This window comes from Hyaena hyaena, unplaced genomic scaffold, assembly GCF_003009895.1.
Source record: "Hyaena hyaena isolate Hyena2069 unplaced genomic scaffold, ASM300989v1 scaffold_466, whole genome shotgun sequence".
NCBI classification, from domain to species: domain Eukaryota; kingdom Metazoa; phylum Chordata; class Mammalia; order Carnivora; family Hyaenidae; genus Hyaena; species Hyaena hyaena.
The window spans coordinates 351,917-474,038 of NW_024081099.1; the positions used below are offsets into that span (position 1 = coordinate 351,917).

General features: G+C 37.9%; 1 protein-coding gene across 1 annotated transcript; it reads right to left on the bottom strand.

Annotated features, from left to right (window-relative positions):
- Nucleotides 1-9,762: 9,762 nt before the first annotated feature.
- SEC24D (SEC24 homolog D, COPII coat complex component) lies at nt 9,763-116,211 on the bottom strand. Its single transcript, XM_039253818.1, has 23 exons — nt 115,993-116,211; nt 113,656-113,814; nt 103,605-103,734; nt 97,400-97,548; nt 95,891-96,169; nt 95,527-95,654; nt 85,851-85,962; nt 79,791-79,918; nt 57,213-57,351; nt 53,665-53,780; nt 45,950-46,074; nt 41,051-41,242; nt 40,366-40,459; nt 32,367-32,483; nt 31,399-31,569; nt 30,276-30,372; nt 29,998-30,143; nt 28,848-28,986; nt 27,927-28,045; nt 22,977-23,156; nt 20,446-20,637; nt 16,952-17,041; nt 9,763-10,984 (listed from the first exon to the last, which is right to left on the bottom strand). The coding sequence occupies exons 2-23, from the start codon at nt 113,771-113,773 to the stop codon at nt 10,844-10,846; spliced, it is 3,102 nt and encodes a 1,033-aa protein (XP_039109749.1). The 5' UTR covers nt 113,774-113,814; nt 115,993-116,211; the 3' UTR covers nt 9,763-10,843.
- Between the last annotated feature and the right edge of the window lie 5,911 nt (nt 116,212-122,122).

Consider the following 122,122-nt stretch of genomic DNA (forward strand, 5'->3'; position numbering starts at 1 on the left):
GCCTAGCCAAGGGAAGGCAACATTCTTAGTGGTTACCTGGCCTAGTTACCTGTGAGATGTGTATCACAAAGTCATCTTAGATAATGGCTACTTTGTAGGTTGCAAGTTAAAGAGAGCCACTGCCTACCTATTTAGAATAGAGCAAATAAGAAAGAAGTAGGTGGTGGGAAGAAATGCAAGGCCTAGAATTATCTCTTTGACAGTGTACTATGGAATTTTTATAGCACAAGATGATTTTAACTCATTAGTTTTGCTACCCTCCACTTACAAGTAAGGTTGGGGTATCATTTTTATCATAGAATCTTTATTCATTGAGGAAAAGTTTCCAATGAAAACTCATTAATCTGACCTCTTCTGACTTTTGATCATCTTAATATTTACATGCCTTACATTTTCAAAAAATTATCTAGGAATTTTCCCAAATAATTTACAGTTGCCTTACTTACTGATTCCTAAGTACGAACACAAGCTAATAATTGTGAAGTAATCCTACTTTTTTTTTTTTTCAGTTTAAAAATTCTTTTTTTTTAAAGTTTATTTTGAAAGAGAATAAGCAAGCAGGGGAGGGGCAGAGAGTGAGGGAGAGAAAGAAACCCAAGCAGGTTCTGCACTGTCAATGCAGAGCCCTACACAGGGCTCACACCAACAAATTGTGAGATTGTGACCTGAGTCAAAGTCAAGAATTAGATGCTTAACCGACTGAGCCACCCCGGAGCCCCAGTTGAGTTTAAAAATTCTAAGGTCAGCATACCTATTATACATAATTACAAATCTAAGTATTCCAGTCGAAATGTTCGTTTATTTTCATTGGCAACAATTCTCTTCCTGTTACCTATTTCCCTTCAAAGGATGGAAATTAGGAGGCCTAAAGTACCATAGTTCTTCTGGACTTTTCTTCACTATGCATAGAACAGAAAAGGGGAAGAGGCTGATGATGTCAGCTAGAACAGATTTTGTGGTGGGGAATATCCTACCCAAACACTAGTGAACCAGATTAGACCAAGGAATTATGGAGATGTCCGTCAAAGAGTAGAATGGATACCATGACACAGCACAACTGGGGAGTAGGGATCAAGTGTGGAGGAGAGTCCGGTATGGCAGCCAGTCACACATCCAGAGTTGGAATGGATCAGCCCTGCAGCAGCCATCTACTGTTCTGAGGATTCGGTAAGTCAAAGAGCCACCTGAGTCCTTAGCCCATAAATCTGGAAATTTAAACTACGAATCTTTGTGTTCTAAAGCTGAGTCAGTGTCCTACCATAGTTTGATTTTAAGTTGATGGACTTGTAATGGCAAGGTGACTGTGGATTAGTGTGTTGTCCATAGCTGAGAACCTGTGTCATGGCTGTTACTAGGAATGATTCCTTTCATTCTGATTCCAGAATACTTCCCACTCATTTTAATTGCTAAATTACAATTTTCTGATTAGTTTCACCAGCTTATTTTAAAAGCTCTACTGCTTTCATCCTGAATTTAACCACACAAGATTTGGTCTTTGCAGTGTAGTTCCAGGTTTTACTGATTTGTTTAATCTTTACTAACTTGACAGAATTATGGCCCAGTGGGACTCATTCTAGTTTTTGATCCAAAAGTGTCTTCTATTTTTGTGAGCTTTTAAAAACATAAATCCTTACTTATAAGAAGGGCCCTCCTTAATACAATCCAATAATCTTGGGGTCCACGTAGGACTTTTAGCATTATCCTGTCTTTGATATTTGGTGATAAGGACTGAACTTTAGCTTGGGTCTCAAATATATGTAGTCAGTTCTGAAGCTAAATATCTAGGACTTCAGAGCCATGGAAGACTCCATTTCTGGAGCAGACATTGCTTCTGCTCAAAAGGCCTCCATCATTTCCTCAGATATAAACGCTGGTAGCTATAGTGCACAGAGAAAATGACCTCATTTAATCTAGGTAATTCTTTTCCAGCAAACCCTCTTTTCCAATATTAGATAAAATGTTAAAATGATCAGTTTGTGTATGTGTTACACTTCTTGTCTCTGAAATTCAGAGGTGCTAATAGTGAAATTCAGTAAGGTAGGTTTTTTTTCCCTCCAAAAATAGTTCTAGATAATGGAGAATGTAAAGATCAACAATGTAAAATGCATATAGGAACCAAGCATGTAATACAGATTGGTGAAGCAAGCCCTGGGTTTCTTTTATAGTGGAATAATTATCTTTTTACACATTTTATTTGCATATTAAACATGGGAATATTAACTTTCATTCATTTACTCTCCCACATTTATCTCATCTGTGCTGTTTTCCCAATTTGATGGTTTTTCCAACTCCTCTGTAAGAAAAGCAGAGCAGCACAGAGCACTTTAATAAATAGCCACTGACTTGATCTCAGGACTGTGGAGACTAGAGAGAGGTAGGGATAGGAGAGCTCATGCCCTGAGTAAGGTGAACTCAGCTCCCCCAGGTGTCACCACACAGGAAGACAGTAAGTTTGAGATATTCGTGTGAAATCAAGCTAATTTTTAGACAGTGTTGGCAACTAAATTTCCTTTGCTACATTTCTTTTCATGGAACTAAACTTTTGTTAAAATTAGTTTGGCTGGCTAAATCTTGCATGCATATGGTAAATTCTGGCCTCTAAACACCAGTGACCAAATTTATTAAAAGAAGAGAAAAAAAAGTTACTCAGTTGGGGCAGAACACCATCAGCTTCGGAAGCATGCGATGTAGTCGATGTACTTTGGAACATACATAAAAGATTACAGACATGGACTAAAACTTTCAAGTTGCATATAGTGATGTGACTGCAAGCCATTTGTCCAGTGGGAGGAAATAGAGGGATACAAGCCTGTGTTGTCATAAAAACACACCTTTTATAGAGTCCCATATCTATTCAAGTTCTTAGTTTATAATTACAGTTGTGAATATCATAAAAGAATACATTATTTTTTTCTGTTTTAAAGCAGAGGACAAAGAAATTTTGTTCAGCGCTATCGTTTAGTAGTTTATGCTAGTTAAATTGCTAGTAGGCAAATGCCTAAATATCTTATGGAATTTGCTGTTGTTTCATAGGTTTATGCTTCTCAAGACAACTTACGGGTAGGTACATACTTTAATATTTAGTAAAGGAGATGTAATAGTATTGGTTATAATTCATATAAACCACACAGGTGGATGGATTATTTGGCCTTGTCCAAAAAGCTAGGCTTACATGCATGGTAAATAGGAGCTCAAAAGATTATAGCTTACTTTTCTACTGCTCTTATTGAAAAACAGTTTTGAAAACAATTTTTTAAATGTTTTTTTAAATTTACTTTTGAGAGAGAGAGAAAGACAGCGTGAGCAGGGAAGGGTCAGAGAGGGAGACAGAATCTGAAGACAGTTTCCAGGCTCTGAGCTAGCTGTCAGCACAGAGCCTGACATGGGGCTCGAACCCACAAACCATGAGGTCATGACCTGAGCTGAAGTCAGACACTTAACCAACTGAGCCACTCAGGCGCCCCATTGAAAAACAACTTGTAAGCATATAGTAGTCCCCCCACCTTATCCATGGGGGATATGTTCCAAGACCCCAGTGGATACCTGAAACCAGGAATAGTCCCAAACCCTACATATACTAAGTTTTTTCCTATGCATACATACCTATGATAAAGTTCAATTTATAAATTAGGTATAGTAAGAGGTGAACAATAAGAGAGTGATTATAATAATATACTGTAATAAAAGTTACATGAATGTGGTCTCCCTCAAAATACCTTCTGGTACTGTACTCACTCTTGTAATGATCTGAGATGTTAAAATGCCTATGTGATGAGATGAAGTGAAGTGAGTGATCCAGGCATTGTGCTGTACTGTTAGGCTACTGTTGAACTTCTGACAGTGTGTCAAAGAAGGATCATCTGCTTCTGGACCATGACTGACCTTGAGTAACTGAAACTATGGAAAACAAAACCACAGGTAAGGGAGGGCTACAGCATCATGATTAAGAATGCTGTACAGGAGCACCTGGGTGACTCAGTGAAGCATCCGACGTCGGCTCGGGTCATGATCTCGCAGTTTGTGAGTTCTAGCTCTGCATTGGGCTCTCTGCTGTCAGAAGAGCAGGCTTCTATCCTCTGCCTCCCTCTCTTTCTGCTCCTCCCCCGCTTGTACGCTCTCAAAAATAAACATTAAATAAAATACCATATTTATAAAAATGATTCCGAACGAAAATTTAAGCAAATGTAAGCTCACCAGCCAATGAACTTCCTGAATCTTGAATCCCATCTCCTCCGTGAGCGGATGCTAACGAGATACTGGATCAAGACAGCATCGGGACCTCTTTGGGGACCATTCCCACTTCTGACTGCTTTCACTTGTCCCAGGTCAGGTGAAAGATGGCTGGCATTCCAAAGATTGCCTTTTGTCTACTCATTTAGTCCTTAAATCCCTGCTGTTTGTGCTCTCAGAAATGAGTCTTTGTCATTTATAAAAAGGCAACAATGTGCTTTCTCAGCTTTCAATGTATGGCTCATAGAAAGTGCCTAATAAATAGTTCTGTACTCCTTTGCTTGCTTAATAATTGGAAGTAAGACCTAGAGGATTTTTAATATTCTTCTCTTGCCACCTTTTTTCCTTTCTGTTGGTGCTTTCTCCGTTACATAAGAGGACTGTGTTTTTCTAATAAGGATTTTTTTTTCTCTCAACATTATTTTTGAGACTGAAGAAATAGTAATTTCCACTGACTTACCACTTATCAGATTTATAGAATGAATTTCCTCTCATCTGACTTTATTTTTTTTTTTAAATATTTTTTATTTATTTCTAGGAGAGAGAGAGAGACAGTGTGAGCAGGGGAGGGTCAGAGAGAGAGGGAGTCACAGACTGAAACAGGCTCCAGGCTCTGAGCTGGCAGCCAGCACAGAGCCTGACGCGGGGCCCGAACCCACGAACCGTGAGATCATGACCTAAGCGAAAGTCGGACGCCTAACCGACTAAGCCACCCAGGCGCCCCTCCTCTCATCTGACTTTAAAGACACGTGATTGTTTCCTCAGATAATAAACTTTCTCTCTACCAAATGCAACCTACAAAGTAAGGAAAATGGTTTAACTACATCTGTATCACCTTGTTAATAGTGGCTTAAGTAAAAAGTTACACTATGTTCCTCCTTAAGTAAAAGTGGAACTCAGAATAGGTTGCCTGAGAGTGGGAGGACAGGATCTTTGAGGACTGGCTTACGGTGACACTCAGAAGTCCTGGGAAATTGCTGCTGACCAGTAACACTGCCTCAGGGAGAGAACACTGCCACTGAGACATAGCTGAATGATGTACTTAGCAAAGTGTCCGTCCCTTGACTACACATACATTTCCCAGAAGCACACTATGGAAGCAGAGAAGCCCCGGACTTCAGGAGACTATGAGGAGGCTTTGACACAAGTCATCAGTGTGAGCCAAAGACAGTAAAGTGTCCCTGCCAGTCCTGTGAAATAGAGACTGAGATTCAATAAGATTGAGTTTTGAAATGTGACACCTGAGGTGCCTGGGTGGCTCAGTCGGTTAGACGGCCAACTTCGGTTCAGGTTGTGATCTCGCAGTTTGCGGGTTCGAGCCCCATGACGGCTATCTCAGAGCCTGGAGCCTGTTTCAGATTCTGTGTCTCCCTCTCTCTGACCCTCCCCTGTTCATGCTGTTTGTCTGTCTCTCTCAGAAATAAATAAAAATTTAAAAAAATGTTTTAAAAAATGTGACACCTTTTTGCACACTAGAGTTTACTGTTGTAAATTCTTATCTGCTATATCTGCTTTCCCCTAATTCATAATGTAATAACCTTTTTTTCTTCCAAATAGGCATATTGGGCCCTAAAACATTGATTGGGTAACATTAAACCCCATGGGATATCCTAAAACTTTTTCAAACACGAATAATAAGTGTTTCATGGACTCCAGAAAAAACCTCTGTTTGAAAAATATGGACTTAAAAACTAAAGTCATAAAAAATGTCTTAAAATGGGAAATTCTCATTGCAAAAGAATTTTATATGTGTAACCGGTAAACATTTTTTAATGGTATCAAAATAAAAGGCACATCCTGAAATTTTTGCATAACCAGGTACTCAAGACCATCTGCAGTCAATATTATTGAATGATAGTTAACTAGACACTGTTCATTTTGCTTCCCCAAGTTGACTTTGTTCTTTATGTGAGTTAAAACTGGATTTTCATGTATTAAATTTGGATGACAATGGCTCTGGAAAATATGTTTACAAGGACATGCTGCATGCTGTGGGAATTCAGAGGGTTCGGCCTGGAAGGGACACAATAGGAATATATGGTAGCTTTAATCTCCGAAAACTATTATCAAGTGAAGGAAGACTTCACCTGTGGCCTCAAAAGACAGCTAGCACCAAAAAGAAAAATTTCAGGAAAACAGTGGGCTAAATACAATTTTCTTACAAACAGAATTGTTCATAAATGGCTGCCTGGGGGCAGGAGTAAGCTGCTTATTAGTGTCTTAAGAAGAGGCAGGAAATACCCACTAAAGATGATGACTAAGAGATTTCTCTTGCCTCTTTCGGCTGAGATTTTCCTTTTATCTTGATTAGTCAGCATTACATCTTGTGTTTTCGGCAATTAAAATTTGCAAAGCCAATTCTCTACAAAAAATTACCTTTTCTGGAAGATTATTGACTAACCTTTCTGGAAGGTTTCAGACACTTTAGTATATAATGCCTCCTAGTAGAGCTAAAGTTCAATTTCAGAATGTCTTTCCATATTCCAGAACATGATCTAAAATTTGATCCTTACTCTTCATTGGTTTATTAATAGGAAACATGTTCCCATCTGACTGAACATTAAAAAAAATGTTAATATATCATTCTAAACTATGCTCTATCTCCTGTTATCAGGTTACTTCTAGGAAGTGAAGATAATGCCATTTAGTAACTTCCTCAAAGATGTGCTTTCTTGAGGGAGTAAACTCTTATTTTTTCATAATAGTTCCTCAAAATACTAATTCTTGTCCTTGGTTTATAATTTACTGAAGTTTTGGTTTTTAACACTTAAAGCAGCTTAGGCAGTTTTTCTCATTGATATTTATTTTAATTTCTGAAATCCTCTTTTAATTGGACATTTATACAGCATTTAAAGATAGCTTGATTTTGAGGATATCAGTTAATATACTCCTGGCATTAAGAGCAAATACAATTAGGAATCAAAGTAGTCCTAGTTTTCATGATCCTTAGCAAGTTTAATAATTAAAAAAAAAACTAATAAAATAACAGCAATGAACACTTAAATAGCACTGTGTATCAGGGACTATTCTACACGTTAACACTATTAACATATGAGTAGGAAACTGAGGCACAGAAAGGTTTCTAACTTGCCCTGAAGTTCAACTTCAGGGTGGAGCTGGTATAGAAACCTATGCTGTTGGTCCCAGAGCCCATGATGCTATACTTCTCAAGGTTTGGGGGAGGGGATGTACAATTTCAGGACACTTAGAACAGCACTCACTATTTTTGGCAAGTGGTCCTTCAGGATTTATTGGAGTACTTCCATTAGGTATTGGGTTTCTCTTCCCATTGAAAACTAATCTGTATTTGTATTCTGCATTATATTATCTTCTGCCTTCCAAGAATCTTGCTTTTTTAAATATTTTTTTGTCTTCAACATTTTTTTGGAGTTGACGAAATAGTACTGCCACTATTTTTTTTTCCAACATAATACTGGCTTCTTTGCACCAGCATTTAAATGTCAAATCCCTGATTCTCTTAAAATAAAATCCTGTCCTTCCTCTGTGATTCTCTCATCCCTTTCTTGAGTTGCCTCCACTCTGACTCCCATTGCTCAACATATTCCAATGTAGCATTCAAGTTCATTGACCCTGTAAAACTGCTTTCACCAAATTCACCCATGACCCTTTTATTAATTCCAATGACCCTTTTAGTCTTTAACTTCTCTCTAGGAAGGCTACTAACATGGCTGCCCCACTCTCTCCATGCACCCCTCTTACCTTGGTTGGCTTTGTGACATCCTCTTCCCAGGTTTTCCTTTTCACCTCTGGCCCTTCTCCCAGTCTCGTCGGGGTTTGTTTGTTTTTTTTTTTTCATCTTGTGCCATTTCTTTTTTTCTGTACGTAGATGACTTTCAAATTTCCAGTCCAGAGCTCTCTCTTGAGCTTCAGGCCTTTATTTTTACGTCTAGTTTATTCCACCTGCATAGTTTGCAAGCTACCTCAGCATGGACAACTGTAAACTGCTGCCTCTTGTGCACACAGAGACGCACACATACACACAATCCACATCTACTCCAGTGTTTCCTTTCTGAAGGAACGATCTCACCGTCCACCCAGCTGCCCAAAGCAGAAATCATTTTCAGACACCTTCTTCTTCTTCACTAACTTCATCTCCTTATCCCCCTCTGTCAAAACCCGTTATTTTAGTGCAGGCCACCATATACTCAAGTGGACTACTCAACCTCCCAAATGCTCTCTCTGCTTCTAGTTCTACCACGTTACAACCCCAGAGTGATCTTCCAAAAGAGTGTCCTGTCACTCTTACTGAAATCAGTTTGAATGTCGTCATTTTGCTTTTAGGATTAAATCTAAACTCCCCCTGGACCAGGAGTCACTTTTCCTATCCCATAGGCTTTGTCTCTCCCTACTAAGTTCCAGCTAAGTTTAAGTTCTCCAAGTTTCTTGAAAGGGTGATACATGCTCTCTCCCATTCTGAGACTTCATTCATATTTAACAATACTCTCATTTACCTGGCTAATGTCTACTTATTCTTTCAGGCCCTAGCTTTAATATAACTAATGGGAAATCTTTACTGACTATACGTGCCTGCTAGCTAGACTAGGTCACATCACATATACCTGATTTTATTTCTTATATAAATAAATATATATTATTAATTTAGATATAGATATACACATAAAATGTGCAAACATAAAATTTATATATGAAAAATATGCTATGGCATGTCACAGCATTTATGAAAACTACTGTAATTATAGTGATGGAGGGGATTTTGTTTGTGCTGCTCACTGTTGTCTGTCTCTCTAGAAGAGGGCAGAGCATCTGGCACATAGAAGATGTGCATTAAACATGTTAAGTCAGAACACACTACCTCCAAGAAGGGCACACTCTGAGCATCTAATCACTTAGTAGGTTCTTCTTTCAACTGAGTGGCACCTTGTCACCTCTATATATTGTTTCTGGTTTTATACCCAACGGAACATACAGAACAATCAGAGGTTATCTTTGAGTGACTCAAGGAATGTGCTCTAGGGTTCTGGTACACATAGAGCGTGGTGCCTAGAACTGAACACGCATCTCAGTGTTTCACTGAGGTTTCACCTTGGAATAGCTATACTCATCTGAGACGTTATTCTTGTAATAGAGTAACTTGAGATCACATGTGCTTTCATCTCACTAGATTCATGCTGACAAACTCCCTCAGTTCTGTTTTAAATACTGTTGTTTCCAAGGAGCATCTGCATGTGCATTTTTTTGGACACAAGTTCAGGATCATACATTTCTTCTTGTTAAACTTATCCAAGTCAGTCTGAACCATCATGCCAGTTGGCTAACATGGAAGAGATTTTAATTCTGTTAGTGTATTTTTTATTCTCCTCAATTTCATGATATCTACTGATTTATAAATAAACCTTACTAGCCATGCAGTCGTAGACAAGGTCCTGATTTACTCACTTCAAATCTATTTCTTCATCTGTGAATGGGCTGGTAATAAGATTAGGGTTGCTAAGAGGACTAAATGTTCGCAAAACACAGTGCACTTCTTACGACATTATATGTACTCAGTATACTTAACTCTTATTATTTATTCATATCACTGGTATCAGAGTTGAATAGGGCAGATACAGGACACATGCCTATGTCATACCATTCAAAACCACTCTCCTAGGTTTAAATATATTCATTCATAATGATCTCATATAACCCATTTCTATTATTCGCCCACAAGGACATATTAAAGAATTTTTAAAAAATGCATTTCTCAAGTACATTGTCTCTGATATTTCCTAGATTTGATTTATTCACTTAACACTTCCCAACCCTCAAAAAAAACAAAGTTTTCCCAATTTTTGCTTAGTGAACCATTCAAACAACTTTTTTTCCCAAGACATAGTACAACCCTTGTTTCATTTTAAAATCTCAAAAATACCTAAAAAATCATCTCTACCTGTTGAGTAAGAGCATATGAAGTGATTTATTGGTACTGGTTAAGATCCATTATATACAGGTAGAAACCCTCAAAATTGTACAGAGAACCATTAGGAATATAGATAAAGACAGTTTTATAGACAAAACAACAACTGGAAAATAGTTCTAACATACACAACATATAATTATGAAAAAAAATGTAGAACACAAATTGTTCTACCAAATAGATTCCAAGGTTATTAAAAGTCTGCTATGCAAACCTTAAGTTGAAAAACATGTTCAATGGGTGTTACGTGGTTTTAAAAAAATTAGGCATAATGTAAAAATTGTTTTTCCCCCTCACTGCAAATGGGAGAGCCAAGACAACTTTTTACCCCAAATCTATACATTTTGAAAAATAATTTATAAGTCTAGCACAAAGAAAGAAAATTAACAATGTTTACAGTTCCGTAAACTATGCCTTTCATGAAATGCAAACGGTATCGGTTTTAACATTTAAAAATTGTGCAATCAGAAATAGACTGTTCCCTTTGAGAGGTACCACTGTACCCTCATTGACTTTATACCTGAGCACCAAAGCTGAAGTCCTAAATGTCATTTTGGAAAGCTATTTTGAAAATGAGCAAGAAATAAAATTAGGCCTGTTATCATCTGGAGAATTAGGCACCAAGAAGGAGATGATCTCCTTAGAAATACAACATCAACAACAGAGAAGATTCAATTAATTAAGCAGCTGGCAGATCTCTTTGTGAACACAACAAAGGAAATCCACATAAGATGATCCTCCATAAAGTCCTTTGTCTTCTACCAGGAACTGTCGGAAAACCATTTCTGGCTGTTCTCGCTGCTTTACTATTGTCAGCTAGGAAAGATAACAAGGTAGGTGATTATAAACATTCTCTGAATGTGGCTCAATTATACATGCTTCGATTTCACCCAAATTATATAGTGTCCACTTTGTGTGAGACTTTGTAAAATGATGGGAAAGTGCCTATTATCCAGAGTGGAGGGAGGCACTGACCCCAAAACCATAAAAACTCAAGACATACAACTTTAAGTTCCAACAATGAAACACAAAGCATTATGTCAAAGGCTTCACAGTGGTAGTTAACTATCACTTGAGCCTTAAAGGATAAGGTAGGATTTCCTTAAGGATGCGGGTGGGATAGAGTTTAGAGAGCATTCCATAATGGGGTGCCATGTACCATGTGCCAAAGACAGACATGGCTACATATGAATTAACAGTCTTAAAGTCAGTGGAAGGTTAGGGACAAACTACCTTAATGAGTCTAAGCTTTTGTAGGGGTTGTGATCCAGTAAAGGCGCTGCAGAACAAGATGAGACTGTGAACTGGCAGCATACAGAATGCATTATGAGATGAGGGAAGCTAGATGGGAAGCAGTTGGAGGCGTCTAGGTGGGAGATGGTCAGGATCTGAATTACAGGGCAGTGATGGTGGAAAGGGGGGAGATCTGAGAGTCACTACAGAGGTGGACTGCGCAGGGGACCCTTGTTCCCTGCTCACAGCAATTATCTAGGGCCGTGCTGTCCAGTACTGTAGCCACCAGCTATGTGTGATTACTGAACACCTGAAACATGGCTAGCCTGAAGTGGGTTGTACTGTAAATGTAAAATACACAATGGATTTCTAAGATTTAGTAGGAAAAAGAAAGTGCAAAACTCGGTAACTGCTTACACATGTAGAAATGGTATTTTGGATATACTGGATTAATAATATATTATTAAAATGACTTTTTTTATATTTTTAACATGGCTGCTAGAAAATGTAGAATTATATCTGCAGCTTGCATTATCTGGACAGTGCTGCTCTAGGGGAAGAAGGCCAGAAGGGGGCAGCATAGTTATGAACACTTGGAGCCCTTCTATCTAGTTGGTTCCTACTGGCTCCTGTTTCAGGAACTCAGAGATGATGATCTGATGCTCTGATTGAGCTATGAGAGGAGTTCATGGAGCCACACATGCAAAACAATGTCCGTCTGCCTGCTTCTTGTATAATTGAGAGGAGCCATGGCATCCCCTCACTTTCTTTCACCAGGTGAAACCACCAGAAAGGTCTGCAGTTACCAGCTGTAGCAAGGAAGGCATATGCCATGTTGACAAGGAAGGCCTGGCCCTCCCCACTTTTTCTTTACTTATCAAGTAGAATAATTTTGTCAATGCAGTTTGCTTTTTTCCCTTTATGTTATTTTGGCCTGGGCCCTAGGCTGATAAGCTTTAAACCACCCCTGACCTGATAAAAATACAAAACTGTCACTGCTGCTACCACACAGCTCAGTTAATTCTATGTGGATATGGACACATGTGACGGCTTGGCTTTCGGGTGTCAATGCCCGGCACGGGGAGGCAGCATTGGAACAGCTATGTGGACAGCTGTGCTCCACCCCGACATGGGGAAGCAAAACTAACCTTCCATGGAAACTTCTTGGGAACTTCTCCAAAGGAGTTTAAAACTTGCATCCTGGTGAGCCTGAAGCCAAGGCCATTTCCTTTTTTACTGGTGTCATATCCACTTTTTCCCACATGCCGCTAGGACTCTGCTATTGGCCGTGATAGGCAAAAACAATGTGTCTGACCTCAGTGAAGCAGCCCAGACTGAGACTGAGCACAATGAGATGTTGTGAAGGGAAGAAAATTTAAGGATCCAATTTCTTTAGAATTTAATTTCTCTATGGAAATTAAGGAAGAAGTTCATACTACACAAATGAGGGGTATTCTCTGTTGCTGCCATTTTCTCATGATGCTCACTGTAAAACCTCCTTTGATGAAGTGTGTTTGGCTATGATCTGAGGTGGGAAATAGAGCAGGAAATGAATTTCAGCCTTGGGAGAAACTGAGATTTAAGTAACAAATATCCTGCTCTACCATTTGTGTCTCTACAAAGTTGAACCAGCCACCACTCATTCCAGGGTGACACAGAAACTATGGTGGATGGTCTCCTAAAGCAGATTCATGGAAGTATGGCAAACTTTCCTAGCTGTCTTGACATGCTGGTAGTCTTAGACCCCACAAAAAAGAGGAAAAAATACTGAGGTGCATTGAGGAATCCATATTTTATCATCCTCCTTCCTTTACATTTCTATAGGGAGGGACGGAGGCTTGTAGAATAGGAAGAGAATATTAAAATGATCATTGCTGGTGTCCCTCCCAGCCTCCTGTGTGCCCTCTTCAGGAAGTACTGACTATTTCAAGTGGTCCCAGTTTATATTCTCTAGGCCACAGTACCAGCTGCCTTAAGGAATCACTACACTTCAAAAGCCATTCTCATTTCTCATTGCCTGCCTCATAAGAAACAGATAAATGATGAGAGTGATTAGGATGGTCCAAAAAGAATGAGCTGAATGAGAAGAGAGCCACAAACACAACTTAGGGGAACACCAACTCTTCTTAAGGGGCAGATAAATGAAAAGAAGCCAAAGAAAAAGCTCAGTGAGAAAGAAGTATCATAAGAATATGATGTTCTGAAAGCTGACAGAAGAGAACATTTGAGAAAAGAGGCGGCATTCAATTCTGTAATGTTGTAAACGAACTGACAATTTCTTAGCAGTCTGACCATTTTCAGATAACTGGAGACATGGGAATAAGGAAATATAAGCAGTTAACAGATGGCTTTTTTCAAGAAACATGGTGATAAAATGCCTGGTACATTGCTAGCATTTAATGCTACAAATTTGTAGAATGAAATAAGAAGAAAGGGAAGCAGATTCTTGGAGAAACAGAAGATTCAATGAAAGCAGACTTGAACAGCTTATGAACTAGAAAGAAGCCAGTGGGAGGGGAGTAATCTAGAAAACACATGAAAAAGCAGAGAACGGCAAACACTTGGAGCACAGAGAACTTTGAGCAGGGCAGGACTAGAATTGATCAGTGATATGTTTTTGCTTTAGGTAATCTTCCCAGATATACTGTGATAGAAATCTTTGTTTGTTTGTTTCCCCACGAATGTAAGGCAATGATGAGGTCTAAAAGGGTCGACGGTCTTGTGGAAACTAATTTGACAATAAACTATTTGTAAAATAAATAAATAAATAAATAAATAAATAAATAAATAAAAGGGTCGACGGTCTGAAAAGCTAATTAGTGTAACCTAGAAGATAGCAGTGCCTTCTGGATTTGATTTTGCTATTCTTGATCCTTCCAGTTCAGTTTTTGTTCTCCTATTCAATCTTGACTCTTTATTTTTTTAAATTTTTTAGTGTTTATTTTTCAGATAGAGAGAGACAGAATGTGAGCGGGGGAGGGGCAGAGAGAGAGGGAGACACAGAATCTGAAACAGGCTTCAGGCTCTGAGCTGCTGGCACAGAGCCTGACGCAGGGCTCGAACTCAGGAACCGCAAGATCATGACCTGAGCTGAAGTTGGACGCTTAACTGACTGAGCCACCCAGGTGCCCCAACCTTGACTCTTTAGAAGAGATTTAAAGATTCTATAAATGTGTTTTTATTTCCTTTATGTGGTCTACATTCAAATGTCAGAGCCAAAGGTACAATGCCAAGTGCACTGGAATTAGACTTGCATCTGCCCCGATCTAGCTGTGAGACAGCAACCAAGTGAGTGAGCTTCTCTGAGTCTCACTTTCACATCTGTTAGATGGTGTTGGAGGGAGCTGAAAGTCAGCAGGTGAATCAGGTATCTTCTAGATTTCTTTCAATTCTAACATCTATAGATCTTAGATTTTTAAATTTGTTATACAGATAGTATTTTGAAGAGGACAAAGAAATCTTATAAACAACAGGTACATTTGCAAGTGGCACATAAGAAAATCTGATTTAAGTATTCAAGCCAGAATTATTTAACGTGCAACTGCTTTTATCTTCTTCACATATATTCAGAGCTAATTCCAGATTGATTGACTGATTGATTGATTGATTGATTAAATAGGCTTCATGCCCAGTCGAGAGCCCAATGCAGGGCTGGAACTCATGACCCTGAGATCAACACCTGAGCTGAGATCAAGAGTCAGGCATTTAACCCACTGAGCAATCCAGGCACCTCCCAGATATTTTTACAATTAAAGCTAACATGACCTCGGTAAGGTACTACTGGAGCAGGTGGGAGAAAGCAGAGAAACAAGTTTTGTTTTTCCTAAAAGGAGAGGCTCTTGAGCACAAGGATGATCTATAATTATGTCTAGTCTAGCCTCTTCTCTGCAAATGGGGCGGGTTGTGGGGATGTAACTGCCGCAGTTGCGATAAAGGTACATGGATCATCATTGCTATGCACTCAATACCAGTGTTTTTCAATGTTTGTTTCATGAGACCTTAGGTTTCACTACATGCCTCAAGGGCGTTCAGTGCCATGTGAAGAATGTGTTTAGTTTGAGCCTTCTATGCAATCTCTAGGTCTTTCCTTAAAACTGAACCCAAGTAGGGGCACCTGGGTAGCTCAGTTGATTAAGCGTCTGACTTCAGCTCAGGTCATGATCTCACGATTTATGGGTTCGAGCCCCACATCAAGTTCTTTGCTGTTAGTGCAGAGCCTGCTTGGGATCCTCTCTCTCTCTCTGCCCCTCCTGCACACATTCTCTATCTCTCTCTCACTCTATTTCTCTCTCAAAAATAAACATTAAAAAAAATTAAAACTGAACCCAAGTAGATGTTGTGTGGTATGAAAACAGTTCTGGAAAGGTTCTATGTTCACTGAGACACTCTAGAAGTTATAAAGCTCTTCATTAGTTCAATTTACCTAAGCTCTGTCTAAAGTTGATGTTTGCATGTATGAATATCTTTCACAGTTAAGGATACTGACTTAGACTAATATCATATTTATGTTTCAGGGGAAAATGGCCCATAATATCCTGAATGTTGTAAAGGCCTGCCTCCAAGTGAATGTCTTATACCTCTGCAGGGAACAGCACAGTAATAAACCATCATCACCTGTACATTTCAAATTCCAGGAAACTCTAATATTGAACTTGAGAAAGAAGATGGGTGAGTAGCTGGGCCTTAGTAACAGGCATAATTTTCCTGAGTTTTAGATATTTTATATTCTTTTACTCGAACTTGAGAGCTTGAAAGGCTTAGAAGGGCTAAGATAACAAAACTTCTCAGAGATCACAATTCTGAAGTTATAAAAAAATTTGAAAAATGTTCTGAATGATACTTCTATAATTAAGTAGTTTTAAGGACTGAACGCAACCATTCCACAGTCTGTTAATGAAATTGACTGCTGTTAAGCCTTGAAGATCTGCATGATTACTAAATTAGTACTTGCATTTTAAAAGTCTGTAATGAAATTTAAAAAAAAACCTTGAATAACCAAGTTATGGAAAGAGCCCAAATATCTATCAACTGATGAATGGATAAAGATGTGGTATATATACACAATGGAATATTACTTGGTGATCAAAAAGAATGAAATCTTGCCATTTGCAACAACATGGATGGAACTAGAATGTATTATGCTAAGCGAAATAAGGTAGTCAGAGAAAGACAAAAGTATGATTTCACTCACATGTGTTGTTTAAGAAACAAAACAGATGAACATAGGGGAAGAGAAGCAAAAAGAAGATAAAAACCGAGAGGAGGCAAACCATGAGAGACTCTTAAATACAGAAAACAAACTGAGAGTTGCTGGAGGGGAGGTAAGTGGGGCGATGGACTAAATGGGTGATGGACATCAAGGAGGGCACTGTTAGGATGAGCACTATATGTTATGAGGTGTTATACGTTAGTGATGAGTACTGGGTTCTACTCCTGAAGTCAACATTACACTGTATGTTAACTAACTTTAATATAAATAAATTAATTAAAAACTAAAAAAAAAAATTTAAGAAACATTTGAAGAAAGGAAAAAATAAATCTCATTCTTACCTTCATTGAATATGGCCTCTTTTGTTGGATAATACTCATTATCATTCTGACTGTTTGAGAGTACGGGTTTCCAACCTCAGGCAGTAATGTCTAAATTTGAGAAAATCAAAGTTTAAGTTTCAGTGTTATTGATAATGAGATTATTAGAATGTTAAAGTTACAAAAACATCCTTCTACACCATATATTTGATTATTGGCTTAGTTTGTTTACCTAAAAAATTGTTTAAAAAACGCACTAAAATTATTCATTCTTACTGGCATACATTTCTATCAATTAACTCTCCATCTTTTGAAAATAAATATCATTCTCTGGAATTTGACACATGTACATCACTTAAATGACACAACAGTATATGTTTTATGCAAAAGATACCTTTTGATTATTCACCGTGATATTTAATCCCTCTATAAGATGTCTCCTTCAAGGCTTTGTTGTGGGAGAAAAGGATGTACTTTATTCTTTCAGTGGATCAGTTGCAGGACCGTGAATCATGACCATGTTTAAAAACACCATCCAAATACTACTCTTCCAGGATTAAAACAAACCAACAAATGCTAATTTCTCAAGGGGAATGTGCCCCTTGAGATGTCCCTGAAATCTGGCTAATAGTTTATAAAAGATAACTATCCAGCTGCACATGGCCTCCAGGGGACATGAAGGATCTGAACTTCATTTCTTCCAGTAAGACAGAGGAAAATGCAAGGTACCTGGGTTTAGATTAATATCATATCAGTCAGTAAAGTGTCTGACTTTGGCTCAGGTCATGATCTCACAGTTTGTGAGCTCGAGTCCTGCATTGGGTTCTGTGCTGACAGCTCAGAGCCTGGAGCCTATTGCAGATTCTGTGTGTGTGTGTCTCTCTCTGCTCTTCCCTTGCTTGCACTCTCTCTCAAAAATATATAAAAATTTTTAAAAATAAAATAAATAGGGGAAGTTAAAACAACAACAACAAGAACAACAAGGTAGAATGTACTACCACAAAGACTCAAGTCTCAGGGAAAGATCATGGCCAGTATTTTTCACTGGAGTTGTAAAAAAAAAAAAAAGACAAAAAAGTTCATTATTCATATTCCATCACCTATGTGTATTTTTTGACATTAAGGTAGATCTTTTTGTGTAACAAATAATGAAAGTATACCTCACATATATATTTTGAGGTGCCAAGTGTCTCTAAAATGAAAGTGACATTTGCTTTTTCTTTTGTTTTACTTTTTTTGAACAAGTTCGAGAGGAGGCACACTGATACAAGCACAAACCTACCAATATGCTGCTCTGTGGTAGAGTGACTTCGGTGATTTCATATATACATTCAATTCAGCAAATATGCGTTTAACATTTACTCTAACAATACATTGTGACAGATGAGGGGGCTTCCTTAAATTTTATATAAACATTCTTCAGATTCATAGTTCTTTGCCTACTGAATTTTAACTTTCTTATTTTCAAAAAATTGCATTTCTAATCATTCCTTAATTTTAACCATATGCAAAGATCTTTCTATTTCTAAGTCTTTAGAAATAGTCTCTTAGTGGGATATGGACATCTTTAATTCTTAAAATATATATATATTTGAGAGGTAGAGAGTGAATGTGGGGGGTGAGCAGAAGGAGAGGGAGAGAGAATCTTAAGCAAGCTCCATGCCCAGTGCGGAGCCCAACTTGAGGCTCAAGATCATAACAGTGAAATCATGACCTGACCCAAAGTCACATGTCAGACACTTAACCAACTGAGCCACCCAGGTGTCCCCAAAATATATTTTTGACATTCATAACAGATATGCAGCTTCCTAAACTGACCACGTACGTAGGCTGGCATTTTGATCCTGCTTGTTCCTCCAGGATATCATCATGTATTTACCTTTATAACAGAAATCGAGAGAATTACTGAGACTTAATTCATCTTGCCATCATACAAGTGAGGCCTCAGGGAACAAACTATCTGCTGAGTTCTACATGTGAATTAATAAGAAATCCACCATCAAGTACAGTAAGACAATAACCTTCCTGACAATGGTGCTCACAGAACAATGGTCTACAAATAAGACTTGCAATAAATACTGATTCTCAAACAAATTATAATTTCTGGTTTTTCCTAGGATACTTTAAAACTAAAGTCCTTTGTATTCAGTTTGTAACAAATCCACAATCTCTTTTGTAATGAGAGGAGTACATAACTTATTTAAAACAAAGGGGAATATAACCTGTTTTTGTGAGATTATTATTTTGCAACTCATTAATCTGACACAGTTTTAGTCTGTAGCTAAACATGGATGCAAGATTTCTGCATTCTTTTGAATATTCGGTTCAACACCAAGGAAGAGAACTGAGCATAAGAACTGTGTTTGCTCAAAACCACACTGAGATACCACCTCATGCCAGTCAGAGTGGCTAAAATGAGCAAATCAGAGAACTCTAGATGCTGGCGAGGATGTGGAGAAACGGGCAACTCCTACAATGTTGGTGGGAATGTAAACTGGTACAGCCCCTCTGGAAAACAGTGTGGAGGTTCCTCAGGAAACTAACAATAGAACTCCCCCAGGACCCAGCAATAGCACAGCTAGGAATTTACCCAAGGGATACAGAAATGCTGATGCATAGGAGCACATGGACCCCAATGTTCATAGCAGCACTCTCAACAACAGCTAAAACATGGAAAGAGCCTAAGTGTCCATCAACAGACGAATGGATCAAGAAGATGTGGTTTATCTATACCATGGAATACTACATGGCAATGAGAAACAATGAAATCTGGCCATGTGTAGCAACATGGATGGACCTTGAGGGTGTTATGCTGAGTGAAATAAGTCAGGCAGAGAAGGACAAATATCATATGTTTGCACGTATAGGAGGATTAGGAGGAACTTAACTGAGGAACAAGGGGGAGAAGAAGGGGGGAAATGGTGGGGGAAAGGGAGAGAGGCAAACCACGAGAGACTCTTGAATGCTGACAAAAACTGAGGACTGATGGATGTGGGGGGGAGGGGGGATGGGCATGGAGGAGGACACTTGTGGGGATGCGCACTGGGCGTATGTGGAAACTAATTTGACAATAAATTCTTTGTAAAAAAAAAAAAAAAGAACTGCATTTGCTTTCTACTTCTGCTACTTGCTACCTGAAATAACTTGTCTCCAAAGCTCAATCGATTCATCTACAAAATGTTGATGATGATGTCTGTCTCACTGATTTGTGATAGAATTAAATGGAGTGGTATATTTGAAGTATTTAGAGCACAGTGACTAACATGCAGCAAATGATCTGGAACTTCTGACAATCCTTATTTAAAGTCATATATTTTGGTTGTTTGATAATGCTTTATACAAATAACTTTATACCAGCTCACTGATACTCATTAAAACATGAAATTCTTTTTCTTATAAAGAACCACATGACTTACTGTTTTTTCTACTTTGTATTAATTATATGGTTGCATATGCACACAAAACATTCAAGAATTTGTATGTTACCACAAAAAATAATGGAAAAAAAAACTTACCATATCTGTGTTGACGTGTGCAAAAGATGGCACATTAAATATTCCTTGGATCAGTTCTGGTGGGCTACTAACGCCTAACCATAAGAACATGTGTAGACCATTAGCCAATAAGAATATCCCTTCTTCTGAAAGACGGGCCTCAGAGCAACGAATAGCAGCAGGGAGTGCTGTACTCTTGACATCTAACGTGTGCTGTGAAGGCAAAGGCAAGAGACTTAGTAAGTGTGCTCTCTTTCCCTTCCTTTCCTCCCCTCTGCCCTTTGCCTTTCACCTCCCTCCTCCCTTCTTTCTTTCCAGTGCATACTAAATGAATGGCTACCATGTGTCAGCCATTATTCTAGTTATTAGACAGTCACCGTTTAAGCTGCCTTGAATAATCTTTTTTTTTTTTTTGAAGGAATAAGAAGCAACAAATAAAAGAAGTAAAATACATTGAATTTTAAATACTGTTAAGTGCTATGAAGAAAAGAAGAAGGAAAGTGGGATAGGGCATGTTGGTGCTGGTGGTTACAATTTTAAATAGGGTAGTCCAAGAAGACTTGTTGGGAAGGTAACTTTTTTGAGTAGACCTGAAGAGATAAAAGAAGGAGCCATAGGGATAACAGAAAAGAGCACACCAATTGGAGGGAACAGTTGGTGCAAAGGTCCTAAGGCAAGAGTCTGTCTCAGATGTTTTAGGATCAGAAGATGAGGTCAGATAGAAAGGAGGGGAAGATAGTATAGATGACACTTGGCCAAGGCAGTAGGAAATTTGGTGTTTACTGAAATGGCAAATCCAGAGCGTTCTGAGTAGTGGAGGGACATACAATTATTTTAAGAGGATCATTCTAGCTTTTATGCCGAACACGGACTGAAGAAGCAACGAAGGTGCACGCATGAAGTCTTGTTAGGAGGGTACTGCAGTAGTCCACAGGAGAGATGATTGTGCTTGAATCCAGGTGGTGACGCATAAGGTGGAGAGAAAGTGGTCAGAAACTGGATACTCTCGGAAAGGAGAACTGACATATTTACTGGTGAATGAGATGTGATGGATGAAGGCACGAAAGGAGTCAAGAATGACTACAAGTTTTGGCCTGAAGAGTTGGCAGGAGAGAGTAGCAGTTGATGGGGATGGAGAAGACTGCCTGATAGCAGGCTTGGGGAGGCAATCAGGGCTTGCCCATTACACACCCATGGAGAGATGCTTGGTTTCAGGTGCCCATTATACATCCAGGAAGAGATGCTCAATAGGCTACACGACAGACACATCTAGAGTTCAGGACCGTAGTATGGCTGGACATATAAACATGCTATATACAAATAGCACCGAAAGGACAGATGAGGCCCCCATGGGACTGAGTGAAGATAAACAAGAGAAGCTTCCCAAGGATGAACCCCAGGGTAGTCTGATAGAAGAGGATAAGCTAGCAAAGGCAGGAGAAGTAGCCGGGGAAGAAGAGAAACCAGGTGAAGCCAGGTGAAGGAGGTGTTTCTGGAGGGAGAAACCAACTGTGTCAGATGCTCCTGACAATAAGAAAAGAGAAGGACTGAGAACTGCCCTTTGGATTTAGCAACATGTCAGCCACTAGTGACCTTGGCAAGAGAAAGATTTTAGTGGAGTGGTGATGCTCTTATCCTTCAGAGTTCTAGTTTCTCTGGCATACAGATTGTTGCTAATACAACTTTATCTAAAAAATCATTTTGTATAAATTATTATTTATACCTAACATTCACATTGAAAGAATTATAGCTTTCAATTTCCAACCTAATTTAAGTCTTTCTAATACTGATTGCATTGCTACTGAGAGCCTGAGTAAAAGTTTCAATATAGGAATTAGAAATAAGCCACCAGTCTTCCCCTCTTTTATACCTCGATTATAAGTTGAACTTGTTAGGTCTCAGGGGAAAAGGGCTTAATCATAGATTACAGGGGCATTCAAGAAATTAATGACTGACTTCAAATCAGTAGAATATATTGCAAAGTAAATCCTCTGAGGGCAAGTGAAGTTGGTCCCTTATACAATGTAGGTGCCCTCAAATATCTGCTGATTTGTAAATCCTTAATTGTATTTGGTCTAGGCTTATCATAGCCATTCTAATAAAATGTGGTACTCTTAGACATTCATACATTGTACAGAAACAAATACATGTGTGCACATGAGATCCCATACACAGATACATATAATTGCCTTTAATGCTATAAGGTAGATTTCTTGAACGATTGAAGCTTGGCTTGCTCCAACTTGTTTACTGACTTTTCAATCTGCCAATGTGGGAATAAGGAAAGAAAAGTAATCATCTGAGCAATTCACAGAAGTAGGAACACCTCAAACCCCCCACCGTCACTATCACAATACTGAGCACTTGTTGATGCATGTATGCAACTTGCTCAAAGAGCCTCTGTTCTCAGTCCCACATACACATTCTGAAGGCATTTATGACTTTAAACTTCTTCTTAGGAGCAAAATATTCCTGACACAACATATGGAAAAGGACAATATATGATTCCCTTCCAGACTCCTCTATGAAATGCACCACCACAGTATACTTACTATTGGCAGAAGCTGTGGGTAAAAGAAAAGCTGAGAATCGGCCACACCCATGGTCATGACCAGCTGCCTCTGGTATGCCCGCTCATCTGTTGAGATCTCTGGTCTGCTAAGCAGCACACAGTTTTTTAACAAACAATTCATGTACACTGGTAATACTTTCATGGAATCTGGTAAAATAAGCTGAGAAAGAAAGACATTTGTTTCGCGTGCTTGACCTTTATGAGAAAGTACCCCTGAGCTTTTATCTTTAAGACAGAAACATCATTTGTTTTTGAGATGATTTTGAGGATTAAATGATAGCTCATTTAATGAGCTATATATAAAGCACCTGGACCATATAAACTGGCACATAGTATATACTCATAGACAGCACTTAGTTTTATCCAGCGCTTTGGCAGCTTGGCATAGTGGCTGTCAGCACCCTCTGTCTAGAATGCAATCATGCAGTCCCAACTCTTCCTTTTACCATATGTGTGACCCTGAAAAATCATTTTCTTTTCCTAGGTTTTCTCATCTAAAAATGGAATAACCCATCGACAGCATGATCATGGGAATAAATGATTATTAATTTGTAAAGCACATGTAATGGTACTTAGCACATACTAAGTATCACACACACTAAATAAAATTAAATAAATGATTCCTAATCAATTTTACCACCTTCTACCTCTTCCGTTCAAGAACAATGTTTTTTGCAACTGCCTATGAGATATCTCTTCGTTTATGCTCTTAGTGCATCTTAAACTCACACAGGTAGTCATAAACTCATCAAACACTTATTGAATGCCACTGTGTCATGGGTACTATAGAGCAAAATGTCAACGATATTCAGAGGAATGAGGGATAGTCTACGTCACAAGATGCCTGAAGTCCAATAAAGATGATAGACATATAACTAGATAAAACATAACAAGAAGGTTGCAATACTACAGATACAAACTAAAATAGGAAATGCTTCCTGGGTTTAGGTGTGTCACTACTTAATGGGAACAAGCAAAATCAAACTCCTTGAATTCCACAAACATGTTCTTCCTCTTACGTTTCCTAGTTGAGGTAATAAACTAACAGATGAACCCTAATTTCATTTTTTTCTTTACCTTCAATTAGTAAATGAATTCTTTTAATTCTGTCTTTATAATCCACCTGTACCCTCCTCTCCATCCCCACTTTAGCTCATGTGACTCCACTCTACTTCAAAATATAGACTGTAATGTGATGCTTCAAATAACAACATAATGCAGCACTTCTAGAAACATAACTTGATGGGTAAAAAAAATTACAAATAATTTGTCTGTGTTGTTTAACCTTCTCCCAATTCAATTTTATAAAAATGGCTAAGAATCAAGATTGATCTGAGTGTCACTTCCTTCCATTTAACAGTAGGTCAATGGACAAGGAATTACTCAAAAGAAAATGAATACATAGGAGATAACAATTTACAAGTACAAATATCTATTTTTTGTTAGTGTTCTATCTTAATGATGAAAAAGAATACACACTTATCAGAATCCATACTGAAAAGAAAATTTCCTCTGGAGCTCTGTTAGGATTTACTCCTCAACTTAAATCTTTACATTCTAAGTTTCTTCTCATGATCTACTAAGTAAGGAATGTGTACCTACTCAGTTTTCTAACTGGTTTAGTTAAATATTTCAGGACAATGGTACTTTGTAGTTTGTTTCTCCTCTCCTTCTAATCTCTTTTCAGAGAATCAAAGACAATTAAATGCATGTTTCCTCATACTCTTCTTATAGTTTTTTTTTCCTCTAGCATAAGATTTTTATTTGACAACATTTGCTACCACTTTTTCAACCCAGAAAAATTATGATCAAAAGATGTAGGAACCAGATCATAGTCAAATTCCAGAGCCATCTGGCCTTACATATTATGGATTGAGAATATTCTTAGAAAAACACAAGGTTTTTCAATATTATCTTGTCATTTCACTGGTTGCTTCTCATTAACCAGGCTATATTAAGACAGTTTGAAAATCTGTTGTCCTAAATGCCACAAGGGGAGGAGCCTGGCCTCTGATGACTCTACCGACTAAAAGTCTGACTAGAGGAGATTAGATGAGAGGGAGTGGAAAGAAGAAAACTGAGGAGGTAAATAAGGAGGAAAACTGATGAAGAAGAATGGAATTAGACTGAAAGAAACAAGAAGATAGCGGGGAAGGAAATGTGGCAACAGATGGACACTATTCCTGGGGAAAAAGGTACAGGTGAAGAAGGAGTAAAAATTCAGATGAGGGGCATGTGGGTGGCTCAGTTGGTTGAACATGTCTGACTCTTAATTTTGGCTCAAGTCATGATCTAGTGGTTTGTGAGTTCAGGCCCCAAATGGGACTCTGCGCTGAGAGCTCAGTGCTTGCTTGGGATTCATTCTGTCTCCCTCACTCTCTCTGCCCCACCCTACACACACTCACTCTCTCTCAAAATAAATAAACAAACTTTAAAAATTTACATCAGTCCAGTTTGAATTTGGAGAATTCTTTTCTAGTTTCGAAATGACAGAGCAGTGATGAATAAAAAAACCTATTACATTGCAGTTAAGTCCATCTGACTTTCCTTTTGAAGTCACTGTACTCCCATATGATATAATATCTTTAAGTTCAGAACAGTGAGTTATTAGATTTAATGAAAAGAATCTACCTTGCTTATGTAAGCTTAACAAATTGCTTTAATGTTGTTTGTAGGTATATGTCTTATCCAACATCTCTAATATGACCTCCAAAGTGGGGCCTCCTTAAATTTTGCACACTAAGTGCCTCTCATGCCTCAAGCTAGTCCTGGCCCTGGAGATTCAGTAAAAGCAGATCTGAGATTCACTGTCATATAATCCAAGTATCCAGATGTTTAATAGTCCTGCTTGCATCGAGGAAACTTTGGACTCTATAGTAAAAGAGTGGAATTCCTTTAGCAATTTCTTCCCAGATACGAAATAGTACACATAGTTCACAAATGGAACTATGAAGAACAGGACATCTGAAGTTACATTCTCTGAAGAGAACCCCAAGTCCAGCCATTTCATGTTTTTAAAGTAATGGTATATTTTATTTATTTATTTATTTATTTATTTTTTTTATTTCTAGGAGAGAGAGAGAGACAGCGTGAGCAGGGGAGGGTCAGAGAGAGAGGGAGTCACAGACAGAAACAGGCTCCAGGCTCAGAGCTGGCAGTCAGCACAGAGCCCGACGCGGGGCTCGAACCCACGAACAGCGAGATCATGACCTAAGCGAAAGTTGGACGCTTAACCAACTAAGCCACCCAGGAGCCCCAGTAATGGTATATTTTAAAATACTATTGTTACTAACTTTTATAAAGCATACATTTTTCTCCCTCCATGCTGGATAATCATATCTAAATTATGTCATTTCTTAAAGCACATCATTGGCTGAAATGTACACTTGACATGTGCTCATGGAGAAAGTAAAAATCTCATCATAAGAATAGAAATAATCTCTATCAACTTTTTCAGTGAAAATATGGCATCATAATATTCTTCCTCCAGAAATAATTAAACTGCATGAACAGATGATCTAGTAGTAGAGACAAAGCTTTTACTTTAAATCAGAAGGAACAGGTAGATTTCATTTCTTTTCTTAAATAGGCAACAGATTTGTTTTTAACCAAAGGTTAAAATTGAATCCAATTGCTTTAACGTTAGCAAATAAACTTTCTGAGGACACTAACTGTACCTGTTCTCCTTTAACTAATCCTTCTGAAGTGTGAGATACTCCAGACACAGACTGATGTTTCCAGAGCTATAAAACAAATAGTAAAGCTGGGGGTGTAAAGTGCTCATGACTGGACTATATCCAGGTACATCTGGTGGGCTCTGTATAAATTAAACAAGTACACTGTGAAATAGTACTGATATTGGAGTTCAGTTACTAAAGTTCCAAATCTTCTAGATAATAAACACGATTGACACTCACATACAGATTCAAGAGTTCCTTATGTGACTGTCAACACCAGGAGACAGAAGAATGGATGGCTAATTCAATCACTTAGAACAGCCCAGAAAGGAATTTTTGTAAATAGTCCTAGCTAATAACTGTGTTTTATTTTCCTTCTTTACCCAGATTATGAAAGTTGGCCCCCAGTTTTATCTACACCATCTCTGCTGCTAAAGGCTTACTCTTGAGTGGGGTTTCAGATGTCCTCTCAGCACTCGCTTCTGACAATGAGTTAACCAGAAAGTTCTCCCATCTGTTGCTCACTGTCTTCTCTTTCAATCCAAATTCTATATTCAGATACTCAACATAAAATTATGAAAAGTGGCATTCAGCTTTGACTGACATAGGGAAAAATGTGAACAAGAGAACAGATACAAAAATAAATGGGAACATGAGGTTCTTTTTATTTTACAGGAGAGAGTCTAAATGAGATTTATTTAAAGGATCTTCTAAAATTTTCATATTAGTAGATGGTACCCGAAGACGTTTCCTTTAAAACTCTTCATACCTGTTATTAACCTTTAAATATATAGAATTCCAATATTTATAAATTATATTCATGCTTATAAAATATAAAGAGGTCATTCCTGCCATTTGCTCATGTCAACTATGATTGTTAACATACCAAAAGATATTTACGCACACACATTTCTCAACCAAATATCCCTCTTATAAGCAAAAGAGAATCTCATTTATATTATGACATTTCTTACATATAACATTCTGTTATTTATACATAATGTAGTGACTGTCAACCCAAAATGCACACATAGTTTTTGGTTCATGCCTCTTGTAAAGCCACTGAGTTTTTTAATGTTAGCTATGAAAAGACGATAGCCTCTCCAAATAGCAGTCTCAGTCTTCTTAGTTGTATAGTTCACTACGAACAGCATCTAAGTGCCTGGATCAGCATAAGCCTTCAGTAGCTAAATGCTGAAAGAACACATAATTGCTTGTAACACTTTAGGATCTAAGGACAATAAGTGGCTTACCTGGCTTGCTGCAGATGGACTCGCACAATTCTTCCGGTAACATGCCAACATATGGGCAGTCTGATTAACCAAAATTTCCCGGATGACCTTCAAGGGCTGGTGTAGAACTGCTTTAAATGCTAGTTGCACAAAACAATGAAAAGAGCATGAAAGCTCTGGCTCAGAAATCAGTCCCTTCAAATGGTAATAATAATAAACAAAATGCTATTATCTTCAGACCACCCACCAAAGAATAACAGTGTTTAAAATGTTGAAGTCATTTGATAATGTTCTCCATTTTACTAAGTATGACAACATACTCAATGGAGAACAATGGCCAACCTCTAACAAAAGGTAGGTAATTAGTCCAGATTTTTTCCACAGATTAGAAACAGAACTCTATACACAGAGGAAAGAAAGACTAATTTGCCACCTCCTGATGTCCTGAACTCCTACAGACTAGACTGCTGTTTCTTCTAAACCTTGATGTAGAATTTCAAAGGGGATTATAAAGGGGAGAAGGAACCAAAGAAGGTCCAACTCAGGCCCCTGGAATTTCATAATTATCGTGGTGTGGATAAGCAAGTTCAGCCTAACATTAGAACAGTCTTCTTCCATTATCCCCAAGTGCCAGAGGGCATACTCATATACCACAAAAAAAGTCTAAGTATTACCTTTCTAAATTTCAACTCAGGAATCCCCATGCCCCTAAGAAGGAAATTTTGAATAAAACTGTGTAGTGTGGGCCTGAATGGAGATATCTCAATAATAATCTGGAATCAGAAATGCAGAGTATTCTCCTCGACACTCTGTTTTTATGAATTTGCCCACAGAAAAGGCTGTGCTGCCACAAAAGTTGTCAGTTACTAATCAATTAACCAACAAGTCTTGACTGAATTATTAGGCAAGATACACAGCAGCACAGGATTAGTGGGGTGGTACCTGACTTGGCGAAGAAGTTGATAAGGGCATCTGTCTCACAGCTCTTATAGAGATCAGCCAACTGGGAGCTGCAGTTCAAGCCAAGATTGTGAATCCGGAGTCTTCTCTGACCTCCGACGGTTGTGTACAGCACAGCACACTGCAGAGGCAACATCAAGGACACATGCTTTTACGCTCTGATGTCCACCGAAGCTAGTCTGATCTTACACTTACAGAGCACTGTGTATGTGTTTTAGTGTTGTGTTTTAAACTCAAAGCCCTCTAAATCTCTCCACAGATGTTTTTTATATTGTTGTTAATGAGTGAACAATAACAAATAAGGGAAGAATAATGACAATTCATACACTGGGTCTTTATGTAGCATTTCAACTGGTTTAAACTTAAGTTTTAACTTGGCTTTCACACATACGTATCTCTGTGCATCTACTATCAGTGTACTTTCACATATCTCAGATTTTATTACCAGGGATTCAGGTTCAAAAACAATACTTTATGTTTACAAACACATAGCTAACTTTGATGATGTACTTAAGTCTTATGCTGATGACATATATATTTTAAGAATGCAAACAAGTATCCCTTCTTCAAATGTCTGTGACCAAAAATAAATATTAGAGTTCTTTCTCAACTTAATGATAACCTCTCTTTATTATTTAAGGGTGATACCAGTATCTGAAAACTATGACCATTAGATATAATCGTTCTTATTTTAATTCAAAATCTCCATGGCTTCTAGTTAATTTTATTTACTACAAAACCAAATTCTATTTATACCTGCATATAACATAATGATGTACCTAACATGGTGTCTAACATATGGTAGGAATGCAACAAATGAATGAACAGATACTAAAGCCTGAAAGAATTGAACACTGCTGGTATCAGTTTGCTAATGCTTACAATACTGACCACAGTTTGCTGGGCTCTCATGTGAGGACATACAATTATTACTTTATACAATCAGCATATATAAATCAGGCTCTGGAGAATACACAACGGAATGCTATAATCTAATGACTTTTGTCTTTGGAGAAATAGAGTTTGATTTCTTTATAGAGAGACTGACACAGTTGATGGTATTTTAGTCTCCCCAGTGATTGCTGTCAGTAACAAACTAAAACACAAACGATGGGAATAAGCTTTAAATCACCTGGATTAAGGCTCCACTGTCTTCACCAAGTTTGTCATCATGCTTGAACTCCACAGTCACTGCCTTGTCACAATCAATGGCTGCCATTTCTACATCAGTGGTGTTGTTCATAAAAATTCCACCAAAGAAATCAGTGGCTCTGAAACCTAATGATGAGGAAAAAGGGAATTTTTTGCTTCTATTAAATTTATTGTAATTTTCTCTGTTGGCCTGTTATTAATTTGAATAGGAAACAATTACCCAATGGAGACCTGAAAAATAGTATAACTGAAAATTACCTGTGCTGGTACGGACCCTCATGATAGCATCAAATCCTATTTTCTTTTCAATATCATTTCTGAGGTCATTCAAAAATTGTTGGCTATCCATATGCATCTAAAAAATAAAGTAGAATCAATGCCCACCAGATGGCAGCAAAATACTTAAAATAACAATTCCTACTTCTTAAAATCTTAATTAAAACCCTTATCCAGAAATCTGAAAAACAGTTCTTAAAGATTTTTCAATTTTATTTCATTTGCAATCTTTTGTCTTATCAAACCCCTTAATCAGTTTACAACATAAGTCTATAGCTACGTGATGAAAAATAATGTTATTGATGATAAACAAAAATAGATGATGGTTAACATTTGTCATTTATGCTGAGGGAACACTTACTTTCACTCCATGTTTCCATGGATAGGTACTTAAGAGGCACTCCCCTGACCCCTTCTTCTCAGGTGAGGGCAGGTGACTTATCTGATTAGTAAGTCTGAGTAAAGAAAGTGGGTGGGCCTAGCTTAGTCTATTTTGTATCAATTCTGTATCTTCTTTCTGGGAGGCATCCTGCCCGCAGGAGACACACATTTATTACCTCTCAATATGGTAAATTTTGAAGTACGTTTGTCCACAGGAGAAGTTTGTACCTATGCCCACCCTGTGCCTGGGTATATAGGTGTGTTACATTGAAGGGTAAAGCATTAGCAAGCCCACTTGCCCACAGACCTATGTCTGTACAGTGCTGACATTTTTACTATCTCGTGCCTCTCTCAATCCAAGACCGGAAGAGAAGGGTATAATGAATTGATGCCCAAAATTGTAACAATTTAAAACACAAAGTCACTTTCAAAAACAGTATCTTAAATATATTTAGAATACTGAACTTTTTATATAGAATATATTTTTCCTCATCATGGAATCTTACATTGAAATTCACTTCTGAGGCTAAATGAGCTCAATCTGTTCCCAAATACTTAGAGAGTAGGAAAGCAATTGCCTAATCACATATACATGGTCTCCACTGGCTCTAGAACTTATTTGCCAGTTGTCCACAAGGGGGCACAGCTTTCATAACTTATGATTTAAGCACCAAAAGTTACACAGCAGTACAAAAACTTGAGGTGAACAGTTGCTGGCTTTTACCTGGAAATTGTTGTATTTGTAAAGAGTTCCTCCAGTGAGGTGAGGCACGAGACCCAAAGAGGCCACATCCACATACTGACTGGGAAAGAGGAAGAGGGTCACACAGCAGCCGTGAGCCACACAGTCCTTGGCCAGTGAGTCGTAGACATTTGTTTGGGGCTGGAAAAGTATCTGAAGAAGAAGATGCACAAAGGGAAAAAGAAAAATCACAAAATATTTTTGGTTTAAATTTTTTTATTTCTGTTGAATTCTTTTAAAATGACAGAAAAAAATTTTCCAGTTAAGTGAACTGGACTGAAGGAATGAATTACGGTTATCATCTAAGCAACAGCCATTTATTGAGCACCCAGTGTGTGCCAGGCTCATGCTGTGTGAAACAGATGTGTGTGTGCAATTTTATTTGATCCTCCTACGATGCTAATGAAACGAACATTGCTGTCTTACCTTTACAGACCTAGATGAAGCAACTTGTCTGGTGTTATGTGGCCAGTAGCTGGATGCCTACAGCATGGTCTTATCCCTCCCACTGACTTTTCTACGCCCTACCCCATGGCGATACTGTCGGAGGGTTTGAGCAAAGCACGTTGTGAGCATCAGGTACCTCTGTTTCCTGTCTCAGGAGTGCTGCTGTTCTATGGTGCTGGCTACATTCTCCCTCTATCTTCTTCCTGCATTTCCCTCCATTTCTCTCCCATTTGTATTATAGTCTTATCACCCAGACTCTTACACAGTTTATACATGAAAAGTTTGAGGCCTTATTTTAAGTTTACTTCAGATATTGGTTTCTCTAGGAATATAAAACTTCTTAAATTATTTGCCATTCAAAATATTCTCATAATAAACAATGTTCTGGATTTATACATTGCATTTAGCTTCTCTCCCTTTCTTACATGAAGGGTGCATTCTTTCTTTACCCCCCTTTACAACCTGACTTAACGATACTTCAAAGAGCCATTGTTTACAAATACCTTCTCTTTGTCCGTATTAATCAGTTTTTTGTCATCTCTGTTTTTGAGCTTTCCTGGTGCTTCTGCAGTGGGCAAGGAGGAATGGAAGATGAACAGCTTCCCAGGACAGTCTGCTGCCTAAAGAAAAAAAAAATTACAGAAAATGTCCTGGGTGGGAAAGTTCTACTTTAAGGGAATCAGAAATAAATGAAAACACAGGGACTTTCTATGAGCCAAGCACCATACATTTGTCATTTAATCCTCTCAATACCCTTTGTGTTCCTAGGCAAGTACTATTCTCTCCATTTTATAGACTAGGAAACTGAGGCTTAGATAGGATTGTGATTTGCCTAAAGTCACACAAGTTGTAAATGAAACAGCCAATATTTGAAAGTAGGTCCATATACATGATGCTCTGACAAACTATTAAAAGGATGTATTACAGGGAAAATACTTTCTTGTTTAGCCTAGACTTTCAGGACCAAGTGAACCCCATGATGAAAAAGTAAAACAGAATTCCTAGGATCATGATGCAACAGAAGCTCCTCTTTCAAACCTTTAGTAAACACAGATTAAACCTAAAGTGGTGTTTCATGGAAGAATGCACATGAATGTAGCAGTGTTGTGGCAACAGTAGACACAAGGAACCAGCTATCAGACAAGATGACAAAAGGAAAAATATGTGACGAGATTATACATCTGTAGTTCCTGGGAAGCAACAAAAAGATGAATTTAGGTTCCACAAAAGTCAATTCTGCATTAAGAATATTTAAAATCTTATTTAAGGACCTAAGAAATAATCCACTAAGCAAAATTTACTGAGATTGAATGATTTGTTATACTGACCCCTCCGATCTTGCCTTTCTCCAAACTATCCTGGCGTATTGCTGCCAGTGCACTCTCTGAAACAAAGGTAACTGTTCTGATCATGTGTGGGGCACTTCTCCATAAGAATCCTGGACACTTTCTACTTTGTGACAAAGTCCACATTCCTTTATCTGTGTGGGAGCAGGAAAGGTAAAACAGTGTGAGATGGGCTGCTGCAAGCAACTGCTGGGTGCAGCTCTATGCCAGCCCTTCACACACATTTCTTATTTAATATAACCTTGTGCAGAAGGAACTGTTGTCTGCATTCTTAGGCTAAAAAACCTAAGGCTCATCACTTTGCCCCAGGTCACACAGCCAGTGACCCTCTGGCCCTTCAAGGCCCTCTGGAGTTTAGCTGGAGTACACCTCTCAAGTCTACATTTCCTCACCCCTGCCACCCCTTACAGGGGAAGTTTCTGCCACATAAGCTTCTTGTTTTCCTGCAATATACCACGTGCTTTACACACTTCCACATCTTTGCACATTTTGTTCCTTTGGCCTGGAATCCATTTCTCCCTTTCCGTGGCCTGGAGCTGTTGTATGCAAAAGTCGGTTTAGCACCACATGGTAGTGTGTCTGGGTCAGCGGTAAGATGTGTTGTTAAGTTATCTGCTATTACGAATAAGATATATGAGTTTGTGAATAATTCCCTAAAATACAAATGGATAAAATTCAAGCGTAGACCTGTCCTAATGTGTCTCACTAAGAGACATGTAACATTTTGTGCGTGGGTCACAGAGGTGGGGTCACAGCTGGCACGTGCGGAAGGGTGTATAACCCATGCCCGTCTCGTGCTCATCGTGGCCATCAGTAAGCAGCGATTTTACTGCTGCATTAGTCTTCTACAAATTATCGATACGGCATAAACCAAAACAAAGGCAAGGATGAATGGAGAAGCAGAGATAGTGACCCTACACGTATACATAGGAAAGATATGCTATCAACACTGTGGCTGATTAAGACACATTAGTTCTTGGGGCCCCTGGTAGCTCAGTTGGTTAAGCGTCCCACTTTAGCTCAGGTCATGATCTCATGGCTTGTGGGTTGGAGCCCTGCGTTGGGCTCTATACTGATTGCTCAGAGCCTGTAGCCTGCTTCAGATTCTGTGTCTCCTTCTCTCTCCACCCCTCCCTCACTCACACTCTGTCTCTCTCTCTGTCTCTCTTTCTGTCTCTTTCTCTCTCTCAAAAATAAATAAACATTTAAAAAAAAAGACACACTAGTTCCTATGACCAAATCTGAGTAAAATTTATAGCAATATTGAAAAAAATGCTTAAGTTTTTAAATTCTATGACTAATTTTTTTTCATTTATATCACTCTCATTGTTTTGAAAGTACTTTTTGTTTATTTTGTTTTTTTTAATTGAAGTAATAGAAAAGGTATAAAATGATTTTTTTTAAGTATTTATTTATTTTGAGAGAGAGAAAAGAATGAGCAGAAGAGAGTCAGAGGATCCAAAGCAAGTCTGTGTTGATAAACAGAGAGCCCATCATGGGGCATGAACTCAAGAACTGTGAGATCATGACCTGAGCCGGAGTCAGATGCTCAACCACCCAGGAGCCCCTAAAACATTTTTTTAAAAGTGCATCTTCTTCCCGAGTTTTCTTGGCTGGCCACCCAGTCCCTCTAAGGAGTTCACTGTCAATCCATCCAGATATTCCCTCACTTCTATCTATCTAGTCTCTGCTCATACAAGTGTTGTACTTGTATACCACGGTACTTGGGAGCATGAATCCTGGTTCCAATCTGTGTGGATAAGAGACCCAACTGTTTTATTAGCTGAGTGATACTGGGCAAATTACTTAGCTTCTCTAAACCTTACTTACCTAATACATGACACAGAAAAAATAATAACTACATAAAATATTGTTGAGAGAATTCAATGACCAGTATATGGTATTAATCATGACTAAATATACATAATTGCCTTGTTAATACTACTCATAGAATAAAACTCTGAAGAAAAAAAATCAGGGCTGAATAAAGAAATAAAGTCCAGGAACACCTGGGTGGCTCAGTCAGTTAAGCATCTGACTTCAGCTCAGGTCATAATCTCACAGTTCATGAGTTGGAGCCCCGCATTGGACTCTGTGCTGACAGCTCAGAGCCTGGAGCCTGCTTCAGATTCTCTGTCTCCCTACCCTCTCTCTCTGACCCTCCCGCACTTGCACTGTTTCTCTCTCTCAAAAATAGATAAATGTTAAAAAAAATTTTTAAAAACACAAAGTCCAAAATTGAGAAAAATATAGTAACCATATTTATTTCTAATTCATTAGCCAATTATAACGGCTTATTATTAGACTTATAATTTCATTAATCACATAAAATCTTCTGCAAGTAGCAATAAAAGAAAAAGTTCCTAGGGATTATATGCTCTACATCCCTACAAAATGTTATGTTTTTACCAAAATCTGATTGTGTCCACACAAGTGTATCATATAGAATTGATAAATGACAATGACACATGTCATTTTTATTATGATGGAAAACAGTTTGAGAAAGGCTGGCTGGAGAACGCATTGTTCAAAATTTAACTCCAATGTCCATTCCTCTGAGAGATGTGTTAATATCACCCTCAAGAGAGTTGGCTGCCTCTACCTCCATGTCCCCACTCTACTTTGCAGATAATACTTAATCACACTGTATCGCAACTTTATGTATCCGACTGTCTTCTATAGGTCACAGGCTCATGAGGAAGAAAGGACCTTGATTTTTCTACAGTGTTTCTCCCTAGAGCTTTCACTCTATAGGTGCTCCATAAATTTTAGAAGGGAAGAAATGTGATGCATCATGTGCAAATCAAATTTAGATATACATGAAGGTACTTTAAAGATAAATTTCCCAATTCGTGACATATTTGAAGCATAACCATTAAAGGCCACTTCCTTTCAATTTGCTGCCTAATACTATTTATCTAGTTTTCTGGTAAAAGTAATAGCTAACTCAGAAAAACTATTGTTTGGCCAAATAAAAAGACAATGCTAGAAATTCACATATAGCTGAGTTATGAGTGTCACATTTTGAGAGGAGATGCAGACTCTGACAGACTGTGAGAAAAAAGACACTAAGAAAACAAGATGCTGTGGTCACAGACATATATGCAACAGAAAAAAAGTGTATCAAAGTCTGCAGTTGAATAGTTCAGGGACTTTTGAGAAAGTATGCATAAGAACTTTCCAAATCTTCCCTCTTTGTGACAAATTAGCACATGTTTTTTGTTAGTTTTTGTCTACTTTCTGTGCTTCAAGAAGTTTATTACAGCTAATTATATAAGGATTTCACTTGGCATCTATTTGGTAGAAAATAAAGCGCTAATTCAAATGGGGGAGTCTAGTTCTAAAATGTCTTCACTTGGACACACAAAAAACCCTGCACTTGGATGTTCCTTCAGTTTCTACTCCCTGTCTACTGAGGGTGAGACTCTCACCCCTGGCCTCTTGTTCATAATATCCTGAGCAATTCAGCTGAACAGCCACAGTCCTGGGCTTTCCAAAGTTCCTCTCTGCTCTCCTCCCCTGGCCTTTTGGGGAATATGAGCAATAAATATCATGTGTTGCATTACAGAGTTACATCTCTTCTACCACACTGTAAGCAAGTTAGAAATAGAAACAGTAGTCTTGACATTGCCTTACAAAATATTTAATAAATCTTTCTTGATTGAAAGAACAAGTAAATGAATGATGTGGTCTTCTCAATATTTAGACACTACCTTGCAAATTCTCAAAAATGTTAGTTCTTTGCCTAATAATGACTTCAGGCAAGCATTTTAGTGCCCTTGTATACAAGCTACTCAAATTTAAGTCTAATTGCTTTTTGCCACAGAAATCCTAAAAAGATGATGAGATAGTATCACTGTCAGAGGTAGATAATCATACACACAACAGACACACATGTACATGCACATGCACACACACAACACTTTTATCCTATTTGGAAAAAATGTTTTCTTCATCCAAACCTATAAAGTTGCTACAAGGTAGAAAACATAACCTGCAGACAAGCTCCAATTATATTACAGCAGTTTCTGCTCTTGTACAATGAATTATAATTACCCAGAATCTTCTGGCAGATGCAGAGGAAACTTTTTCATTAATCTGTTTTTTTATATCAACTATCTATTTATAGCAAAGTTTTGAGCCACTGGGTCCTCAGTTGGTTAAGCAAAGGACTCTTGATTTTGGCTCGGGTCATAATCTCATGGTCGTGAGATTGAGCCCCACGTCAGGCTCCACACTTAGCATGGACCCTCTTAAGATTTTCTCTCTCTCTCTCTCTCTCTCTCAAAAAAAAAAAAAAAAGTTTTAAGGAAACAGATTAAAGATACATATATAATAGAATCACCAAAGCAAATGTAAAGAGCTAGAAATCACCAAGAAGGTCATGGAAAGAAAATAATTAAATTTAGAAAATTTACCCTAAGTATCATTGGTATCTTTTTTGGTAGTTAAGGCTAGAAGAAACATTAGGAGTTAGAATGCTTGTAAAAACTGACTCTAGGAAACCAGCCAGTGGCTCTTTCTACATGTAAGAAATTAATTAATATGCAATAATATCTTCATTTAACATTCTACACAAGAAAGAAACTGTCTCCTTAGTGTTTTCTCTTAATTAAACCATTAATGAAAAGCTTAGGGCAAGATGTTAAGTCATGGTTACATGAAAGATTTCCTAGTATAAAAGTAACATACAAAGTTGTATGGGGCAGGCAATTTGCTGGTGAGTTAACATAATGCAAGAATGTTCTTAGAGGCTGCAAAAGGAATAATAATCCCTGTGCTGGTCATTCTCAAATACAAATGATCAGTAGAACAAATTGAAGAGTTGATGAATTAGAATCTCTGGGAATAGGGCCAGAAACCTGCATTTTAAAAATGTAGCTGCCCTTTAACACATGACTCGGTGACTCTCTAGTCGAAGAGTTAATTGTGTTGCTTATCCTTGCGCAGAGCAGGGCACCATTCCACCCTTCAAGAAGACAGGTGCTGGCGAACAAGGTCGGCTCTGCCAGCAGGCACACGACAGCAACTGCCACCAACATTATGTCCAACAGTGTCACTTTATAAAGGCAGTCCCCTATCTTTTTAAAAACACAACTCTTTACCTCTTATAAAGATAGTTCTTTTACTTTGTAAGAAGAATGCTACTTACTAACTTTGATATTTGTGAAGTTATTCTGAGTTGTCACATTTAGATATTAGTTCTTCTGATTTTTAAACTTCAGTGTAAAGCTATACTTACTCTAACAAAAAAAATTGCAAATACAACAAAAAATCACATGCAAAAGATACAAAAACACACCGGATGAAAGGAAGTGGCCTCTGCTACATGAGCGCTGTGATTGCTGACTGCCCCAGCTGTGGTGCATGACCAGTCTCCAAGAACATTACAGTTATACCCAACACAATGGTTTTGCGGTAATGCTTCATAGGGAACATCATATTTTGGACACACGGAATGTATGGAGGCAAATTTCCTTTATCCATTTTGTTTTCTTTCAAAGCTGCTAAGCAGTGTCTAGACCTCTAGACCAATGTAAACCCATTGTTATAAGACAGTATTGTTTCCTTTCAGAAAAAAGGGGGTTGAGTGGGGATTCTGCACTTTAGTGCCCTAGAAGATATGCCCATATTCTCCATTCCACTCTATTGTCTTAACTGATATACTGGCTTACGAATATCAATTCATCTTTCCTCTCAGGCACTAGAACATGAATACAATTATATTCCCGGTACTAATTTCTGAGAGCAGAAAAACTCGCTGGGCCATGTACGATGATCATATATCAGGAAATTCACATGCCATTTCTAGATACCTTACTGGAAAAAAGAACAACAACAAAACTCTTTCAAATTGAAATAGAAAATATTTGCTTTTTGTAATGTGGAATAAAATAGAAATTCCCAATTCTTTCTGTAAGCCAACCAATGATCACTATTGGTTTCCACTAGATGGACCCTAACATGTCCAAATCATTTTAAGATATAAAATTTATTTTTAATTTTATGTTAAATTGAAATGTATTCTGAGGCTTTTTGAGGGACATCTGCAAGTTTTTGATTCAGTGAGTAAATATTCTGAAGATCAGAAAACCCATGTAAGAATCACTGTACTAAAACCAAACTACAATATGTAGACACAAAATTTATGTGGAAGGGTTTCATAAACTCAGTTCTATAGCATTACTATTGCTATTGCTATTGTTATTGGCACTAGCCATTTTACTTTAGAAGTTAATTTCAATTCAACTTTAATAATAAAATTAAAAAATAAATTTTTAGGAACTAGCTATGCAGGGCAAAGTGATCTGACTCTTGAGCTAAGGTAATAATGATTAACAGTCAGTACCTGTCAATCATTTTGCCTTCTTCAGACTGCTGTCTTTATTACTATGAAAATGGCCCAAGTCATTAGGGCTCGGCTTCCCAACTGAAGACACAGCCAACCTCACATCTGCTTTTGGCTTTCAGCAATGCCCTGTGTGGCATTCACATCTGCCACTGTCAGGGGCCCTGCCCTTGCATGTTTGAAAACCACTAGGAAAGAAAGGGTGATGGAAGGATTTTTTTCCCTTCATATCTGGTAGTTCTGATATTGTTGAAGTAATTTTAAAACAGATCATATAGGGCCCCTGGGTGGCTCAGTCAGTTAAATATCTGACTTCGGCTCAGGTCATGATTTCACAGCTCTTGAGTTCAAGCTCCACATTGGGCTCTGTGCTGACAGCTAAGGGCCTGGAGGCTGCTTCAGATTCTGTGTCTCCCTCACTTTCTGCCCTTCCCCCGCTTGCACTCTGTCTCTCAAAAATAAACAAACATTAAAAAAAATAAAAAACATAAAACAGATCATATAAAGTTCATATAAAAGCCAAAGGGAGGAGTTAAACTGGAAATCCTGACAAAATCAGTTCCTCAGATGATGATAGTTCTGGAATGTAAACGCTGGGAGCAATCCATGGTTTTGGCCATTTCCTCCCAAGATTTGTAGGGAAGTTTGGAACGGGTCTCTAGCAAACTACATGCTCTAATGAAAGCTGTATTTTCTTTCATAGATGAAACTTCGTGTGTGTGTGTGTGTGTGTGTGTGTGTGTGTGTATGAGTGTGTGTGTCTGATTTTAAAAATTTATTTATTAGCAATGAAAAAAGACTTCTCACCTTTAGTGCTTCCATGCCAGCCTGGATGACAGGAGCAAAGACAGTCTCATTCTCATTAGAGTCTGCAAACATCTCTGGAATCTGGTCCAATAAACTGTAATAAATGAATAAGTAATAGGTTTTAAATGTTAAGCATATTTGTAATAAGCCTCAAGTAATAAATCAACATTTCAAGCCTAAATGCATATGGTTATTTTATGCTGAACACCTATGGGTGACTTTCACAGGTAATCCCTCAGGGAATTCTATCTTGGCATGCTTTGGAACCAAAATTTATGATTTATTTGGGACAATTACAAAAGCATACTCTTTGTAAATATTTTTTCACTATTTACATATTTGACTTCTGAGACTATAAATTCTTGGAACAATGGCTATATCTTTAGCTATTACCATCATTGTTGAATATACTCATCAATATGCAGGAAATATCTCCTTTGCATAACCTTTCTAGCAAAGAGAAGGAACTGATCTGGTTGAGTATATTAAAAAAACAAAACAAAAACAAAACTTCTCCCTTTTAGATATTGCCGTACATTTAAAATAGAAGTAACATAAATGATAGAGCTTTACAACCCATATGTTAAAACCCCCTTGCTAACCACAAAACAACATGTGATTAAATCAAAATAATTCAAAACAGATCCCTGATTTTTATCTAAATCATAAAACACTTGATATTTACTTGTGAATCACAGATTGGGATTCTTGATAGTTGACAAGGAAACCATCCAATAGAGGAACAAAGACCTCTCCAACATCGGTCACCACCATCATCTGAGGCTGGGCCAAATTGCTCTTTACATTAAAGAAATGCAGCACTTTGTTATATGTGATAAAACCAACTCGGATTGCAGAAGTTTCTTCTTGCTCTTCCCTATGAGAAAAACACAATGTTTGAAGTTCTTTCATGTATTTATGAGAGAGGTTTCTATCAGAAATTCAGTAAGTATACCTTCTATAAAATAAATGGAAGATATATTTTAAGTTTTGCTCTTAATGAATGTTTACCATATACAAACAATACTGAGTCACAGTAGGGGATGGGGGATATTACAAAAATAAGTTGATAAAGGAAAAAATTCTCAAAATTCTAGGCAAAAAAATCAAACAGATATGAAAATACATTTCTTTGTTTAATATATGTGTTTTCAATGCATAGCAATTGCAAGGTGTGCTTTTTTTTTCGTTAATAAACAAGCTAGGCTTATTACATTCTTTATAAACAAAGCTCTCTCAGAAGTCACAACAAGGTCAGAAGAACAAATGGAACATCTGAAGCAAGAGAAAGGCACACTCAGATTACAAACAGGATAGCTATTTTTATCCAGAAAGGACTTGTTCCTTCTGTGTGATTCTTTTCTTACAGATTCTAGAGACTCTCAATAGAAATTTGCCTAGATTTTGAGAGCTATACGCCATATAAACATACCGTGTAAATATATTTTAAAAATCACATATGTGAATTGATATAATTCTAAATAGGTAAGCAGTTGTGATGTCATGGCAAAACAATAAAAGTAGTAATTCTAAAACCATAATGAAAAGTAAATTTTGTTTATGTATTTATTTTGAGAGAGGGAGAGAGAGTGCATGCCCAAGCAGGGTGAGGGGCAGAGAAAGAGAGAGGGAGAGAGAAAATCCCAAGCAGGCTCCGTGCTGTCAGCACAAAGCCCAATGCTGCTCCATCTCACAAACAGTGACATCATGCCCTGAGCCGATGTCAATAGTCACTTAAAAAACTGAGTCAGCCAGGCACCCCGGAAGTAAATTTTTTAAAAAAGTTCCAAGATAAGGCCTTAATCTTCCTGAAAAGAGTATAAGGCATGAATGTATATTCAAGTCTATACTTGATTTGAGTGGTCTAAACTCTCATAAATGTTTTCCCAAGTTTCTCTTTGTCTCCTCTGACCCTCCCCGCTCCTACAGCACTACTTGACGAGCTTACTGACTTTCACTGGTGTATATAACAGCACTCAATGGTTACACGACAGACACAAAAGATATAGGCCATTTTTTTTGATCCTTAGATATCAGTAAAACTTATTTTGCTTAGGGACAATTTTTTTAAAAGAGAACCTAGCATGCTCAGTTCCTAAACTCTGTACATATCATAAAGAGTTGAGTATGAGAGAAAGGAAAATAAAATATATAGTTGAAAGTATCTGAAGTTCATATTGTTGATCCCACTATAGGCTTCCCAATTTCTTTGATGCTTCAGCAGAGTACAGGCTGACAAACTATTGACTTTAACCTCTTTATTTCTTCTCTACTTCCTTTAATAATTGAAGGTATTTGTTCTTCATTGCAGCCTTCATGAATGGGTAGGCAGATTAAATAGATCCTCATAATCCCTTCCAAAAGCACTTGGTAAATGTTTATATTGTGGACTCTTGCAAAATTTTCAGAAATAGTATCCTTATCCTTTGTAACTGCACACAGACTTATACACACACACACACACACACACACACACCCCTGAATATCCTAAACTGTATGATTTCATGCAACTAACCCTTATACAATACTGTACCCATGTTCTCCCTGCCCCCCCTATTTGTTAGAATTTGACTCTTTAACACCAAATACAGATACTCTTCCTCTCTCAAACCTCCCCTGATGCTACCAACCATAGTTATTTCCTCTTCTCAATTTCTACAAATCATTCTCATTGGGCTCTTAGTATATAGTACCTGGTAGTTAACACATCATGAATCCTTGACTATGGATTTATAGTTTATGTTCCCTGCTCCTGCAAGGTTTAGTATAACATGGGGAATTAGAGGTTTGCTCAGGATTATTATTGTGAAGGTGAAATGCTGTATTTAGGATGGCAAGTTAGAGCTCAAATTGATAAATTGATTGTATGCATCTTTTCCCAACTCCTGCTGAGTGATGTCACCTTGCTAGTTTAAAATCAGCCTGGCTAGAAATATTTTACACCACAGGGATGAGCAAACACTACAATAAAGGCTTTACTTATTTGAGATCCAGTTTACCAGCACACCACTGGTTAAGCTCCCATTTCTGAGTAAACCTTTTATTGCATAAGGTGATAAATGTCCAGAAAATCCCAAAAGCATTTATTTTCTTTTAATAGTTAATTTAGAGTCAATTAAGGCAAAAGACACAAAAGAAAAATTACAGAGAAGAATCTGGATTGTTATTTCCCATTGGATTTGAAGATTTTCAAATGATGGGAAAGGAGTATCCTGGGATTCACAGGGTTCACTTAAAATCTAAATTACCATTTTTAAAAACATCTAATCAGAACATTTCACATTATTGCAAAATATTATAACATGTTTTCATGGGAACATATTTTTTTAATTTGTTTGAGAAACAAAGAACTAACTTAAAATTTTCTTTTTCAACAGTATAACTGCCTTGTTAAATCATAACCAAAAGAAAATGAAATCTCAGTCTCTCCTTCATATTAATTCTATATAAATTTTATAAAGGTACATAAGGGATATCAGAGAGAACAACCTGTCCCTCAATACTTGTCCCTATTATTTTAATGGAATGAATCTGACAGGCCATAACTGAAGATGTTAGTAACTGGATGAACTGGAATATTCCAAAATCAAGCATTTTGAACATTTTAGCTACAGGAGCAGTAAAAACAACCAGAAGAAAAAAAAAAACAACAACAAACCAACCAACTGCTTGATCTGAACAAGAGATGAAATATTTCAAATCTTTTCTTTCCTGTTTCAGAGAAGTCAGACAGAAATGGCATCCAGCAAAATCAAAGATGTAAATTCAAAGTTAAATAGTAAATAATGGGGCCTTTACTTTTCAAAAGATCAGCTAAGAGATGAACATACCTTAGACATTAATCTAGACTTATACTGTGCTTTAAAAAGTTACTTGGCATATTACCTGGTTCAAAGAAGTAAATCAAACTGATGGCTATCTTGCCATAAAAAGTATAAAATTATATACCTACAGACACCAAAATAAACTTTGGGGAAGAAAAAAAAGCAACCAGATTTGTTTTAAAAGATAAAGGGAGAAAAGGTATTTTGGCTTGGATAGAAACTTTGAAAAGGGACATTTAAAAGTAGCAGGGAATAACCAGCATCATTTATTGTTTTCTCCTATCTTTCACTGAAGCCACAATCTGCTCCAATGAGATATAAAAGTCATGATGACAACTAAGGAAGGAGTGTGATTTCATAACTCATATCAATAGGTTATGCACTTCATATCAGCACTGTGTTGAAAAGGAGCAATGGGTTGGTGAGGTAATCCGGAGAATAGGATAGTCCAATTTAACCAGTTTGAGAGAAGGGAAAGAGAGAGACATCATTTCCAGAAACTATAGTTTTCTTTCAGACGAATCAAGCTCCAACTTCAGATTTAGAGTTAAAACAGCCCTGTGAGAGAAGTTTATGATAAAGTCAGCCCTATTCAGCAGACAGTCCACAGTTCTCAAGTATCCCTGAGAACGAGGTAACAGAAACTACAGTCACAAACTGTCACCAGGCACCACATGCCTTTCTTATGCCCCATCTTCAACTTGCTCCCAGCTCATTCTTCATTCTAGAATTCAGTTTGAAATCACCTCAATGTTTTTTAAACATCCCCAACTGCTTTTCCAAACCATCCTTGAGAATATTATGACTTTAGCTTCATAGATACAAACAAAGCTACTCCTGGGAGGTCCAGAGTTCACTCATCTGAGCCTCACGTGCACCAGTGAAGCAGCCACATGTGGAACGAATATAGAGGATGGACACCCAAGGACTCAGGACGCCCTAAGGGCTATGGACAGCCCATCCCTCAAAGCATCCCTTTCTAGAACAGAGATTGTTCAGGAGATATAGAGGGGTGGAAGATGTTGAGACTGGTTCAGACACTAGGGTTCAGACGATATTTCTCAGCCTCTTTTATTTTCTTAAGCGTGTCTCCTCTCATAAAGGAAGACCTTCTCTTGGTCCCAGGTCTCCTTACCGGATGGCAGTTCTCATCCTAAACAACTAGTTTGTATACTATGAAAAATAGCCATGTTTGCCGAAATATCTTTCCACCTTTCCTTTTGTGCACTGCCCCCTGTTGTGACAAGAAAAGTGATCTACCTTATGCTTTAGGTCACAGGACCTGGTGGCAGTAAAGTGGCAAAGGGGTTTAACAGTGTATAATAAGGGCCTAAAGGAAATCTGGCTAAAAAGCCACCATGTCTGCCATAAGACAACAGTGCAGTTTACTGGCATTCCTTAGAACTCTATCTACCACATGCCACAACTACCAGTTTCCACTGGAAAACCAACCCCTTTGAAGATGGATAACAGACATCCAAAGTCTTTCCCATCACACTGTTGGGATTCTCCTTATAATTAAAATGTACTCTGAATCTTGTTTACCATAGACTTAATTTTTATCAGTTTGTTTCTTTTGCTTTGCACAAAAGATAACTCTGACTAAGGACTCAAAGAACTGGTGCTGTTTAATTTATAAATACTTACTCAATGTCCCCATTAGCAAAAGATATCCATGGGTCATTCAGCACTTGTTTTCTGGCCAATAAATTAATTCAGTAATATTGTGCAAATTAGAAAAATAATGGCAGTTCCCTTACTTTGGCAGTTTTTCCAGCACAGTCTTCAGTTCTTCACATATGAGCTTCACAAGACCATTCTTGATGTTACTATATGAAACATCAATCATGAAGATAAAGGCTGGTGGGCTGGGAGGCTTATTTTTCTATAGGAAAGCAAACAAATCACAAAAATGTAATTATAAAGTATATACATTGCATAATCAAATTAAAACACTCAAACCCTTGAAGATATCATCACAAACTTTTCATTTAACATTTTAGGATATAACATCTGTGGAATTAAATCATTTTCTAGAACACAGTGTCTGATGCTATAAAAAAAGATAAAAGCTGTTTCTTTTCCAGGGTATGACCTCCGATAGACTATTGAATTTGACGGGATTATGATATCCAACAGTGAAGCTTCACTTCTGTGGCACCCTAAAGACCTTCTCACTACAAGTACCCAAGGGTAAGTACAGTCTAATGGCCAACTTTGTCTACAACCCTCTCCTTCTAATAAGTGTGTCTGGAACCTTAACAAATTGTGCCCCCCAAAAGTACATACACTAATTGACATTCGTCTTGAACTAGTAGAATTTCATTAACTTGATAATGCTATTTTCAAATATCTTCCTTTGTAAGCTCTTTCAGTTTTATTATATACTAAAATATAATTGTACACTTTGGCACTGTACTATAGTATCAAATATTTACCCATTCTTTATATATTTATGGTAAAAATGGAATACTGGGCCTTTTCTCTATCTGTTTCAACAATCACTATAACATAAATCAGCTGCTATATAAATGTTTTGTAGCTTTTGGTCCCTTTACTGGCTGGTGTTCAAAGAGCTCTTAGGAAGTGATTATTCAGTTACGTCTTAGAAAATATTTAGAAAACAGCCACAGGCAAGCTTAGTGACTCAAACAAACAAACAAACAAAAAAAGAGTTAAGGCTAATTCAATTTTTAACTGTATGATAAATGACAAAGAATGTTCTAAAGTAAAAATGTATTTTAACTATTACAATTATAAAATTAGACGATGATGCCTCCAATTCATCTACTAATTCATTCTCTAGCTACTACAAGGCTAGAGGTAACAGTCTTTTAATAAAAGTCTGTCATTTGAAAAAGAAAAGAATTGTAGGATTTAAAACTCATCAACATAGAAGCTTCATTATTTTGGCACATTCAAAATCAGGCCAACAAAGAAATGAAAGAACTCTACTGCTGTCTGTCTGAGCAATTTTTTTTTTTTTTTTTGCAAATCATTCCTGATTCCCATCTAATCTAACTTATAAAGTAGACTTCCATTGACTTAAATCAAATAAAACTCATTCATTTCCATTAATTAAACCAAAGCCTCTTTGTGACCAACCCAAATGTGTCTTACTATTCTTGTGATCTCGCTTAAGTTTGCCATTACTAGTTCCCTACTGAATAGTTTCCATAAGTCTATGGAATCCTTTACTGTAACTTGTTTTCTATGTATGTGAAACTAATTCATCATTCCTCTAAATGATATTCTCTTCTAATATCTCTATCTCTATCAATATCATCAGTAAACACCAATTCAAAGGCTTAAAAACATGACGTTACATTTAACTATTCCTTTTCTTTTTTCTTTATTTTTCATTTATTTCTGAGAGAGAGAGAGAGACAGCATGAACAGGGGAGAGTCAGAAAGAGAAGGAGACACAATCTGAAACAGGCTCCAGGCTCTGAGCTAGCTGTCAGCACAGAGCCGGATGCAGGGCTCGAACCCACGAACCATGAGATCATGACCTGAGCTGAAGTCGGACACTCAACCAACTGAGCCACCCAGGCACCTCTTCTTTTCTTTCAACCACTGAGTCCCACTGACTATTCTTTCAAAATGCTTCTTTCATGTTTTACCCAGTCCCTACTCTTAACTATCCAGAAGTTTGTCATCTCATGCCTAGAAAACTCTAATGACTTCATTATTGACTGTCTTTTTAGTCAATTACTCCATCCTTTGAATCTAGCTCACTTTGTACAGTCAAGCTTAACATGTATGAACTTTATAAAACTCCGGTTTTCCATGACACTTTACCAAAACCACTCTGTTAAGAGGTCTGTCACAGACCTCTTGACTGCAAATGAATGACTTTAAGTAAAATCCAGTTTTATCCTTAAATCTCTTTTATCTATCCAATTTTAGGCATGGTAGACCACTTTCATTTTTTTACCTGTCACAGCACTGTGGTGTCATTTCCTCTTCTGCTTTTCTGACTGCATTTTCTTATCTTTCTCCAAAGGACACTCTCTTCCCTTTTGTTACCACATGCTTCATCACAGAAATCTCATTTACTAAGCACCTCTTTTAATTAGTCACCTCTACACAGGCGACTCCTCAAATTCTTACCCATCATGGTCTCCTTTCTAAGCTTCAGACCAGTATTCCATTTAACTATAGCACACCTCCACATAAAGATCCTATCAGCATCTTCACTCAGAATTTTAGCAGGTAAGACAACATTTATCTCATACTGACCTTCTTTAGAGAAAGCATGATTCTCAAAAATACTCTTGGGTTTCAAATCTCATTTTTTTCTGTGGAATTGTCCACCTTTGTTACCAACCACAACCAGTTAATTGTGAAGCTTTTCTGGTTCCAATACCCAAATTTAGACCCTCATTTACTCTGTCTTTAAAATTATTTCTTTTTTATAATAAGCTTGTTTAAAGATCTTCTTTATTTATTCATTTATTTTTGAAAGTGAGTACACATGCACATGAGCTCAAACGAGTGGGGGAGGAGCAGAGGGAGAGAGAGGATCCTGAGCAGGCTAAACCTCCAGCCTGGGGGCTGACTCAGGACTCGATTGCACCACCATGAGATCCTGACCTGCGCCAAAATCAAGAGTCAGACGCTCAACTGACTCTTGCCCAGGCACCCCCAAAATTATTTCTAATTGTAGTAAAATATACATAAAATGTGCTACCTTTACTATTTTTAAGTGTACAGTTCAGTAATATTAAGTACATTCACACTGCTGTGCACCCATCACCACCATCCATCTCCAGAACTTTTTTATCTTGTAAGACTGAAACTCTGTTAAACAATGACCTACCATTCCCTGCTCTCCCCAGACCCTGGCAACCACCATTCGACATTTCTACATTCTTGTCTCTATGAATTTGACTACTCTAGGTACTTCATATAAGTGAAATCATAGTATTTGTCTTTTATATGACTAGCTTATTTCCTTTAGCATAATGTCCTTAAAAGTTCATCCATATTTAGCATGTGTCTACATTTCCTTCCTTTTAAGGCTGAATAATATTCTGCATATATATTTATCACATTTTGTTTATCCATTTATCTGCGTATGGACTCATGGATTACTCCTACCTTTTGGTTATTATGAATAATGCTGCTATGAACATGGGTGTGGAAATACCTCTTTGAGATTCTGTTTTCAATTATTTTGGGTATATACCTGGTCATTCTATTTTTAACTTTTTGAGGAACTGAACTGCTATGCTCCCTTTATTTTCTCCTACATGGACTACTGCATTAATTTTCTAATGTCCTTCTGTCTCCATCTCTTTCTCTTATTATACAAACTGCTGTCAGAATAAATGGTCTGATCTCAAAGACAATATAGATCACAATGCCACTGTCTCTGAGGACAGGATATTTACTGAGTCCTCAGAGTCAAGCACAGACCATGGCACAAAGAGTGCTCAATACCACCAAATGAATGAATAAATGTATGGATGAAAGAATTAAGGAAACAACTTCCTCTTTACCTTTAATGATCTTCATGACCTATGGAATTAACATAAATTTCTCAATGGCCTGGCATTTAAGGCTTCCCATAATACCCATGTAACAAACATGTATAAAAACCAGGAGATCACGGCTATGATACCAAACCCAGTGGAATATAAAAACTTAGTCTGTATCTCAAAACAATTTCCCAGCTTTACTTCCCATTATTTCTTAATACACATTCCTTCAACTAATTTAAGTGTTTGCCATTTTCAAACATTTCCTATCCAGAAGTCACAGTCTAATGGGCCTGGGCCAAGAACTTGGCCAGAAAAGTATTTTGTTTGGCATAGTGTTTTTAAAAAATATTTGAATATGAATGTGTTTTGGGGGAAAGGGAACATACTCTCCAATTATCCTAGTCCCCATACTAACTCCGTGTCACTCATCTACAATACCTGCCTTGCCCCTGAAGACAGTGGGATTAAGTGGCAAATCCTCTGCTTCTACTGACTGTTTAGTTTTCTCTCTCATTTCCACAAGTCCAAACTCAGCTCCTGGTATAACCAGCTCCAATGTCACTTACTCTTTGAAGCTTTCCTTGATCCTCCAAATCATACATTATCGCTTGTCTGTTTTGTTATGGCACTCCAACTATTTCACTCTTACAGCATTTATCATATTTGGGTTCATATCATAATTATATACTTATCAGGTCTCTACATGGGAAGTATCTTCACGTAAATCACGTTTATTATCTTGCTTGCTTTGGTATCCCTCATTCACAGAACCAAGTGTCTTGGACATGCTAGGTATTCATTAAATGTCACAGTGGATTAAAATTAAGTGGAGGGGTGCCTGGATGGCTCAGTCCATTAATCATCCAACTCTTCATGATTTAGGCTCAGGTCATGATCTTGCAGTTCATGAGTTTGGGCTCCACGCTGACAGCATACTATCAGCCTGGTTGGGATTTTTTCTCTCCCTCTCTCTGTATACCACCCCCCCCCATTTCTCTTAAAATAAATTTATTTTTCTAAATTTTTTAATGTTTTATTTATTTCTGAGAGAGAGAGACACAGTGTGAGCAGGGAAGGGTCAAAGAGAGGGAGATAGAGAATCTGAAGCAGGCTCCAGGCTCTGAGCTAGCTGTCCGCACAGAGCCCGACACGGGGCTCGAACCCACGAGCCATGAGATCATGACCCGAGCTGAAGTCGGACGCTTAGTGACTAAGCCACCCAGGCTCCCCATAAGTAAACTTTTAAAAATAAAGTAAAATAATAAAATTAGGTGGAGAAACGATATTTTTATTTAGAAAATAAAAGCCTGGCCTGGAATGGGATTTTACATTTCAGGTACACTTTGTATATAGATATAGTCTGTAAACTTTTAACTGAAAAACCATTATGCAACAGAGCTGGGGTCTTTTTTTCCAGGGGAGCACCATGCTGATTTTCTAAATAACTGCCTACAGATCCACACTATACTGATAAAGAATAGAGGTTCTGTGGTGATGCCAACACAGCTTTTAATCCGGCTCCAGCACTTTCTATGTGTGTGATTTGAGGGTGGCACTTAAGAGCTCTAGGCCTCAGTTTCCCCATGTAACGGTCGTACTTGTCACATGGACTCACTTGAGAACTAAATGATACAACACATAAAAAGTACTTAGCACAGAGCATCACACATAGTAAATATTCAATCAATGCTAATTTTACTATGTAAAATTGGTATCAAGATGAATTAAAATTAATAGGGGAAAAATTTTGTAATTCTCCTGTTAAGTTTGTAGTTAAAAAATACATGACAAAATTAAATACTTTTTCATTTTCCAAATCCCTAAAGAACTCATTATTATACATTATTTACATTTTTAATTATAATTAAATTTGAAAATACACCATCTTTTATTTTAAACATTTTTGGAATAATAAAAGGTAAACTGAACTTATAAAAAAATTCTTCAAAATGTGTATAGATGTTTTTTATTTGGTTCTTTGCCTTCTGGGTGAAATTTCCCATCAATTAGACATCTGGAACATTTCCAGATAACAAAGTTTGAAGATACTGAGACTTTTGTTCCCAGAAATAGATTTGACTCTCTGCCTGAGTTTCTACTAAAAAAGCATAAAATCAAGATAATATAGCCTTTTTGGCAGAGAACTAGAAACTGAGAACATAGCTATTTTTATGCCATGGTTGCAAAGACCAATCAATAAATTTTCCATATCACTAGTTATAACGGTTTTATTACATTTAATTAGAATGCAAATATTTATGGTCTATTTAATCATTCACCTTCAGTTAATAGCAGTAAAGAACAAATACACTGTCTAAAAGTAGTTGGTACTGTAGGGTTTTTTTGTCTGATATAAAGCATGTATGTCAAAAATGTTCTTGTGTTTCTCAAAATATGCTCAAAGATTACATTTTGAATTAATAAAGCATTAACTTTTCCTTAATAACTAGTTCTATATAATGTGAAAAAGTCACACAAAACATTAAAATAAATGCAAAATTTATATTAACTGAAAAAAAATGTAAATCCAATCAGTTCAAAACACTTCTATTTAGGAAAAATGTTCCTTGTACTTATACTCAGTATATGAACTAGGTCTCTAGCAAACACCTGTGATAGAATCCTGTGGGTTGGAGGCTGTTTTCTGAGAACTGGCATCAGTAGGCATTCATATTTGGAAGGGGAAGTAAGAAAAAAAGTCAGAATGACTCTTTCTTTAGGTCTACCTACATATGGTACTTCAGATATAAGTCGAAATCTGAACTGATGGATACCCAAGAAAATATTTCCAAATCACTGAAGAATTTTAAAGGCCTGAAAGTTACTCATAATGATGCCACTCTCACTGTGACATTAGAAAAGGGAAATAGCCAGTCCTAGGAATAGTAACAGACCTGGAAATTCATTCATTCATTCATTCATTCCACATACACTGATCAACTGCCTTTCCTGCACTAGACACTATTATAGGTGCCATAAAGACAAGATTCTTGTCAACAAGAATATCAAAATCCATGAAGAGGGAAAACATTTAAGAAGATTTAAATTTCATGGGGATAACTGCTAAAACAAATATACGGACCAAATTCTATGGGGAAGAAAAAAATGAAAGATTTAGTAAATAACCACCACGATGAAATCAAAGAAAAGTTGTATATGTGCACACATGCACACATACCCACAAAAAATAAAACTTCAGCCATATATTATAGAATGAGTAGGAGTTTGCTGGGTGGAGTATAGATAAATGTAATAGGAGGATGCAAAGATAGTCTGGTCAAAACAATCTTGTCTAAAAGCAGGGGGATGTAAAAAGGAGTGATGAGTTCAGAGTATGTGCTGAGTGTTTTATATAAATGAAGAGATAGCTGAGGTGTAGTATGGAGTCCAACAGTTACTGGTCTTATAAAGAAAGCTAAATTTTTTAATTTAATTTTTTAGATTAAGGAAGTAAGGAGGAGTGTCATGCATACATTGTAAAGGAAGGAAACCACAAGCCAGAATCCCAGGCTCTCAGATAGTCCAAGGAAGATTCTAAGAGCCTTAAATCACTGTGGTGACAACTAGCATGCAGGAAGGCGGTAAAGAAACCTGTCATTGTCTTTGTCGCCATACTGGTTGGGCTTCTGCCCTGGAAGAGAAAAGTTTCTGAAAGTGTTGACAAAACAAAAAAGGTGGAGGCCCTATATGGAACTGTTGCTTTAAGAACCCAGAATATTTTATCTGATAGGGACATAAAAATTAAGTTACTGTTTTCTATTTCTGGCATCACATTTTAGTTTTTAAAAATAATCACTGCACTGAGCAGTTTGGCAATTTAATTGTGGAACAGCCTAGAAGCCTTGATCTGCATCTGAGGTATTTCTACATCCCCATGACACCACCAAAACGCTTTGGTTGTGAATCAAGAGTCGGTTCTTTACGTATGAAAGTTATTCACTTGAATTTGACATACACGTGTAAACACACGAAGTCCTGGGAACACTTACTCTGCAGTAATCCAAAGTAGCAACATATTCATAAGATCCTAGGGATAGCTCTGGCTTCTCATAGTGGTCCAGTCTTCTCCCGATGTGGTCCAGATGTTGGAAATAGAATGGTGGAACTAATAAAAACAGGGTAAGAAAGGAAATCTTTTGTTTTCATAACACAGACAACTTAATAAGTTCTTAAAATTTATTATGGGAGGAAAAGAATTAGTTGAGGGGAAATAAAGTATTTTAAAGATAGAATGCAGCATATTCTAAATATCCAGTATTTAGAAAGCATGTGTTGGAAAGTACAACGGTTTTCTAAAAAAATCCTCTTGACTCTTCTGCAAGTTACTGATGACACATAACATTTATGATTTGGCCCACTGTGAAGACACAGAGGATAAAAGTAATGGTGTTTTTGTAGTTGTCACAAAGAAAATTTAATTATCCCCATTTAAACTACCTCCTTTAAAAGGAATTCTGGCTTTTCTAACTATTTAAACTTTCAATATACCTAAGAGAAATATACATTGGTTATTTGGACTGTACTATTAACTATAATATTTATTCTCCTTTAATTAAGAGACGTCTTCAGTCATGGAAAGTTTGCATGGCAATCTTTTAATGTTTGGGCTTCAGAGTAGAGAGGATTACTGTATTAGGGAAAGACTATACCACTAAGATCTCAGCTGAGAACTCTTAATTCGATTCAAATGTCTAAGAAGGTTAGTTCTGGCAAAGGCCTGGAAGTCATCCAACAGCACAGGACCACTTATGAGTCACACACTGAACACTTGGACAAATATGGCCTGGTATCTCTGTGAAAACAAACTCCTGTTGCCTTGAGATTAATAGGGCTAGCTATCAAACCACTGACAATGGAAGTATTTAGAATAACCAGCAATGCTCTGACTTTAAGCATTTCATAAAGAACAACATTTTCATTTGTAAGACCACAGAAGTAATATGTTTTCTGTTAAACCGAGTAACTCCATATACTTTATTTTTAGTTGTGAACTAACACTTACAATGAGACTATTTTCAGTTTGGACTTAAAACTAATCATCAAGAATTGATTTTTCTATTCTCTTACCATATTGTGGCCATTTGTTTTAAGTAAATTTTATAACACTCTTGTGTACATATGGATCTCTGAATTTGGAAAATTAAATGTCTTGAAAAGATTAGGGAATATTAGGGAAACTAACAGTCTCAGCTCAAATAAGTAAACTATGAGGGCCTAAACTTGCTATTGTCTTATTTTCAGTTGAGGTAAATGATGTTATACTGGCTACTTAGAATTACGGTGTGATAAATTCTACATGGTGTAATCTGTAGTTAATTCTCATTCACACATGTACATGTAATGTGTGAAATTTTTCTTTTTAAAGTTAATTTCACATCCATTAGCATTTAATCTGTCGTGTTTATAAGACAAAATTCAAGTCACATTGTAAATTATGCACTACACTTGTCTCCTGCATGCCTTTTAACCCCACGTGCTTCCCACTGTTAATCTCTGGACACTTTGAAGGGAAATAGAGTGAAACCATGTGATCGAGCTTGCTGGGTTCTTTCTAACTTCAATAAACCTCTGTCTTCTTTAAACCTAAATGAAGAATGCAGGTGTCAGTGTAAATCTAGCAGAGTCTGGCTCCTTTTAGGGACAAATATTTGAGCCTAGTATGAATAACCCTATTAGAAAATGAACATGGCAGCCTCCTAGTAGTGAATACCCAAGGAAAGAGAGTTCATCGTGAAGAGATATAAGAATTCTGAGTGGTTCTTCTACCAGGAAGTGGCTGTGCTCTCAGCTGACACTTTGGATGTGGAGCCAGGCTGTCACACCAAACTGAGGATCTTGGATCTAAAAGTCACATACATTTCTGATCACTTTTCTAAGAAAGTTGAGGGCTTGGCTAAAGACATTGAGGAGTGGGTGACCTTAGTGGAGGTATTTATCCAAATGCTGTAGGAGAGGTCTCTGCCTTCTCATGACCCTTCCCCAAAAAACTAAAGTATAGGGAAACGAATTGTCACTGGGCTCCTGAAATGCAGGTCCCAAGATTAAGTAGTAGCCAATGACTTGGTTGCAGATTTCATCCAGGATGAAACAAGGAATAAGTTCTTCTCTAGAAAGGGAAGTAAGGGTGGAGAAACGAAAGAATCTGGCCTCACAGGGAGACCCAATTTACAATGGAGTGGATGCCACAGTTAACGCAAGGAGAGAGACCTCCCAAGAGGATACAGTTTTTGAGATGAGGCTAGAAACCAACGATTTCACACCATAGCAAGGTATCTTTAAGAACTGACCAAAGGATTTGTGAGACTCACAATGCCACTTTCTAACCCTGTAAGTAGGACTAAACCATGGACTGTACTAACGGGGCAGGGAAACAAGGAGCTCTTCCAGCAGAGAACACTCACGGAGCTGAGGTGCCATGAATACAAAGACACAGGCAGAAAGCTGTACCTCAGCTCACTCGTGAGTAGGGAGTGGCCAGCAGCCACAGGAGACATGGCTCCTAGGCCGATATGGTGCTATACATTCTTCAGATTTAATGATCTGCAGGGAAGCATGTCTACAAAGATAAAGAACAGAGGAAAACATGTACAAAGTTCATGCTCTCATAATCATCACATGGTCCTAGAAAAACTCTAGAAATGTAAATCAATGTGGGAAGCTGAGTATATACTTTACCTAACACCAAAAAACTAAAAAAAAATTGATACATTATGAATATAAAAAATGCTAAGTTGCTTTTAGCCACGTTGTAGGTTTTTTTTTTTTTCAACATCAATCAGTTCATACTGGAATGAAGCTGAAAATACAAAAAATCTGTAAAAGCTCTTCATAATAATGTTTTTTTCCCTTCTTAAACAATGCAACATTCATATTGGAGGTGAAAAAAATCTATAAGTATGTTAAAGCCCTTAGGTATACCAGAGCTTTTCCTAAATACTGATGAGCTCAACATTCAGGAATAACTTGGAGGAATGAAAAAAGAGAAAAACAATGAGTGATGGGCACTTGTTGGGATGAGCACTGGGTGTTATATGGAAACCAATTTGACAATAAACTATAAAAAACTTTTTTTTAAAAGAGAAAAAAATCTCTCCAATTTATCATCTGTAAACACAGATAAAAGTTCCTCTTCATAATTCCATGGAAAGAAACCAATCAGAACACATTCCACGCCCCTCTCAGCCTCATATCAGTGCATTCAGTTGCACCTGCAGCTTCCCACATGAAGTTTCTGATTCTTATTTTTATAAGAAACCTTTCAGAAGTAGGGAAGTCCTTTTATTTACTAATCCCCTTCCACGAAGGATCAGTTAGAGGCAAAATAAAATTTTACCTCTTATGCTTATAGATGATAAAACTGAGAGACTTTTTCTTTCACAATTCCTGAGTAATTCTTGAACGTGAACTCACCAGTATTTAGGAAAAGCTCAGGTATAACTAAAAGCTTAACATATACATTTTCCCCCTAAGCTAAGAAGTATAATATATTTCAATTAATAAAGAGCTTTGACTAAGAGCATTTATTGGCATCACTTACCATCATTCACACAGTTGCAAAATCCACACTGATATCTCCTTCCTCCTTCAATGAACTGCATAAATGGGCACATGTAGGCTTTGCACCTGTTGCATCTGACTGGTCCATTTTCTCCATGATTTACCAAGTAAAGGGGAGTCTAGAAGAAGCAAGCAAAATAAAGATACAGGTAGGTATATGATCTCAAGATACTTCAGAATGCCATGCAATAACATTTGAAAAGTAATTTGAAAAGTCTTCCAAGGGATTCATTAAGGAACTCTTAACTCTTAGTGTTTGCCAGGAAGGTAAAGACGCTTCTCTCAATACCTTCTGAAGTCAAGGCCGTACACAAACAAAAATTAATATGAATTTTTATCTCACTAATAAGCACATATGTGTATTTGTGTATATGTGTGTATATATATATATTTAAGTATGTGAGGGCAGAGAAAAAATAAAATGACAGCAATAATATTTAATAAAGCATATATTAAAAATGTCATGGACACGTTGTAGCACGTACTTTGCTAAGTTGTTCATTAATTATAAATAAAGCAGTGAAATGGGTCTGATTTTAAAAGTGCTAGTTTGTATACAAGCTTTAGTTTATTTACATAGTTCCATCAAAGAATACAAAATGTTTCCTCAAAAATGCAACTATCTGAAGAAATATGCAATAATATTCATTTATTCAGGCAAGGATGCTGATTCTGCCTTTTCTGCCTCTTTATCCCATGACAAAATGTACTCTCAGTATCGTTGGTTATGCTTTGCCAGAACTGAAAAAATAAATATTTCAACTGTTCTTCCTATAAACATGCATAAAAACCATTACACAGCTTTAACATGGAAAAACTCAGTATTAGAGTCTGCCTTGTTTTTCAGCTCTTCTGGCTTTCAGAATAAAACCACAAAGATTCTTCTTGTTTTTATAAACTCTTTTAAAGATAACATTTCTAGAAAAGCTTGAGAATTACAGGGTTTGGCACGTTAACTATGTTTTTCTTTAAAGAAAAAGATGTAAATACAGCAGACTGCTTTTTAATGGAGACCTGAGGAGGAGGTGGCGGAAGATGGAGGATGAGGCTAGGTCACAAGGCCATTTTCTACTCAACTTACAAAACTGAGATTTATTGTCCAGATGTTCAGTGTGAAAACTAATCCACCGCTAAGGTTTCAGAAATGAGTTGTGAGGTCTCATAGCAGAAAACAACAACAACAACAACAGGTTTAGTATAATATATAAAAGAATCAGGGAAAGGATAAAAAAAATATTCAGGGTCACTTCCCATTACCTCTGCATTGGCCTCTCCCCCTCCTCTTGCCTCAAGGAAGCCAGAAAATGGACTGGATTTTCTCACATGGGGTCTCTTCTGATCCCTACCATGGACGTGGCTCCGGTGCCCCCCCCCACCCCCACCCCGTAAGGCTGTGAGAAGGATTAAATGAGGAATACATGTGCAGTACAGAGCATTGTGCTTGGCACAAAAGTATTGGCCAAAAGGTAACTGTTGTTGTCATATCAATACAGAAAAACCTTTCCTCCCTCAAAATCACTCAGCTCAGAGAGACTGTGTTTAGTGAGGGAATTATAGTTTGATAAGTTTAAGACAGGCTTGAGTTTCTAAAGGCAATTGTTTATATAAACATATTAATTAGCTAACTTGTTACTGTAAACTGCCACTGTTAAAATGATCTAGTAGAGAGGGAATCTACCTTCCGTGAACTTCTGATACAGTCTAATGGCTAAAGCTGAGAGCCATGGAAGATTTTAAAAACCCTCCCCAGGAATTTGACGTAGATACATACAGATTCAAATACTGACACATGCAATACCTTATAATACAAACTGTGTTTGAGAGGCCAAAAAATGACAAATGTTTGTCTTCTTTAGATGGTAATAATAACTAATCTGAGGGAACAAAAGGGAAGCAAGCAAAAAGATACAGGTCCCAACAAGAAATTGTCAGGACAGTGAATGGAGAATTAGAGTAAGAAGTGAAAGATAACAAAAAAGCAATAACAACATAGCTGTTTCTGGGTCAAAATTATCAAGCATGACTTTGTTGCTGTTCTGCTTTACAGCTTCAACCTGTAAGATCAGAAGATGCTTTCAAGAATTAAACCAGGGAGAAAGTCTGCAATTTGCCTGCACTCCAGCCAACTTTACTTCCCTCATCCTTTTATTTTGAGAGTTCAAAGACTATAATCAATTCCCTGAGAGACTTTAGAAATATGATGCCATTATTTGCCAGACAAAGCAGAAGTAACAGGAGGAAAATTAACCTTATTTTTACTGATAAGATTTACCCAAAGGCAGGCCCAGCCAGAAATTACTCTGAGACCACTGGCAACTGACACCTGAGCATTCCAGTCCTGGCAGATTCAAACTTGCAGAACCAAAAAGCAATGTCTAGTACTAAACTGGAGGCAAGTAGTGACTGTATCTAGGCTGTTAAATACATTTACTTTTTTTTCTATTTTCACTCTTTTGGAAACTGGATGATGGATAGGTAAGTAAGGTCCTCAAACAATTAAGGTGACAGTAAAGAATGTTAAAAGCTTTTTAACTGTTTACATTTTCTTTTGGGGCAACAGGACAAAGTTTCTAAGTTACACTGCCTTGTTCCATCTCTCTCGGGCCATGTTGAAAACTATCAGAGATTTTCTTTGCTCTCTCCAGATGTCTGCTTATCTGCTCTACAGTAGTCTGCATAAGCTCATAAATAGCTAATCTCACTTTTCTTCTGAGTTCAACTTTAATGTATACGGCTTCTTTTACTTAAAAAAATTTTTTTAATGCTTTATTTATTTATTTATTTTTTGAAAGAGAGAGAGAGAGAGAGAGAGAGAGAGAGAGACAGCATGAGCAGGGGCAGGGCAGAGAAAGAGGGAGACACAGAATCCGAAGACAGGCTCCAGGCTCTGAGCTGTCAGCCACAGAGCCCAATGAGGGGCTCAAACCCATGAACCGTGAGATCATGACCTGAGCCAAAGTCAGATGCTAAATGGACTGAGCCACCCAGGCGCCCCTATACAGCTTTTTTAAAAAAAATCAAATTAGTTTCTGAAAAAATCTCTAATTTTTTTTCCTTACATTATATCATATTTACTTCACAATTATTTTCAGATTTTCATTTTATTTATAAATGTGCTTTAATCTGTTGGCCTCTAATATATACTTGCTTTCTCTTTCTTTTCTGTTCTCCTCTTAAACAGAAAAAGTATTCTTAGTTCTGATCCTGTGTGGCATGAGCTTATACAACATGAAAGTGGTGGGGAAGCTGAGTTAGAAAGAGGAAGAATAACATTTGAATCTTTTGCTTATAGTTTTAGATTACCAGGGCTAGGCCAAATACTTTACTGGTACTAATTTTAAGTAAGATGCTTTAATTGAATAAAACATCTCTCTTTTTTTGTGCATATATAAAACCATACTCAATTCTAGACCACAAGACAGAATATAACTCACTGAGAAATTAGGTTCAGTGTTAAAATGATGTGATTTAAAAACAAAACAAAACAAAACAAATAACTTTGGGGTTATTTTTCCAAGTAAAAGGAATAGACAATACAATGTATGAATCAATAATTCCTTGGTACTACCACGACACTTAAAAATTTTTTCTTATATTAATATATTATCAGTTTTCCCAATATTCCTGCCATTCTCTCAGGTAACTTTAACATTTGTACAGTAGGGGCTGGTATATGATCTGCCTTGGGGCATTCAGTCTATCAGGATAGGAAAGACATTAAACAAACAAGCATGTAAATATTCAATTCAAAGGGCAAGATAGGGATAGAAAAGGTGAGGAATAATCATTAATAAAAATTCTCGTTAGCTTAAAAGGCAATGTTAAACTATTTGAATTGCATACCCAAAGCAAAAGTAGATACTCAAAAAAAAAAAAAAATGAAGTATAATGTAGAAAGATCACACATGAAGAATTTTTGTAATTTGTAGCCTATGTCCTTTGTTTTCATATATACATAACTAAGAAAAGTCGGAATACACAAGTCTTTCTATGTAGTTTCTCTCTTAGGCAAGTAATGAATACCAGAAAGCACCTAAATATTAAAAGCTGGTTGGTTATAAACAAATCTGGAAAGCTCAAGAAAATATGAAGGTGTTTTTATAGCACATATCCAGTAGATGGCACTGCACAACTAAAAATTAAAAGAAAACTATATAATTTACCCAGTAGGCGATAAAATACTCAAGATTATGCTACATTCATTTTATGTAGCTCTAATAACATTAACTAAACTTATCTCAGCTATTACTGTCATAAAATTAAAAAACCTATACTTCTCTTGAAAGAAAAATGGTTAAAAATATTCTGAGGGAAACAAAATTAAACAACACAAAATACAGGTTACTTTAAACATAAATTGTATAGAACTTACAGAATCTGCCTAAATAACTGAAGATAATAGTCCAGAAAAACTTACTTTAAGTTTCTAATCCCCTACCAACTTTTCCTTGACTCCATGTGGGAAAATAGGCAGCCCCAAAGCACAGGGAGCAACCTAAAGATGGTCTGGAACGCAAGGGCATCCACCTCTTGCTTGCCACATTAGCATTCCAAGCACAAAATAACAAAGCAAAGTCAGAGAAGCTTGCATCATGGTGCTCAGCAGCACACTGTGATGGAGAAATTTTCTAAAGCAAACATCTATCTTCCTGTTGGAACATCAAATCATAGGCAGTAATGTGAATGAAGGGAGGGGGAGGAGAGAGAGGCCAAATTGGAGATTTCAGGAACACTCTGACTTAGGAAGGTTACACTTGCCCATATCCAGGATATGGCTGGGCGAAAACTGTCTCACATTGCCCCACTACCTGCCTCCTTGTTTTTCAGCACCAGAGTTCTAAGTAAGAGTTCTAGAAGTTCTAATACGACCACACAAATTCTGTAACAACCTACGTTCCCCTGTCTTTTAATACTTGTTTACTAATTGTGAAAAAATACATATTTTTCATTTTCAGCATATATTTCTCTTCCCTTTTTTTCTCCCTTTATTTCCTTCAGTAGAAGTATCAAAGACGTGCATCTGGGTGGTGCATTCCTTAAGCATCTGACTCTTGATCTCGGCTCAGGTCATGATCTCACAGTTCGTGAGTTCAAGCCCTTCATCAGGCTCTGTGCTGACGGTGCAGAGACCACTTGGGATTCTGTCTCTCCTTCTCTCTGCCCCTTCCTCACTTGCTCGTTCTCTCTCTCTCTTAGTCTCTCTCTGTCTGTCTCTCAAAATAAATAAATATTTTAAAAAAGCATCAAAGAAAGTAATCAGTCTCTTGGACTATACAGTTGTCTTTACATGACCAACAGTCTACTTTACTTAGTGCCTAAAAGAAATATCTTAGCTAAATAGTTACTGGTAATGGGAGAGAAATTTTTGCTTATAGTGGGTCCTAAAACAGATCGAAAGTTTTATTTTTTTAAGTTTATTTATTTTGAGAGAGAGAGAGGATGAGCAGGGGAGGGGCAGAGAGAGAGAGACAGAGAGATTGAGAATCCTAAGCAGGCCCTGTACTGTCAGCACAGAGCACACTTCAGGGCTCATATTCATGAACCATGAGATCCAGACCCAAGCTGAAACCACGGGTAAGTAGGACTCAACTGCTTAACTGACTGAGCCATCCAGGAGCCCCTCAGATCAGAAGTTTTAAAGTAAGCTGACCTGCTGAAATGTAACACAGTCCTCTAGCGTGATAAAGGGTCATATTTAACATCAATTGTATTGCCCAGTAAACTACTATAAATAGGTATCTCTAGCAGCAATAGTTTCATACTGCCGAATGTATTTTGGCATGTAGTTACTTCTTGGGATTGGAGTACTGCCTAGTTTTTGGATCTATATCAAGAAGAGGTCAGCTGATAACTTAGATTAGTCAGGGAGATGTAAGTAGAAGCATGGAAATGGTATGTGAAAAGATAATCCAGAACCTGTGATGAACAACTACCCTTGAAAAATGTTAAACATTCAGACTATTAGACATGCTGGAAGATGAGCAGGGTTAGATTCCAGAGGATTATGCCCAGAAGCTAAAATGAAAAGAGAGCCTGATGTATCAAGTGCACTTAGTAAAGACATTTCCATAGGAGAGAGAACTAGGAAGCAGCTTGTACGTGTTTTCTATTTCTAGCCTTGCCATATATGATATTCAGTCAGTTTACATGGAAAGAAAGGGTACAGGGCAATAGGCTACTTACTGTACACACATCTTCTAAACAGCAGTACTGCTTTGTTTGACTTTTTTAAAATAACAAATACAGCATGAAAGAATATTTTCTGAATGCCTTATAAAATTGTTATGGATCTTCTGAAAGGAAACAGAGCATGATAATAAAAACATTCAATGCAATGTACTAATTCTAAACATATACTTTCTAAGGATGTTTTTAGCTGGCCTTTGTTAACCTAAAACTTTGTGTTTTCATATTTCCAGAAAAGTATCCTCTTGTTAGAGTACACTTCAAAGATCATTTTTAGCTTTTTTCTCTTCAGCATCACTGTTATTCATGATCTATGATTTGAATCAAGCACTCAATGCTCCCTGGTAACCATTACATGTCTCGTCATTTCTTTTTCTCTTCCTCTACAGCAGCTACTTTATACCTTTTCAATCACCAAGTAAGCTCTCTTTCCACCTCCCTTGGCAGATAATTTTGCCTCCTTGTTCAAAAAGAAAATAGAAGACCTCAGATAGGAACTCCCTTGACTTTCTTCTACTAACTTGCCAGCTTCTACCTAATATTTTCCTTTCTCTCCCTCTCGTTACAAGGGAAGGGGTGTCCTCCTCTCCTGACTTCGCAGAGAACTTGTCTAAGCTGCAACCAAGTCTCAGCCTAGCCTCTGAGGACCAGCTTAGACATTTCATCTGCATTCCCTTATTATCTTGTGCCTGACACCACTCATCACACTGCTTTACTTTTCAGTGTCACTACTAAATTCTCAGGTCCTTGACTCACAAGTCTAATTTGTTTATTGTTGTATTTCCAAGAGCACAATATACGGGAGAGTGGGCAGTCAACAGTTTTGAATGAACAAACAAAACATCTCTTAGGTACTCACAAACACAGTGTCATAAACCCAGGGCAGCTCATGGCAGGCGCTAAGCAAATAAGAGAAGAAACAACTTGTGGTGAGGGTCAACAAAAACTTCTTTCAGGAAGAGATAAGCAGTTATAAGGAGTTATATTTTCAGTGATTGACAGAGAAAGACAATTTCAATTTGGAAGAAGAGTGTAACAGGAGGAAAAGCTTGGGTATGTTGGTAGTTAATAAGTAAGTAGCCTAATTTAGCAGAGATGAAAGGTGATAAGTAGGGAAACTAGACTGATTTTGTGGAGAGCCTTCAAAGCCAGATACATCCCAAATGTCTGTGCTTAAGACACAGACCCCAAAATAGTTAGACTACATGGTAACAATTCAGGAGAAAACTAAGAGATTTCATCATTCGGTAAATTAAAAGATGTCTTTAGAAAAATGGTATATTTGGTATAGGTTTTAAAACCTATTTATAAATTAGTAAATTCCATCATATTTTACAATACCATGAGAGACTTCTAAATTTTTTTTGCATCATCTCCTATATTTTATTCAATTCATAAAACTCTTTTAAAAAACTCAAAAGATGTTTGAATATTAGTTCTAATTTTATTTAAGTTTATTTACTCATTTGAGAGAGAGAGCACACACAGGGGAGGGGCAGAGAGAGGGAGGGAAGGATACCAAGCAGGCTCTGCACTACCAGCACAGACCCATGCATGGGGCTCGAACCCATGAATCATGAGATCATGACATGAACCGAAATCAAGAGTCCAATGATTAAATGATAGAACACCCAGGTGTCCCAATATTAGTTACAATTTTTTAAGTAGGTTTCTAACTTAAAGAATTCACTCCTTAATACTATATATGTTTCAAGTTCACCGCTGATCCCTAGAGCCTTAATTACAGAGTAATTCTCAATTACTGAGTAATTCTCAGAGTATTCTCAGAAAAATGTTTGTTGAATGACTGATAAGGAGGGGAGAGATAGAAGAGAAACACAGGTTTAAAAGAAGTCTGAACAGGGGTACCTGGGTGGCTCAGTCAGTTAAGCATCTGACTTTGGCTCAGGTCATGATCTCATGGTTCCTGAGTTCGAGTCCCATGTCAGGCTGCAGCGCAGAACCTCCTGGGATTCTTACTCTCTCCTCTCTCTGCCCCTCCCCCACTTGCAATTTCTCTCTCTCAAAATAAACTTCTAAAAAAAGGTTGTCTTTAAATAAATAAGTAAAAAATAAAAGAAGTCTGAACACCAAGAAAATAAAAAATGAAGGAAGAAGGAAAATACAGAAGTCATGTTTAACTTGAGGATAATCACAGAAAATTAGGTTTGGATGAGATAAACCCTAATAGGATAAGTTCATCCCAAAATATGCACAAATAGGAGACTCTTTTCCTACAATGGCCCAAAGTGTCTTAAAGCAAACATAGCTATAATCTTTCTACCCAGGGCCTCTAATGCCAGGAAGGCTTTTTAATAGAAAGGCCAAATTGGACAATATGCTAAAGTCTGAGGAAGAGCTGCTTTTGTAAGAGGACATCCATAGTTTCAAAAGAGAAAATAAATATAGTGAAGAGAGCATCATAATATCAGTTTTCCTAAATGGCAGTCCTACTTTGTGACTAGATTATAAATGGTAGGTAATGATCCTAAAGCAAAAAAACAAAAAAACAAAAACAAAAAACCATTAGATTGGTTATGCTGACCTAGGTTTTCAAGTTACAGGTAAATTTGCAAAGATCAGCATCACTTTTCTTGCTGGAACAGATGCTTACAATCCTTCTTGTAAGGAGCTGTGATATTTAGGAATCCTATAGTTGAGAGATATTTTCCCACAATGCTTATTTTAAATCTTGACCTATTATAGTTTATCTTTTATACCTAAGGAATAATTATATTTTGTTGTCTAATTATAGGCCACTTGCAGAAGACATATTTGCTTATAACAATGCATGGATGAAGAAAATATATTTTAGACTTAAAAACCCTACTAATCAAGTTTGTTTCTTCCATAACAAAATAATTGATAGTTTTCTGTCTCTAAAAGTTGTAAAATACTACACTTTAAAGATGAAAGTGTTAAAAATAATAAGCCTAGGAGCACACTCTCTTTGTCTCTCAGCAGAATTGGAAGTTAAACAAAGTCTTCCCTCATTTATATCACTTCTTCATATGGCCATGAAAACACCTTCAAATCACTGTCCTCTCTGCATGAGTCAAGTCTTCATTTAAATGGCAGCTTCTCAATCAGGCCTACCCAACCACCCAACTTAATCTGAAATCTGCCAACTGCCCTTCCCCCAGGCAGCCATCACTTCCCCAGTTCTGCTCTCCTTTTTCCTTGCTCCATATATTATTACATCATTTTCTCATTGTCAGGTTCATTGCCTGGTCTTCTCTCAATTAAAATGTAAGCTCCATGAGGGTAGACAGAGATCTTTATCTGTTTTGTTCACTGATAGATCTCAAGTACCAAGAACAGGAAGTGGTACATACTGAGTGAACAGTAAATATTTGTTGAATTAAATCCTCATTGAATAAGGTAGACTAAGGAAATTACTAGTTCTTCATGCAATGCCATCTGCTGTCAACATAAATACTGTTCAGTTACCATCCCTGGTGGGCAGTCACATATACTGACTAGACCATTTCCCAGTGATACCGCAAATCATCCTTTATGAGTTAATTTGATTTGGGTAAACAGCCAAAAACCACTTGGAGGAAAGACCTGAAAATAGGGTTTAAAAAAGTTGAGAAAAAATTTTTCACTTAAAAAACAAACATGACCAATTCAAAAGCATCTGGAGGAATAAGTACATTTATATATTTATTATACACCATTAATGAGCTGGAAGGAGAGGGAAGATGAGTGCTTAATTAATCAAATAAATAATAAAATTGATAAATATAAGCTAATACACATTTTCTATCATTTTCCTATAAGGAGAAATGTGAAAAAAAGAAATGTAGACAAAATTATATATTTGAAGTATTTAAATAAAAGATTTGTTCAAAACTTGTAAAACTGTAGCAGAAAGAGAATATGGAACATAAAAAAAAAAAAAGAAGAAGTTTAGATCTCATCCCCATGTTAAAGACTATGATATACTACTTCAGTTAACCTCTGTAGTTCAGTATAGGACTAATAAAAGTGATTTCTGGTGGATGAGTTCTGTGATATCCACATACACGCTAGACTTTATAATTCTGGGTCTTCAATTTTACCTGTCTTATTTTCCAAAACAATGAATAACATTTTAAATACTTTTCTCTGTTTTTAAATATGCCCCTCTTTGTCACTCATGAATACACACACACACACACACACACACACACACACACACAGACACACAGTATATATTTTCACATTTATAGTGAGAAAATACTGAAAGAAACAACCATTGGAGGGGGAATAAAATTGAAACCTAAGCTAAACTTAGGAAGAATTTAACTGTCCAGGAAATTCTTTAAGCAACTGTTACCCAGTCGGCACAGGTGGTTTTGTCTGCCAGCAATACTAAAAGCAAGGATAATTTGCAGTAAGTCTCCAAATGGTGATTTTTTATAAGAACATATGTGTGGAAAATAAAATATTTTCTTTGATATAGAACATAAAGATTCAAGTAAATGTCGGATGTCTGGATAGAGATGACTCCAAAATGCAAGTCCTAGCCTTAGTCTGGTACCTAGATAGTTCCTTTTTTATTTACTTTGTAACTCATTTGGTTAGAAATACAGCATTTACACACAAAGTGGACACTGTTCAATAAGTGTTTACCCATAGATCTCTATTCCGAAAATCTCGCCAAGTTACTTGGCTTCAAAATTCTAATTTACCTCCATATATAAATGATACTGTGTAATGACAATGTATTAAATGTTTATTTAGTGCAAAACTGTTCCAGGAACTGTTTCAGGCCTTGGGAAAGCAATTGTGAGGAAAATCAGATGTGGTCCCTACCTTCAAATACACAAGCATAAAACTGCAAACTGTGACATGGTGTAAGGGGAGCTCCAAGGAGTATAAATGTGGGGTATCCTGAGAAGCTCTCCTGAGAACATGACTTTGAACCAAAATCTAAAAGTTTAGTAGAAATTAGGCTAAAAATACAGGATAGAATGTGAGAGATTGAGGGGAAATTATTCCAGCAGCTGTCCAAAGTTACATAAATGTTTAGGTAATGGTGAGTGCTTATCATTTGAATAAAAACAGAAAATTATGACATACTATCCAATGACAGGTACTATGCAACATTTCTTTGTAAAATGTAAATGAGCAGCTAACTCTTTCCACTTATTAATGAATATAAATGTGGCATATATAACAATTTCTTCCTTATTTAAGATGTATAACTGGAATCACTGAAGAGGTGTGAAAACATCTCTCTTAAATGTCCACTTCCAGCAAACTTAAATTACTGTAGTTTTCATATTTCTCTTCCTTATATATAGTAGACTCCCAAAATCAATGATTGCCAAGTTAAATAAAATTTTCCATGTTGGAATTTAATACCATATGGCAAATAACCACAGCCATAATGATAAAGATTATAATAAGAATACTTATCACTCCTTATAACAGCTTATTTTATTTTTAAGCAGCTATCAGGGAAGTGATGTTACCATTAGTTCATTTATGAGAGAAAAGAGATCCAAAAAGTTAAATGAATTTTTCAAGCTCACACTACTAAAAGTGGTAGAGTTAACTGGCAGACTCAACTTCATGTGACTCCTAAATTCCTACCCTAATTACCTTATTTGTAATTATACTAAACTCCTGTCAAAGAATTGCTTCAAAAATCATTTATGCTTCAGACAAACTTGAGTGTCATTTTCAGATATGAAAGGTTTGCATAAGGTTTTCTTTCCTCTCTCCTTTCCTACTCTCCTGCCCTCCTTGTTTCCTTCCTTCTCAAAATAGGATTTAATTTAAAATTTTTTGGCTTTTAATCAGTGGGATGCCTAGTAATCTTTCAAATATGAAACTTTAAAATGTTTGCTTTTCTTATACTTGTGCACTACAAGGGTATCAACTCTATAAATTTTAAGCCTTTGTATTATCAAAGTCCACAAAATTTGAGTGAAGTTAGTAAAGCAAGGCATAATTAGTATATTTCACTAATTCTAAAATCTCATCAGTTATAAGAAACAGCAAAGCTTCTAATTGAACAGGACCAATGCTAAGAAGTCATTGTTAATAGAAGATATTCCTATTTTAGAAATGGTTAAAATGTGAGAAAATGTGGACCCTTAGAATTGATGAAGGAGTGCCTGAGTGGCTCGGCTGGTTAAGTGTCCAACTTCGGCTCAGATCATGATCTCACAGTTTGTGGGTTCGAGCCCCACATCGGGGTCTTCGCTGACAGCTCAAAGCCTGAAGCCTGCTTTGGAATTTGTGTCTCCTCTCTCTGCCCCTCTGCTACTCACACTCTGTCTCTCTCTGTCTTTCAAAAATAAACGTTAAAATTAAAGAAAAAAAAAAAAAGAATGAAAATGGTAGCAAGAGGCACTAAAACATTTCCTCTCCAGTGTGGCCCTTCATGAGTGCCCAGTGCTCTATGTCTAGTGAGACTAGTCTTGGCTCCTATGATATGGATGTCGGACACTAAATCATAAGGAGTCATAAAACCCACGGCCACTGAAAATCAAGGCAGAATATTCTCTTTTTTATTCTCATTTCTCCTGAAGGTTTTCCCCACTAAGTAAAAAGATTCATGTGAATAATTTGGTGACTGAGAAAATAAACTTGGTGCAGTCAGCTTCTAAACTATAACTTAAAATAGAATTCTAACAACCTTTGCCCTGACAAATGTGACTCTCCCTGCAAGTCTGTTATAACCCCATTCTAAAAAGGGACAAGAGTCTGTTCTTCAGCTGCCAAACTTGTTCGTTGCACTGTATCAACAGTGACCAAAATCATTAAGGGATAAAATTCTGTTTCTAAATTCTATTTCTATTTCAGTATATGCATTTTATTTTTCCAAATTTTTATGTTAATATCTTTTAAAGTATTGCATTAAAGCAGACAACTTCAGATTATAATGCACATATTAAAAACAGATTCAGGCTCTTGAAGCTTTCATGTCAGAATGAAATGAAGTAACTTCTAATTTAAATTATAAGCATTCTTAAAGTTTTTTTAAAGAACACATATTATGTTGGAATCAATTTCATTTCAGAGCATGTTTTTACTATAGCTAGCAAAATTTGGGCTATATATAAAAAATGTGCAGTCTCACAATCTTCATGTGCTTTTTAAGTGAATAATACACTCCAGATTTCTTTTGTTAAAAGTATAAATGAAGCCACTTTGGGTTATATTGTGCCATTTGTTCACAAGAATTTCTAACAATATACAGGATGTGTGATAAATTCATGGTAATCCATGCTAAATGCACCACAGGGTGGAAAAGTACACACTAGCAGCCTTCTAGGTTTATAGGACATCAGTGCCAGACTTCTTCCTCTTGGGAATAAAGGCCCAGGATCATAATATAAGGCACAGTAGAGACCTAAGTCATTTCCTGGCTCCAAACCCCGTGTTCCACCATTTGATTACTATCCATTGTACTTTGTAGACAAGTCAATTTTTATTGGTTCCTGACATATCTTTATTATGATCAAGATTTCTTCCTACTTGTTTCACTGTTCTGCTGCTTATAATGAAAGATAACCCCTCATTAATATGTGATAGAATACACTGATAGGTGTATTCATTAGTATGTGCTAAAATAAATCTAAAATCTCTGAAATGATTTTTTTCTTTACTCACAAAGTTTGATCAGAGAGATAAATGAGGTTAATAAGTAAAGTCTATAGTCATTCAAAAGTACAAAATAAAATCAGATAGCCAAAGTAAGATAAAAACTTTACTTCATTAAGTAACATGTTTATCAACAGACTCAAAGTGCTACCAAGGAACTTAATTAAGACCTACTGTGCTAAAAATATTATTAATTTAGAATCCTAAAATATCTAGATATCAATCACCACTCTATAGTTTAGTTTATCTTTGTCTTTTGCATCATCCAATTTTAAGAGTGCATTTTTATTCAACTAGTACCTTTACTGAATGCCCAGCCTACTGCTGGATTTTTAGCCTTTGCCTTCAAGGAGTGCTAAGCAGTAGCTTGAAGTCATAAGGCTGCAAGAAAAGAGGTTAAGACAGACATTTCAAGATAACTCACAAGTTTATAGGAGGAGCAAGAAGTCCACTGCTAAACCTACTGCCAGCAAGAAAAAGGAATGCTATTTTATATGTTTAAATAAAACCTCAACAAGTTCATTTAACAGCCAGATGTAGTAAAAAAAAAAAAAAACTTAGAATTTGAAGTCTAGAGTCCCAGCAGTGTTGCTCATTAGCTCTATGACTTTAATAGCCTCAGAACCTGTACCACTTCTACATCTATAAACTTGAATAACACCTACTTCACAAGATGCTATCTTTCTGGAAAAAGAGTAACACAGAGACATAATACTATAGTGAGAAAGAATTGTTTTTCCTCTGACACATTAAACTGCAGTGTAAAATCTGCCAAAATATCAATTCACGCCAACAAGATTGGCTGAAAAGTCAAATGCATGACCGAGCAATCTCTACCGCAGATGATGCATATGAAGTCTATCCCTGATGGAATGTGTTGGTGCTGGGTTTCATCTCTGACAGTCTTTTCCTTTTTCATTAACCCCATTCTCAGTTCTTTCACATCCATTCCTTTTTCTTTCCAATCGCTTCTTCATATCTACTGAATCTATCAGAATATGAACAATCGTTAAGAAAAAAGAATTTAGGGGAGCCTGGGTGCCTGAGTTGGTTGAATGTTTGATTCTTGATGTCAGCTCAGGTCATGATTCCAGGCTCATGGGATCAAGCCCCACATCAGGCTCCATGCTCAGCATGGAGCCTGCTTAATATCCTCTCTCTCTCTCTCTCTCTCTCAACCACTCTCTCTCTCTCCTTCTCCCCCACTTGCACTCTCTCTCTAAAATTAAAAAAGAAAAAGAAAAAAGAATTTAAATAGTATTTAATAACAGAACAAGCCTCGTCATTAAGTCATAACTAAGGTAAAACTTCCCTGAACCTAAACTTCATAGAACAAAGTTGTCCCCATTAGGGTATTTTCCACACTGCACCAAAATTAGCTGAGTACCTGGAAATTTTTTGTGAGTCCTAGACAAGAGCAATTGGTCTTGTCTTCCCCCATATCCCTAAAGTTCACCTCATTTCCTAGCACAGAGTAATTAGGGGATTATAAATCAAGTGAAATTTAAAGGCTTGGAGAAAAGTTTATCTGCACTTTAATTCACTAATTTTAATTCAGTAAGAAATTACTTTGACCAATATATGCATTTATAATCTAAAAAATATACACAAATATTTCTGAATCTTGTCACAGATGCAGTAAAAGCTTCTGCCATCTGGTTTATAGGTGAAATTACTTAATGTCATGTAAAATTAGATGTACACCCTTGTCCAAAATGTAAAGATTTCCTATTCTGAAGAAAATGCAAAACTAATATAATCTTCAATCCTTTTGCATTGGAAATCTATGTCTACCTCCATTCTTAAAATACAGTGTCAAAAATAAAATTACAAGTTACTAAACAAAAGATAAACCAATTACTCTCCCTGAATAAATACTTCATAGTTAATTACACTGAATGTGGCAATGGGTTTCATTTGGAAAACATACAAAAAATTAAAATTTATACTAAGGAACATGAAATCTTAAACAATGATGATATATATATGTCCTTGGAAATAGCATACATCTCCAAAGCAAATGCTCACAGGGAACATTCTCTGATCATAACTGCTTGGATTAGGTTTATTTTTACAGGCTGTTGCTAACACAATGCATGCTTTAAAAGGTTCTGTCAAAAAGAAGCAACTAAAAAAAAAAACAAAGCTGTACTACATCCTTTTGATAAATGCCAAATCAAGATATCTTTAGAGATAATCCGTTTTGTAAACTGCAGCAATGATGGCAATATCACTCAGATAAGAATTAAAATCTTAAGGTTTTACAATACATAAAAATAAGCAAGTCATTTACCACAGAAGAAAGTAAAATACTATTCATATGGAGAATAAAAGCACTCATATAACCCATTTACCTTTAAGAAAGATACTTTAAAGTTTATTTACTTGATTATAGATTATAAATATCAAAAATTAGCATGTCCCTCATGTTCTATTAACTATAATTGCTTATTTAGTTTTTGGCTTTTGGCTCAAGTAATTAAATATGTGATAGTATTCTTTATAAACAGATATATGGAACAATGAACTGGTTTAGGGTGTAAAGATCAGAAACTCACTATTAAACATATTAAGTTTGAGGTTTCTATGAGGTTACCCAAGGAGAGATTTCAGAAAAGCATTTGGGTATGTAAATATGTAGGAATGACCGAGTGAGAGAATAACAGCACAGTGATTTAGAGTTAAGGATCTGGGTATCTCACTGCCTGGGTTGAAATATTACCTCTGGGACTTAGTAGCCATCGTCCTTAATGAGTTACCTAACTCTGTACCTCACTCTCTTTCTATCTAAAGTGGGATAATGAACAGATTGGTGTGAACACCAATAATAAGGGAACACCTTATTTTAAAAAACCCTTAGAGGAGCACCCTTAGGGTGCTGAGCACCTTAGAGGGTGGCTCAGTCAGCTGAGCATCCAATTTCAGCTCAGGTCATCATCTCATGGTTTGTAGGTTTGAGTTCTGCATCAGTCTTTGTGCTCACTGCTCAGAGGCTGGAGCCTACTTCAGATTCTGTGTCTCTTTCTTTCTCTGTCCCTTCTCTGCTCACACTCTCTTTCTCACTCAAAAGTAAGCAAACATTTAAAAATTAAAAAAAAAAAAAAAAACCTCATAGGAGCACCTGGGTGGCTCAGTCAGTTAAGCATCCGACTTCAGCTCAGGTCATGATTTCACGTTTTCTGGGTTCAAGCCGCATATCAGGATCTGTTCTGACAGCTCAGAGCCTGGACCCTGCTTCAGATTCTATGTCTCCCCCTCTCTCTACACCTCCCCTGCTCGCATTCTCTCTCTCTGTCTCTCAAAAATGAATAAACATTAAAAAACCTTTTTTTAATGAAAAATTTTTTAAAACCTTAATTTTGCTCATTCATGCTAAGTCTGACTACTATTACTCCCATCAGTATAATAGCAGCCACTGTTACAGATGATACTTGGTCTTTGGAAGGAAAAGGAGCCTAAAGAGAGAAAAGATCCCAAGTCCATGCCTTGGTGAACCCCAATATTATATCAGGAAAAAAAACACAGGGAACTAAGATGTTCCCTGACTGTGAGGTAGAAAACAATACACCAGGAAGGTGTCACGGAAGGCACAAGAGAAGAGTCTTCCAGGGAGCCCTAAATCCTACTTCACCCAGCTCATCAGCGTAGTGGAGCAGGGCTGTTAGAGGCTCAGCTCACTCAGGCCCAGTTCATCCCCAACCAGGAAGACAATTCTGAGAACAGAACCTTTAGGAACATCTTCCTAGTGTTTTAATATCCCTTTCATATTTCTTATTTTTTAACTCTAAGCCTATTTCAACAAATAAAACTACACGTAGTTCTTTAAATAGAGAATGTCTTCATTCAACCCAGGAGACACTGCTATGTAAGAGACAGCAATCCTTTCTACATATAGTATATTCATGAAATTTCTTACAATTTAGTCTCTCTCTCTCTCTCTCTATATATATATATATACATTTTGTCTAATCAGAGTAATCCTGTTTTTAAAGGTCTAAAGAAAAAGGAAGAGCTTCTGTAGAGAGGGCTGCAATAGAAAAAACAGTACTGTCAAAATACATTTACCTAGTCAGTGTGCAGAGTCTCTAGCAACATGAAAAGAAGACAGTGTGTTATTTTCTCAAATAGAGCTTCTCCCTAAGTCAGATTCCAAAAATAATCTTCCACTCTAAACTCATCCATGTATTACTTTGGGAAGCACAAAGACTAAAATGCAGCATAAATTTTCATCAAAGGAAGGAAAACCTCATACTGGTGAGGCGATAGTATTTGGTTAGATCAAATAACTTTAGAAAACAGAAAGCACACACATTTTGTCTGTGTAGGAAATGTGTATATGATGGGGCGCCTGGGTGGCTCAGACGGTTAAGTGTCTGACTTCAGCTCAGGTCACAATCTCACAGTTCGTGAGCTCAAGCCCCACATCGGGCTCTCTGCTGTCAACTCAGAGCCTCCTTTGCATCCTCTGTCTCCCTTTCTCTGCCCCTCACCTGCTTGTGCTTTCTTTCTCTCTCTCTCTCAAAACAAAATAAATAAAAGCTTTAAAAATGCGTATATGCATTCGGGGTGGGGATTTAACATTTGAATGCTTTTCTCAACTAAATACTAGGTTTCATTATCAGGAACATGTTACTGAATAATTTTGTTGTTAATACTAAATGGTGATAACAAGAAAGTGGTTACAGATTCTGGTCTGGGGTATGAATAGCTGTTGAGTTTTGTTCTGTTTCATGGGAACTTGGCCTGGGGCAGCTATGTCATGGGGAGGAGCAGGGAGGAGACGTTTTGCTAGTGTGTAGCTGGAAACTGTGCAAGTTCATTGCTGTGAACAAAGTGCACTGAAGCTGACGCTGCCCAGAGGCAGGAATCCCAAGGAGCCCATACTAATACATAACAAAGTTGCTGCACAAGTGTCTTTCAAGGTAGAAGGGTTACCTCCTGATTATGAAAAGAACAGATTACTGCAAAATGACCACAAAGGAATGAGTGAAGTACAGAGTACACATCTACAGCAATCCCAGTCCCCTGGAGGGTGTCAAGGGCCTGATCTAACACTCTTTCAAGCACACTCATGTTACTGTATTTCCCTCAATTTGAAGATTCACATCTTAAATTTTCATATCCCTAGAATCTTACACATTTTAAAATTGATACATACAGTTGACAACAGCAGTTATCTTACTAATTTATCATGCCATACAGCTGTTGGAAGGAATAAGGCAGCTCTGTAGGTAGCAACACTCTGTAGGTAGTGCCAGATATTTGTCTTAATATTTATTTTGAAAGAGAGAGAGAGATACAGAGAGGCGTAAGGGCAGAGAGAGAAGAGAGAGAAAGAGAGAGAGACAGAGAGAGAGAGAGAGAGAGAGAGAGAGAGAGAATCCCAAGCAGGCTCCGCATTGTCAGTGCAGAGCTGGATGTAGGGCTTAAACCCACAAACTGTAAGATCATGACTTGAGCTGAAATCAAGAGTTGGATACTTAATGAACTGAGCCAGCCAGGTACCCCACAGACACTTTAATTGAAAAAAGAAAGATGCAGAAGAGTGTCTATGCTATACTACCATTTATATAATTATTTTTTTTAAAGCATGTATACTTACATGCTGGTATATACATGTTTCATTTCTAGAAGGAATCATAAAAAATAGGTAAAAGTCATCTGTAAGGGGGAGTATAGAATAGTAGGAAGGGACCTTTATTCACTGTATACCTCTTTCATCTAAGTTTATATTTTACTTATTTAAAATTAATTGATTCATTAAAAAGCAAAACAACACTATGTATTGCCACTGATTTGTGAGCTTAAAGTCTATATATAAAGTCACATATAGGGAGCATAGATGCCAAATTCATTATAGCATCTGCCCCTAAAGGGGAGGGAGGGAGAGACGGAGAGGAATAGCCTGATAAAGGAAATATCCTATGCAGCTAGGAAGCTTTAATTCCCATAGATAGTATGTATGTGAGTGTGATATTATTCTCTATTCCTTTTTTAATTTAAATTTTGTTCAAAGTACAAAAAATAAAATGAAAACATATCTCATGGTTACTACTACAGAGCCATCAGAACTTCCTAAAATTAAAAAGATGACAATAACAAACAGAGGATGATGAGCACCTGCACTCGGATACAATGTTAGAAGGACTATAAAGTGGTACAACCATTTTGGAAAATGGTCTGACAGTTCCTTTTTTTTTTTTTTAAGTTTATTTATTTTCAGAGAGAGACAGAGAGAGTGAGCAGGGGAAGGGGCAGAGAGAGAGAGGGAGAGAGAATCCCAAGCAGGCTCCGAGCTGGCAGCGTGGAGCCCAACGCGGAGATCGAACTCACGAACCATGAGATCGTGACCTGAGCCAAAACCAAGAGTCAGACGCTCAACTGACTGAGCCACCCAGGTGCCCCTGGCAGTTTTATAAAATTAAATAAACATGTACCTCATGAGCCAGCAAACTACTCATAGGGATTAATCCAAGAGAAATGAATACATGTCCACAGAAAGACTTGTCCAAGAATATTCATGAAGGCTTTATTCACAATAGCCAAACACTGGAAACAGCCCGGATGTCCATCATAAAAGACTAGATAAACAAGCCAGTATGTCCATACAATAAAATACTATTCAGCAATAAAAAAAAAAAAAGGAACAAATTACTAATACAGGCAACAGCATGTTTATCGTTCTCTAAAACATTAAGCTGATGGCAGAAACTGAACACAGAAGAGTGCATACCCTAGAAGTCTATTTACAGGAGCACCTAGAATAGGCAAAACAAACTTATGGTAGAAAAAAAAATCAGAACAATGGTTGCCAGGAAAGAAAGGTTGTTAGAAGGGGTGGGAGGCTGATGGAAGGGGTATGAAACACTTTTAAGAATGACAGTAATGTTTTTCATCTTCAGAAGGGTTTGTTTGGGTTGCATAGGTATATCTTTTTTTGTCAAAATTCAGTGAGTCATTATGTAAGATATGTGCATTTTACTGTAAATCAATTTTACATCAAAAGGAAAAACAATCTGTAGGAAAATCCTAAACTCTTATTAGTGATGTGAATGCTGGAATATTTAGGGGGACATGTCCTAATCAATATCTGAAATTTACTCTGAAATGCATTTAAAAAAGGCAGATTGATGGACAGATGAATCAAAAGGTGACAAAGGAAGTACAGTTAAATATTAATGGTAGAATCTAGGTGGCAGGTATATAGATGTTCGCCATAAAATTCTTTCAAATTTTCTGCTTGAAAATTTTCATAATGAAATGTTGAAAATAGCTAAAAAGTTACTTCTAGCTATTTGAAACACACGTGTCATATTTAACACGGATCTCTTTGCCATTCCATATTGCTCTACCTTATCCTTATTAAGCACAGTGATTCTAAAGAGCACTTTATAGACATTATATTAAATTTCTGAGCCCATCATATAAGAGACCGTAGTTAAAATAAGTATAGTAAATACTGAATGTACTTCTTGATTTACAAATATGAGACCATAGCACATGTAAGATTGGCTTCCAGGAACAGCCCCTTCTATGCTCCACTCTAACCCAGTTCACTCCACTCCCAGAGAGAGGGCAGCATTCTGCCACACTATAAGGAGAATGCATGGACATCTCAAAGGGTATGAAAGCCAGTGCCCACATGGACATGGTCTCTCTGTCTTCTCCATCATTGAGGTGATGTAAAGCGGACCACTCTTCCCCTTACTCATGCCACCATACTGCCCATACCAGCTGGCAAGGCCAGCCCGAAAAAGGGGACAAATCTGTTCTCTTGTGCAGATGGTCTGCCTTTTGCTCAGGTGCTGTTAGGTGTTCATTAGATCAGTCAACTTCAAAGGATCATTAGAGTGAAGCTGTGGTTTAGTTGGGAAGAGAATCTGGGTGCAGCAAAAGGAATTCAGGGTTCAATGTAGCTGACTGGACTAGTGCAATGGGGTTATGGTCAAAGCTCCAGACAGAATTAAAGCTTTTCCTCACCTGTTTGACTAGCTCTATTATACCTTTATCTCTGTGTGTATGTGGGTATCCACCATTCAGGGCATGAAAAGAAGGAGTGGCAGCAGTGTGGGGGGATGTCTTAATCACAACATCAATTAACACCATCCTAATATCGGAAACTTTAATTAAGCACGCCAATGAATTATACATTGGGTACATCTTTCCAACTCAAGACATATGCTTTCTAATAATATTGACTCTTTAAGTAGGAGTTTATGAGCAGGTTGGCCTCATGACTATTACAGCAGCTTAATGAGACCATGGACCTTAGGCTCTGTTAACTTTTTTCACCAGAACACCTAGATGTTGGGGCCCCAAACTAGGGTATAAGTACCACATGAGAGGTCTGAGTATGTGTCATGATATGACATTCTGTATTTTCTGAATATTCACATTTTAGAACAGAGCCAAAAGTGATCCAGTCCGTTAGTGTATGGTATACAGGTTACCAGAAAAGATAGCTTGTCAGACTTTCATCTTCCTAGTGAACTGAATATTTATTCTATTGAATATGCATTTAGTTAGATGTTTTTGCATTATATAAATATTCTCCAATTTTCTGTTTATAATGCAGGATAAGAAAACAATGATGCAAGGAGAATTTTGGAATTGGTAAATTAGTGAATTGCTTCTTTTTTCAAGATTTTATTTTAAGGAATCTCTACACCCAACATGGGGCTCGAACTCACAAGCCCGAGATCAAGAGTCACATGCTCCACAGACTGGGCGAGCCAGGCACACCTTGAATTGCTATCTTTATCATTCTTACCTCATTTGAAGGAACTGTGGCAAAGGGTTTGATGACAGCAGCTAACGGAATCTGAGCTTGCTTGGCCATATCTGACGTGCATGGGAAACAGTAAGTTGTACAACGAATGTATCGAGGACTAGCATTGCCTGAAAAAGTCAAAGGCACGCACTTAAAATTTGCAGAGAAATAAATATGCCCTATAATGTTTAAATATTTATTAAGGTAATTCCAGATGACACATTGCCTTTATTTACATAAACTTTCTTCATGATTTTTAAAAATAGTAATATTATGCAATTCTACAATCTATGCATATATTTATTTTTATTGAATGTCTACCAAGTTTTAGACACTAATTGCTTCCTTGTAGAGCTTATGTTCTTACAGAAGATAAGATAATAACTATAAAGCCCAGTAAATAAGCAAATTACATAGGTCATTAGAAAATGATAAATGCTACGAAAGGGGTATTTTAGTAAGAGGCAGATTGCAACTTTAAATAGTTGCAGAGTAGGCCTTATTTAAAAGGTAAAATTTGAGTATAAGCTCCATAAAAACAAGGGATTTACCCACAGAGGTGTCTGGGGGCAGGGCATGTCTGGCCTGGTGGAGGACGAGTATCAGGAGGCCTGTGTGGCCAGAATGGAACAAGTTTTGGGCATAGCAGCTCGTGACGAGTTCAGAGAAGTAACAGAGTTTGTACAGCAACGAGGGGAGATGGTGGTGGCAGGGACCAGCCTGATAGCAGTAGACGTACTGACAACTGGCCAGAATCTGGACATATTTTAAAAGTACACTGATTGTTGATGGGAGTGATGTATGAGGTGTGTGAAGATGTGAGGTGAGAAAAAGAGAAGATCAGGAATTACTCCACAAAGGTTTTGGCTTGAGGAACCAGAAGCATGAAGTTGGCATCAACTGACAGGAGAAAACCTACAGGAAGGGAAGGGGTGTGTTAATGGGTATGTGGGTGGAGATCAGGGATCTGGCTTTGGACATGTCCACTTTGGGAACTCTATTAAGCAATCCCACGGTGAAGCTGAGTAAACCACTAGGTATGTGAGTCTGGGCACTGGGAAGATACACATTTGGGAGTTTTCAGCATATAGATGGTATTTCAAGCCGCAAAACTAGCTTAAACCACTAACAGAATTAAGTGTGGCCAGAGAAGAGAGGATGGCCAAGAACTAAGCTCTGGGACCTCTAACATAAGGGAGTCAGAGAAAAAAGGAGAAACCAGTTAGAGGATGGAGAAGGATAAAATCAAGCACTATCTGGTGTCCTAGGGGTGAAAAAGTACATCAAGGAAAAGCATGATTATCTGTGCCAGGTGGTGCTACTGGATCAATAAAACCACTGGATTTGCTTGTCATCTGAAATGACGTGGAAGGAGCTAGAGAGTATTATTATGCAAAGCAAAATAAGTCAGAGAAAGACAAATACCATACAATTTCATCCAAATGTGGAATTTAAGAAACAAAACAAATGAGCAAAGAGAAAAAAAGAGAGAAAGAGGAAAACCAAGAAAAAGACTCAACTATACAGAACAAGCTGATGGTTACCAGAGGGGAGGAAGGTGTGGGGATGGGTGAAATAGGTGATGGGCATTTGTGATGAACACTGAGTAACGCACAGAATTGTTGAATCACTACATTGCACACCTGAAACTACTATAACACTGTATGTTAACTAACTGGAATATAAATATAAACTTAAAAAAACTACACTGGATTTAACAACATGGAAGTTGCTAGAGCTCCAGAAGAGAGTTTTGGCAGAATGGGGGTTGGGTGGGAAGCCTGACTATAGTGAGTTTGAGAGAGAAAGTAAGGAGAGGAATTGGCAATAATCCTTCCAAGTTTTGTTGTGTAGGAGAGGAAAGAAAAAAAGCATAGTCAGTAAGGGAAACAGGTCATGAAAACATTTTCATTGTTTAAGAGGAGAGAGAGTGTAACACCATGGGAATAATCATGTAAAAAGAGAGATACTGATGATGTAAGACAAAGGGAGACTTATTGTAGCAATATACTGGGGTACTGCACAGCAGGAGAGGCTGACTTTCGATTGCAGCACAGATCACTCCTTTATGACCAAAAGAAGAAAGGCAGAGCATGGGTGCACATTATGGCGGGGACTAATATGATGGTGAGAATTCATGGATGGGCTCTTCTGATTATGCAGTTTTGTCAGAAAGGAGGTTGTTTTAGCAGCTAAAAGAAAGGTTGGGAGAGGAGGTATTGCAGGTTTCAGGAAAGAGTATGAAACAGAAGAGTGGAAACGTGAAATGACTTGGCAAGTACATTGTGCTGGGAAGCGTATGGTCCTGAGTCTGCATGGTCGACTGGGCACTGTGGCGGGGGTGGGAGCCTTTCCCTGGCCAGGTTTTGCTGCATAGGTGGGCCTGGAATGAGTGGAAGGTTGGGCCTAAGAGAGCTGAGTGTCTTCTCTTCAGCTTTCATCTATTATTGCCAGATTTTACTTTTTAGGACGAGCTAGAAATCTGGATTTTTACATAAGATATTTTGATCTTACATAACGGCAATGACTTCAAATAGAAACAAGACAAAATATTGCGCATGACAAATTAACAAGACTGCAGGCAGAACCCAGCTGTTGTTGGTACCACATTTCTGTTGTCTCTCAGATCCTCTGCAGCAGAGCCCAAAACTGGACTCATAATTATGACAGTAATCGCCAGTGTATTAAGCATCATTCTAAGACAGTTACATGTGAACTCATTTTAGTCCCACAACTGCCTTATGAAATTGATACCTGTAGGACCTCATTTTACAGAGGAGAAAACTAAGGTGTCAGGAGGTTAAGTAACTTGCCAAAGGTGAAGGAGTTAGTAAATGACAAAAGTGGTATTAGAACCTATCTTTACTATATCCCAAATAAGTTGGGTCCAGGTTATGAAGGCCTTGAATTCTGGATGAGCAATTAAGATCAATCCTCTTGCCCACAGGCATTGATGGGACTTTTTATTTTATTTTATTTTTTTAGCAAGGGTAAGATAATCACAGAAATACTTGAAAAAAACCTAAACTACCCAGGCAGCTTCTGGGAGCAGGAAAACATTAGAGACAGGTGGGCTGCTCATTACTTTTAAGAGTTTAGACAAATACTAACATGGGGTAAAACAAGAGTTTTGGCAGCAGAAATAAAAGAAATATTAGGCAGTAAATGTAATTGTGTTCCAACCCGAACCCTATTATTTTACATATTTCACGGAACTCAGACCAAAAAGAAAAACTTACACAAGATCTTCCTCATTATATCACATGATTTTACATAGACTGTGAAATAAAGATTTTTGAAAATTTTCAAGTATATTTTAATTTTTCATTGTACTTAATTTTTACCAGCCAAAATTACCACTAACATATTGAAACTGAGTATTTGTTCTTTAAAGAGCTTATTCTTGGCAGTGAAATATGCACATGAATGAGCTCCTAAAAGTAAACACACTTTTGTTTCAGGAAGATAGTGGTCACAAAGATAAATTTTTTAAAAAGCCATTGAGCATTTGTTTTTATAAATAGGTACCCAAAAGCGGGGCATGAAAGATATGGCTACAGTAGATAATTTTGCAAGCTCAGTAATTAAGCAAAACTCTTTGAGATGCTTAGTAGAGAACATTATGGGATAATCTGACTGGAAAACATTCAGCAAACTATTCATTCAACAAACATTTATGAAGCTAAGTCCCCTCCCTGCTAGAGGCTTAGGGACAGAACTAATGAAACCTCTGGTTTCAAAGTCTGGTAGGAGACAGCTTTGCACAGTGGCAGTAGAGGTTTATCCAAGGAGCAATTATTGCTAATTCAAAGTCTCATAGGAGAGAGTGACAATAAAAATGGGTAACTGTAACATAGCATTGTTAAGTATCATAGAGGAGCAAATTCATTAAGAAGTGGCCCAGGGAGGCAATGAGCCACCATCTTGATCAGAGGTGACTATACAAACTATGTGATATTGAACAGGGTCTCATAGAATAGGCAGAAGCACAGAATCAAGGAACAAGTTGAGTCTTAAATTAGATCCCATGGCCAAAGAAAAAATATCTCCATTTTTTGTAGGCAAAGAAAATAGTATTTTTTAAGTAGACGCTTTTTTTTTTTAGTGCCACTCCTAAATAGTTGTGGAATTTTGGGCAAGTCATTTAAGCTCCTTGGGCCTTAGTGGCCTCACATCTGTAAAGTGGGAGAGCTGAGAAAATGAAGGCCAAGGTTTCTTCTGCCTCTTTAGGCTACACATGTCTGTGAATTTCTGCACATGTCTGAGATTTGGACTATATCCTAAAAAATTCACTAGTAGGTATCGGCTAATAAGCCAGGCCAGACAAAGGGGCTTCACAGCAAAGGGATGTGACTGGGCCAACTTCAGGGCTCCAAGGCAGATAGCTCTGTCTCCCTGCCATAGGCTGGACTACAAGAGAAATGATGATGACCTTGACCTTGGCACTTCACCGGTCTTTCCTTTTCTTCTTAGCCTTACTCAAACTCTTTTCTTTACATCTGCTGTCTGATCTTAATTCCACATCTCAGGATACACTCAAAGTAACTGAAAACAGGGACTCAAACAGATAACATGTATACCAATATTCATAGCAGCCACATGGGTGGTATGGCTATTCACAATAGCAAAATGTCTTACACCAGATGAATGGATAAACATAATGTATATACATAAAAGTGAGTGTTATTCAGCCTTAAAAAAGAATGAAATTTAGATTTCATTCTAAATTTATAATATAGAATGATACATTCTATATCATGGATGAACCTTGAAAATATTATGTCAAGTGAAATTAGCCAGACACAAAAAGACAAATATTGTATGATTTCACTTAACACGAAGTACCTAGAGTAGGCAAATTTATAGAAACAGTAAATAAAATAAAGGATACCAAGGGCTGCAGGGAATGTAGGAATGGGGAGTTAATGTTTAATGGGTGTACAGTTTCAGTGTAGGATGATAAAAAAAGTTCTAGAAATAAATAAATAATGATTTCACCAGGCTGTGTTTTAACTTGCCATAAGCAATGGAAAAATAATATATTCCTGCAAAAAGCAAACCTGTACAAGGACAGATATATTAAACTGGCAACACCCACACAGGACAGCTAGGTAGGAATAGAGTTCAGCCTTTACTTATCCCAATTAAAAATTGAAAAAAGAGAGCCAGGGTGCCTGGGTGGCTCAGTCGGTTAAGCATTCAACTTTGGCTCAGGTCATGATCTCACAGTCCGTGGGTTCGAACCTCACATCAGGCTCTGTGCTGACAGCTCAGAGCCTGGAGCCTGCTTCACATTCTGTGTTTCCCTCTCTCTCTGTCCCTCCCCTGCTTGCTCTCTGTCTCTCAAAATAAAATAAAGACATTAAAAAAATTTTAAAAACAGAAAAAGAGAGCCCACATGTTAAATAACCTGCTGAAAAAAAATAATCACTGGGGCTAGAATCAGGTGTGCTGATTTCTCATGTTCAACCCCCTACTGCTCTACTCATGCTATCTTGGCCAGATTTCTAAGGTAGTAAATAAATTAAACCAAAGTACAGCATGTACTAATTTAAGCTCATAAATTAAAATAATTTTCTTAAACTAGTATATTAAACTATATCTCACCAGACACTCTCTAGACTTCTACAAGCAGAAAATAGAATTCAGTTGATAATACATTCTCAGGACTTGAGCAACTGATGGCAAAACCATTATCAGCTATAAAGAGGTTCTCCATCAATGATAGGATTATTGAAAGGTGTCAGTATGTCTGCTTTTTTTAAATGGTGAAAAATTTTGGGGCCCCTGGGTGGCTCAATCGGTTGAGCGTCCAACTTTGGCTCAAGTCATGATCTCACAGTCAGTGAGTTCAAGTCCCATGTCAGGCTCTTGCTGACAGCTTGGAGCCTGGAGCCTGCTTGAGTTTCTGTGTCTCTCTCTCTCTCTACCCCTCCCCCACTCACGCTCTGTCTTTCTCTAGCTCTCAAAAAATAAACAAACATTAAAAAAAAAACCTTTTTTTAATGGTGAAAAAATTTAAAACCTCAATGAAAAACATTTTTTTAAATAAATACCTACCTTGGTCTTGTATCACACAATCCGTAGTGACGAGGGGAGGGACTTGGCCTCTGGTATTGGTGGCATAAACCTGTCCTCCTCTGGTGGCTCTGTCATTCTCGATCACTTGAATCTAAGATAATAAGAGCAAGTTAAAATATATTAAGTCTCTTCCAAACATTCCCTCTCCCTCCCTCCCTTCCAATAGTCACACACATACAAATAGGCATTTTCTAAATCCTTTCAGTTCACATCAAATTCTCACTAAGAACCTACCAAGCCTTCAGATCCACCTTTGTTTACTTTCATGATTTTAGAGCAGCAGCTGCTAAATTCTGTTCTGTGATACTTTGAGCTCTGACCCTCAGAGAACTTTACTTTTATTCAATCTGGTCATTGAGACCTTAGATAAGCATTAAAATATATAAATGCATATATTCTGGTAGAAAAAGAAATTGAAAATAGCTTTTAAAGTAAATAACTTTTGTAGTTAAAGGAAAATATACAAGGCTAAAAATACTTATTTTAAGAAGAAATGATTTACAATATAACCTAAAATGCCTTTTTTCTTTAAGTTCCTCTTGATCCTCAATTTGCCATTCAAGTTCTTCCATCCCCCACCCTGTTCTTTGAGACAGTAAAAACAAACGATATAGTGTTCCCACGTGGAAGTTGCCTACGGTACAGAAATCAGAAGAAACAAAAGTCCCTATGTTTTGTCATTTAATTTGGACACATATTTCTCTACTAAAATATATATTGATGAATAATATAGAGATAAATATTTGTCTTTCTGTTGTAGTTGTCTAGGGATGAAAATAATAAGCAAAATCTAATAGCTGGAGTTAAAAAGAAAACAAGAAGGCATCCTATTACTTTCCTCTTCATCTTTATCTGCCCCCTGCCCTCACTTCTTTTGTGACAAGAGACAAGGGGGTAAAAAGAAGAAAGTAAAAAGACGGGGAAAAAACAGAAAAATGTGACAAGTACCCAGACTGTACTATATAGCTTTCGAGGATATATAGTCTTTAATATTCCTAAAGGAACTATTAATATGAAAATTGTCTTCCTCCAAATGCCGAAATGTTACCTTCTCCATTTTCCCCTCCTATCTCATCCAAACCAGGCCCTAGCTGGCACTAATATCATTGGTTTTACGGCAGATCACAAATAAATTTAAACTGCCTTTAAATCCACAGAATTCTGTTTTTCTAATTTCATAGGATTTGAGTTCTTATTAATGATACAAAATATGCTCCAAACAGAAATACTATAAGATACAGAAGAGACCAAAAGCTACCATGGACAGAGACAAGAAGCAAATGAAAAATCAAAACACTGTTACATCCTATATTTCAACCCTCAAGTTAATCTGTTTGCTTCAAAATTGGAGTACTTTTTATAGAATCAACATTTATGGTAATCACTTCAACCAATGAAGTATCAAATATGAAAGCAAGTTAAAAGGCATAATAATCTACAAACTGAACATAGTTTCCAACCTTCAAATAGACTATATTTCCAAAAAAAAATTTATTTTTAAATTAGTTGTCTGCAACTTATAAAGCACAGCCTCCTAAGAAACACTGTCATATGTGGTAATTATATTTTTAAACTAATTCACATCTTGGCTAGAATATTATAAAGGGAGTAAGAAGCTTAGTCGGTTAAGCATCCGACTTTTGCTTAGGTCATGATCTCACGGTTCATGGGTTCGAGCCCTGCGTCGGGCTGTGCTGACAGCCAGCTCAGAGCCTGGAGCCTGTTTCAAAAAAATTCTGTGTCTCCCTCTCTCTCTGACCCTCCCCTGTTCACGCTGTCTCTCTCTCTCTCTCCTATAAATAAATAAAACATTAAAAAAATTAAAAAAATAAAGGGAGTAAGAAATATTAAAACACTTCTAGTAATTTTGGAGGTGCCTGGGTGGCTCAGTTGGCTCAGTCCAACTTCAGCTCAGGTCATGATCTCAGTTTGTGAGTTCGAGCCCCGCATCAAGCTTTGTGCTGACAGCTCAGAGCCTGTAGCCGGCTTTGGATTCTGTGTCTCCCTCTTTCTCTGCCCCTTCCCTGCTCACACTCTCTCTCTCTCTCTCTCCTTCAAAAATAAATACACATTTAAAAAAATTTTTTAAACCAATTCTAGTAATTTTAAAAAATATATAATAGATTTTTAAATATTACCTCAAATGTATGTTCTCAAAAAACAGGCTTAGAGATTTAACAATGCACAGAAATTTCAATAGATTTTTTTTACTATGACTTGGTACTTAAAGGATTTCGATTTGATGACAGTGACTTTTGATAATGCCAAAGATACCTCAAAATGTATAGATTTCTTTTTTCCTTCAGAAGATCTGCTACTAGACTTACTTTTATTCTTATCTGCTATGAACAGAGTATTCTAGGATCATATAATTGGGAAAGAGAAAAAGAGTGGTTCTCTTGAAATAAATAAACAAGAGCAAGGGAGAAGCCAGGTAAGGAGATGTGTGCATACATAAGGCAGGCTGTTCCAAGCAGAATTATGTGAGCTACAGGGTGAAGAGAAAGAGGGGAATCAGAAGAGCTCCGCTTCTCAGGGTCCTCCTGCAGATACAGGAAGGGAGTGAGGAAGAGTTTCAATGGTGATACCAGTGTTCTCACTCTCAAAATGTGGGTAATACCGTTGTCCAAAAGGGCTGGCATGAGCACTTAACTCAGGACTGGCATGCAACACAAATTTAGTAAACATGATTTTACATCTTTCTTTCAAGAAGGAAGAGATTATTTAGTCAGTTAAAGCATGTAGCTTTGGTAATAGGAACATAAACAGGCTCCATCTGGTATTTCTATTTCATTACTTTAATGATAAAAATAACACTGGACTGATCTGCATCTGTATATTTTAAGGGTCTTGGGTGAATCACAGAAATATACTGATTATTGCTTTTGTTAACACTCATTCATTCATTCAACAACTGTATGAATGTATATACTGTGTACCAAGCTGTGTTCTAGCTGTTGGAGACAGTAGTGAGCAAAAACAAATTCTTGACCTCAGGGAGCTAATATTACAGTATAAAAGACAATAAATAAATGTATAAATAAGATGCATCTATGTCAAGTAATAACAAGAACTGTGGATATGGAATGATATGTACAATGGTACCAGGGACACTGGGGATGAGTAATGAGGCCAGGAAGGAAATGAGCAAACGAGTAATGCCCTGCATATATCTAGGCAGAGAGGAAATATCAAATGCAAAGATCTTGAGGCAGGAGTATACTTGGCATGTTTAAGGAATAATAAGAAGGCTGGTATGGCTGAAGCAAAGTGACGGAGAAGAATGGAAAGAGACCAAATCAGAGGGGTGGGGTGTGTGTGTGTGTGTGTGTGTGTGTGTGTGTGTGTGTGTGGTGTATGGTGTGTGTATGTGTTTGATGAGAGGTATGGAGGGGCCAGAGGTGGCAAATAGTGTAGGATCTTATAGGTCATTGTAAGAACTCTGGTTTTTAACAAGAGGAGTACTGAAGGTTTTGTTCTGAGTCACAGCATGATCTGACTTAAAAAGTGAATGGATGAACCTGGCTGCTGTGTGCAGGCTGGAAGATTAGGGAGACCAGTTATAATAATTGAGGTGGAAAGATTATAGTGGCTTGAACCAGGGTAAGCACATAAGGAAGGACCAGGACCAATAGAATTAGCTAAAAGACAATGTGCAAGAAAGAAAGTACCAAGGAGGACTCCAGGATCTGGGGCCTATGGAACTGATAGAATGGGGGAATCTGGGTTTCAGGGAAACATCTTGACTCGTAATATCTGCATCCTCATTTAAAGCCATGTAAATAGATGGGATCACCTACATCAGTGCTTCTTAGTATACCTAAGAATCATCTGGAGAGCTTGTTTAAACAGATTCCAAGGCCACACCCCTAAAGATTCTGACTCAATAGGTCTGAGGTGGAGCCTAAGAACATGAATTTCTAGTGAGCTCCCAGCTGATGCTGATGGTGCCATCCTGGGAGTAGCACACTTTTGAGGATGTAAATCTATAGAGCAAATGTCAACATAGAAAGGGACAGATCCAATGATGAAGCCTTGGGACACTTCTAATAGTAGGAGGTCAGAAAGACAAGGTGAGACCAACAAAGGAAAAAAGAAAGAACCACCAGTGAGATAAGCAGAGATGTAAATGAGTGGTGGTATCCCAGAAACTAAATAAAAATAAGTGTTTCAAGGAGGATGGAATGAGCAGATGTGTCAAATTTCTGCTGATATGTTCAGATAGATGCGATCTGAGAATTGACCATTAGATTTGGTAATGGAAGTCACTGGTGACCTCGACAAGCACCAAATGTTGGCGGGGCTGTTGTAAAGAGAGCTATACTGGTGTAGGTTCAGAAGAAGAGAGGAGATGAACTGAAGACAGAACAAAATCAACTCATCTGGAGATTTCTTGCTATAAAAGTGCCAAGAAATGAGGGGAAACTAGATAGAGAATTTGAGAAAAGCCAAGGGAGGCTTCTTTTATTAATGATGAAAGGTATTACAGAATGTTTATATTCTACTGAAAATGATTTAGACAGTGAAAAATTAAGGTTTACCTTCAAACAAGTATAGATGATGCAGGAGAGAGGAGATGTGATGGTTAATTTTATATGTCTGCTTGGCTAGGCACAGTTTTTGGTCAAACACCAGGCTAGATTTTGGTTATTTTTGTGATCTATCCATGTATTCTATATTTATTTGAATATAAACTTGAAGTTTTGTGATAAAGTATCTTATCCTATACATGTTAGCAATTAAGGTTTAATAACTCTTAGTGTCTTAGAAAAAAAATTTTAATGTATTTAACATTTAATCAGTAGACTCTGAGTAAAGCAGATTACCCTCCATAATGTGGGTGGAATTCAACCAATCATTTGAAGTCCTTAAGAGAAAAAGACTGAGGGACTCCAAGAGGAAATTCTGTCTCCAGATGTCTTTGGACTTGAGCTGCAAAATCAACTCTTTTCTCTGTCTCCAGTCTGCTGGCCTGCCCTTCAGATTTCAGACTTGCTAGTCCCCACAGCTGAGTAGGTAAATTCCTTAAGATAACTTTCTCAATAGAAAGATACATGGATAATGAGAGACTCTTGAATGCTGACAAAAAACTGAGGACTGATGGATGTGTGGGGGAGGGGGATGGGCATGGGAGGGCACTTGTGGGGATGAGCACTGGGTGTAATGCTGACAAAAAGCTGAGGACTGATGGATGTGGGGGGGAGAGGGGATGGGCATGGAGGAGGGCACTTGTGGGGATGAGCACTGGGTGTTATGTGGAAACTAATTTGTAAATAAACTATTTGTAAAAAAAAAAAATAAATAAAAAAAATAAATAAAAATAAAAATAAAAGCAAAAAAATAAAAGAAAGATACATGGATAGATGGATGGATAGATGGATGGATGGATGGATAGATAAGATATATACATACATCCTGTTGGTAGGTAGGTATATAGATAGACAGACAAACACATACATTATGTTGATAGACAGATGGATATACACATACATCCTGTTGGCAGGTAAGTAGGTAGGTAGATAAATAGAGATATATACATATATATATCCTGTTGGTTCTGTTTTGGTTTTTTGTGTTTTTTTGTTTTTGTTTTTTGCATAACTCTAATAATACAGGAGATATTTGCTGACCAGTTATCCTTGAGAGGCCCTGAGGAATCTAGGAGGTGATGGCCTTGGTTGGGAATATGGAGAGGAAAATTCACAGTAATGGGAGGAAAGAGGGATAAATGGGCACAGTTGCAGGGAGATGTGGCAGTGAGCATGCAGAGGTTCTTTCTGGATTGTTTCTATTTTCTCACTGAAATAAGAAGCAAGATTATCAGTAAAAAGTCAGAAAGGGGAAGGAAGTATTAGGAGTTTGAAGAGAGAAGAAAAGATAGTCACCAGGAAAATGGGAGTGTCAGTGGAGTTGGGTTATGGTCTTCAAACTTGCTACACATTACAATCAGCAAGAGAGCTTAAAAAAAAAAATCTCAATGTCCAGTCCATATCCCAGTCTAATTAAATCAAATTGGCAGGGGAGAGAAAGGCATCAGCACTTTTTTTTTTTTTAATGTTTACTTATTTATTTTTGAGAGATACAGCAGGGGAGGGGCAGAGAAAGAGAGACACAGAGAGAGAATCCCAAGCAGGCTCTGCACTGTCAGAGCAAAGCCCAATGTGGGGCTCGATCCCACAAACAGTGAGATCATGACCTGAGCCAAAATCAAGAGTCAGACACTTAACCAACTGAGCCACCTAGGTGCCCAAAGGCATCAGTATTTTTATGGCTCCACCATCAATTCTTTTGTGCAGCCAGGTTTTAGAATCACACAACTATAGGTTCGCCTTAGTTTAGTGGTCATAAATTAAAAGTGAGACGAGTAAGCATGGTGTGACTTTTTCTCAAGTAACAGGCAGCATCTGGGGTGCAGGCATGGAGTAGGTGAAAAGTTGATTTAACAATAAATGGGAATTTTCTAGATGAATTCAGTGGAGAGAGAGGAGCAAAGGAGTTGAGAGTAGAGGATGTAAAGGACAGACTTATAATCATGGATCAAATAATCTAAGCTGTATAAGATAAGTGAGAAGATGAAGGTAATATAAGAGAAAAAGTACTGAGATATAAGTCCTGATGGGTGAGTCATTACTTAGGTTTGAGTAGTCCTAAAGGGAATGAGCTAACACAACAGGAGGCAGTGGTTGGAAAATGAGATGCTTTCAACTGAGATTTTGAGTTTCCTATAATTGGTACTGACAAGATTTATGGTAAGATGATGGATAACTGAGGTAGGGTGGATGAAAAGAACATTGGGAGCAAACAAGATCTAGAACTGAAAGACCAGGTAAATGAAAGTTTCAGACAGTAAAATTTCCAATAGTCGCGACAAAAACTTAACAGCAAATCTGGAGCTGAAAACTTCAGAGAACAAAGTGAAATGACCCAGAGGTTCTGTAGATGTTATATAGAAGCAGAGAAACAAGAAGTTAAGATAAAATGAATTCAATGTAAATATATGATATTCCTTTAGCTAGAAGAATGAAATAATATTAAGCCATAAAAGTAATGGCTGATAATATAATTATCTATAAAGGCATCAAGAATCATTAAACCTTAATTTCTAACATTTTTAAAAAAATTTTTTAATGTTTTATTTATTTCTGAGAGAGGGAGAGAGACAGCATGAGCAGGGGAGGGTCAGAGAGAGAGGGAGACACAGAACCTGAAACAGGCTCCAGGATCTGAGCTAGCTGTCAGCACCGAGCCTGATGTGGGGGCTCAAACCCATGAACCGTGAGATCATGACCTAAGCCAAAGTCAGACGCTTAACCGACTGAGCCACCCAGGCGCCCCTAATTTCTAACACGTTATAAGATCAGACACTTTATCACAAATCTTCAAGTTTATATTCAAATAAATATAGAATAAATGGGTAGATCACAAAAACAACCAAAATCCTCTACCCTCTCTGTGCTTTTTGAAAGGGCTTTGGGGGCGCCTGGGTGGCTTAGTCAGTTGAGCATCCGACTTTCGCTTAGGTCATGATCTCAAGGTTCGTGGGTTCGAGACCCGTGTCAGGCTCTGTGCTGACTGCCAGCTCGGAGCCTGGAGCCTGTTTCAGAGTCTGTGACTCCCTCTCTCTCTGACCCTCCCCTGCTCACGCTGTCTCTCTCTCTCTCTCTCTCTCTCTCTGTCCTAGAAACAAATAAAATATTAAAAAAATTAAAAAAAAAAAATAAAGGACTTTGTACCTCCTGCCATCAAGAGGCAGAGTCTTATCTTTCTACTACTTGACACTGGGGTGATCCTGTGGCTTGCTCTTGCTGAGAGAATGCCACAGAAGTGCAATGTTCTAGTTCCAAGCCAAAGCCTCAAGAGGACTTGCATATTCCTACTTTCCCTCTTAGATCTCTGCCACAGTCACATGAACAAACCCAGGCTAGCCTGATCAGTAACATGGTCCAAGCATATCCAGTTAACAGTTGGGTACCAAATACCAGGCACATGAATCTCACCACTAGTGATGGCCTCCCAAAAGATATATCCATGTTCTAATCCTTGAAACCTGTGACTATTACCTTATACAGTAAAAGACCTGATTACATTAAGAGCCTTAAAAGAAAGCACTTATCCTAAATTGCCTGGGTGGGCCATGAAAGGAATCATGCATAACTTCATAATAGAGAGGCAGAAAGAGTTTTGAGATGCCAAGAGGAGAAGACACAAAGAGGAGGAGGAGGTGATATGATGACAGAGGCAGAAATAAAAGTAATGTAGCCATAAGCCAAGGAATGCCTGCAGCCACCAGACACTGGGGATAAGGAATGGATTTTCCTATAGAGCCTTTCAAGGGAACACAGTGCTGCCAACACATTGATTTCAGACTTATGACCACCAGAACATAAAGGAATGAACTCCTATTGTTTTAAGCCATCCAGTTTGTATAATTTGGCACAACAACCACAGAGAGTTAATATACTATCCTGGGCCATTCAGGTTCCAGCCAAGCCTCCAGCTGACCCCACAAGCAAGCCCAGACCAAATCCATCGAACCTGGCCCAGACTAGCAGAACTGCCCAGAGGACCCATGACTCATGAGTAGTAATAAATAGTGGCTGTAGGATACTAAGTTTGGTGGTTGCTTGTTAACAGGAAAAGTTGACTAATACAGTAGCTCTTTGTAGTCTTTAGGCTATTTCTAACTTTTCATACTCATGTTTATAGGACCACTTCAAAGACCTAAGTTAACTGTATCGATTTCATTATTATTCCAAAAGGACAACACATCTGTGCTCACTGCTACAGACTTGCAGTATGTCCTGAAGCAGGAGTATATATCCCTACCCCACTGACCCAGGGCTTTGTCGTGACTTGATTTGGCTGTGGGCATGGAAGTGGTTCCATGTCCACATCTGAGTGAAAACTTTAAGAGCTCTTGCACCGTTTGGCCAGTTCTTTTTCTTTTCTCCCTTTCTCATAATAATACCATGTCCCAAACACAAGGTGCCCCTTCATGCTAGCCTCTGGAATGATAGGGCACATGGAACACCACCTAAAGCCAAACTACAGCTGCTACAGCCTACAGGTAACCTAAGTGATCAATAAATCCTCGTGGTTGGAAGTAAAACGGAACTGTATGTTATGCAGAATAACCTAATAGAAGTTGACTGATACAGTTACTAAAGAGTAATCTTCCAAAGAAAATCAATTGGATGGAGAATAATGAAGTTATAGCTCTATTTTTTATATAAAACAATTTTCAATAGGCAAAATGTAAAATACTTTGTGATTTCACTTCCTTTAGGTATCTCACCCTAATTGAAAAGGGTCCTGTATTTATTTAAACTAGCATGTTTATATACTCTGACTACTAACTGCTCATTAAACAATCAATAAACACTGCTTATATATGCCAATATAAATGTCAATAGTATTGTTAAGTTTATGTGATACAAAAAAAAATCTACACAGGCTTTCCGTCATGGAGATTCCTAATATGCCAGAACCCAGTTTCCCCAGCCCCATACATAAAGAAGGAAGCCTGTATGTTATGGGTATTGTGCTTCAACAATGAAGGACAGGATCAATGCTAACAAACTGAAGAGTTTCTGAGACAGTGAATAAAGAATGTTCCTTTGTGAGCGAGAGGGTGGGAATGAGAGAGAACACTTACTGGGCTGGGGATCGAGTCAGGATCCAGCTTCTTCTGGAGTTGTGGTGGACCAGCCATCTGCGCAGGACCTCCAGGGAAGCCTCCTGGGTAAGAGAGCTGCCCACCTGCCATCTGGGGACCATAGTTGGCTGATTGGAGAAAATAAAAAAAGAAAGGACTAGAACCTAAAGTCCCAGATGTAGGGTCACTGACCATATCATGCTATTCAGTAAAGCATGCTGCATTTTTTTCATTTTATTATATAAGGTCAAGAGTTAAATGTGAATGTCTATGATTCTTCTTTGCATTTGCCACACTAATCGAAAACTAGCTTTCCTTAAAAGTAAGTGACGGATGCCTAGTAACACAGAGCAAAGCTGATTACCCTGCTGCGGTGGATATCCAGTGCCCAGGCTCTGTCCTGGGAGAGGTGGGGGCTGGTACTGGGCATTCAGAGGAGCAGGCCCAGGGAACCCGTCCTGCCTGTGCGTTGACGGAGGCAAGGGTGAGGTGCCAGGGCCGTTCAGTGTGGTGGGTGGTGGTGGTGGGAGAACCTGAGATCCAGGCTGCATAATAGATGGCTGTGGAGGTCGTGGCGGACCCTGGAAGGAAGGCGCTGGTGGAGGGCCAGGGGGCACCTGACCAGGGGGAGCCATGCCTGAACCTGTGTGAGAAAGAAAACCAGACCACTGAACACTGCATTTCTCAACTCTCCAACTTCTACAAAGTACGTAACAGGGACACACCTCTTTTCCTGACACAAAACTAAAAGGCATACTTACACATTTTTTTTTTTTTTTGCCCCAAGATGAATCTTCATTCAGAAAGTTACATAAATGCTATTTGGCACATTTTACACCACTGGAGAATTTTTAAACGGTAATAAGCATTTGGTGAGAAAATTAATGGGATGAATTTTAACTCTGTTGCATTAACTTTACATGACACATGTCACTAATTAAGGAATTGTACTGATACAAATTCTAGAAAATCATATAGAAGAAAATTTTATCATGTAACAAGCATGATCCAGGTAACTCCTATATTCAATAAATTATTTGTGGCCCATGCTTGACTTGGTCAGACAGATTTCAGAATTAGGTAGAAATAACAAGGAAGAAGGGATGGGCCACTAACATGTTTTCTAATCATATTGGAAATAGATGCGAAACCAGATTAGTTTTTCTATCTCTGATTATGCGAAACTTAGTTGCTTCACTGGAAACTTATCCATCTTGAAATCAGTAAAAGATAGGAAATAGTCAGAGGGGTTTTTTACAGATACTTCTAAAAAACTAACTTTAAGTAATGGAAACATTCTTAATCAAGATCAATGGCTGACTATGCTACTATTACAGTGAAGATTCCTATGACACTTGGAATATACAGCATTTCTATTGATACAATCTCAGTACTGCTAACTGTTTTCTCTCCCATTATTCTCTTTTCTGCCTCACGACATCTGAGCTTCCATTCTTTTCATGATTTAAATACAAAATGAAAACACACTGTGAAACAAAGAGTATTATATTTTTCATTTTAAGGCCCCGTTATAAACAACACAAAGTTAAACCTAGCCTCACATTTCTTAAAATAATCTCACTGTTCTAATGTTTATTTATGAAGTCAGCAATTTTTTTTCTTTTTTTTATTATTCTAATATTGAACATAAGGTATTCTGAAGATCTTTCAATTATTTTGAAATAAATGGCAGCATCCTCAGGAAAAAATTAATTATAGCCATACATAACAGATGATTTATATAAAAATATCAAAAAAATTACTTCAGTCTAGTGTGCCAGAGTTATGTATGTTTTAAAAATGGAGAAAACCTTCCTCATTAAAAATGCCAATGAAATAGGCAGTCTGTGAACACTAATAATGAAACTGTTACCATAGCTGTTGATGTGCATAGCATTGAGCTGACTGCCCAGCTGGGTGATGGATGAAGTGGACGCAGGACTTGGATAAGATGACTGTGTAGAGGGTGAGTATGGTGCATAGGAGGATGGTGCACTGTTGACAGGTGGAGGACCTGGAAATCTACAAGAGAAAAAAGAATCTTAAATGAGATCATAGTTTCATATGAAATGATAAACAACAAATATCAAAAACTTGTAAAATTAAATGAGCCCATCTTGTGGGCACTAGGGAAATGACTGATATTTTACACTAAGTCTTTAATCTCAATGTAAATTTAAAATGAATCATGGAGTATCATCTCATTCTATGCTCACAGGCTCAACATGTCAAGATACTTAGCAAAAAATTCCTAATGGAAACAAGAGAACCAGATTTGGAAATGCAGTTAGGAAGCTGAGTCCACCATGGCCTTAGCTATACCAGAGTTAATAATCAATGGAACAGAAACAGGAAAAAAACGCTTTGTAGCTGTATCTTTATGATCCTTCTTATACCCTACCCAGCTTTTTAAAATAAAATGTCACCTGCACAGTAATTTCAGCAAGCAGGACATTCCCTGTATTCCCTGTCTTTTCAGATAAGACTTGAAAGTGAACAACTGGGTAAAAAGTTTTGAAATCATTCATTCTTTTTCGTCTAAAACTTTCATCATGCTTTAACCTTTAATTTAATTTGAAATTATTTTATGTTTATTCCATCTGAACGGTGTTCCTGTTGTAGTTAATCTGCTGAATAAAGTTAAAGCTTTCCCTTCAAATTACATTATGACTTCTTATTAAATGAAAATTTCCTGGATAGTATACTCTGATTTTAATTTCTCCATAAACTGGAAACGATATCCCTAGTGGCCCATGCTCTTGCCTTCCATACTCTACTGCCACTCAAGAGGCTAGGAGCAGAGCCTGAGAGAAGCCAGTGGCTTGCTTGAAGGCCTACAACTTGCGTGTGACAGAACCAGGACTAACCTCTCCCTAGGTCTTAAGCAAGTACACTTTCCAAAACATCACACGAATTCTCTTGTCATTTTTTCCTTATATCTTAAATTGAATAATTACTATAACAAAACTTACAATTAACCTTCAAACCATTATGCTATATGGTGTTAAGTATATTACAGAATGAAGATATCCCACGCTTGGAGTTAAATGGATGATGATCAAAATGCTCTTTCTATGTAAAAGTACAAGCTATCCTATAGCAAATACTTGGTTATAAAGAGTCATAAAGTTACAATGATTAACACTTTAACCCAAACAATATCGCTTAGCAAAGCTATCAATTTCCTCTCCTGTCAAAAATTGAAACCAGACCAATCAGTTACATTAAGGATCTTTTGATTTAAATAATTTTTGGAACAAAACTGAATAAAAACAGAAAATAAAAAAGTTAACTTCTCACAGTAAAAATTTTCTTTGTATCTCTAATTTATTAATGATCCTAGAGGTAAAAAAGGCAGGGCAAAACAGAACTCTAGTCTTACTGGACACATTATAATATTGTCGGTCATGTAGAAATGATTTCAAGAACTGTCTTAATGATATGGTTTGTAAATTCATTGTTTGATTAAAAATCATTCTTTGGAAGAAATTATACTTTGTCTTGTTTAAAGAGTTATGAGGGATACGTACATGAAATAATTACACACAGGCAGAATGTACATGCTCTATAAGAATATATTAGTGGATGTAGCATGCGGTACTGTTTGTTACAGGATTTGGATCTAATAAGCAGGAACTGGGAACTAGCAGTTAAATTAGGAGTAGGGGGTATTATTCAATCGTTTAAGAAAAAATTATCTAAAACATGTTCATAGATATTTCACAAATGTTAATATTTTTAAAATATAAAATTATATGAACAATGTATTATATAGATAGTACAAACAGATGAAGTATGTTTCAAATGGAAGCTATGATACAACCAGCCTCCAGGATCTTTTTTTAACTTAACAAAAGGCTGATGACTTAAAATACAGAATGGAGAATACACAACCATTAGACCATACTTTTCCTTCATTGTTTAATATATGTCTTTTGAATTAGGCTTTAGAAATTCATAGGGGCGTCTGGGTGGCTCAGTCCGTTGGGCGATGGACTTCAGCTCAAGTCATAATCTCATGGTTTGTGAGTTTGAGCCCCACATTGGGCTTCGTGCTGACAGCTCAGAGCCTGGAGCCTGATTTGGACTGGATTCTGTGTCTCCCTCTCTCTCTGCCCCTTCCTTGCTCATGCTCTGTCTCTTTCTCTCTCTCTCTCTCAAAAAAAATTAATAAATAAACATTAAAAATTAAAAAAAAGAAATTCACAAATAAATTTTTTTCTAACCAACTTAAATGTTATAAATCTTAAACAGATTTTAATTTTAAAAGCAATTTTATCAATTTAAGAATAAAGTAGTATTAAAAGGCTAACAAAAAATCTCAAATAAGCAAAAGTAAATAGAACATTTTAAACATACAAATATTAAACATGGTTTAATATTTTTCAATTTCATTACTTTACTAAACTAGTTATACCAAGGTCACACACACAGCAAGGAAGTATCAGAGTTTTAAGTACAGATCCAGGCCTTAAGACTCCCAGCCTGGAGACCCTGATGTGTGACTATAGGCAAGCCACTTAATCTCCATAGCTTTCAGCTTTCAAACTGAAAAAATGAACAAATAGAATGGAAAGATCCCTTTCTGTGCTATAAATACAATGTGGTTAAAATTAAGAATCATATGATTTAAATACTTCTCACATTGATTCCTTCATTTAATGTTTCTGGGCTAAGAAAACATTCAATTCTATATTTTATTTTAATGTTTTACTGAATGTCAGAAAAGGGCAGATTTACCATAAAAAACAACAGTCAAAAAAATTTTTAACGTTTATTCATTTGTGAGAGACAGAGAGAGACACAGTGTGAGTGGGGGAGGAGCAGAGAGAGGGAGGCACAGAATCCAAAGCAGGCTCCAGGCTCTGAGCTGTCAGCACAGAGCCTGACGTAGGGCTCAAACCCACAAACCATGAGATCATGACCTGAGCCAAAGTTGGACGGTCAACCAACTGAGTCACTCAGGTGCCCCAAAACACAACAGTCAATAAAGAGTCACTACCAGAGGGTTGATGCTCAGTTTAGTCCTAACCCTCTGGAGAGTTGACTCAGTTCTCTATGGCCTGCTCAACTTTGAATACTTCTTATTTTTAACTTTGCAACAAATTGTTCAAGTAGTGAGCTATGTGCTGAAGTTTGTTAGAATGTGGAGATAAGGTATCATATTTTTTAAGATTGGCCTGAAGTAAAATCTGGGTTTTAAATAGTCCATAAAGCAGAGAAAACAAAACCTGTACCAACATGACTGCTTTCTACACACACACACACACACACACACACACACACACGAAGAGAAAACATAAAAGAAATAAAGTGAAAACAACTATTTTATTTTTCTTGCTCTCTCCTTTTCACTGCAACCAAGTTCTTAGCAGATTTCACCTTATCAGCTTCAATTGGCAAGATGGGTCTCATCTTCACACCCTCTCCCATCCTAATTCATCATATTTTGATCAAAATAGATGACTTATAATTGACTTTTCTTCTTCTAACTAAAAAATGGATTTCTAGTTATAGATTTTATTTACTAGATTAATCCCACTCAGCAATAACAGTTTGTAGATAACTTTAGTACTATTTACAAGTTTAAGAAATTTATTCTGCCTCAGCCAAGATCAGTAAGACAAATGACTAGGTATGATTTTTAAATTTTATAAAGCATTGCCTGTGGAGCAATATTTAAAAATAAAAATTATAAATTTCTAATTTTTAATCAACATAATAACTCTGAATTATATCTTGTTTTCATTCAACAGTTTAGATATGGTAAAAATTAAGAGATTTTTTTTGATGGGTTCTCTAAGTACAAATAACACCTGAAATGCTATAATCATCAAAGAAATGTCGTGAGCCATCTATGCTCTCTGACAATCCCTGTGTGAATCACCTGCACAATCACTGTGCCCTCTGCCCCTTGCATTTAACTACATACACAGAAATATGTCCCATGAGGGCAAATTAGCAATGGTAACCATGGACGCTGAGTCTGAATACTTGAATTTTCCATGACTTTTTCATTTTTAAATCCATTTCCAACTTTTAATTCACAGTTCAAGTTGAAGCAAGCGAATAGTGGGGAGATGGGGCAAATTCTATCAGGGTTTCCCTGGGAACCACAATAAAAACAGATTCCTAGGTTGAGCTGTCATGAGTAGCTAGAACAAAGGAAGAAGAAGGACACACTACAAACAGACTTTCTATAGCCACTGAAAATGGCACTGATAACTGCTAACACATACTGAGTCTTTAATGGGCATTGTGCACTATGCAAGATTCTCTGCAAGCATCAATCATCAAAATCCTTACAACCACACTATTATTGTTAAAATTGTGATGAGGGAACTAAGGAAAAGCTGCCTCAACCAAGAGTAGCAAACATGTCCTGACTCTATACAGTCTACACTCTTCACTGTGCCAGGCTCTGTGTTGAGCTAACAACCACACTGCGAAGGTGGCAAAGTTCAAGTTTAATTATTTCTAAGGAACCTAATTCAAGTGAAACAAATGGAAAGAACCAAAAAGAGCAATACAACCAGTGTCCAAAAGCTTTCTTAGCTTCAAACCAGCTGTTTAATTTTTGCATTTCTTCCTTTAAAAAAAAAAATCTGAAATGCTTGGCAGTTCACAACAATAAATTTTTCCAGATCTTTTCCTCTGTACTCTGGACTAGGAATTCTATTTCTACATTTTACAAGTGAAGAAAATGAGGAGGCCTAGAGGACCAGGAACTTCGCCAGCATCACACAACTAGTTTTGTTTTTTGTTATTGTTGTTGTTTGGGTTGTGGGTTTTTTTGTTTGTTTGTTTTGTTTTGTTTTTTAGAGCCAGAAGAGGCATCTTGGTTCTCAGTCTTTCCACTCTGATCCTTGTGCCCAAGCTAATGAGAGTAGGCAGGGATAGCAGGGTCAGGTCCCGAGTCAGGCCCATTGACTTTATGCTTCTTGCTCAAACCACAACCATATGTAAAACAAATTACTTAGATTCACTCATCCTGTTTCCTGTATTAACCTTCACTTTGTATCTCACAGCAACATTTCAATGGTGAAAGTTATCATGACAAACAAGAGCCGGGAAGTATGAACTTCACAAATGGCCTGTAAGAGAATTAACTTGCCAATGTTTAAAATTCCAGAGAGTTTTCCCACTAAGAGGGACAACTCTCAGGCCCCCTGAAAGGATAGCTAAATGGCTTCAGCAGCAGCAGCAGCAGGGTCCAGACTCACATCGAGGAGCTATTCCTCCCCAAACCCAACCCTACAGCGTAACAGCCTGGGAAAGAGACCTGGGAAATGAAGCCTCCAGGTAATCCTTGGAGAAATTCCAAAGTAAACACTACATACAGCTTGGCACTAGGATGCTCCACAGCAGCAGCTCACAGGACAAATAATAATGGGACTTCTGGCAGCGAAGGTGTGATGTTGGCTCCCTTCCCAGGGGAGAGTCCCCATTGGGGTACAGAGCTCTACAAATCTCCTACATCTCCTCTCTTGGCTTCTTCAGGTCTGCCCCCAACTTTTTCCTTCCAGAATTTATTATAAAAACACAAACAGAAGATTTATTTCCTCTGTTGTTTTTACTATTGCCCTGCATTTCAAAAATCTTTCAAGGCATCCGTCTGTGTACCTTCCATAACAAAACCAGTTTTTATCATTGGCCACAATCTGATTTAATTTTTAAAATATTTATTAAGCACCTATTGGCACTGAAATCAGTTCTATGAAGTATTCAAGAGGATAGATAATTTAAAATTTATTGGGGAATACAGGCAATAGACATCTGAAGGAATTAGAGATTAATATAGAACTCTAAAACAAGATGAATTTAATCCAAAGTTAAAATGTGTGGTATTGACACAAGTAATTTTTTATATTTTTAAATATGTACTAGTATTGCTTTTCCCCCCTCCTATCTTTTTTAAATGGTTTGTTTCCTAGGGCAGTCTTCTAGCAAGTCCTTTCAAGGGTGTGGGCAGAATCAAGAGGTCAAACTTTCAATCAATACACATGCTAGTTTAGAAGGGACCTGTGAGACCATTTTAGTAGAATATACAAATGTGGGTTGAAATCTACCTAGCTCACCTTTGGGGAGGATGCCCTTGGGCATGAGCTCCATTCTGGCCAAACTGATGGGGTCCAGGAGGTGAAGGGCCCTGAGGCAACATCCCCCCAGGGACGGCAGCCCCCAAAGGCCCTGCTGGCTTCATCATACCTGCAACAGAAGGGCATGAATTTAGAAGAGTAGAATGTGCAAAGAGAGAATGCCATGCCATTAGGTTAAAAATGAAAACTAGGAGGGGAAGGAGGGGGAGACATAGGTTAAGACAAGTTCTCCTTTAAATTTGCATTAACCATCACAAATCTATCAATACCAGGTTTTCCCATAGTTACTTGACCATCATAATGATAGGAGAGCAGAAAAGGAGAGAATCATTTCAATACTAAAAAGAAACTAAAACAGAAGAAATAAACTTGCATTTGGTAGAAGCACCTTAATAGAATACAAAATCACACAAAGAATGCTAGAATATGAAATGAAAAATGCCATTCTGGATTTCAAAAAATAACTGGAAAAAAAAAACCAGTATGAGGTATCATAAAGAGCCTACATCTAACTATGGGGGCAAAAAAATCTCTGAAAATGCCTTTGTTTTTTATTTTATTTATTTATTGAGAGAGTATGCATGCACACACAAGCTGGGGAGGGCGGGGAGAGACAGAATCTTAAATAGATTCTGCACTCTGCATGGAGCCAGATAGGGGCCTCAATCCCATTACCCTGGGATCATGACCAGATCCAAAATCAAAAGCCAGATGCTCAACTGACTGAGCCACCCAGTTGCCCATGAAAATGCCTTTGAATTACAGAATGAGGAAAACAAAAGGCAAGTTGCATCTGTTTTTCCAACAAATGCAAAGCAAGCCTTCAGAGTTAATAATTCTTCCAGGATTCCAAACAGCTGGGTGATAAGCAATTGAGGAACTGCTCAAGTCATTACGCTCAGTCATACACAATGTGAGATCCCTTGTGATGAGTAGATGCTCCTGGCAGTAACTATTTTCATTCACAAGCAGCTCTTCTCAACTAGATCTTTAAAGGTCTCTCTTTACAACTATTTGCAGACATTTTTTCTCTTCTAGAGAAATTGTGGTAGAGGAGAAAAGTCACTAAGAATGGGTCAGAGGAGTTCAAGGCCCCACATGGCTATTTACTAACATATGCATGGTGCTGAGTAAGAATTTTACCTTTAAGGACCTCAGGGTCCCCTCACTGCAAAATGAAATGCTTCAACTAGATCATTTGTGACAACATATGTCTTTTACTTGTTCTCTCCACTTCCAACCTGCTTGTTTTGTTCTAGCTCATTCAAGTTACTTTTTCTTTTTAAGTTTATTTATTTATTTTGAGAAAGAGAAAGGCAAAGAGAGAGGAAGAGAGAAATCCCAAACAGGCTCCGCACTGATAGCAGAGCCTGACACAGGGCAGGAATCCATGAACCTTGAGATCATGACCTGAACCAAAACCAAGAGTTGGACACTTAATTGACTGAGCCACCCAGCTGTCCTTCATCCAGCTTACTTTTGACCCTACCCTCTTCTCTGACACCATCATCAGTGACCTCCTAGGTGGCCTCTATGCACTCCTCCACTTGACCTCATGATGATATTTCATACCCAACATCTCTTTTCTTCTTTTATCTTCCACTACAGTTTATTCTCTCAGATAGCAGGAGGATTCACTGGATGACCATGTAGTTGCCCAAGAAACGTTTCTTATATTATTATCATAATACTTTTGAGAGCATGCTTTCAGATACTTGGGTAATACAGACTGTAATATAACCAGTGAAACGGCTGTATTCATGAATATTACTGAAACTTTCAAAAAGGTTTTCTCTTCTTAAAATGGGATTCCTCAAACTTAAGAAAAACATCGTATTAACTTTACAGTCCGTCTTATTTAGCAATTTTTCATATACTAAGAAGAAAAACAACAAATATTATTGTTAATGCTTATTTATTTGAGAGAGAATGAGCTAGTGCAAGCAGGGGAGGGGCAGAGAGAGAGAGGGAAAGAGAGAATCTCAAGCTGACAGAGCAGAGCCTAACTCAGAACTCAAATTCACAAGCTGTGAGATAGGAACCTAAGCAGAAATCAGGAGTCAAATGCTTAACTGACTAAGCCACTCAGTCACCCCTATTATTCCTTTAACACCACATTTTTATATAAAGTTCTAAACTCCAAAGCCAGCAAAGTAACAGCAAACATGAGACTTGCAGTTACACAGACTTCGGTTTGAATTCCTTCTCCCATCAGTCAATGGCTGTGACCCTGACAAGATACTTCTGTCTTTTGAAACCTCAACTTTTAACACTATATTATGGCAGTAATGCTCCCTGTCTCCAAGGACTGTTCTGAGAATTGAACAAGGCAATAGACATAATAGCACCCAGAAATGCCTGATATATAAGGTAATCAATGAACAAATCTTGGCTTCCTCTCCTCTGACTATATCTCCTGACCTCCTTTTTTCAAGGACTTATATTCTAATAGAACACATATACTATAATTATATGTACACTTGCATTTCACTTTTGAAACATTGTTTTGGCCAAAAGTAGAAAATGTACAACACTAGTGTTAAAATAATAATTACATGTACTGCAAGAAACCAAAAATATTCTAATTCTTTAAGTAATAAGTAAATACCAATTTCATTAACAACCCTCATATATATTTCCAGAAAATCAAAAAACAGTTTTCAGCATTACTCGTGTATGGGTATTCCCATATGTATCCATAAGATGCACCTGTTAATAAACTTCTGGTTACAAAAACAAAATTAAAAAAAAAAACAGTTTACATATATTCAAGCAGAACTATTATACACCAGTTTCACTAAAATGTTCTTTCCTTTTTGTTTTTGAAAATCAACTCTATGACAGTGTTTCAAACTCATTCTTGTTCAACATACATTCAATGTGCCTTTGAGACACTGAGAGCTCTTGTGGAATTCACAACCATGTAAACAAACAATGACAGTGTCATGTGATGAGTGTTATAATATGCAGAAGGACAAGGTAACTCTTCCTAAAGGAATCAAGAAAAAGTTCAAAGAGAAAGGCCTGCTTGAGCTGAATCTTGTAGGACAAGCAAGAGTTTTCTTAGTGTAGAGACAGGATAGAAGGTTTCAGGCAAAAGGAAAAACTCGAGCAAAGATATGAGAGAGCACAGCATGATCAGGGACAGGCAGAAGGTTCAGTGCAGGGAGATTATGAGGGAAAGTGGCTGGAACAGAGGTTATCCAGGTTGGTTGGGTCAGGCTGCAAAGTCCTGTGTGCCATTTGGACTCTATCCTCAGGGCAAAGGGAAATCAGTATCACTATTACCTGCAAAGTCATAGTCTTCACCTGGTCACATTACAGGTATTTTCAAAAGTGATCAGTGATAAAGAAAAATTGAGTTCTTTATAGACAGTATGAAAATTTTAATAAGAAAAACCTTACCATGAGAAAGAACCAATAACAATGCTTATGCCAAAAGAAAAAGATCTAAAATCACAAACTGGTCTTTAATATAGTGGCAGATATAGACTAGCTTACTCAATACCAATTCCATTTTCCTTTGTGGTTTGCCCTTCCGTCTGGTCCAGAGCTGGAAAGATGGAATGTCCACTGCATAAACCTCTAATAAATGTGGTTGCCATGTACTCTAAATTCAGCAAAGCAACACACCTCTGAGAGACCCTGGCCAGGAGGTGGAAATGGTGGTTTTGGGGTAGAAAGGCAGTGGCTGCTAATGGAATGGCTTGTGAGGTGAGCATTTCTACAGACCGCGGGGTCCCAAGCCTGGTTCTGGTTTCCTCTGTATTCTCCTAGCTTCCTGAAGCCCTTTAACAGATCACTTTCTACTGTAGTGGTCTCTGTTACCAACAACAACAACAAAAAACTCTGACCAAAACAACATCACAGAAAAGTATATCTTGGACTTGGTCCTGGATCTGACAAACTAAAACCAAAATTAAAAACTATTTGTGAAAAAAAAGTTTACCTAAAATAACCAAAGGTGCCTTTTATTGTTTTATGTTGTCTAATTGCTGTGGCTAAGACTTCTAGTACTGTATTGAATAAAAGTGGTGAGACTGGACATCCACCTGTTGTTCCTGACCTTAGGGGAAAAGCTCTCAGTTCTTCCCTGTTGAGTAGGACATAAGCTGTGCATTTATCATATGAGGCCATTATTACATTAAGGTATGTTCCCTCTAGATCTACTTTGAAGAGAGTTTTTATCATGAATGGATGCTGTACTTTGTCAAATATTTTTTTCTACATCTATTGAGATGATCATATGGTTTTTATCCTTTCTCTTGTTGACGTGATATATCATGTTGATTGTTTTGCAAAAACTGAATTGAATCACGCTTACATCTAGGGATTAAATCTCACTTGATTGTGATGTATGATTTTTTTAATGTATTGTTGGATTTGGTTTGCTAATATTTTGTTGAGGATTTTTGCATCCACATTCATGAGATATCAACCTGTACTTGTCTTTTTTTTTTTTTTTTTTTGGTGTCTGTCTGGTTTTAGTATCAAGATGATATCAGCCTCAAAAATGAATTTGGAAGTTTTCCTTCCTCTTTTATTTTTTTGGAATAGTTTGAGAAGAATAGGTATTAACTCTAGCAAAATTAGTCAACAAAAGAAAAATGCCATATGATCTCACTCATACGTGGAATTTAAGAAACAAAACAAATGAGCAAAGGGGGGAAAAAGAGAGAGATGACAGAGAGGCAAACCACAAACAGACTCTTAACTACAGAGAACAAACTGATGGTTGCTAAAGAGGAGATGAGTGGGAGAGGACAGGTGAAATAGATGATGGTGATTAAAGAATGCACTTCTCATGCTTAAATAAATAAAAAAATAAAGATAAAGTAAAATAAAGATACATTCCCTAGTGCATGGACATGTAATAACTACTGTTTCTGAGGCACTGTGCCTGGTGGTGTTCGTATATAAGCTTGCTATTTATTATGAACCTCACCACTTTCATCACCCTACCTTAGTTCCAGAACATCAATAATAGTTCTTGCCTCCCAGATCCCAGACTAGTGGTCCTCAATCAGGGGTGATTTTGCCTCTGAAGAGATATTTGGCAATGTCTAAGGTTTTTGGTTGCCACAGCCTGGGGGTGGAGGGGAGCACTGGGTGGGAATGGGAGGGGGAGTCCTGGTATCTACTGAGTAGAGGCCAAGAATGCTATTAAACACCCTACACTGCACAGCACAACCTCCCAAAACAGAGAATTAACTGGCCCCAAGTGTCAACAGTGCGGAGGATGAGCAGCCCTGTTCCAGAAAGCAGTGTGTTCAGGTCTGATGCCTTCTCCACACTTTCTGATGTGGAGTATAACTCTTTTTATTTATTTATTTATTTATTTAAATTTTTTTAATGTTTTATTTATTTCTAGAAGAGAGAGAGAGACAGCGTGAGCAGGGGAGGGTCAGAGAGACAGGGAGTCACAGACTGAAACAGGCTCCGGTCTCTGAGCTGGCAGTCAGCACAGAGCCCAACGCGGGGCTCGAACCCACGAACCGCGAGATCATGACCTAAGCGAAAGTCGGACGCTTAACCGACTAAGCCACCCAGGCGCCCCTAACTCTTTTTAAAATATACACAGTATCATGGCCCTTCCCAGCTTGAAACGCTTCAGTGGCACTCTACTGACCTTAAAATAAAGCCTAAATAAAGTCTTAAGATGACCCCAGTTTTCACTCCAGGCATACCCCTCATTACTGGCACTCTACATCTCAGCCATGCGGAAACCTCTTGCTGGTGGCTCAAAAGTGCCACCTCCCAATCCCAGCAAGCTGCCTCCCTACCTGGCCAATTCTTATTCATCTTCCAGGTCATTTCTTCCAGGAGGATTCCGTTTATCCCTAAGTCTTGGTTATGTACCCCCGTGCTTCCATACCACCTTCCACCTCCTTTATCATAGTACTACCCCCTATATTGCCTCTGTCAGGTACTTAGTGCATGTCCCACTAGGGTAAGTAAGTACTCTAAAGCCTGAGATTAGGTTTATTTTATTCATCGTTACATTGCCACAAGTATTTCGCTCACTCAATAAATGTGTTAAAGTTGTTACTACATAGCACTTGCATCACACAATAGGCACAAATGGAGGTGGTCTATGAGAAACGCAAAACAGAGTTTGCACTACCCATACCTATGGTAGAACAGATACTTCAAGGAACCACAACTAGATTGCCTGTTTCTGCCAGAAAAACAATAAAAGGAGCTCCAAAAGACTAGAAAAAAGGGCACCTGATGACTGAAGATTAGGAGCTCTAGGGTCACTCAGCCCAGAGAAATAAAAGCTAGGGTGATGTAGTAACAGCCTTAAATAATTCAACAAAAACACCATATTTTACAAAAATGGATATTTACAGAGTCTGATAGCCTGGTATCTATCTGAGAATTGAATATGGAGAAAAAGGTTTAAATTAACATGTGAAGGATTTAGTCCAACAGAGACAGTTTCTTTGTTATTGTTTTAATACTGGTAAACACCAGAGAGTTGCTGATGAATGCAGCAGCTTGTCATTCACACACTCATTTAATGGGTACCTTCCCTGCTCCAGGCACATCTATTACAACACAGGGTGGCAAATAGGCCTGCACAGGTGTTAGAAGAACACAAAAGGAAAAAAAGTACTTATAGACAAGCTTGAGAAAGAACAGCGGTCAGAAACATCTGCAGGCACAACACCTGAAGTGAGTCTGAAGGAGGAGAGTGGAGGACAGGAAGGCATGAATCCACCTTCTGGTAGCGCAGAGTGCAAATGAGAGCACAAGTACAAACCAGGCTCTAAACGACTAGTGGCTTAGCACCACTGCAGTAACAGGTACGGTAATTTGGCAAATGAAAAAAAGAAAATGGGTAAATTAGTGAAGGTCTAAGGAGCTTAAAATACAATCAGAGGCAATGGGAAGCTATAAAAGGTTTTATGAAAAAGAAAGGCAAAATTAGACTTGCATGCCAAAAAAAAAAAAAAAAAACCCTCCAGAGGCACCTGCGGGGCTCAGTTGGTTGAGTTTCTGACTCTGGATTTTGGCTCAGGACATGGTCTCACGGCCCCTGTTGGGCTCTGTGCTGACAGCCCAGAACCTAATTGGGATCCTCTCCTTCTCTGCCCCTCCCCTGCTAATGTTTGCATGTTCTCTCTCTTTCTCTCTCTCCCAAAATAAATAAATAAGCTTAAAAAATAAATAAGCTTTAAAAAAATAAATTTCCCCCCAGCACAGGACTGGATGGTTTGGAAAAAGGAGGTACTATAGAGAGGGAATGGTTAAGAGACTATTTTAGTAATCCTGGTGAGAAATGGATGCCTTAAACAAAAAGAGTGACAAGATAGAGAGGAGGAAGCGCATAGGAGATTTACAATTTCCTCAAAAGAAACTGGGAAAGGGGGCAGATGGGTGGTTTAGTAGGTTAAGCATCCAACCTCAGCTCATGATCTCACAGCTTGTGGGTTCAAGACCCACAACAGGCTCTGTGATAACAGCTCAGAGCCTGAAGCTTGCCTCGGATTCTGTGTCTCTGTCTCTCTCTGCCCCTCCTCCACTCACTCTGTCTCTCTCTGTCTCTCTGGACAGTTGGATTTAAGAAGGTAAAAGGAAGAGAATGTTTTGGGGGTTTTTTTAATTGTTTTTTATGTTTTTATTTATTTCTGAGAGAGAGAGAGAGAGAGAGAGAGAGAGACAGCGTGAGCAGGGGAGGGTCAGAGAGAGAGGAAGACACAGAATCTGAAACAGGCTCCAGGCCCTGAGCTAGCTGTCAGCACAGAGCCCGACGGGGCTTAAACCCACAAACTGTGAGATCATGACCTGAGCTGAAGTTGGACATTTAACCGACTGAGCCACCCAGGCGCCCCAGGAAGAGAATGTTTTTAATAGTGAAAGTTTCTAATTTGGATAACTGAATGAATGATGACGATGCTGGGTGAGATATGGAATGCCTGGAAAAAGTAGGTTTTATGAAAAATATTCTGAATTATTTTGGACATGATGAATTCAATGTGCCTACATACACAGGTGGGCAATTGAAAATATGGGTCTGGAGCTTAAGAGAGACATATGGGCTAGAGAAATAGATCTGAGAGACTAGCACTTCATATGGAATGTTACAGCCTAAGGAAAAACCTGTAGAGTGAGAGGAGGAGAGAGATGATGACAGAACAAAGAAAGAGAGGGGTGCCTCACTGGTTTAGACAGTGTAGCAACTCTTGATCTCAGGGTCATGAGTTCAAGCCCCAAGTTGGGCATAGAAATTACTTAAAATTAAAAAAAAAAAAATTAAGAAGAAAAAAGAAGGAGAAAAGCGATACTTAGGGTCATGTAGAAGGGGTAGGGGGCTCATTAGAAAAACATGTCCAGAAAGCCACCAAGAAAAATAACAAAAGATAGTGTCACTGGAACCAAAGGAGAAGAGAGTTTTGTACAAACAAGAGCCGTAAGCAGTGTCAAATTCAAAAGATGACAGGGGAGAGTCTACTGCATCTGGTATTAGGGCCACTGATGACCTTGGTGGGAGAAGGGTAGGTGGAGCCCAAGCTATGGAGCAGAGACTACACTGAGCCATGGAGGAACTGAGAGGCAAGGATGGAGAGTCACTGAGGGAAGCAGTAATTGCTTAAGAACATGGTTGTGAAGAGAGGAAGGAAGGCTGAATGATACTGACTATTCTACTTTGGTATGTTTTAGAGTTTGCTGTTTGTTTTCTTGAGGTACTTGCATATGAATCCTGGCTCCCCCCCCCCCCAGCTCTGTGACCTTGGATAAATCACAGTATACCAACCATTCAGTTTTCTTAGCTGCAAAATAGAGTTAACAATCTACTGCATAGCATTGTGTGAGGATTAAATAAAATAATGTACATAAAGCTTTCAGGACCTGGTTTTGATACATGGTAAGCACTCAAAAAGAGCAATTTATCATCATCATCATCATCATCATCATATACAAATGCAGATGGGGAATGAACTACCAGAGAGAAAGAAATTAGAAAAAGACAGTTCTTACAGGATCCAGATCTATAAATATTATGGGGAAGATTGGTTCTGGACAAGAGGGGGATGCTTCATCTGAAGGTTTTTAAAAATTAGGAGCAGACTGAATCACAAGAGTCACTTTCTACAGGAAATTCACAGTCTTTAGAGCATCTTCTGATACAAACTTTGTGTGGCTGCTGCAGTCAAGCCTCCCTACAGGGCTCTGCCCAGCCCCCAGAGACTTTGCACTCCATACATGCTATCTGGCAGAGCCCAGATTCTACACATCTGAGTCAGTCCTAGTGAGCCCCAAGAGACACTCACTGACTTATACAACGATTTGAGCTGAATTCCTCAGCATTCTCTCAGGATTCCCAAGAACTGTCTTAAACAAATATTTTTAGGAACTATGGGACCATTAGACCTGAAACAAGCACTTATTAGCCTCACCCTGGCCCTGAAACTTGGGTCCCTCAGAGCAGCCTCTTGATAAAAGGAGGTGGCTTCATGGTGTCAACTTCCATCAAAGCAATGAATGGTAGTCCCACTCCATTAATGATTTTAATCAATAATGATTTCAAGGTAAGGCCATGTTTTTGTTATTATCACTGAGTAATCTTTGATATACGAATCTCATCATATTTTTCCAATATCAAACCTGATTTTTTAACATGATTGCCAAAACCACTTTAGTGTATGTATATATTTAATATATATTATATATAGTATGTATGTATATTCATATATTTAATTTGGTTTTTTATTAAATGTTTAAATAACCCCACACAACTGATTAACAGCAAGAATAAGTCTAATGGTAAAAACAAAACATTCAGGAAGCTTCTTCGTTTTAATCTATATTTTAAAACCACCAAGCTCGTTGTATTCCAAGCAATAACTAAACTGATGATGTAGGCTTCTTGTACAAGATACTTTCCCAAATAAGCCTCTAACTCTCAAAGCACTACATCATATAATGACCATTCAACATTCCCAAAGCTGCTCTTTCAGAATATCTTAGGTCTCCAAGTACTGAGAATCAATAATCACACACAAACCAAGATAATGCACTTTACCTGGTGGAGAACCTGCATGAGCTGGGTCCCCATAGTGTCCATAATGTGGTGGAGAAAGGCCTATTCCAGGCTGGGACTGAGAATAGGGGGGTGTAGCCACATATCCTTGTTGACTCATTATGAAAATATCATTCCAAGAGACAGCTCTACAAAAGAACCCTGCAACAGAAGAAAACAAAAATGTCAACAAGAGAGTTTGAGTTACTTAATGCTATTAAAAATATGAACACAGTTAATAAATATTCATAATGGTTTGAGGAAAATATCAGGTGCATGAGACATCTTCATCTCTTACAACACATCATATCATTATCCCCTAAAGAGGCTCTAATCATAGCTCTATGGAGCTCAGCGACTCGCTTCTATAGGCAAATTCTCAGGCACAAAACATGCATAACAACTTGCCAATCACTTTTTCTTTGGAAGAATGAACTATTTCACAGCTAGTCTCTCATAAGTGTATCTACTCTTTTCATGCCTTTCGTTCCCATGGCCCTGTTTCAGCACAAAGCATGCCACTGGCAATAAGCAGGAGTCATTCAACTGACTGACCAGAACTGGCAGTAGGCTGCAATCAAATGTTTTATGGCTTATGTCATTTCAGTGCTATCCTAATTAGTAATTTTACTTAGGCAGTTAGGACGAAGAGAAATCAATAGTCCAACAAATACAGCAGAAGATAAATAAGTCGATAATGGACTTATTTTGTGAGTCATGAAATGACTAAGCCAGGTTGCAGCCTACCACAATTTGGGAGTTGTCAGTGGTTACTCATTCAGAGATGCCAGACTCTCTTTCCAATTTAAATATCACACCTCTAAGAACATATGCACATATATTTAAGGAACAAAGGAAAAAAAGCAATAAAGCAATTTCATATATGTTCAAGCACACACACACAAATGCAACATACCCACCTTGATTCTATTCAGAAGCTAAACATTAATTTGTTCTAAATTTTCCATTTTTTCCAGGTTTCACGAGACAAGAGACATTTCATAGAACTATTCTCAAAAAAAATTTTTTTATAACAAAAAAGGCTCTAAATCCTAGCAAAGGAAGTAGGCTTTGACTATAAATATTCTAATACTTAGCTGTGTGACATGGAATAAGGTGAAGAACCTCTCTGGGCCCTCCGGTCCTTCTTACAAAATGAAGCTTCTCAAGATGTTGCAGATATAAAACACTGATACTACACTTTCTCCCCAGTTTCTTCATCTGGCATAGGAGTATCATTCCTGTTGTTATTTTATGATACTACCTTTTAAGGTAAAAGTTCGGTGATACCTGCTAAGATTTGAAATAGACCTACATTCAGGAAATGTCATTCTTCATTTGGTTTCATTTTCCTATTAAACTATGCGTTTCCAAAGCTAAAACGACTAAGTGAAAATATTATGAGATCACTTTCTTCTCCTTGGAAGGAAAGAACTAGAGAGGAGAGAGACAGGAAAAAAGCCTGCTGGTCCACTTTGTTACTGACAACACTTTTTCCCTCCTCCCACTTGAGCAGAGAGAGACGTGGCAGCCTGAGCTTTGGTCAAGCTCATCCAACCAAGCACATTTCGGAAGTCAGCAGGAGCACACACCTACGCAGCAGCCTGTTGCTGAGTGACGGAGAGGAAAGGCAGGGATGTTCCCTCCGAGCAGCAGGAAGCAAGCAGTCGGGTCCCTTTTCACTGGTCCTGACAGAAATTTGCTTCCTCACGCAACCCAGTTTGCCACGTCAAACTTCCTCACACAGCACCAAGTTACAGAAACCTGACTCAGCTTCAAGCGGCGACATGGTAGAAAGCCACTTGGCAAGAGCAGGCCTAGGATCAAAATCTGGTGGAGCCCCAGGCCATTGTCACCGGTCAACTATCGCCAAGGTGTGTCTCTCACCCTGGATCGGGTTCGGATTTGGACAAATTGGTTGCACTATCAGGATGTCCCGAAGCTTGAAGATACAGTTGCCATTTTTACTATGAATATTTCCAACACTGCCTGCCTCCAAAGAGGAAATTAAGTTGATACGGAGACGAGAAAACCGCTGGCAGTGCCCCTGGAATCCCGGGGCTAGTGAGGACCCTAACCACGCAGTCCCAGCATCCCAAGACAAAAAGATGGGGGCGGGGGCGGGTAAAAAATGCCCACGCCCACCCACCCCACCCCCATTATTAAACTGCACGAAAGGACTCAGGGAGCTAAGTCTGAGGTCCCCTGCGCTGCCCTGCCACAGGTTAGCACCCAGCCTCTCGCCAACCCCCATCCCAGGCCCGGCACGGCACCCCGCTCCAGCTGTGCCTGGGGAGGGGCTGTCCCGCCACAGCGTAGCTAGGCAGGGCGAGGCATTACCTGTTCTGCTCCCGCACGCCGCTGGACTTCCGAGAGCCTGCGCTCTGCTCCGAGCGCCAGCTGCCCCCGCTGCCCCGGCTCCCGCAGCGGAGCTGCTCCCGCGGCGCCTTTCCCCCGGCCCTGTGTCCCCGCACGCCGGTCTCGCGCACAGAGTTGCAGCTGGGCTGGGAACTGCCACGTCAAACACTCTCCCGGCTGCGCGCCCCCAGCGCCGGGGCTCAGACCAGCTGCCGCGCACCCGCCGGCGCACGCGCACAGACCCGACGGGGCGGGGCGGGGCGGGGCGGGGCCGGGGGCGGGGCCTGGCCGAGATTGCTGCCGGCGTATTGGCAGCCCATTCTTTTTTTCTCTGTTCGCCTCTTTCGATGTGGTTGGTTGGTTGGTTGGTTGGTTGGTTGGTTTCCCTACAACGGGTCAAAATGTTAACGCTGTTGCTAAATCAAAGCACCGTTTTCATAGTGGAACGGTGTATGAAGGCGGGAGTGCGTAATGAGGGTTCATTCATTCTTGCATTCAACAGGTTGCAGCTTCGGCTATTCATTACGTATTACTTGAGTAACTCTGATATTCCAGGTATTGCTTGCCAATACAGGAAGGTACATGATTCAAGATCCCGAAGAGATGAGAGTTTAAAGGCGAATTTGGCACGTGTGCACGGACAATTTGATGACGCATTCATGCAACGCACGACAGAAGAAGGAAAGTCCAGTCCAAGGCAGCCTGGAAACGTGTAAAATAGGAAGGAAAAGATGTCCCAACTGAAAAATGTGGAAAGAAATGCCTTCATTGAAGCTGAAATTGCCAGACATCTGTGTATTCCTTAAAGGAATGCCTACAGATTCATTGTGAAGGATGCTTGAACCCACCCCAAACAGGAATCAATTCATACATGAGCACCCAGTGTTTAGCTCACTGTGCTATGAGAAACCGCTGACAAAGGCAACTATGTAAGACCTGGGACTTGACCATATCACTGGTTTCTCACAACGCCCCACTGCTAGACAGAAAGGCCTTCAGCCAACCTTAGGTTTGGTATAGCTACCAAATACAAAAAGCAAACCAGATCAGTGTTTTTGTTGCTCAAACTTACAAAAAGCAAAACAAATCAGTGCTTTGTTTTCAAGGTATGCTTTCCTCTGGGTTACAAGAAGATAAATACTAATTGACAAATCCCTTTACTGATGCAATCCCCTGGGCAAACACTTGCATGGGTATGATGCTACTGCTGAATGGCTACATGAGTTTTGCAGGCATTTTTAGTTATTCTAGCATGGTGAAGTCTAATGGTCTCTTTCCCACTTCTCTTTTTTCTACAGCTTTAAGGTATGATGCCCTGCCTACTGGCTAAATTTGAAAATCTACAATAAAAAATTTGTTTTAAATTTGTTTACTGTGTATAATGAAAATGTTTGATGGAGTTTAGGAAGCTTTGATCTGTGTTGAAGCAACACAGCTTGTAAGAAGCAATAAAAAAAGTTGTCATATCACAGTTATGTCACAATGTAGGAAACAGTAGTCTCTTGGACTACATAGGAACACTGTGTAATGAGCTGGTTGGCTTGTTGCCTCTATAAAACCACTAAATTTGAATTTGTAAATTCTTTCTAAACCCTTGTTGGGTACCAGACAAACAATCTGTGATTTCAGGTCTAAGTGTTGAATTCCTAAATATTTAAAGCTGAAAGGGATTAAATATATGAGTAAGTCAGTATTCAGTGAGGACTGAATTCAACTCAACCGCTTATTGATAAATAAACCAAATTTCAGAAAATGAAAATAACCTCCCAGTCTTTTAGTTGGAAGTCATGCCATCTTACTCTATTTCAAAGCATTTTTTACCTCATTTTTCTTCCTCTTAATGTTACTCTGTTTGCTATTCTCTATTAAATGGTTTGTCTTTCTTTCCTATAACTGCCTTAAGTTTAAGCTTTCAAATAACTAAAATATTAATAGACTATACAGCTCCACCAGTGTCTGGAGTAACCAATCACAATTTTCTTTTTCTTATGAAATAGACTTCTGGTTTCAGTCCTGTTTCTTTTCTTGTGACCTTAAATAACCACCCCTGTAGTGAGTAACTTCTGACCTTATTCTTTGGGCAGGGTTGTTGGACTTCAGCAGACAGGAGGGTCAGCCTGGATTCCCAGCCTTCCTTGGTCTGAACTACCCCACCATCGCCTGCTGTCAACCTCTGATGTTCCATGTGTAACTAATATGGTCACCCTGGTAACCACATCCTAATTGAAAGGTGAGGTCACAGGGAGTGTCCATGTGCTGGAGTTCTGTGTTCTTCAGGGTCTTTCTGTTCTATATTCTTATTTATTTACTTTTTAGTAATCTCTACACCGAACACGGAGCTCAAACTCACAGCCCTGAAATCAAGAGTCGCATGCTCCACCAACGGAACCAGCCAGACACCCCTCTGTTCTAACTTTAAAAGGAAAAGAAAGAAGAGAATAAACTGCACAAAAGATTATATAGAAAGAGAATGAATTTCCTGACAACATTCAGGCTTCTTTCTGATATATATCCTTTGGAAGAAAACTATGATGCTCTAAGCATTTATGTAACTTAAAAAGTTTGGGGTCTCTGGTTCAAAAGCTACAGTTTGAAAAAGGTTTATATTTTTAAAAAATGAAATAGCTGAGACTTGGAATATATTAAATATCTGAAAGCACAGTAAATAAGGCCAAATTAAATGGTGGTGGGGAATAGAGTACATGGTAGGCTAAGTTGTAAGTTGAGCAACAGCCAATAACAGTAACAGTACAGTTCAAATGTTCATTAAAGGCCTGATGCAAAGGTGCTTCTGGAAATTATTTCTTTCTCTTTTTTTAAATAACAGTTTTATTGAGATATAATTAACAATTTACCCATTTAAAGTATACAGTCCAATGGGTTTAGTATGTTTACAGAGTTGTATAGCCATCACCACAATCAATTTTAGAATATTTTCATCTCTCCCCAATAAACCCTGCCCATTAGTAATCACTTCCTTTTCCCCACTACCCTCCCATTCCACAGCCCTAAGCAACCACTAGTCTACTTTTTATCTGTAAAGATTTCCTATCCTGGACACTTTATATAAGTGGAATCATATAATATGTAGTTCTTTGTGACTGTCCTTTCACTTAGCATATTGTTTTCTTTTTTTTTAAGTTTATTTATTTATTTTAAGAGAGACAGAGACAATACACATGGGGAGGGACAGAGAGAGAGGGAGAGAGAGAGAATCCCAAGCAGGCTCCATGCTGCCAAGCACAGAGCCCGATGCAGGGCTCAAATCCATGAAACTGTGAGATCATGACCTGAGCTGAAACCAAGAGTTAGGCACTTAACTGACTGAGCCACCCAGGTGCCCCTAGCATAATGCTTTCAAGGTTCACCCATGAAGTAGTATGTATCAGTACTTATCCTTATTGCTAAATAATATCCATCATATGGATATAGCACATTTCATTATCCATTCATCAGGATAACTGATGGGTAACTAGGTTGCTTCCCCATTTTGGATATTATGAATAATTTCATGAACATTCATGTACAAATTTTTGTTAAGATATACATTTTTATTATTCTTGGGAACTTCGAATAAACAACATCATTTCAACATAGTTTTTGGAGCAGTCTGGCTCCAAAAGCTGTACTCTTAGCAATTAGGCAATGTTACCACTCAGTATGAGATTTTATTTTTAAAATAAAACAGGCAATATCACTCCCCCCAAAAGGCAATAACAAAATAATTAAAATTGAAATCCCTGGTAAAAATGTAATTTACCAAAGCTGGTTCTAGAAGAAATTTTTTTTAGAGTTAAAATATAGAGTTACCATGTGACCCAGCAATTTCACTACTAGCTAGAATTACTTTGCTAATATCTTGAATATCTTGCTCTGAGTGTATTGCATCACTTATATCTTTGTCCATAGATTGGGCACTGTGACATCACACTGCAAGGTCAAATTGACTCAGGTTTGAATCCTGACACTATCACTCACTACTAGCTATGTGTGTTTTATGTATGTAACATTTATTAAGCACTCACTATAAACTGGATGCTGTACTAAGCACTGTGGATATAAAGTTGGATGAGACATTTTTCTAGCTATTAAAAGTTCATGGAAGAGTACAGGGATTAGCAAGCTATAAAATCTGGCCCACTTACCTGGTTATTTTTGTACAGTCTGCAAGCTGAGAATGGTTTTTATATTTTTAGATGGTTGAAAAAAATCAAAAGAAGAATAATATTTCATGACACATAAAAATTATGTGAAATTCAAATTTCACTGTCCTTAAATAAAGTTTTATTGGAACACAACCATGCTTTTTATTATCGTACTCTCTGTGATTGCTTTTGCACTACAGCAGCAGAGTTGAGTAGTTGTGACATTTCCCACAAAGCTCAACAAACCTAAAATATATACTACCTGGCCCTTATAGAAAAAGCTTGGTCTGGTTTGACCTAGAAGTATGGTATAGTGGATTAGCGTTCTATGAAATAACCAAGTTGCCATGGGAAAATGTAAGAAGAGACATTGAGGACAGACTTGGAAAGTGAGCAATACCTCCTTGATGAAGGTGGCATCTGAAAGGAGTCCCTGAGCACAAGAATACGTTAGGAAAAGAAGGAGTGAGAGGTAGCAGGAATCGCAGGAATGAAAGAGGGAAGACAAGGAATCTGGAGCATTCAGAGGTGAAGTGGTCCGGTACAGCTCAAAGGAGTTTTAAAGGAGTGAGGAGAGGAATGAGATCAGGTAGGCGGGCTGTGCTAGCTCTTGCAGTCCCTCAAAGGCACTGGAGAGGCAATGAAAACCTTTAAGCAAAGGAATGATTCAATGATTCCCCCTGTACCCCCTCCACCCCCACCGAAATCAGTCTGGCAGATAAGAGATAGGGCTCTGCTGTCCGACCAAGTCATGACTTCTGTTTCTGCCACTCACTGGCTATGTGTTCCCTCTAAACTTTAGTAACCTCATCAATAAAAATGGGAGTAATTATAATACTAATCACAAAATTTTTAGTGGGGATTAAAGGAAATAATGCAGGAAAAGTACTTACTTGGTACAGTGTTTGGCACATGATACATGCTCAATAATGCTGTTATGGCAGCATCAAAATAATTATTATTAACAGCATGCCTGTGACAATAGAATTAAGGAGATAAAGTCTAAAGATGAAACCCTGGGGAATCCTGTAACGAGTGCACATTCTAAGCTTACTAACTTTGGTGTACTCATAAATTTGGGATATTACATTCTTCTCATTGTTTTCATGAACATTTAATGATATGAAGCAAAGTGTTATGGAACAAAGTAAAAGCAGAACAGAGTGAGGAGGATTGGGAAGGCCAAGTGGGTGATGGGTTGTTTTATGTGGCATAATAAATGATGGCAGTATTTCATGGAGTAGTTAGGGTAGGGGGTCTGTAGGGCCTGAAGGCATGCCACTCAGATAGATCTCTCTCCAAGATTACCTGCTCCCAGGCACGTAAATGGTTGACATCCTTCAACTCTTATGCCTTTCACAACAGCAATCATCCCAAAGGATTCTTCTTAGCAGTTCAAGCCAGTGACTGAGCTTGGTAGACATACAAATGTCAGACTACTTTTTCCCAGCACAGGACCCCTCTAGTAAGAAATCTTTCCTCTGGGATGCCTGAGTGGATCAGTTGGTTACGTGTCCGACTCTATATTGGCCCAGGTCATGGTCTCAGAGTTCACGAGTTCAAGCCCTACCTCCGGTTCTGTGCACTGACAGTACAGAGCCTACTTTGGATACCTCTTGCTCTGTGCCTCCCCTGCTTACTTTCTGTTTCTGTCTCTCTCAAAATAAATACTACTTCACTTCATAGGTGTTTCCCCCAATCACTCTGTTGTGTGTCTAATTCCACACTGGCAGCTGCTTTTCAGGAGACCTGGATTGACACAGCATCACGGAGGTGAGATTTGAACAAAACCTTGAGGGGCGCCTGGGTGGCTTAGTCGGTTAAGCGTCTGACTTTCGCTTAGGTCATGATCTCGCGGTTCGTGGGTTCGGGCCCCGCGTTGGGCTCTGTGCTGACTGCCAGCTCAGAGCCTGGAGCCTGTTTCAGTCTGTGACTGCCTCTCTCTCTGACCCTCCCCTGCTCACGCT

Bases quoted from the DNA above. Each gene is read 5' to 3' on its own strand.
- SEC24D (XM_039253818.1), bottom strand. From the start codon at position 113,773: ATGAGTCAACAAGGATATGTGGCTACACCCCCCTATTCTCAGTCCCAG. The intron at 79,919-85,850 runs GTAGGTATTTAT...TGACTTTTTCAG, and splicing joins TTGTGTGATACAAGACCAAG to GCAATGCTAGTCCTCGATAC. The intron at 41,243-45,949 runs GTAAGGGAACTG...TTTTTCTCATAG, and splicing joins GTGCTGGAAAAACTGCCAAA to GGAAGAGCAAGAAGAAACTT.